Below are 133,908 nucleotides of genomic sequence, written 5' to 3' on the forward strand. Positions count from 1 at the left end.
GAACCTTATCTCATTTTTTTCTTCCATTATTGACGGCCCTGGAGTGGGCTATGCTGACATAAAAGGTAAGGGAAGTATTGGGGAAGTAGATTGGTAGAATAGTACACTGTTTACACTGATGGACCTGCAGGGATAGTGGATTCTATTATGGTGCCTACAGTGTTCCAGAAAGCGGTTAAACACAATATTATACAATGCAAGAAATTTTAAACATCAATGTGTGCCAATAGCAAATATGTGACCAGGAAATAAGAAGTACTTTATTACAATTTTTAAGAAAATTAAATAGAAAAAAAAACAAAACCTCAAAACGGGTACAGGCAGATACATATTTTTTTCTTACTTCTTTCTGAACACAATATAATAACTTAAGGACAGAAAAAAAAGGAAAGATTTAAAAGAAAGAGAGCAGAGGTGGGATGGGAAGGATTCTTGGGTTTCATTTGTTCCACAAGAGGTTTTGGCTGGAAGTTCATTTTGAATGAATATTTTTGGATCTAGATTTTCCAAATGTTGCATTTGTCCAATTTGTTGATTTTCCAAATGTTGCATTATGTGGTTATTGAGTCGGACGTGCATTTCTCCACAATTGTCTCATTTTATTTCTTGCTTCAGTCACCTCTGTATTTCCATCACAGCTTGTCACGTCTTTTCATGATAAAATGTCCACGGCCCACAATTTCCGATCTCTATTAGTCATCATTGCTTTAGTCCTTTCTTCAATCGATATCTTTGCTTGTTCCATAGCCCATCATCTACCTAAGTCCCTTGATTTTCCTTTCCCTTCTCATTATCTTTTAAGCCCTTTTTCCCAACCTTTTCTAGTTTACATTTTCTGTCTCCTCTACTCTTTATTACATCTTTCTACCCCATCTTCCTTCTAAATTACCGTATATACTCGAGTATAAGCCGACCCGAATATACGCCGAGGCCCCTAATTTTACCCCCAAAAACTGGGAAAACGTATTAACTCGAGTATAAGACTAGGGTGGGAAACGCAGCAGCAACTGGTAAATTTCTAAATAAAATTAGATCCTAAAAAAATTATATTAATTGAATATTTATTTACAGTGTGTGTATATAATGAATGCAGTGTGTGTGTGTATCAATGCAGTGTGTGTATGAGTGCGCAGTGTGTGTATGAGTGCAGTGTGTGTGTATGAGTGCAGTGTGTGTGTATGAATGTAGTGTGTGTATGAATGCAGTGTGTGTGTGTGTGTATGAGTGCAGTGTGTATATGAGTGCAGTGTGTATATGAGTGCAGTGTGTGTGTATGAGTGCAGTGTGTGTGTATAAGTGCAGTGTGTGTGTATGAATGCAGTGTGTGTGTATGAATGCAGTGTGTGTATGAGTGCAGTGTGTGTATGAGTGCACTGTGTGTGTGTGATGCAGTGTGTGTGCATGAGTGCAGTGTGTGTGTGTGATGCAGTGTGTGTTTGTGTTGCAGAGCCTTGGTGGGGGGTGGGCATTTTTCTTATTATTTTTTAAAAATATTATTTAAATTTTTTTTGTTATATTAATTTTTTTTAATTTTTTTATTATTTTATTATTATTATTATATATACATTTTTTCGTCCCCCCTCCCTGCTTCCTAGCTGGCCAGGGAGGGGGCTCTCACTCCCTGGTGGTCCAGTGGCATTGGTAGTTCAGTGGGGGGAAGAGGGGGGCTGGCAGGGAGCACTTACCTCTCTTGCAGCTCCTGTCAGCTCCCTTCTCCTCCGCGCCGGTCTGTCAGCTCGCCTGTCAGCTCACACTGTAAGTCTCGCGAGAGCCGCACTATGACCCCGCGGCTCTCGCGAGGCTTACACTGGGAGCTGACCGAGGTGCTGAACGGACTGGCGCGGAGGAGGAGGTGACAGGAGCTGCAGGAGAGGTAAGTAAATGCTCTGCAGCCCCCACAGCCCCCTGTCTGTAGTATGGCAATGTAAATTGCCATAATACAGACAGTGACTCGAGTATAAGCCGAGTTGGGGTTTTTCAGCAGAAAAAATGTGCTGAAAAATATATACGGTACATGTAATTTAGGCCAAGTGGTTGTCAATTTGCTCTGAATTTTATTTTTATGTTGAGAAAAGATTTTGTGGTACATTTTGTCATGCACAATGTAGCTGATCAAAATGTTAAGCTGAACCAGAAATATAAATCACAGAATAAATTATAAAAAAGTAATGTCTCTAGAAATTATTAAATGTAATAAAACATTGAACATCATATATAACAGCGAGCAGTAGTGGTGATGGTGCTTGGTTCTTTCAAGAACCTGATTCCAATCCATAAATTGCTTAAATAATCCCGGAGCTATTTTAAAAATGAAGCGAGTCCAAACATGAATGTATATTTGCATTCTATATGTAGCAGATATACATGTTCCTCTATGAATCTTCTTCTTTCATTTTAGTAAACCATAAGGGGGTGCTTGTAATGGAACTTCCTGTACCCCGATTGGGTACCTCCTCCACAGATGCTCCTAGTGCTCACCGAGGACTCCAAGCACTCCACCAGACATCATCCAGCACTGCAGTCCCCACGTTTAGCATTACAGCTTGGCTGGGAACTCGCCATCCCCTACCCATCCTGGACCTACAAAAAGGCTCCAGGTTCCAGTGGGTGAACCTCTCTTCCTCCAAAGAGTCAAGCAGGAACAGCTCTTAACCCCTTAAGGACTGGACTGTTTTTGCGATGTTGTACATTTGCGACCAGGCCTCTTTTTACACTTTTGTGGTGTTTGTGTTTAGCTGTAATTTTCCGCTCTCTCATTTACTGTTCCTATACAAATTATATATTGTTTTTTTCAGGACAAAAAAGGCTTTCTTTACATACCATTATTTATATAATCTCATGTAATTTAATTTTAAAAAACAAACAAATATGATGAATTTTTTTTAAAAAATACATGTTTTTTTTACTTTTACTTGAAAAATCTTTTACTCATCTACAAAAGCGAATAAAAAAAACTGCTAAATAGATTAAAAATATTATCCTGAGTTTTAAAATATCCAGTGTTTACATGCTTTTTTGCTTTTTTTTTGCAAGTTATAGGGTTATAGGTACAAGTAGGATATTGCGATTTCAAAACATATATTCTTTCAAATTTATCAATAGTGACATTGTAACACTATTATCTGCCAAAAGTCTCTGAATAACACCCCACATGTACATATTTTTTTTTAAATAGACAAACCAGGGTATTCAATATAGGGTATGTCCAGTCTTTTTTAGTAGCCACCTAGTCGCAAACACTGGCCAAATTTAGCATTCATATTTGTTTTCTGTGTGAAAAAACAAAAAACTAAATTGAACGCTAATTTTGGCCAGTGTTTGTGACTAAGTGGCTACTAAAAAAGACTGGACATACCCCATTTGCAATACCTTTTGTTGTCTTCTTTTGCAAATGGTATGCCATCATGGGGGTAATTCTCATTCCTGGGCTACCATACGCTCTCAAAGGCAACATAACCAACCTGGCCATTTTCAATGTAAAAATATTTGACCCATATATTTGACCCTGTAACTTTCAAAAACGCTATAAAATCTGTACATGGGGGGTACTGTTATACTCGGGAGACTTTCTTGAACACAAATATTAGTGTTTCAAAACAGGAAAACATATCACAACAATTATATCATCAGTAAAAGTGCTGTTTGTGTGTGAAAAATGCGAAACAAAGTCACTTTCACTGACAATATCATCGCTGTGATAGGTTTTGCTGTTTTGAATCACTAATATTTGTGTTCAGTGAAGTCTCTCGAGTAAAACGGTACCCCCCATGTACAGGTTTTAGGGTGTCATAGAAAGTTACAGGGTAAAATACAGTGCTAGCAAATTACATTCTCTGGAATTTCGGCCTGGGTTGGCAGGCAGGTCCCTCAAATTGCAATTAATAAAATTACTTAATTATGTAAAAATATTACATAAATATGCACGTAGAATTTAAATATATATGCATATTTATATATTTGAAGTCTACGTGTATATTTATATAATTATTTATGTAATTTTGTATATGGACATATGTATATTTCGTATTATATTTATTTATTTATATATACATAGATATATATACAATTTCATTCTAAGTGTATTTTGATATAAATATATATATTTTAATATCAAAATACAGTTAGAATAAAATTTCATATAGATATGTAATTTTTTTTTAAATTGTATTATTATTTTTAATTTTTTTAATTTAATTTAATTTACTTATTATTTGTATTTTATAATAATACATATATACAATATATATAGTTATTATATATATTATATATATATACGTGTGTAATTTAATTATAAGTGTATTTTTATATTAATATACAGGGAGTGCAGAATTATTAGGCAAATTAGTATTTTGACCACATCATCCTCTTTATGCATGTTGTCTTACTCCAAGCTGTATAGGCTCGAAAGCCTACTACCAATTAAGCATATTAGGTGATGTGCATCTCTGTAATGAGAAGGGGTGTGGTCTAATGACATCAACACCCTATATCAGGTGTGCATAATTATTAGGCAACTTCCTTTCCTTTTGCAAAATGGGTCAAAAGAAGGACTTGACAGGCTCAGAAAAGTCAAAAATAGTGAGATATCTTGCAGAGGGATGCAGCACTCTTAAAATTGCAAAGCTTCTGAAGCGTGATCATCGAACAATCAAGCGTTTCATTCAAAATAGTCAACAGGGTCGCAAGAAGCGTGTGGAAACACCAAGGCGCAAAATAACTGCCCATGAACTGAGAAAAGTCAAGCGTGCAGCTGCCAAGATGCCACTTGCCACCAGTTTGGCCATATTTCAGAGCTGCAACATCACTGGAGTGCCCAAAAGCACAAGGTGTGCAATACTCAGAGACATGGCCAAGGTAAGAAAGGCTGAAAGACGACCACCACTGAACAAGACACACAAGATGAAACGTCAAGACTGGGCCAAGAAATATCTCAAGATTTTTCTAAGGTTTTATGGACTGATGAAATGAGAGTAAGTCTTGATGGGCCAGATGGATGGGCCCGTGGCTGGATTGGTAAAGGGCAGAGAGCTCCATTCTGACTCAGACGCCAGCAAGGTGGAGGTGGAGTACTGGTTTGGGCTGGTATCATCAAAGATGAGCTTGTGGGGCCTTTTCGGTTTGATGATGGAGTCAAGCTCAACTCCCAGTCCTACTGCCAGTTTCTGGAAGACACCTTCTTCAAGCAGTGGTACAGGAAGAAGTCTGCATCCTTCAAGAAAAACATGATTTTCATGCAGGACAATGCTCCATCACACGCGTCCAAGTACTCCACAGCGTGGCTGGCAAGAAAGGGTATAAAAGAAGAAAATCTAATGACATGGCCTCCTTGTTCACCTGATCTGAACCCCATTGAGAACCTGTGGTCCATCATCAAATGTGAGATTTACAAGGAGGGAGAACAGTACACCTCTCTGAACAGTGTCTGGGAGGCTGTGGTTGCTTCTGCACGCAATGTTGATGGTGAACAGATCAAAACACTGACAGAATCCATGGATGGCAGGCTTTTGAGTGTCCTTGCAAAGAAAGGTGGCTATATTGGTCACTGATTTGTTTTTGTTTTGTTTTTGAATGTCAGAAATGTATATTTGTGAATGTTGAGATGTTATATTGGTTTCACTGGTAAAAATAAATAATTGAAATGGGTATATATTTGTTTTTTAAGTTGCCTAATAATCAGGGCCGGACTGGCCCACCGGGATACCAGGAAATTTCCCGGTGGGCCGTCGGCACCTGGGGCCGGGCAGACACCTGGGTCTGCTGGCGGCCGCTGGGGGACTTGTACTGGCGGCCGCTGGGGGAGCTGCGCTGTCTCTGCTCCCCAGCGTGCAGCTGAATGAGACCGGGGCCGGAATATGACGTCATATTCCGGCCCCGGTCTCATTCAGCAGCGCGCGAGGGCGGGAGAGCAGAGCCAGCGCAGCTCCCCCAGCGGCCGCCAGTACAAGTCCCCCAGCGGCCGCCAGTACAAGTCCCCCCAGCACAAGTCCCCCAGCGGCCACCAGCAGACCTCCCCCAGCGGCCGTTCACAAGAAAGGTATGTTTATAATTTGTATAATGTTAAATGTGTTCAGCAGATGTGCTCTGCCAATGAATGCTGGCCACATTTGGACAGAATTGATATTGATAATGTGGAATTGTATGCTTTACATTAGTAAAATGGCAAGTGCAAGGCCAGGGTTTGTTAATCAGTAAGTAGTTTGATACATACCCATAGGTTGGCGCCAGCAGACCTCCCCCAGCGGCCGCCAGCAGACCTCTCCCACTCCCAGCTGCCGCCAGCACAGGTGCCCCTGCCCCAGCAGCCTCCTGCACTGCACGACCCCCTGGCAGGTAGGCGTAATGTGTGTCAGTGTGAGTTTGTCTGTGTGTCATGGTGTGTCTGTCTGTCTGTCTGTGTCATGGTGTGTCTGTCTGTCTGTGTCATGGTGTTTCTGTATGGTGTGTGTGTGTGTGTCTGTCTGTCTGTGTCATGGTGTGTGTGTCTGTGTCATGGTGTGTGTCTGTATGGTGTGTGTGTGTGTGTGTGTGTCTGTCTGTCTGTGTCATGGTGTGTGTGTCTGTGTCATGGTGTGTGTGTGTGTCTGTATGGTGTGTGTGTCTGTCTGTGTCATGGTGTGTGTGTCTGTCTGTGTCATGGTGTGTATCGGTATGGTGTGTGTGTCTGTCTGTCTGTGTCATGGTGTGTGTGTCTGTCTGTGTTATGGTGTCTGTCTGTATGGTGTGTGTGTGTGTCTGTTTGTCTGTGTCATGGTGTGTGTGTCTGTCTGTGTTATGGTGTCTGTCTGTATGGTTTGTGTGTGTGTCTGTCTGTGTCATGGTGTGTGCGTATGTGTGTCTGTCTGTGTCATGGTGTGTGTGTCTGTCTTTCATGGTGTGTGTGTGTGTGTGTGTATGTCTGTCCGTCATGGGGTGTGTGTCTGTCTGTGTCATGGTGTGTGTGTCATGGTATATGTGTGTGTGTGGGTCTGTCTGCGTCATGGTCTGTCTGTGTCATGGTCTGTCATGGGGTGTGTATCTGTCATGGTATATGTGTGTTTCTGTGTCTGTCATGGTGTATATGTGTGTTTAAAAATAGTGTTTTTGCTCACCTTTTTTTTTTCCCACGCAGCGAGCTGGTCTCCCCTCTACTGGCCCTGCCTCTATGGCTGAGATCATCAAGCTTGATGATCTCAGCCAATCCAATGCTTTGCCATTGGATTGGCTGCAAAACGTTACACCAATCAGCCTCTCCTCATAGAGATGCATTGAATCAATGTATCTCTATGGGGAACGTTCAGCACCTACAGAGTGTGGAGGCCCTGAATGTAGGTGCACTGACACAGGAAGCACCTCTAGTGACCGTCTGAGTGACTGTCACTAGCGGTGTCACTTTGAAGCAATGTACTTGCCTTTTCTCTGAAAAGTAAGTGTTTACGTTGAAAAGCCTGTAGGGACATGCATATATATATATTACTCAATCATCTGTCATGGCAAGACATAGCCTTACATGTTACATGCGACAATATATGGCGCAGTGACTTATGGGGCTGGCATACATTTTTTTATCCAGGGCTGCTTTGTCTCCCCAGTCCGGCCCTGCTAATAATTATGCACAGTAATAGTCACCTGCACACACAGATATCCCCCTAAAATAGCTAAAACTAAAAACAAACTAAAAACTACTTCCAAAAATATTCAGCTTTGATATTAATGAGTTTTTTGGGTTCATTGAGAACATGGTTGTTGTTCAATAATAAAATTAATCCTCAAAAATACAACTTGCCTAATAATTCTGCACTCCCTGTATGTACATATTAATATAAAAATACACGTAGCATGACATTATATATATGATATATAGACGTATATTATATAGGTATAATATATGTCTATATATCATATATATATACACATATATAATTATTATAAATTTTTTATTAACTTTAACTTTAAATTTTTTTTGATTTTACACTAGCAGGGAGACTGCCTGTCAGCACAGACAGTCCCCCTGCAGGCAGACACATGAACACCTATTGTGACCATGTGGTCGCTCTGTTGAGCGATCACATGGCCACAGGGGTCCTAATCCGCCATGGGGAGACTGTCTGGGCTGCAGGCAGTCTCCCCACAATGGGAGCACCGCCGATCGCCGCCGGGGGAATGACGGCGATCAGGTAAGTACATCTGACCGTTAGGACGGTTCAGGACCGTCATCGGTCGGCAACGCAAAAATGCCGATGACGGTCCTGAACCGTCCTCGGTCGTTAAGGGGTTAAAAGAGCTTAGTGATTATAATCCCTGGGGAGTATAGTGATATAGCAATCCCCAGAGTAGATGCAGCCTTTTCCCCCACACCTGAGACAACACTCTATGTTGAGGGTAAAACAGGAACTCTTTAATGCAAAGCCAGCACTTACAATTTATACACACATTTAAACCCCCAACATCCTCATTTACATACAATAGGTTACATAGAGCTCTATAGTACAAGGAAGGGTGGGGTCAGACAATAGCAAGGGCTTATGGGAGATTGAGGAGGGACAAAGCAGCCAGTTTAAACTGGTCTGGCAGTGTCCCTGGGACAACGCCCTGCTGGGGAAACAATAGGACAGGAAAAAGGGGGAGGGGAAGAGACACAGTTTCCCATGGAAGTCACTTTTTAATATGTCTTTTTGCAGGGCCCATAGTCTGTGGGCAGGAGGCTGGCAAACAGGCCCCTCCAAAAACCAGCAGCGAGGTCATTTTCACCACAGTGCTTACTTGTTTTTTTTCCAAAGCAACAGTATTGTAGGGAAGGTATAGAGACCCCAACATGCAAATATAAGACAGTAACAGGAAAGCACATATTACTGGTCCTTAGAGGTAGCTGGGCTTCAGTATAGGGCAGATACAGAATGGTAAAATAACAAGCCAAAGTCAAAGGAATACAGTTTACAGCAGGCAGGGTTAAACCTAGATGGACCTGGCACCCAGACCACTTTATTAAGCTGAAGTGGTCTGGGTGCCTATAGTGGTCCTTTAAGGAACTAAGAGTGGAAATAAGTGAACATCTGTTTTTAATCTTTCAAGATTATTTTCTTTCAGGAAGTGTTCCGGAGGATTGGAGGAAGGCAGATGCAGTTCCTATATTCAAAAAGGGTTGAAAATCCTTCCCTGGAAATTATAGACCTGTAAGCTGAACCTCTGTGGCTGGGAAAGTATTTGGAAGGTTATTAAGGGATAATATTCAATAATTCCTTGAGAACAATGTGGTTATCAGCAAAAATCAGCATGGTTTTATGAAGCACAGGTCATGTCAAACTAACTTGATTGCATTCTACAAAGAAGCAAGTAGAAGTATAGATCAGGGTGTCGCAGTAGATGTGATCTATTTGGATTTTGCCAAGGCGTTTGATACAGTTCCACACAATAGATTGATATTCAAACTTGATATTCAAACTCAAAGAAATCGGTCTAAATTCTAATTCTTGTTCTTGGGTAGAACATTGGCTTAAAAATAGAGTATAAACAGTTGTCATTAATGGTACATTTTCAAGCTGGACAGAGGTGGCAAGTGGTGTCCCTCAGGGTTCTGTTCTTGGACCCCTTCTATTTAACAAGTTTATAAATGAACTTGAAAAAAGCATTGAAAGTCATGTTTCAGTATTTGCAGATGACACAAAACACTGTAAAGTACGATGTGAGAAAGATATTACTTTTCTGCAGAGTGATTTAGATAGACTGGGGGACTGGGCACTCAAATGGAAGACGAAATTTAATGTAGAAAAATGCTAAGTTATGCACTTGTCAGGGTACCTGAAGTCTCTGCCTCCGAGAGAGGTAGAGACTTAAACGTTTATCCGTCCGGACGCCAGGTTTCTCCTCTTCCTCGCGGTCGACCCGGTCACATAAACGCCGGCCGCGAGGGAGTCACTTCCTTATGTAGCATGGCGCCCGGAGACCGACGTCATGACGCCAATCCGGAACGACCTGTCACTCAATCCATTGGAGACTAATCAGGACTCGTCGGAGGCGTGTCTATCCCCTTTAGCCAGGGTATTTAAACATACTTCGCCCTGTTGCTCATTGCCCTGTCGTGGTTCTAGCCTGTCTAGTCACACAGTGCTCTGGTGTTTTTCAGTTATCCTTTTGGTTCCGACCCGGCTCGTTTGTCTTACTCTGTTTACCTCTGTTATCCTTGACCCGGCTTGTTCCTCGCTTACCTGTCCTCTCGTTCCCTCGACCTCGGCTTGTCTCTGACCATTCTCTATACTCTCCGTACGTTAGTCCGGCCATTCTAAGGTCCGGTATACGTACCCTGTACCTGTTTGTACTTTGCGTGTTGGATCCCTGTCCCGATCCTGACATTACGACAGGGCCAATGGATCCTGCAGGTACAAACAGTCAGGTTGGTTCCTCTGATTCCAGGTTTGACGCCATGGAACACAGAATGGACCAAATGGCCTTAGCACTACAGGCGTTATTATCTCGTGCTAATAACCCACCAGAGGAGACGCGTCCTACTCCAATTTCCTCTGTAAGTTCAGGCCTAGAGGTAGCCACTGTAGGTGTCTCTTCCCGTATTACCCCACCAGTACGCTATGGTGGTTCACCTGAGAAGTGTCGTGGTTTTTTAAACCAGATCAGTATTCACTTTGAATTGCAACCTCGATCCTATCCTACCGATAGGGCAAAGGTTGGATTTATTATCACCTTACTCATTGAGAAAGCTCTGAGATGGGCCAACCCATTATGGGAGAACGATAACCCGTTGGTATATAATTATAATGCCTTTGTAGCTGCCTTTAGAAGAACTTTTGACCCGCCTGGTAGAAAGGTCAATGCAGCCAGATTACTGTTGCGCCTGAGACAGGAGAACCGAACACTAGTGGATTATGCACTAGAGTTCAGGTCTCTGGCGGCAGAAGTCAAGTGGAATGAGCAGGCTTATATGGATGTATTCTTGAACGGGCTATCAGATGTTATCCTTGACGAGGTTGCTACTAGGGAGCTCCCTGAGAATTTAGAGGATTTAATTTCGTTCATTTCTCGTATTGATGAGCGTTTAAGAGAGAGACAGAACACTCGAGAGAGGAACCTGAGACCTGCCTTTAAATTAGCACCCGCATTTCTAAGCCCTGATTCCAATACCCCACTGTTTCCTGAACCTATGCAGATAGGCAATACTCGCCTCTCAGAAGAGGAGAGACAGTACAGGAGAAGGGAGGGATTATGTATGTATTGTGGAGTCAGAGGTCACTTGCGCCTGAATTGTCCCATTCGCTCGGGAAACGCCCGCACCTAAGTTTCTCTAGAGGACAGGCCTTGGGTGTTTCTATTTTGTCCTCTACGCATAATTATAAAGATCACAGGCTTCTGCTACCAGTTTCTTTAACGTGGGAGAAGGGAGTACTAAAGACTATGGCCTTGATAGATTCCGGAGCTGCTGATAATTTTATCGACCAAGCCTTTGCTACTAAAAACACTATCCCATCCCAGTTAAGAGATACACCCTTGGCCGTTGAGGCCATAGATGGTAGACCGCTACTCGAGCCTGTTATCTCTCGTGAGACTATACCCATTAACCTAACGGTTGGTATCTTACACGAGGAGAACTTATCACTTATGCTCATTTCATCTCTTTCTGTTCCCATAGTCCTGGGGTACCCATGGTTAAAGAGACATAACCCTAATATCGATTGGGAGAGAGGGGAAATACTCTCATGGGGCCAAGGTTGTCAGGAGAGGTGTTTACGCAGGGTATCTCCTTTGGCTGTAATTAACACACCAGACAGTTCTAACCAGTCTACGGGGATACAGATACCTCCTCTGTACCTGGACTTAAAAGCAGTGTTCGACAAGAAGAACGCTGATACACTACCTCCACACAGGACATTTGATTGTAAAATTAATCTATTACCTGGTACCATGCCTCCCAGGGGCAATGTATACCCTCTATCTACTAAAGAGAATTCTGTTTTAGAGGAGTATATTCAGGAGAATTTAGACAAGGGATTCATTAGGAGATCTTCCTCTCCTGCCGGGGCTGGATTTTTTTTTGTAAAAAAGAAGGATGGTTCACTCAGACCTTGTATCGATTACCGAGGTCTGAATAAAATAACCATCAGAAATGCCTATCCTATCCCCTTGATTACCGAGCTCTTTGATCGGCTAAAGGGCTCTAAAATTTTCACCAAGTTGGACCTCAGAGGGGCATACAACTTGGTGAGAATTCAGCAAGGCCACGAGTGGAAGACAGCGTTTAATACCCGCTATGGTCATTATGAGTGCACGGTCATGCCTTTTGGTCTTTGTAATGCACCTGCAGTTTTTCAAGATTTGATTAACGAAGTTCTTAGGGAGTTTCAACATGATTGTGTTATTGTCTACCTGGATGACATACTCATACACTCTAGAGAGATTGAAATCCACCATAGACAAGTCAGAAAGGTATTACACAAACTTCTGCAACACGGTTTATACTGTAAGTTGGAAAAATGCAGTTTTGACCAGACCCAGATAGACTTTCTTGGATACGTGATTTCTGGGGAAGGCTTTAAAATGGACCCTGACAAACTTCAGTCTATTTTAGATTGGCCATTGCCTAAGGGACTCAAGGCTGTTCAGAGGTTTATTGGGTTTTCCAATTATTATAGGCGCTTCATTAAAGGTTATTCTTCTATTATTGCGCCCATTACCAATATGACCAAACAGTGCGCGGATACTAAGACGTGGTCTACTGAAGCCCTCGCTGCTTTCAAGAATCTCAAAGAACTTTTTGCTTCTGCTCCGATATTAGTCCATCCTGATACGACTTTGCCGTTTCTACTCGAGGTCGATGCCTCTGAGACAGGAGTAGGTGCGGTTTTGTCACAAAGATTAGGGGTGGACAAACCATTACACCCCTGTGGTTTTTTTTCCAAGAAACTTTCTGGGCCTGAGAGCAGATATGACATCGGAGACAGGGAACTGTTAGCGGTCATTAAAGCCCTTAAGGAGTGGAGACATTTATTGGAGGGGACCTTACACCCTATTACTATTTTGACGGACCACAAGAACTTGTCCTATATTGGGGAGGCTAAGCGTTTGTCCGCTAGGCAAGCTCGTTGGTCCTTATTCCTGACTCACTTCAATTATGTGCTGACTTACAGACCTGGTTCTAAGAACTCTAAAGCCGATGCTTTATCTCGCCAATATGAACCTTCTACTGTACCTGAACCGGTTCTTTCTTCTATAGTTCCGACATGCAATATTGTTGCTAATACGAATCTCAGGATTCATTCCCCGTTACTGGCCGAGATCATTAAGCTGCAACATCTAGCACCTAAACAGACTCCTGCGGGTCGACATTTCGTTCCTCCTGCTCTTTAACTGGAACTGTTGCAGTGTTTCCATGACAGCAAAGTGGCGGGACATCCTGGTATTCGCAAGACGTATGCTTTGATCTCTAAAGACTTCTGGTGGCCTGCTTTACGTAGGGATACTAAAGATTTCATCGCTGCATGTGAGGTTTGTACTAAAACCAAACAACCCCATACGCTCCCATGTGGATTCCTGCACCCCTTAGAGGTTCCGGAGAAACCATGGTCCTGTTTGGCCATGGACTTTATTGTCGATCTACCTATCTCTAAAAAACAGACTGTTATCCTCACCGTGGTTGACAGATTCACTAAGATGGCTCACTTCATTCCTCTGCCTAAACTCCCCTCTTCTCCCGAATTGGCAGAGATATTCGCTAGGGAGATTTTTCGCCTACATGGGATACCCTCTCAAATTGTATCTGACAGAGGCTCCCAATTTATTTCCCGTTTTTGGAGGTCCTTCTGTTCGCAACTTGGTATCAAATTGAACTTTTCTTCTGCATATCATCCTCAGTCTAACGGAGCTGCTGAACGTACCAACCAGAAAATTGAACAATATTTACGATGTTTTGTTTCCGAACACCAGAATGATTGGGTCGGTTTGATTCCTTGGGCGGAGTTTGCACACAATAATCTCGTTTGCGATTCTACTCATTCAAGCCCCTTCTTCATGAATTATGGCTTTCATCCGTCTATTCTTCCGTCGGCTTCCCCTTCCCAGGGGGTGCCGTCGGTTGATGTTCATGTTGCCAATTTGAGGAAGTTGTGGGATCAGACTCGACAAATCCTTATGCACAACTCTATGCTGGTTAAGAAACACGCTGATAAACGTAGAAGGGCGGCTCCGGTCTTTGTTCCAGGTGATAGGGTATGGCTGAGCACAAGGAACATCCGGTTAAAAGTGCCTTCCATGAAGTTCGCTCCCCGTTATATTGGACCTTACAGGGTGCTGACTCGTATCAATCCAGTTGCGTATCGTCTAGCTCTGCCTACTACCTTACGCATCCCTAACTCATTTCATGTTTCATTGCTGAAACCACTTATATGCAACAGATTTTCCTCCACAACAGCCCCTCCTCGCTCTGTTCAGGTGGAGGGTCAGGAGGAGTATGAGGTTAACTCTATTATTGATTCTCGAATATCCCGGGGGAAGGTACAATACCTGGTCGATTGGAAGGGATATGGTCCTGAGGAGAGGAGTTGGGTACCTCAAGAGGATGTTCATGCTCCTCGTCTCCGCAGGGCGTATCACGCCCGCTTCCCATCTCGTCCCGGTTCCTTCCGCCCGGTGGGCGTATCTGAGAGGGGGGGTACTGTCAGGGTACCTGAAGTCTCTGCCTCCGAGAGAGGTAGAGACTTAAACGTTTATCCGTCCGGACGCCAGGTTTCTCCTCTTCCTCGCGGTCGACCCGGTCACATAAACGCCGGCCGCGAGGGAGTCACTTCCTTATGTAGCATGGCGCCCGGAGACCGACGTCATGACGCCAATCCGGAACGACCTGTCACTCAATCCATTGGAGACTAATCAGGACTCGTCGGAGGCGTGTCTATCCCCTCTAGCCAGGGTATTTAAACATACTTCGCCCTGTTGCTCATTGCCCTGTCATGGTTCTAGCCTGTCTAGTCACACAGTGCTCTGGTGTTTTTCAGTTATCCTTTTGGTTCCGACCCGGCTCGTTTGTCTTACTCTGTTTACCTCTGTTATCCTTGACCCGGCTTGTTCCTCGCTTACCTGTCCTCTCGTTCCCTCGACCTCGGCTTGTCTCTGACCATTCTCTATACTCTCCGTACGTTAGTCCGGCCATTCTAAGGTCCGGTATACGTACCCTGTACCTGTTTGTACTTTGCGTGTTGGATCCCTGTCCCGATCCTGACAGCACTTCGGCGTAAAGAATGCACAAGCAATGTATACCCTTAATGGAAGCAAATTAGAGATAACAACAAACAAGAAGGATTTGGGAATTGTTATAGACAACAAACTATGCAACAATGTGCAATGTCAATTATGAATTAAGAAGGGCATTCATTCTCAGGATGAGAACATCATTTTGCCTCTTTATAAATCACTGGTAAGACATCATCTTGAATATGCTGTGCAATTTTGGGCACTTGTTCTAAAGAAGGATATTATAGCACTAGAAAAAATGCAGAGGCAGGCTACAAAATTAATAAAAGGAATAGAATATTTTAGCTATGAAGAAAGGTTAACAAATTTAAACCTATTTAGTTTATAAAAACGTCGCCTGAGAGGGGATATGATAACATTATACAAATATATTCAGGGCCAATACAAACCATTGTATGGAAATCTATTCACAAACCACTTTACATAGGACACAAGGTCATGTGTTTAGACTGGAAGAAAGAAGATTTAGTCTTAGGCAAAGAAAAGGTTTTTTTTTACCATAAGAACAATAAGGATGTGTAATTTGCTGCCTGAATAAGTGGTTTTATCAGAGTCCATACAGATTTTTAAACAGCAACTAGATGCATACTTGCAAAAACAGAATATCCAATGATATAATTTTTCATCTGTAGGGTAATAGCTTCTTGATCCAAGGATAACTGACTGCCATTCTGGAGTCAAGAGGAAATATTTTTCCTAGTTTGGTGCAAAATTGGAAGTGCTTCAAACTGTTTTTTTTTGCCTTCTTTTGGATCAACAGCAAAAAACAAATGTGAGGAAGGCTGAACTTAATGGACACATGTCTCTTTTCGGCCTATGTAACTATGTAACACACAGGTCATACTCTCAGATTACAAGAGTCCCCGACAGGGCACTGATCTCTGTGAGGTGTGAGTATATACAGGTCACCGTTACACCAAAGTAACTCCATGCATGCATAATTTTTGCTATGTAAGCAGTTATGTTAAGGGCATTCTTCAATATGGAGGTGTTGACTAGATGGTGTTTATCTTGTTATTATTGACTCTAGGAAGGCATGGTTATTATGTGGCTGGACAGGGAGCTATGCATTGAAATTGAGTGCACAGCATTCCATACGGTTGAAGATCGACGCTGGTGTGGTCGGTACCTAGACAGGTTCTAAGTATTTGACAACACTCACTATACAGCTGACAAAATATTTTTTATCAAAGTATGATGGAGGAGTATGTGAGCTAGCACACGTGGAGATCAGTTATGTGACTATTTTCAAGGAACGTATAAAGGAAGGAATCCCACCATATGTGTAGTGTTCTAAGGCAACATTGGAAGATCAACAAAGCTCATCGACCTGTGTCACTGACATGGGTGTAGGAATCAAGGGGATGGGGTCAGATTTTACCAAGGGATTCTATTGTAGCTTTCAAAATCATATGTTTCATGGTTTAAGAATGGTAAGAAACAAGCAGGTTAAGAAGAGTTGATTATTCCATTCTGCTAATAGGCTCCCTAGTGATAATATACAATTTCCCTGTAAAAATCTGCATGGTTTAATGCTTCCTAAGTGGGGCTGGGAATATTATGAAACGCTGTCCCTCAAGATTTTGTTAGGTTATTAGGCTGACAGGGTCTATTGCTTTTCAGTATTTGTGGGGTAGATGACATCGGCATCAGTCTCTTGGACTCTGCTCGAAAAGCAGCAGTGATGTCTGGTGAAATGCATTCGGCTTCTGCAGAACTGGAATAACTGATATATAAAATGATCTTATTGAGTCTCAAGAGCTGCTTCTCCAATCAGTAGACACCAGGGACTATAATTTCACCCACCCCCACCCCAGGCCATATGGTATATGATATATGAGATACATGGCAGATTTGATATATATGTGTCTTGGTAAATGTATCTGTGACTGTGTGTGTATAATTATGCTGTGACTATGTGTGATCGTGTGTTGGTATATGTGACTGTTCATGTATCTGTGTATATGTTACTATGCATGTCGACGCATGATGGTGAGCATGCATGATGGTAAGAGGGTTAAGAAACAGACAATATGTAAGGAGGATTAAGAAATACAAAATAAGTAACATGGTTTAAGAGACACACAAGAGAGTAAGAGAGGTTAAGAGACACACAATATTGAAAGGGGGGAATAGGATAAATACACAATAAGGGTCCATGTCAAGCTGGGTAGGGGTCCCAAAATGATCATCTTGGAATGCTAGCAAGACAGAACACAATACTGGTCCTTAGAGGTGGTCAGACTTTATGGTATAAGAAAAGTGAGAATGGTTAGAGTAAAAGCTGAAATCAAGGGATACAGACAGACACCAGGATGATAAGACAAGCCAATGTTAGAAGAGCACAACAATCAAGATAATCCAGTCAAGGTCAAATTCTAAAATAAGCAATCACAGTAAGAATGCACTCTCAGACTACTGAAGACCACTACAGGACACTGATCCCCTGGTGGAGAGAATTTATATATCCCTAGCGTTTGAGAATGAGAGCGACTCCAAATCAATATTGGTTTCCGACACCTAAATTCATAATTTTTGGATACACATTTAGTGCGGATATTAATGTCTGCATCATTTTTTAAGAAGACTGTCATGAGGTTGGGATTTTGGCTTTTTGCCTTTTGTCAATATTAAAGAATCAACACAAGGCTGGAAGTCGTTATGACTCGCGTCTAGACAGTCAATTGGTAAGGCAAATAAATGTTTTTCCATAAATCGAGGGTGTATAGAGTCATTGGGTTGTGCCAAAACTGATACAATGACTTTACAGGAAACCACTATTTAGAGGGAGGATTCTTTAAATTAAGGAGGAATGGGAAAAGAAACCAGGACACCAAAAATGTAAGCTAATATTTTAATGGAAAAGCCAATGCCAGCATAATATTGAGGCATAGGGAATCCAATCTGGCATGCACTACTTAACCCTTGTTCAAAGATGCTCCTTTAGTCTTGTCACCTTTGTCTTGCCTATTCCCTCTGAATGCCATTATGCCAACAAGTGAAACGTTACAGGAACGCTCCAAGCATAATAACCACTAGAACGTGCCATGGTGCTCCCAAATGTCAGCAATATATAGTTTTGCTAACAACTTGACAATTTATCTGGGGTCTGTCGGGGGCCAGACACCTTCTCCATGAGATATGGAAGCTCTCTGGATTGAGGTAAGAGTGGCTGATGCTCTCTGCCAATAAGCTGGTCCTGCACAGCACAATCTCAATGTAAGAAGTGACCGACATCTGGACGACCCCAGGTAAGTTTTCAGACTGTTATCAAATGGTTTGTCTATTTACATTGGTGGGGCAACAGGGTACTCAAGGCACCATCAATACTAAAGCATGCTGTAATGGTTATATTGTCTCCTTTGTATCATGGTCTAATCCTTCTTAAACCTGTTTTTCCACTTCATCTACTTTGAGTGCATGCAGCACTGCTAACAGGTTACATCTATAATTGATAAGGCCTCTTATAATTCACCAGGATTCACCTTGCTGTGTCTTTCAATGAAATAGCAGGTGTTCTTAATGTCTTGTACACTCTGTTTTATGTATATGTCTATACACAGCCCTCATTGTTTTGTGCAAATATAAGCTAGCGATTTACGTAATATGAGGCCTACATGAATATATTGAGGACACAAGATGCTGTATGACAATGACCAATTATGACTGTTTGGTCGTCAAAGTTTTCTAAACACAGCAACAGTAGCAGAAATAAAATACGTAGATGCTACAAAATTGCATAATGTTGACATCCAGATTAGTGGTAGAGAAGCAATATATTTAGCATTTCCCAATTAGTAAGGGGACATTTCGAGTTGAAGAGGACCCTTTTATTTATTTTTTTAACGCAATACATAGATAATCTGGGGTGAAGTGAGTTTATTAATGCCTCAATGTAATTTTTGGTTTTGTGCCATGTGTGTGTGTGTTGCTCTAATAAATTTTATATAATTTTCTCACTAATGACCGAAATTGTATCACAGACATCTAGAGAAACATACTCACACTTAGTGATAAGTAACCAGAGAACTTTAGATATTTTGGGGCATATTCCACAATGCTGAGCCAGCATTAGGGTGGCTGAGCAAGGTGGGAATATAGTCCACAAACACTATGTAGTTCACAAAAATGTTTAACCTCTCACCACATTCTACTATAACTTTGTCCTTGTCCCTTCCTTACATGTGTAATTGTCTGTGTGACACCATATGTATATGTTATCTGTGAACATGAGCCTGTGGGTAATGACTGTATATGACCATGAGTAAATGGCTGTATGTCACTAGGTGGGTCATAGTTTATGGGGGTATGGGACTGGGTGATAGAGACTGGCAGTGGGTAGGTCATGGTATTTAAGTTGGTGAAAATTACAAGCATGGTTTCTCACTAAACCAGGGAATTGTTGGGAATTGATCAAGTCTTTTTTGAGGTTTGCGACCAAGGCCTTTATGTTTTTGTTTTGTTTTTTTTATGGGGTTTTTGCCCTGCATTCATTGTATCACAATTTCCACCTTTCATAAAAATTATATATAATTTGTTAAAGGTGAAATTGGGCTTTCTTTTGATACCCAATATGTTTACACAATTCTATTTTAAATAGGAAAAAAATGTTAAAATATTTGGAAAAAATAAAAAACACAATTTTGTTCATCATGTAATCATTTCTATACACCAAGTGTAAGTAAAAAAAAAACTAACTCAAAATAGATTAACAATTAGTCCTGATTGTTAAAAAGCTCAATATGTCTGTGTTTTTTACATTTATTTTTAGAAGTTATGAAACAAGTACTGCAAGGAGTGAATTACTTTTAAAAGCTAAAATTGCAAAGTTCACCATGCTGAGATTACAACTTTAATAGTGGTCACAGAATTGAAAAACTTCTACACAGAAGTATATATTTAAAGAAAGTACATCCGACGGGCTATGCAACTAAGAGCATTTTGACACTTTTAATTTAACCATTTAATCAAAAACCTAGTTTAAATTAGTACATTTGTTGGGGGGTGGAGGGGTTTCCACACGTTTTATTTTGTGGAAATTCACAGACCCTCGCATGTCCCACTATTGCAAACACTCCACATTTATATGTTGTTTCTTTTTTGAGTACAATGATACCCCACAATGTATACCTTTCCACTAATCCCTAACCCTTAATGCAGCCTTTATTCCAACCCATAATCTAACCCCTTTTCCTGCCCCTAATCCAACCTCTACTCCAACACATAATCAACCTCTAATCCTAACCATAATCTGACCCTACATTTAGCTATAATCCTACCTTAACCCAACCCCTACTACTACTCAAAATCCCAGTCCTAATCACACATTTTAAGGGATTTCCTCTGCTCTTATCAGGAATGACCTCATGAGAGGGATTTCCTACCTCACACAGTACAGAGGTCTCTGTGAACACTCTCGAACTGCAGCTGGTCACACAGAGATTGGTGCTAGGCAGATGGCAGAGCCAAGCACTGATTCTGCTGCAGGGGGCATGCAGGAAAACCTCCCCAGGGTCTTTTCAGAATCTAGGGATATCCCTGAAAATTGGGGACACTTTGCCAGGCTTGGACAGGGGCTAAAATAATTTTTTAATTAACTGCGGTAACACAATTGCGCTAGAGCGGCATTTAAAGGTCTATGAGCAGCGTTCTCTTTGAGTGCTGCTCATAGTCCTCCTGTCAGTCTGGGGACACTAACTGTGGTCCCAACTACTAAAAGATACCGGAGGGTCCTTGGTAACAGTAGGGATTTACCCCTTCTGATAGCTTTTCTGCATGATGGGCTACGCCGTCACTGGACGTTAAAGCCCTGCACTGAATGACGGCATAGACTGCCATGCAGTCCTTAAGCAGTTCAAAGAACATTCCTAATTTAACTATTTTGGCATACAATTTTTGAATTCCTTGGCCATTTCCCAGCCTAGTCGCTAACACTGAAGGTTGAGGCATGTGATTACATGTGTGAATGTGCAGAGCTGGGTGGGTTGGAGTATGTGACTGAGTGTTTTTTTGCTGGGGAGATGGAACTTGGTAAATGATTAGATTGTTGATTGTAACTAGTTTAGTGTATGTGATTGTATTGTGGATGTGACTGAGTTGCTGTGTATGATTATGTGACACAATGAGTGGGTGTACATCACTGGGTGGGTATGAGTATATTGCTGGTTCTGAACACCTGGTTGAGTCGCAATATGTGATTGGGTCGGAGGAGGTTAGGTGATTGTCATTGTGACAGAGTGTGTGGGCATTATCACTACAGTTTATGTGGCTATAAGAGAGAATGACTGGAGGTGAGGTTTATTTGACAGTGTGGGTGTGTTATCACAGGGTGGGGGTGTTAATACCTGCAGTGGTTATGGTACTGCGGTCTTCTATTCCTTTCCCAACAGCTGAGCATAAGTGATTATAGCTACAGCAGGGAGTAGAGGAATAGTAGAGATGAATGCAGCTTCCAAGACGATTCTCCCCAGCAAATAGAATATTCCCCAAACATGAGCCTAGACTTCATGAAGGATGTAACAGGAATCATCTTTATTGAAAACAGCAAACAAATACATTAACCAATCATTATACAGTATTTCACTAATACACGCCTTCCCTCTGCCTGGGAGATATTGAGATAAGTTAAGGAATAAATAAATTATCTCCAGGCAAAGGGCACACAATTTCCCCAAAAGTTAGAACACCCCTTTCCCCACAAGGTATCCCCACATCTGGGGGACAAACATATCCAAATTTCACCCAGATCGGTTCAGAGTTCTTAAAAAGTGTGGAAGTCATGTTTTACCGACCACACACGAGGCTCCTGCCCAAAACAGTTCCACGAATTCAGCGTGTGCGGTCGGTCAATTAGGAAAAAGGCAAAAAACTAGCAAAATACCGAATAGATCCTCCTGGCTCATTTTTGTTTGCACGAACATAACTACCAAATGCCGCTCTTCTGGCTGTTTGGTAAGAGGGAGAAGCCGGCGTTCGGTAGTTTCAGCGGTGGTTCGTGAGGTTGAGTATCCGATTTTAGTTCCAGACACTCGACGACCAAGTCCCGCTGACTCCCCTCGTGCGAACAAGATGGCCGCCGTTTTCTTTTCCATGTGGCGTTCGGCTATACGAAGTTTCAAACTACCAAACTAATATCCAATATTTATACAGTAAATGGAGGAAACACACGAATACAGAAGAAAATGTCCAAATAAAGTCAATTTTCTTCACAATACATAGTTACATAGTTAGATAGCTGAAAAAAGACTTGCGTCCATCAAGTTCAGCCTTCCTCACACCTGTTTTTTGCTGTTGATCCAAAAGGAAAAAAAAAAAAAAAACCCAGTTTGAAGCACAATTTTGCAACAAGCTAGGACAAAAAATTCCTTCTTGACCCCAGAATGGCAGTCAGATTTATCCTTGAATCAAGCAGTTATTACCCTACATTGAAAGATTATATCCTTGAATATTCTGTCTTTGCAAGTATGCATCTAGTAGCTGTTTGAACATCTGTATGGACTCTGATAAAACCACTTCTTCAGGCAGAGAATTCCACATCCTGATTGTTCTTACAGTAAAAAAACCTTTCCTTTGCCTTAGACGAAATCTTCTTTCTTCCAGTCTAAACGCATGGCCTCGTGTCCTATGTAAAGTCCGGTTTGTGAATAGATTTCCACACAATGGTTTGTATTGGCCCCGAATATATTTGTATAATGTTATCATATCCCCTCTCAGGCGACGTTTTTCTAAACTAAATAAGTTTAAATTTGTTAACCTTTCTTCATAGCTGATATGTTCCATTCCTTTTATTAATTTTGTAGCCCGCCTCTGCACTTTTTCTAGTGCCATGATATCCTTCTTTAGAACAGGTGCCCAAAATTGCACAGCATATTCAATATGTGGTCTTACCAGTGATTTATAGAGAGGCAAAATGATATTCTCGTCCCGAGAATGAATGCCCTTTTTCATGCATGACAATACCTTACTGGCCTTGGCCACTGCTGATTGACATTGCACATTGTTGCATAGTTTGTTGTCTATAACAATTCCCAAGTCCTTTTCGTGTGTTGTTATCCCTAATTCGCTTCCATTAAGGGTATACGTTGCTTGTGTATTCTTTACGCCGAAGTGCATAACTTTGCATTTTTCAACATTAAATTTCATCTGCCATTTGAGTGCCCAGTCCTCCAGTCTATCTAAATCCTTCTGCAGCAAAGTAATATCTTGCTCACATTGTATTATTTTACAAAGTTTTGTGTCATCTGCAAACACTGAAACATGACTTTCAATGCTGTCTTCAAGATCATTTATAAAAATGTTAAATAGAAGGGGTCCCAGAACAGACCCCTGAGGGACACCACTTGCCACCTCTGTCCAGCTTGAAAATTTACCATTAACGACAACTCTTTGTATTCTGTTTTTAAGCCAATGTTCTACCCAAGAACAAGCATTTTCATCGAGACCGATTTCCTTGAGTTTGAACACTAATCTTTTGTGTGGAACTGTATCAAATGCCTTGGCAAAATCCAAATAGATCACATCCACTGCAACACCCTGATCTATACTTCTACTTACTTCTTCGTAGAACGCAATCAAGTTAGTTTGACATGACCTGTGCTTCATAAAACCGTGCTGATTTTTGCTGATAACCATATTCTTCTCAAGGAATTCTTGAATATTATCCCTTAATAACCTTTCAAATATTTTACCAGCCACAGAAGTTAAGCTCACAGGTCTATAATTTCCAGGCAAGGATTTTGAACCCTTTTTGAATATAGGAACCACATCTGCCTTCCTCCAATCCTCCGGAACACTTCCTGAAAGAAAAGAATCTTGAAAGATTAAAAACAGAGGTTCACTTATTTCTACACTTAGTTCCTTAAGTACACGTGGATGGATACCGTCAGGCCCTGGAGCTTTGTTTATATTAACTTTCTTTAGTTGCTGCAGCACATTGTCTTGAGTTAACCAATTACAATTATTCTGCAAGTTTTTAGTAGCAATCATTTGCACATCTATTGCCATGGGTTCTTCTTTAATATATACGGAGGAGAAATAGTTATTTAGAATTCCTGCCTTTTCTTGGTCTTCATTAACTAACACCCCCGTTTCAGTTTTAAGTGTACCTATACTTTCATTTTTGGGTTTTTTGGAATTTATGTACTTAAAAAATGCTTTGGGGTTGGTTTTGCTCTCTTTAGCTATCATTTTTTCATTTTGAAGTTTAGCAAGTTTAATTGCCTTTTTGCACGCATTATTTGCTTTCTTATATCTTTTATAAGATGCATCTGATTTGTCTGATTTAAATGCTTTAAATGCCCTTTTCTTATTTTTAATCTCTTGTTTTACTTCTCTACTAAGCCACATTGGTTTTAATTTATTTCTTTTATACTTATTTCCCAATGGTACATACTGAGAAATGTACCTTTCTAATATTTGTTGGAAGATGATCCATTTATCCTCAGTGTTCTTTTCACTAAAGAGTTTATGCCAGTCAATATATTGTAAAGCTTCCCTTATCTTATTGAAATTGGCCTTTTTAAAATTATATGTTTTAGTATACCCCATGTGCTTTTGTTTTTTTGAGTTTATTTCAAAGGACACTATATTGTGATCACTATTTCCCAAGTGCTCACCTACTTGAATGTTGGTCAAAAGATCAACGTTGTTTGTTAAAACCAGGTCCAGACAAGCGTCCATTCTAGTTGGTGCTTGTACAAGTTGTGACATGAAGTTGTCATTTAACAAGTTTAAAAACCTAATTCCCTTTGCTGAGCTACTAGTCCCTATGTCCCAATTTATGTCTGGGTAATTAAAATCTCCAATAATTAAAGTGTTACCAAGATTTGCAGCTTTCTCAATTTGCTCAAACAGCTGTTGTTCCTCGTCAATATTAACATTAGGTGGTTTATAACATATCCCAACCAATAGTTGGTTTCCCTTTTCCCCCAAGCAGATATTTACCCATAAAGCTTCCACATTTTCCTCAATACACCCCCTAAGTTCCATGGGTTGACCCTGCCGGGTTGGCTAAGGGATGTCCGGGTAGTATAATTAAACATCCAAGTCGGTCTGGCGGAAAAACCCATCCGCATTGCCGTTCTGTTTGCCCGAGCGGTACTGCAGTATAAAATTGTAGGGCTGCAGCGCTAAACTCCAGCGCAGCAACCGGGGATTGTCTCCAGATACTCGGTTGAGCCAAATTAGGGGATTGTGGTCAGTAAGAAGGGTAAAAGCACGGCCATAAAGGTACGGATGGAGTTTCTTTAAGGCCCATACTAGCGCCAGGCATTATTTTTCCACGGTGGCATAGCTGACCTCCCGAGGTAGTAACTTACGGCTGAGGTATGCCACCGTGTGTTCCATGCCATCTTCCCCCACTTGGCTCAGCAAGGCTCCCAGCCCAAACATAGAGGCATCTAAATGAACGAGAAATGTCTTATTAGGGTCTGGGGCCGCCAATACTGGAGCTTCACTTAAAGCCATTTTAAGGCTTTGGAAGGCTGTTGCACACTCTGGGGACCACGTTACCTGCTTGGGTAGGGACTTTTTGGTTAGATTGGTGAGAGGTTTCGCTAGGGTGCTATACTCAGGGCCGAACTTTCGGTAATACCCTGCGGTGCCGAGGAAGGCCAATACTTGCGTCTTAGTGCGGGGCTGGGCCAATTGGCTATGGCCTCTACCTTGGCTGGCTCGGTTTGCTGCTTACCAGACCCTACTCTATGCCCTAAGTACTGGACCTCTGCCATACCCACATGGCATTTCTCGGGTTTCAGGGTAAGGCCGGCTTCTTATAACTTACTAAATACCGAGGCCAAGTGCAGCAGGTGAGCTTCCCATGTGCCACTGTAGATGGCAATGTCATCCAAATAGGCACATGCGAAGTCCTGCATTCCTTCCAGAAGTCGGTCCGCCATCCTTTGAAATGTAGCTGGGGCATTCTTCATCCCAAACGGCATAACCTGAAATTGGTATAGCCCGAATGGGGTGACGAATGCCGACTTAGGGATGGCGGCCAGGTCTAGCGGAAATTGCCAATATCCTTTGCACAGGTCCAGGGTAGTTAGGAAGTGCCCGCTGGCCATGCGATCGAGCAATTTGTCGATCCGTGGCATAGGGTAAGCATCCGTGATCGTCCGGTCGTTCAGTTCCCGGTAATCAATACAGAAGCGAGTCGTACCGTCTCGCTTCGGTACTAGAACCACCGGAGACGCCCAGGGACTTTGGGAAGCCTCAATAACCCCTAATTCTAGCATTTCTTGGATTTCCTTCCACATGCTTTGTACTGCTGCCGGAATACGGTATGGCTGCTGCCTCAAGGGGGTCTCCCCCTGTGTTTCTACCCGGTGCACTGCGGCGGAGGTGTACCTGGGTAGAACTGAGAACAGACCACTGTATTCCTGCAGCAGGTGTTTAACGTCTGCCTGTTGAGTGGGGTCTAGTTTCTCCCCCAACCCAACCTGTTCTAAGGTCCCTTGGTTAGCTGCCAGCAGGTCGGGTAAGGGGAGTCCCTCACTATCATCCGTGGACGGGGCACATATAGCGGCCACGTCCTCAGAGCGCTCGTGGTAGGGTTTCAACATGTTCACATGAAAAGCTTGTCTGATCCTTTCATCTGAACATTTGGCTACAATATAGGTGGTGTCGCTAATTCTTTCTACCACTTTAAATAGCCCCTGCCAAGCTGCCTGGAGCTTGTCCTTTTTGGAAGGTCTGAGGGCTAGTACTTTTTGCCCTACTTCCAGGCTCCTATCTCTTGCCCCCCGGTCATACCATTGTTTCTGGCGTTTCTGGGCCGCCTGCAGGTTCTCCTGTACTGACTCGGTTAGGGCCTGCAAGCGGTCCCGGAACTCCAGCACGTATGGCAGAACTGGGACTCCTTCCTCTCCTGTGTTGCCCTCCCAGTGCTCCCATATGAGGTCCAGGGGTCCCCGGACTTTTCTCCCGTATAGGAGTTTGAAGGGGGAGAACCCAGTGGACGCCTGAGGCACTTCCCGGTAAGCAAACAGGAGATGAGGTAGAAATTTCTCCCATTGACCGTAGGACTCTGTGAACGCTGTGAGCATTTGTTTAAGCGTGCCGTTAAACCGTTCACAGAGACCGTTAGTCTGGGGGTGGTAGGGGGAGCTAAATAATGGTTTTACCCCGAAGCTCTGCAACAACTGTTGAGTTACAGTTGCTGTAAACTGGGTTCCCTGGTCTGAAAGTATTTCCCGGGGAAACCCTACTCGGGAAAAGATCCTGACTAGAGCCTCTGCTACTGTCTCCGCCTCAATGTTGGAGAGTGCCACAGCCTCAGGGTACCTGGTGGCGTAGTCCACCACCGTGAGGATGTAGCGCTTACCGGAGGAGCTGGGTTTGCTGAGAGGCCCTACCAGGTCTACTGCCACTTTGTAGAATGGCTCTTCTATTATAGGTAGGGATCGTAGCTTGGCCTTAGGATGATCCCCCCTTTTCCCTATCCTTTGACATGTGTCACATGTCCTGCAGTAGGACTGCAAATCTTTTGATATCCCTGGCCAGAAGAACGTCTGGGTTAGGCGGTCCTTAGTCTTCTTGATACCCAGATGCCCTGCTAGTGGGATATCATGGCTGAGCCTTAGGAGCTCTGCCCTGTATTTACGAGGGACTACCAACTGTCTTTTTATAACTTGGGCTGTTCCTTTTCCCACTCCCCCTGTGACCCTATACAGCAACCCTTTGTCCCAGTGGAAGCTCTCGTGACCATTGCCTTCCTTAGGGGTACCTACTGCCTTCCTGTAACCTGCTAAGGTGGGATCTGACTGCTGTGCTTGGCCAAAGTCTTGGGGAGTGCCCCAGAAGGGGATAGGGGTAGGGCATACAACGGGAATTTCGGTTCCTACCTGTGGTTCCTCAGAGTGTGTCGGTCCAGCTCGGCGGGCTTGCGCCCTGGTAGTCACGGTGCAGGCTCCAGCGGGATCGGATTGAACCAGCTGCGAAGTCAGGCACCCCAAATCATTCCCCAACAAAACTTCCGCAGGTAGTCCAGACATAATGCCCACCTCCATTGGCTTTGCTCCACTGCCCCAATTTAACTGTACCCGGGCTGTGGGTAACTTGTGAATGGCACCTCCTGCCACTCATACTGCTACAGTCCTGTTGGTGCGGGCCTTTGCAGATACGGTGTGAGGCTGCACCAAAGTAAGGGTGGCCCCAGAGTCTCATAGCGCCTCTGCCTCTTTTCCGTCTATGGTGACCCACTGTCTGTGGTGCACCCGGTTGTCTGCCTCTGTTTGGGCTAGATCCACCTCATGTAGCACGGCCCATTGTTCTGAATCTGGAGTGTGCTCTTCCAGAGGTGCATGCTCATAGTGGTGAGCGGCAGCCCTCGGTGGTTGTGGTGGCCGCTCCCAGCTGTTTCTGCTCCGCTGAGGGCAATGTATTTTGTAGTGCCCTGGCTGATTGCATTTGTGACATACCAATGGTGGTCTCCGGGTAAAACTAGGCTGTGTCGTGGGTGGTACTGTGTTTGGTCTGGGGTTGGCCACAGGACCTGGCGTTGGAGCGCTGGACCTTACCAGAGGACGGTTTCCACTAGCCACTCCTTTTCTTCCCTCATGATGCTCATCTGCCAGCTTGGTCGCTTCCTCGACTGTGGCCGGCTTCCTGTCTCTGACCCAGTCCCTGGTGTCTGCAGGTGTGTGATCAATATATTGTTCGAGCAAGAGGAGTTGCAGCACCTCCTGCAGCGTTGTGGCCTGGCAGCCCTGTATCCAGTTTTGGGCTGCCCGATACATCCTAAAGGCCCATTCGGTGTAGGAGTCTAGGCCCCCTTTCCGTAATGCCCGAAACTTTTTCCTGTAAGTCTCTGGGGTCACGGCATACCTGGCTAGCAGAATGTCCTTTACCCTGGCGTAGTCATGTATGGCTGTATCAGGAACTGCTCGGTATGCCTCTGCTGCTCGGCCTGTGAGCTTGCAGCTTAAAATCGCTGCCCATTGCTCCGATTCCATACCCTCCAAAGCGCTTTGACGCTCAAAATCTTGCAAATATGCATCAATTTCCATCTCTCCGTCTGAAAAACTTTTAAACGCAGCATAATTCATTTTTCTCCGCTGTCCTCCATTGATAGATCCAGCTAAGGAAGCAGTGTCTCCTTGGTTTAAACTTGCCTGTTGTGCTCTGCGTTCTTCGTTCACTTGTGCCAGGACTCCGACTCTGACTCCTCCAGAGAACGCTCCCATCAGCCTAAACGCCATTGGAAGGGCGAAGCCACTGCGCCACGCAAATCTAAAGGAAAAGCCCCTGCTAAGCGCAGAAAAGCCACGGTTCATGCTACCCACGACCTCGCACAAGTTTCCTCAGGTGAGGAAGACGCAGAACCCACACATGCACTAGTTGTGCTGGATGAATGGCAGACAGCGGTCTCCGACCAGGAGGATTCCGACAGGGACTCCGCGGCCAACTCTGACCCTTACTTCATAAGCCCCAGAACTCCATGGCTACATCCATGGATAACCCACAGGAGGGCACAGAGATTTTCCTTGACAATTCGGGCCTCCAAATGTTTGACCCGAGAAACATCCCCGTTCGGAAGAATGGTCACCACCCGAGCATTTGGCAAGGTTTATGCACTTCTGGCTCAGGAAATCTCTAGACAAAGAAGTAAGGAAACGGATTAGATCCGAATGCCCTCGGCCTAGCCTACCAGACAAGGTGGCGCACACCCCCGAATTTGACCCGCTCATGACTACATTCATGTTCCGAGGGGGTCGGGACCCGCGCAAGGGAATAGAGCGCGGTTTTAAAGGAGCGCAGGACAAACTGCTAGACGCCATTGGGCCGCTAGCTGGAATTATGGATATGGCGGATGACGCCTATGAAAGGGCTGACACTTTTACCCCAGATACGGTGCGTGAGTGGGCACGAGATACCCGTGAATGGGCACAGAGGTGTTTCTGTTTCCTAGGGAACACCAACGTAGCCCTCTCGTCAGAGAGGCGCCGAGCAGCACTTTACCGTATCGACGATAAACTGGTCGAACTGGGGGATAAAGAATTAGGACCCTTGGCACAGGGTAAATTGTTTGGAGAGGCCTTCCTTAAGGATTTAAACAAAAGGGTCAATATATTTACGTCCCTTAATATGGCACAAACTTCGATGCGGAAAGTCTTCCGTGTTTCTCACACCCGAGGTGTTTTTGGAAGGGCTGGACGGCAGAGGGGCCATGCCGCCAGCCGCTTTTGCCCATCGGGCCCCCGTACAACAAGGACTCAACCTTTCTACCCAGACTCATCTACCCGACATAGATTCCACTAATTCAGGGGATCTGATCGTGGCCGAGGCAGCCGAGGACGCTCCCGGGCAAGATTCTCAAATGGTAAGTCGAAATCATACCCTGCTTCTAACCTCCTGTCTTATCGCAGGTCGTCTTTCTCTTTTTTTCCAGAGCTGGGCAGACCTATCTTCAGACGCGTGGATCCTCCAAACGGTGTGGGGCTATCGAATAGAGTTTGACTCGACCCCGCTCCAGCAGGCCCCTCCACGTCCGATGCAGACTACACGGGCAGACGCCCGCCTCATAGATGCGGAGCTACGAGAACTGCACTCCAAGGGTGCCATCCAACCAGCTCCGGACTCCACTGGTTTCTACAGCAATATCTTCCTGGTCAGGAAGAAAACCGGCAAATTTCGCCCCGTTATCAATCTCAGAGAGCTAAATTCTCACGTGGTATACCGACATTTCAAAATGGAAGGTATCCACCTTCTCCGGGACTTACTTCGACGCGACTACTGGTTCACTCGTCTGGACCTCAAAGACGTGTAACTTACCATCCCGGGAAACATTAGCAGCCATCCCTACCTCCATTTCTTCTGGCATGGGACTCCTTGGCAATTCACCTGCCTCCCGTTTGGCCTTAGTTCGGCCCCGTGGTGCTTCACCTTGATTATGAAGCCAGTAGTGGCGAAACTCAGAGCTCAAGGCATAAGATGCATCATCTACCTCGACGACATCCTGATCTTCGACGATGATGCAGGGACTCTGCGGAGACACACGAATCACACAGTACACCTTTTGGAGTCTCTAGGTTTCGTCGTCAATCTGTCAGGATCGGGACAGGGATCCAACACGCAAAGTACAAACAGGAGGTAGGTACGTATACCGGACCTTAGAATGGCCGGACTAACGTAAGGAGTAAGCAAAGAATGGTCTAGAGACAAGCCAAGGTCGAGGGAACGAGAGAGCAGATAAGCGAGAGACAAGCCGAGTCAAAGGGTAATAGAGGTAAGCAGGGTAGAACAAACAAGCCGGGTCAAAACCAAAGAGACAAATAGATAACAAGAGCACTGAGTGACTAGACAAGCTAGAACCACGACAGGGCAATGAGCAAATGCATAAAGCCCTACTTTATACCCTGGTTCTAGATAGGTAATCACGCCCCCGACGAGTCCTGATTCGTGGTCGGGACTTGATTGACAGGTCGGAACGGATTGTCGTCATGACGTCGGCTACCGAGCGCCGCGTCATAAAAGGAAGCGGGTCCCTCGCGGCCGGCGTGTAAACGGCCGAGAGAACTGCGAGGAACGAGTGAGTCAACCCCTCTGAGAGGATGAACGTCTAAGTATCTCACCTCCTCTGAGATAGAGACAACAGGTACCCTGAAACAATCGTCCCAAGTCCGCAATGATCCCGGCTCAATCAGTTCAATTCCTCGGATTCGTAATAGACTCCACATCATGCACTCTTCACCTCCTGGCCATCCGCAGGGAGATCCGGAAAGTCCTTCGTCAGACAACCCTACCCCTATGATTACTGGCACAGATCATAGGCCTTCTCTCCGCATCCATACAGGCCATTTTCCCCGGACCCCTGCACTACAGGGCCATGCAGCGCCTCAAGGCAAGATTTCTTCGCAGACAACCTACATACGACCAACCGGTTCCAATGTCGGCCGAAGTTCGGGAGGAGCTACACTGGTGGCTGAACTGCATGCAGGCTTGGAATGGCAGGGCCATATTCGGGAATCAGCCAGACTTCGTGCTGGAATCGGATGCCAGTCATTCAGGCTGGGGAGCAACGGACGGAACCACCTCCACAGGAGGAGTGTGGACTTCCGAAGAGCTCTCGATGCACATCAATTGCCTGGAACTCTTGGGCGGATCATTCGCCATTCGCAGCCTGGCAAAGGAGCAATCCAACTGCTGCATCCTACTCCGCATGGACAACGTCTCAGCGATAAGATACATCAACCGCCTTGGAGGCACTCGTTCTCAAGCACTGGTGGATCTCACGAAAGAGATCTTCGATTACTGCCTACCACGCAACATCACCTTGCTGGCAGAGCACTTACCAGGAGACTCCAACAGCGATTGCCAACTAGACCCTCATATTTTCGCAATACTGGATGTACAGAGGGGACCTCTCTCCATAGATCTATTTGCGTCCCGCAACAATCGACAGACAGAGGTTTTCTTCAGCTGGCTCCCAGACCCAAAGAGCCTTGCAACGGACGCTTTCCTACAACAATGGCCACGAGACGGTGCTTACGCATTCCCACCTTTCGCAATGATAACGAGGGTCCTTCACCGGATCCGCCTACAGAGAGTGAGAATAATTCTCATCACGCCTCTCTGGCAGAGCCAGCCATGGTTCCCGGACCTTCTGGAACTTTCAATCAGGGATCCCCTCCTCCTACCAGATGCCCCAACCATCCTCACGAACCCGTTGGGTCTACCTCACCCGCTAGTCGTGCAGGAATGCCTACCCCTTGTTGCCTGGACTCTTTCCGTGGCTCCTGGCGAACCGAGGACTTATCGCAGGAAACTAAGGACCTCCTATGGGATTCATGGGCACCTGGAACAAGGTGGTGTGTGGGACGGGACCTCAATCCCTTTACTGCACCTACTCACTCCATCATGAATTTCCTGACCTCACTTTTCACTGCCGGAAAGTCATACCGGTCCATCAATGTGGTACGGTCAGCCATCTCAGCAGCCCATACTCCGACCCAGGGGACACCTGTTGGTAAGAACCCGCTCATCTGCAGACTTCTCCACGGCATGCGCCTGTGGCGACCCCCAGAGCCCAAATACTCTAGACTTTGGGACGTTGCCAGGGTCCTACAATTCTTACGAAATTGGCCTCCTAACGAGGATTTGTCACTCCGCCAACTTACCGCAAAATTCACCTTCCTGCTCTGTCTGGTTTCTTTTCGACGGGTATCGGACGTACGTGCCTTCGACGCCGACGCATTTACCTTCTGCCCGGCGGGTGTTACCTTTCGGGTCTCACGCCGCACTAAGTCCAACTCTCACTCGGTCTTCTACCCTTTCTTCCCTTCTGACCCTCAACTCTGCATGGTCTCTACTCTCCGTCAATACGTGGAAGCCACCGCGACATTGCGGCAATCTTCCACTCATCAACTTCTCATCTCTTGCGTCCGCCCTTACGGCCCAGTTTCGGTTACTACGCTGGCCAGATGGGTTAGATGGCTAATATCCCTTGCCGGTATTAACCAAACTTTTGGAGCATATTCCGTAAGTGGGGCAGCGGCCTCTTCCGCTTATGCGGCAGGCGCTTCCCTTTCGGACATCTTACGAGCGGCGGACTGGACCAGAGAATCCACCTTTAGGACATTCTACTTTCATCCTCTTGATAATCCGGCGTTTTCTCTGCTTTCCCAGCGTTGAAATTGCAAAATACGAAGCCTCCTGTCATGTGATAAAATAGAAGATTATGCTAGCTTTAGTGTACAGATAATCTCAATTTTAATAATGACAGGAGGCGAGTATTTTCCCTCCCTGCTCTCTTTCGTTCTTCCCTCCCTATTAATTTCATTTCTATCTATCATTTTGTTTTCTCATATTATTGTATAAATACCTAACTTGGTAGCACTTGTTTTTTTTTTTTTATAAATTCTTTATTTTGAAGTGCATATAGATAAAGCATTTACATGTGAGATCATCATGCCCCAAGAGCATATGTTCCCAATTTAACAGTAAACAGCGATTTACCAAGACATGGCATGATAACGCAATGCACATTTTTAAAGTATGCGATATATGAGAATACAAAGTTGTGTATGTTAAGGTGGACATGCAAGAGACATCTCAATGGGTCAAATCAGTTACTTGTCTTTAGGTAAAATATAATAAAATAGTAAACTAACATAAGGAAATAGGAAAAATCTGCCCATTTATATCTGCCTGTAGATCAGGATGTCTGTTGTATAAGCTATGCCTGAGTGAGCAGTAGGCAATTATGTGTGTGATAAAGTACAGTGTATGTACAAATGCTTAGCTCATTTTCAGCGAGGTGTGTGAGTGAGTGTCATTAGGTGAGGCTAAGCTGAGTGACTATTTGTGTCAGTGATCCCTGTGGGGTGAATAGCAACACCTTGGCTGTAGCACAACTGGTAATTCAGCAGGTAATTCAGCATCGACCCATTGATAGGGCTTGTTAGAGTCACTATTGGGGAAAGTTCAACATAACCAAAAAGGAAAATAAAAGGTAGCAAGAATAGAAAAATCAACATGCGGTTTCGGTAGCTGGAGAACTTATATTGTCCCGGTTAGACCTCTGTGCCTTCCTGCGGCCTTGCGGGGCTCCGAAGCCTCGGTAAAGCGTGGGTCGTGTGGGCCAGAGAGTCTCTTTATGTGGGGTCCTCCCTCCCTTTCAGGTGCGTGTCTCTCACGGTTCTGCTTCCCCGGTTCTGCTTCGCGTTGGTGTTCACCGAGTTCTGGACCCCTGTGGTGGGCTGCTCCGAGGGGGTCGGTGCTTGCATAAGGAGTCCGTTTAGGAACTTTGTGTGGTCTTCAGTGGCCGACAGGGTGTGGATTGCATCCACTTGCGATACCACCAGTGTTCCCGACAGCCCCCAGCGGTATTTGATGCCCTGATCTCGGAGGGCCCGGGTAATGGGCGCGAACTTGCGCCGTTCAAGAAGAACCGCGAAAGGCAGGTCATCGTAAATCGATATCCTATTGTTGGCGATCACCAGGTTTGGGCTTTGTCTTGATCGTGCCATGACAGCTGTTTTCACAGTGATGTCTCTCGAGACCACTATAATGTCGCGGGGTGCGTCCGCGGGTGCAGTGGGGGCCTTCCTGACCCTGAAGGCCGACGTCAGTGGTGGCCGTTCGCCTTCTATCCGGACTCCCAGTGTTTGCAGGACTCCAGTGGCAAACCCCAGCAGGGCTTCTTGTCCTACTGTTTCTGGGGCCCCTCGGATTCTGAAATTTTTTCTTCGGTGGCGCGTCTCTAGGGAGGTCACCGTGCGTGAAAGGTGTTGCACTTGGTGGGAAAGAGCAGTGATCCGAGAGTCGGTGTCATCGACCTTTTTCCCCCTCTGCTCTTCTCGGGCCTCTATTGCGCTCATGCGGCGGTTAAGGCCTCCTATTTCCACTTGGACCCCTGCGAGGTCCGCCTTCCACACTGCTCTTAGATCCCGCAGGAGATTCATTATGTCTCCCTTAGTGGATGGAGATTGATCCGCTCTCTGGTGCACTCCGAGTCCGAGTCCGAGTCCGCTCTCTGGTGCACTCCGCTGTGGGTCTTGTGTGAGTGAGTTGCTTCATCCTCCCCCGAAAGCTCTGAGTCACTCGAGCCGCATGGCTCCGCAGGCGCCATGTCTGTTTGGGTTTGCCGTGGCGGCCTACAGAAGGACAGCCTGATGTCAGTGTGTTTCTGACCCTCCGCTTGGGCCGTTTTTCGGTGCTTTCTGCCCATTTCACTCTGAGGGGTGTTCCGAGTGTGTAGGAGGTAAGTATTTGAGCCCTTTTGCGGTATTAAAAGTTGCGGGAGCTCTGCAAGTATGCGACCGCTCAGTAGCTCAGCTAGCCACGCCCCCGGTAGCACTTGTTTTAATGCCTTATTTACGTTCATTTGAAGATGTATATATATATACTCCATATGGGTGGGATATTTATTTAACACCGTTAGTCGGGAGGATGTTTAGTTATTATTATTATTATACTAGATGATATTAAGTTAAATTAAGGGATAGACATTCATTGTTTTAACACAATCATTTCTGGAATCTAATACACTTTATACTCTCATTTCAGCTTAATCAGAAACCACAGGGAATCATTAAGGTCTCCATGCAAGGTGTCGTCATCATCACACCATGGAACCTTATCATCAAGTCTTGGGAGACCATCGTTTGAAAGCAGGATGCCTTCGTCTGCATTCTACCTGTTCCTGTTTCATTTATTCAGATTAGTTTTCCATTGTCTTGTTCTATAGACTTTTTTCAAGTTGTTCTGTTATTTTTCTGCATGTATGACCTTGTGATGTCGCAATTTTAAAGAGGAAATTATGTCATATGTCACACCTCTTATACCCTATACTACACTGTGATTGGTTCTAAGTTTTGTCACTCTTTTCTTTGCTGCTATGGAGTTAGTAAAGAAAGATTATGCAAAATACTTGCCTCCTGTCATTATTAAAATTAAGATTATCTGTACACTAAAGCTAGCATAATCTTCAATTACACCTTATGATTCAATAGCTTGTTAAACCACCTTTAGCATAAATAACTCAATAACAGTAATAATAGTAATAATTTTCTTTATGATTTTATCATTCTTTCACATCGTTGTGGAGGAATTTTCTCCTTTGCAATGTTGCTTCAGTTCATTGAGGTTTGCTGGCATTTGTTTTTGCACAGCTCTCTTAAGGTCCAGCCAAGCATTGCCATTGAGTTGTGGGGATATTTATGGGATAATAATAGTAAACAGTTGAGAATTGCCCACTATTTCAATTCTCAGATCCCAAAGATCGTTATCATGTAAGTGAAATGTATTCCATATAAATAAAATCACAATTTGTTATAAAAATAGATACAATTTATTGTGACAAATTAAATAATAATAATATGTAACATGCGTGATAATAATCAATGAATATTTAGTATAACATAGCATGCAATACAAATGGCAATACACATTCCAATGGTTGACATAGCAATTGTCAAGACGAGATTTATGATGGGCTTCACAGAGACAAAGAAAAACTTTCTTTCACGGAGCTTGCAGCGTAAGGCCATAAAACTTTAGCTAACAGTTAGAATAACCCTTTCAATGCTGGTTAGATCTTTCTGGACATATACGATCTATTCTCAAGTAATTTTAAATAACATAACATTTAAACCAGCTCATTAGTCAATTCCAGGAACCATCCAATAAAAATAATCTACCAGATTCTACAAGCTGAATTTTAACTTGCCTAAACAGATATTTTATCTTATTTTAGAGCAAATCAATACACCTGGATAAATATCACGATATGCTAACATGTGATATGTCACATTAATATATATAATTATTCTAATTCCATCTGCAGAATGGAATGGTTATAACTATATATTTCTTAGTTAACTAAGATTTCTAAATATCGAAATCTGATCCTGATTTATCCAGTCATATATCATGCTATTAGAAAATTTTTAATTAATTTAGATTAATTAAATGAAACCAGTATAATTACCAGTTGAGTAGACATTCTCATCAGGAACTGAATGGATGTGTGATTGGTGTGTAAGAAATTCTGAGTGCCCTGCAGTGGATATCTGTCATGGATTTCTCTGCATGGCCGAATCTGAAACCCAAACTCCAACTCACTTCAACTCCGACTCTTTGACTTTGCCTGACTCTTTGACTTAGCCTGCTTCCGACTGTCTTGCCCCCGACTGCTCACTCTCTTGCTTACCTTTTTAAAGGGAAAAATTCTCTGTTCGTCACTAGGTGATAGACCAATAAAAAACTGGAGGTGTGCTTACCTTCCAGATAGCAATTTAAGTATTTGGTCTATAGAGGGCAGTCTCGTCCCACTAAACATTCCTATCCAGGAAAGAGTTAACTTTTCCTGGTGGCTGTTCTGACGTTATTTAGCTTATCTTTATGGTTATCTATAACTTAAGTTTACTCGTCAGTTCAAAGGGTTTTCTTCAGACAGTGTGTCTCCAATTCCTGCTATAATTTCTAATATGACAGTTCGTAAACAAAGTTTCACCTTAAACTTACAATGGGAATCTTGTAAAATTTAGAAAGTAAAATTACATTATTTAATCTTCTCTGTCATGAGTGTCTGGGTTTAGAATTATTTCTATTCCATTAACATCTAGGCAGAGCATCCATCCCCCTGTCTCGTTTCTTATCACTTGGTTTGTATATACAAACATTCCTAAGCTCCCAGCTCAGTAGTTAGCATTACAGAAAGGATAGAAATCTTTGTCTTTTGTTAGCTTGAAAATAACAAAATGGAGTCTGCTCTGTTCAGAGTGATTCTGACAATATACATTTTAATTTCTATCATAGCACAAAATCTCTGCCGATATAAATATCCTGACAGAGTAAAGGTGTGGACTTTGACTGGGCCATTGGAAAACCTTGATTTGTTTTGTGTTTTTTTTAGCAATTCTGTTGTAGATTTGCTGGTGTGCTTGGGATCATTGTCCTGTTGCATGGCCCAATTTCGGCCAAGCTTTATCTGTCGGGACAGATTCCCTCACATTTGACTCTACAATACTTTGGTATATAGAGGAGATCATGGTCATTATTATTATTATTATTATTATTGCCATTTATATAGCGCCAACAGATTCCGTAGCGCTTTACAATATTTTGAGAGGGGGGGATGCAACAATAAATAAGACAATTACAAGAAAACTTACAGGAATAATAGGTTGAAGAGGACCCTGCTCAAATGAGCTTACAGTCTATAGGAGGTGGGGTATTAGAAACATTAGGATAGGAAATATCAAGTAGGAGTGAAGCAGAGCTGGAGGAGAGAGCAAAGCACTATCCCATAGGAGAGCAAGAGACAGGTATGTAAGCGAGAGATTACTCTGGGAGGCCATACGCTTTCCTGAAGAGATGGGATTTAAGGCCCTTCTTAAATGATTGAAGACTAGGGGAGAGTCTGATGGCAGTAGGCAAGTTATTCCATAGGAGAGGAGCCGCCCGTGAGAAGTCCTGCAAGCGTGAGTTGGCCGTACGGGTGCGAGCAGCGGTCAGGAGGTGGTCGCGGGCAGAGCGGAGGGTACGAGGAGGGGCATATTGGTCAACTCAATAACTGCAATGTGGCTGCAAAACAAGTCCATATCATCACCCTGCACCACAGTGCTTGACAGTAGGTATGAGGTGTTTGTGCTGATATGCTGTGTTTGGTTTTTCGCCAAATGTAGCGCTGTGTATTACAGCCAAACATATGGACGATGATGTTGTCTGTCCAAAGGATATTGTCCTTGACATCTTGTGGTTTGTTCAGATGCAACTTTGTGAATCTACGCCCTAATGCCATGTTTTTTTTAGAGAGAAGAGGATTTCTCCTGGCAACCCTTCCAAATAAACAATACTTGTTCACTCTTTTTCTAATCTGTCATGAACTTTAATATATAACATGCTGAGGTCTGTAGAGTTTGACATGTAACTCTTGAATTTTTTGCAATTTCTCGGAGAATTGCATGATCTGACCTTGGGGTAAATTTGCTGGGATGTCCACTCCTGGCAAAATGGACAACTGTCTTGAATGTTTTCCACTTTTGAATAATCCTTTTCACTGTAGAATGATGGACTTTAAATTGTTTGGAAATGGCCTTATACGCCTTCGAAGCTCTTGCTTCTCTAAGATCATTGCTTATGTATTTCCTCCTTGGTATAGTGTTAACACACCTGAATGCAATAGACCTGCAAACTGCTAAAACTTCAGCTTTTATAGAGGTGGTCACACTTGCTGATGATCAATTAATTAAGTGCATTTGACTAGCACCACCTGTCTGTTACAATCTCAATTTTGCCTTTATTTTTGTTAATGGTGTAATTTGCCACGTGGTGTCATTCATCTGAGGTTATATTGACCTAATTTTAAGACCTGCTAAGGAACAAATGATTGTTATTATGTTCTTAAATGGAGAATAAAATAATTCAAAGAGGGTGTACTTTCTTTTTGCCATGACTGTCTTTTATTTGTGACAACTGACTTATCTACAACCAGGATCTTCAAACCATTAACTTTGTTTCTCTTTTCAATCTGCAACCAAGGATCTCAGGGACATTAAGCTGTAAACATTTCTTGTAAACGTTCTTCTTGTAAGTCTCTCTCAGCTGGAATTCAACATATGTTATCATTCTTCATGGTTCTTCCATGTATATCACTGGGACATATGAACCTGCTACTGACATTGAATTCATTAGTCGATCATTTATACTGCTGCTTACTGTTTATATATCTGATTGAAATGCAGATTTCTCCTTTGGTCTGACTTACTGACTTTTTCTTGACCTTTAACAGTTCCTCCATTTAAGCAGTTAATCTGCCTGTCTCTCCCCAGATTTAATTTTGATTTGACTTGCTTGCTTTGGGTTCTAGAGCAGTTCTGTACCTTGGGTTCAGCTCAGGGTGGAAAGTAATTGTTTATCTCCAACATGTACCTCCTTAGCCATTCCTTGTGCATCCCACCAGCAATTCTGTATAACGCCAGTTCAAGATCTCTAATGACCTTTAAAGGATCACTATATAGCGTTTTCCTGACACTATGTCATCCTTGGGGAACCCTCACCCTCAGGGTCCCCCTCCGTGGCGTTAAAAAACCCCTTCAGCAGCTTACCTTAATCCTTCGGCGCTGGTGACCTCTCCTCCCCCGCCGACATCAGCTCCCGAGTGGAGCACGCAAATTCAAACAGTCCATAGGATGTTCTGCATGCTGGATGCGAATTTCGCATACAGCGTAGCAGAAGCGCCTCTAGCGGCTGTCAGGAAGACAGCCACTAGAGGTTGGATTAAGCCTGCTAACACTCCCTTCTATGAAACTTCTATGTTTACATGTGAAGGGTTAAAACCTGAGGGACCTGGCACCCAGACTGTCAGGGCTCCACGGGCGGCTGCAATCCTCTCGCAGCACTCACCCTCGGTCCGTCTCCGCCCGCGGTCCCCTCTCCCTTTACCTGTCAGCGAGCGGCGTCCTCTCTTCTTGACACGCCGCTCGCGTCCTCCTCCCCTCCTCCCAGCGGCAGCATGTATAACGCTGCACGCTGGGAGCCAGCACAAATATCTGAACGCCGGGGTCACTCACGTGACCCGGCTTTAAAGCTACAGCACAATAATCACAGTGGGAGGTATAGATATCCTCCACATGTGATTGTTAATTCTGATTGGAAGTTATCCAATCAGAATTAAGCACATGATTTAAATACTTTCCTGTCTCTCAGTGCCCTGTTGTGGTCTTTGTTACCTGTATTGCTTTTTGCTCGTGTGTCTCTCTGGTTACCGTATATTTGGCTTGTTATTCCGATTCTCCTGCTTTCTCCATTCCTTTGACCTCGGCTTGTTTCTCGTTCTTCTGTTTTCTGGCTCCCTTTACTTGGCTTGTCTCCTGACTATTCTTAGTGTGCTTAACCCGGCCATTCTAAGGACCGGTACTGCACCCTTTACTATCTGTGACCTGTTAGCGTGTTAGGTTCCCGAATCGTGACATTACAACAGGGTCTTAATGGAACCTGCTGACATTCCACAGCTATTAGTTGATCAGGAGGCTAGAATGGATGGTTTAGACCACCGTATGGATCAGTTTGCTCAAGCTTTACAAACCATACTGGCTCGTACTGCACACTTGCAACCCGCCATTCAGGAGGCTGCTGCTGCTGTACCCGAACCCATTCCCACTCCGGTACCCGTTCCTGCTCACGCAGTTCATATGACGCCGCCACAGCGCTATAGCGGTGATCCAGCATTGTGTCGTGGTTTCCTCAACCAAATTGATATCCATTTGGTAATGGATACACGTTCCTATCCCACTGACAGAACCAAAATAGCTTTTTTGATAAACCACTTATCCGGGAAAGCTTTAGCATGGGCCAACCCCATGTGGGAGAATATGTCTCCTATGTCCTTTGCAGATTTTTTTACAGCTTTCAAACGCACGTTTGATCAACCCGGTAGGGTTGCCTCTGCTGACAAAGCGCTGCTTAGGGTCCGACAGGGTAACAGATCTGTAGCGGATTATACTATCGAATTCCGCACTCTAGCAGCCAAAGTGATTTGGAATAATGACGCCCTCGTAACAGCCTTTCAGGAGGGTTTGGCCGCTTACATACCGGATGAAATAGCATCCAGGGAATTGCCTGTTCTTCTGGATGATGTTATAGACTATATAATTCTTATTGATAACCGTATTAGAGAGAGGCGTAGTCAAAGATGGATGAATACACAGGTGTTACCTGCTCTAACCAGTACTGCATTACTAGCATTACCCGCTCCTAGTCAACCAATCCCCGAACCCATGCAATTAGGTGCTACGGGGTTAACTGAGGCTGAAAGAGCGTATCGTAGAAGGGAGGGGTTATGCATTTATTGTGGAAAGAGGGGGCACCACTGTAATACCTGCCCTAAATTACAGGGAAACTTCAGCACCTAAGGCCTAGAGAGGGGTCGGCCTCAGGTGTTATGACTTTGTCCCCTCATGTGTCCATCTCCAGACCCTTTATTACGGTTTCTCTTTTGGTCAATAAAACCACTATAACAACCTAAGCCTTGATCGATTCAGGTGTGGCAGACAACCTTATGGATGAGAACTTTGCTAAAACCGCAGCCTTGACTTTGATCCAAAAGGCCACACCCTTGGCCATTGAGGCCATAGATGGTAGACCACTTGAGAAACCTCTGGTGACCCATGAAACCCAAGAAATAGTTATGTCTGTGGGTGCTTTGCACAAGGAAAGGTTAACCTTCCAAATAATTGACTCCCCTACTGCTTCCATCGTTCTGGGTTTTCCCTGGTTAGTTAAACACAACCCGGTACTTGATTGGGGTTGTTTAGATATACTCTCCTGGGGGGAATCAACGAGACTGTATGGCCCATGTACGTCCTGTTTGTTTACTCAACGTGCCCATGGCTAAACCACTTTCTGTTTCTGTCCCTTCTGTGTATGCAGACCTTGCATTGGTTTTTGAAAAAAGGGAGGCAGATAAGCCATGACTATGACTGTGCCATAAACCTGTTACCGGGTACTATGCCTCCTAGGGGTACGGTCTACCCTCTCTCTGAGAAAGAAAACCAGGTCATGGAGGAGTACATACGGGAATCCTTAAGTAAAGGTTTTATTAGAAGGTCCTCCTTTCCTGCTGGTGCTGGTTTCTTTTTTGTGGCTAAGAAGGAGGGCGATTTGAGACCATGTATAGACTACAGGGCTCTAAACAACATAACGATTAAAAATGCCTATCCGATCCCTCTCATCACTGAGTTGTTTGATCGTGTTAAAGGTTCTAGATATTTTACTAAACTAGACCTCAGGGGGGCTTATAACCTGGTTCGTATAAAGGAGAATGATGAGTGGAAAACAGCGTTGAATACACGTAGTGGGCATTACGAGTATCTAGTCATGCCTTTTGGATTGTGTAATGCTCCTGCTGTATTTCAGGATCTCATAAACGATGTCCTTAGAGATCTACTGCATGTCTGTGCCGTAGTCTACCTTGATGACATACTTGTTTATTCTCCAGATTTGAAGTCACACCATACTCATGTAAGGATGGTGCTTAAGAGGTTGTTGCAGAACGGTCTTTATTGTAAATTAGAGAAATGCTTATTCGACCAAACTTCTGTACAATTCCTAGGGTATGTCATTTCTGAACAAGGATTCAGCATGGATCCTTCTAAATTGGAAGCTATACTGTCTTGGCCCCTTCCCCAAGGACTTAAGGCAATACAGCGGTTTATAGGGTTTGCCAATTATTATAGGAAATTTGTTAAAAACTTTTCATCCATCATTTCCCCTATCACTAAACTGACTATAAAAGGTTTACACCCCAGGGTTTGGACTCCTAAAGCTATTGAGGCCTTCGAGACTCTCAAAAAGGCATTTGCCACTGCCCCTGTGTTACACCATCCTGATCCTTCCCTTCCCTTTATAATGGAAGTAGACACTTCTGAATCAGGTATAGGAGCAGAGTTGTCACAAAGACAATCATATGACGAACCCCTCCTTCCCTGTTGTTACTTTTCTAAACGTTTGTCTGAGTCTGAAAAGAATTACGATGTCGGGAACAGGGAATTATTAGCTATAGTGATGGCTTTTAAAGAATGGAGGTACTTATCAGAAGGAGCTAGACACAAAATCCTGGTTATAACTGATAATAAGATTCTATCCTATATTGCAGATGCTAAAAGGTTGTCCTCTCATCAGGCTAGATGGTCTTTATTTCTCTCACGCTTTCAGTACATCATCACTTACAGGCCTGGATATCGCAATATCAAGGCTGATGCTATCTTCCGACAGTACAAACCTTTAGATTCGATTGCCTCCACTCCTGAGCCCATTGTGCCTACATCTAATATAATAGCTGCAACCCGTTTGGTTATTTTGTCTCTTTTCCTTGATGGTATCAAGACATACCAATCCCAAGCACCCTCTGAGACTCCTGTTGGTAAGCTATACGTGAAAGTGAGAGACAGAAAAAAGTTATTAGCTTTATTTCACACCGCCAAAACTGCTGGTCATCCAGGGGTTACCAAGACATACAAGGGTCTCCTTCAACTGTTTTGGTGGCCCTCACTTAAAAAAGACGTGGCAGATTATGTGCAGGCTTGCCGTGTCTGCACACAGTGTAAGTCCCCTAATGTTAAACCCCTGGGACTCCTTATGCCCCTATCTGTACCCAAGAAACCATGGACACACTTATCCATGGACTTTATTGTGGACCTTCCTTCATCTGATGGACAGACAGTGATTTTGACTATAACTGATAGGTTCTCCAAAATGGCACACTTTATTCCACTTAAAAAGCTACCTTCTGCGGTTCAGTTGGCTCAGGTGTTTGCCAAAGAAGTGTTCCGCTTGCATGGTATACCACAAGATATCGTATCCGACAGGGGCCATCAATTTGTCTCTCGGTTTTGGAGGGGCTTTTGTGCTGAGGTGGGGGTCTCCTTGTCGTTTATTTCCTCCTATAATCCACAATCTAATGGAGCTGCCGAACGGGCAAATCAGTCTGTGGAGTTATATTTACGCGGCTTCACGAATGCACACCAGGACAACTGGTCTCATCTCCTTCCCTGGGCTGAATTTGCCAGGAACACTGTGAGTCATTCTTCTACTGGCGTAAGTCCTTTTTTGGTGGCTTATGGGTTCCAACCCTCTGTCCTTCCTGGTGTGTTCTCCGACAAGGGAATGCCCGCTTTGGACGAGCACCTCGCCTCCTTACGGAAGATGTGGGATCAGGTCCATGCTGCTCTTTCTCGTGCTGCAGTTTCTCAGAAGAGGTTCGCTGATCGCCGTAGGTGTGCGGCTCCTTCTTATACTCCGGGTGATAGGGTTTGGTTGTCCTCTAGGAATGTCCGCCTCAGGGTTCCCTCGATGAAATTCGCGCCCAGGTTCCTTGGCCCCTATAAGGTATTGCGTAGGATTAATCCCATGTCCTACTCCCTGGCCTTGCCTCCTTCCATGCGTATACCCAACTCTTTTCACACCTCCCTTTTGAAGCCCTTGCTCTGTAATCGGTTCTCTGGGTCTCTCAGGCGTTCTGATGCCCTCCGCGCGGTCTCTAGTGACGTGTACGAGGTGGCTGCTCTCCTTGATTCTCGTTTCTCTCGAGGTCGGTTGCAGTATCTGGCTGATTGGAAGGGTTACGGCCCTGAGGAGCGGTCTTGGGTTTCTGTCTCTGATTTGGACGCGCCCTCTTTCATCCGCTCCTTTCATGCATGGTTTCCTTTGAAGCCTTCGGCTTCCCGCCCTCTGGGCGGTCCTCGAGGGGGGGTTATGTCCACAGAATTAAGCACAGGATTTAAATACTTACCTTTCCTGTCTCTCAGTGCCCTGTTGTGGTCTTTGTTACCTGTATTGCTTTTTGCTCGTGTGTCTCTCTGGTTACCGTATATTTGGCTTGTTATTCCGATTCTCCTACTTTCTCCATTCCTTTGACCTCGGCTTGTTTCTCGTTCTCCTGTTTTCTGGCTCCCTTTACTTGGCTTGTCTCCTGACTATTCTTAGTGTGCTTAACCTGGCATTCTAAGGACCGGTACGGCACCCTTTACTATCTGTGACCTGTTAGCGTGTTAGGTTCCCGAATCATGACACAGACCACTTCATTGAGCTGAAGTGGTCTGGGTGACTATAGTGTCTCTTTAATATCCTAAATCATGATTGTATTTTGTCTTGTACCATTGAAAGATATGCTTATTATAATTTGAAAGGAACTTTGTTAAAGGGTAACTTCTGGTATTACACCTGGTCGTGGTGGTAGGAATCTATATGTGTAGCGTTCCTGATGAAAATGATGCACATTTAGAGATATTTCCCGTTTTTTGGGGAGTTAGTTACACTCCTGGCAAATGGGGCTAGTTACACTCCCGGAATTCTGTTCTTGGCTAGCTTTTGGTAATCTTGTGAAAAAAATACATCTGTCATCAGTGCTTGCTGACAACAGGCATAATGAGCTTCTCCCTTGCAGCAGTGTTAATTTTGTCAACTAACAATTTTAGTCAAATTTGAGTTGACTAACATTTTTGAGATTTAGTCGACTAAAACCAAAAGTAAACTAAAACAATTCTGGAGACTAAAATACAACTAAAACTAAAGTGGCAATTAGTCAAAAGACTATGACTAAAACTACATTGAAATTTGCCGCCAAAATTACCACTGCACAGAGAGGCTGTGAAAGGGGCAAAAGAGACAGACCAGGGCTTGGGAGAGACACCTAGAGGGGCTGGTAGGACACAAAGAGACGCAGAGGGGCTGGGGAAGCAGCAAAAGAGACAGATAGAGGCTTTAACCAAACCTATTTTTTTGTTGTGTTGACTAAAATCTACTGGTGATTTAGTCAACTAAAACTAGACTAAACAATCCAGATGACTAAAATACGACTAAAACTAAAATGGCTTTTTAGTCAAAGACTATGATTAAAACTAGATGGAAATTTGCCACCAAAATTAACACTACCTTGCAGGCCTACATCTCCCTCCCTTTATTTAATCCCTCCTACCTCCCTGTAACATTAACACTATTTATTTTTTTTCCCCTCCTTGCCCCGTCCTCTGTCTTCCATTTCCCTCCCTCTCCTCACTAACTCAGAGTGCGCGCATGCTCTGGAATATGGAAGAAGGTAAGAATTAATAAAACAGGTAAAGGTTAGGCAAAATGGAGTAATATCATGAGAAAGTAGTACCTTGGTAGAAAAGTTTCATGAAAGAACTTCCTGAAATCATCAAACCACACTATAAATGAACTTTGTAATAATATGTGTGGGATAAAAAAAAAATGGCAAAATGTGACGTTGAAATAGTTATTGGATGTAAAAAATGAACAGGAGGGCCAAAATGTCAAACTGAGTTGCTCTCAGCATAGTTCTACTGTGACGAACTGGACCTCGTCACGGGTTCTTGGAGGGGCATACTTGCTAGCCTCTTGTCCTGTGACTATGGCCCCTGTAATGAACTTTGGGTTAAAGACTCTGGTTATGCCTCTTGGACTTCTAACAGGAACAATTCGAACTTTCGAAGCCATTCAAAGGGGCATTCGAACACGTGGCGGTGGCCATCTTGTTCAGTCCAACGTATCCAGCGGTGTTTGGTCATTGAGTGCATGGAATTCAAATTGGACAACTCGACGGTGCGAACACCGCTAAACTTTACCTTCCATGGATGTTCGGCTATTCGAACAGGAGTCGAACGGTGTTCGGCAAGAAGAAACTTCAGACCAAGAGACATACACTGACAGTACTCACGAACAGCTAGGTTCGGTATTTTGAACTTTACTTTGAATCCCCGAAGTAGACCAACCGCACAGCCTTATTCTCTGGAACTGCTTTGGGCATGAAACCATGCGTGCAGTCGGTCAAAATGTGACTTCCAGGAAATTCCTGAAACCCTGAACTGATCTGGGTTCTTTTGGATATGTTGGTCACCCAGATCAGGGCTATCAGGGGATGTGACATTTGTGGGGATATTATGTGTTTTGGGGTATGTAATGAACCCTGAAGTGGTAGCTAGTGGTTCATCTAGTTTTACCCAAACTGCTAAGAGCATAAGTGATTATAGCTCGCAGTTCAGGTTTCCATTCGTCTCTTACTCCTGATCAGATACAGCTTTCCCAGCAGATTCTCCCAAGGTAATGAACAAGTACCCAAACATCAGCCGAAACTTGCTGAAGGGTGTAACAATACTGAAGCTTTATTGTGCCACACTGGCTTTTATACCATTCCCCATGCAAGGGGCACTCCCCCGTGGACGTTGTGGAGGACAGGGACACAACTTATTACAGCCAGTCCCAGTACAGTGACAAACAGTGACCCCAATACAAACAAGTAATTCCCTCCTCTCTACTTGGAGATAATTGGGTCAGATAAAGTAATAACTTAATTATATCCATGCAGAGGGAACATAATTTCCCCAAAACTTAGAAAGTACCCCAAAACATACAGGATAACTATAAATGTCACATCCCCTGATAGCCCTAAACTGGGTGATCAACATATCCAAAAATCACCCACATCAGTTCAGGGGTTTTCGAATTTTATGGATGTCCCATTTGACCGACCGCACACGAGGCTCCTACCCAGAAACAGATCCAGACTGTGCGATCGGTCTATTTCGACAAGTCACAAAACCGAACAAATCCACGAGCGGAACCCTCTGGCTCATAGTAGTGATTGTTCCCCTGGTTTGTGGGAACCAAACTACCGAACAGCGCTCTCCTAGCTGTTCGGGAAAAGGAAGCAGGCGTTCGTTTAGTTTGAACAGTTTTCGGGAAGTCGAGTGTCCGATTTTAGTTCCAGACACTCAACGACCAAGTCCCGCTTCCTCCTTTCGTGCAAACAAGATGGCATTTAGCTATACGACGGCGGCCACACAGGGAGAGTGCTTAATTGATGAGTTCCTTTGGTAATAATGAGCCAGAGGGGTGGTTCGGTAGTTTGGAAACTACCGAACAAATAAACAAAAACTGGGGAAATAAACAAAATATTGTCCAAACAGAGTTTAGGAAATACTGGTTTTCTTACAGGGTACTTTTGGGACTTTGTAAAAATGTGTGTTTTTTCTGCCTGGAGATAATCGGGTTAATATAGTATCTGACTCAATTATCTCCGAGGCAGAGAGGAGGGATTGTATGTTTGTTATAGGAGTGTCATGCATTTAATCACTGTTATTATTGGTCTGTGTCTTTGTGTTGTAGTCCCCAACAAGGTCCATGTGGGTGTACCCCTTGCATGGGGATTGTACTAAAAGGTCAGTGTGGCACCATTAAAATTCAGTCTTACTTCCCCCTCTACATAGAGCCTTGACTCGTGTTGGTAGGGACCTGCTATACAAGCTATAACCACTAGCTCTTGTAAGAGCTTCACAGCTATACTCTCTTGGAGGAGAGGTTCACCTACTGGAAGCTGGATCCTGGTCTTGGGTCCAAAGTGGGTGGAGGACGGCAAGACCCCAACCAAGCTGCAGTGGTTTGTGGGGTCTACAGTGCTTATGGTGTCTGGTGGAGTGATTGGAGTCCTCGGTGAGCACTAGGAGCATTGATTGACGGAGGTACCCAGTCAGGGTGGCAGGCGGTTTGTCACATTTGGTGTTAGCAGTGGGATGGTTTCCTAGTGCAAGGATCAGCATCCTGTAGACACCGGTTTTGGATTTATAAATGTAGAGATAGAGATAGAGCTAGCTACCGTGCAGTGTCCCAGTCTACAGCGGTATGGAGCCAGATAATGCCCGGACAGCATTTGCAGTTAAGTAGGAGTTTCACTGGATGTTGCAGGACCTCTTGACCCTACATGATGGGCCTATATCAGAGGAGGCCATGTTGGACTACAGAGAGGCTGCTAGAAAAGAGCTTTGGGCTGAAGCCCTGGAGGGTGTACAGCATCGGCGGGGTGACGAAGCTAGAGAGACTGCTAGGGATGCAACAGTGGATCGACAACACATACCAGGCGCTATGGTGGTACGCAACTTAGTGTGTTTCCTGGATGGCTGAGTACGACAGGCCCGAGGGCGAGGATTGCAATGGCACTGGCCTGTTGTGGAAGACCTTTGCAGAACCGGAGTTCGGTAGTGCTACAGAATCACCTTTTTGGGTCATACATAACCACAGGGAGGCGATACTGAATCTCCCAAGAGCTAGCGACCTAGGGCCAGACCTGATCCATCTGGCCACCTTGGAATGGGATCTGGAGCAGGAGTTCCAGCACCTACTCAGCTCAAGTCGGCCCCAATATACCCTACAGGCAGAGCAGGAGAGCTGGGTGGCAGATCTAGACCTATAGCCCTACAGCTGGAGAGACATCATAGACTGGTCCTGGGAAGAGCCCCAGATGGCAGATGGAGATAGGGCCAAGGTCTCACCACCGGTCCTATAGGGATTCTGGGCAGCTGGCCCAGATCCCCAGCTACAGCCAAAGTTACCGGGAGTAGGGACAGTCTGTCCTAATCCCCAGTGGCTGAGTATGTTATTGGGAGAAGAGATGGTCTCTCTCCCCAGTAGCAATGCATCCTACAGGGAGTGGAGACAATCGGTCTCACTCCCCAGCAGCAGTGTGCAGTACAGGGAGCGGAAAGTATCATCCTTCTTCCCCAGCGACAGACAGTTACAGGCAACCGATCTTCCTCCCCAGCGGCAGTCGGATATACCGGAAGAGGGGACAGCTGATCCCTCTTCCCAATTACAGGGGAACAGCACCCTTCACCCCAATGGTGCAGATGGGACCGTGGTCTCTGCACCAGACCTACAGGGATGCTGGACGGCCAGTCCATATCCCCTACCAACACCGCAGGAATGCCAGGAGGAGGAGGTAGGCAAACTTTACTTGGAGTGCTTGGAGTCATCGGTGAGAACAAGGAGCATCGATTGACGGAGGTAACCAGTCAGGGTGGCAGGCGGTCCGTCACATCTACAATCCTGTTTTTAGCACTTGCAAGATCTGTTGCCCTGATTGTCTCTTCCATAGAACAACAACTAAAGTGTTGATATGTAGTAACAGGAATGAACTGGCTATCTGTCTTGGACCAAACTCTTCTCACAGAGGTTAGTATAATAGCTAATATCAGCCACTTCTTTGACACGTGTTGGAAATCCACTTGTATGTAGGTAGTCAAACTTTTTTCCCAACTTTTTTCTTTTAAATAATTCCTAATTCTGGGACAGAATTTCCTCAACTGTGTACCTGGTTGTCGAATGGAGGATATGGATATTATCAATGCAAATACTGCTGAAATAGTTTTCAGTTGTGGTGAAAAGGCCATTTTATTAAAGTTTCAAGCCTTGTACAATGACAGTCTTTGATTTAAGGTAACGCTATACCCTGTCCCAAGTTCTTTATAGTTAAAAATTAAATATAGGATTTACTTACCTTTTTCCAGGACTGTATATCCCTCTGCGGTGCTCTCTTCTTTGCCTCCCATGACATGGCCTACTGAACGATGGTCCAATTCAATACTAATCATGGAGAAGCATTGGGGACCTGACCAAATTTCTCCATAGGAAAGCACTGTATTCAATGCAGCGGAAGCACCTCCCTCTGTACTAATTCACAGTTCCCCCCTCTATACTAAATTCCAGTCCCCCCTCTATACTAAATACCAGTCCCCCCTCTATACTAAATCCCAGCACCCCCCTCTATACTAAATCCCAGCACCCCCCCCCCCCCCGCCCCCTCTACTAAACCTCAGCCCTTGTTTAAAAAAAAAATAATAATAATAATAATATTAGTCAACAAGCAGACTCCACTCACATTGCCGCTGCCAATATGCGACTCTGGAGTCCAGCCTCTGGAATACCCCCGGCGACATCTGCATCCTGTGCCAAACGGATCCTCACGCTACTCCTTGAAAACCTGTGAAGGTGGAGCATGTTGACGTGCACCTTCAGGTCCTCCAATGTCTAGCCGCGGCCATCGCAACACTACCCAACACACTGACAGAAACACAGACACACACTCTCTGACAGACACACACACTGACTGACACACACGGACAGACACACACACACACTGACAGACACACACACACACATTTACACATTCACATCATTTTATTTATTGCTCCCTACCTTTGGGAGCTGGTGTGGGGCCTCTCCCTGATCTTCTCTCAGGAGCCCAGTCTTCCTGCTCCCTCGTGCGCAGTTTAGTGATGCCGGGTGCCAGAATGACGTCATATTACGGCACCCTGCATCACTACAGAGGGTGAGCGTGAGGAGCAGGAAGACTGAGCTCCCTCGCTGCCACCAGGCCAGGTAATTTTGGCAGAGTAGGCACCTGCAATGTGGGGCGAGCAGGTGCCTACTCTGCTTTAGTAAGCATGGCAAACTAGCGGCTCGCCGGGGCCACAAAAATATTAATTGTGGGCCGCATGCAGTCTATGGGCAGCGAGTTTGACATGCTTGTAGCAGAGGTTAACACAGTGTAGGAGTTTAAGCATGCGTGGGATAGGCATATGGCTATCCAAGATATAAGATAAGGCCAGGGACTAATGAAAGTATTTAGAAAATTGGGCAGACTAGATGGGCCGAATGGTTCTTATCTGCCGTCACATTCTATGTTTCTATTTTTTATTAGGATAAAGTGGTCAGGGTGACCATAGTGTTCTTTTAAGAGAGTACAAGGGAATCAGGGTAGCAATTTTAAGCCCTGATAATAAAAAAAAACAAAAATCCATTTACCATTCTGTTCCATTATATATGTCCACCCTTACTACTAAACACATCCCTGCCGTACATAGCGTTTACACTATGCTCATGATTTCAACTCTTCACCATTTTGTCTATACAAGAATATGATTAGGGGTTTCATATCTCTAAAACGTATTCCATTCCATTCTAGAACTCATTCCATTCCATTCATTCCATGTAATCAGCAGTTCCTTATATTCTCTAGTCTAGACTTTCAAAGAGTCTCTTCAACTATACCTCCTCAAACACTCTTACACGTGATTCAACCGACCACAATTAGTTCTCTAGCTTACTCTGTCTTCTCACCATGGATGATGTGCTTGTTTCCACTTATTGTGAGTAGAGACATTTCCAAAACCATTTATATATTAGTTCACATAATGTCTACTGCTCAATCTATCTTGCGTGGGATCCACCAATCAAGATTGCATTCAACAAAAATAAAAACAAACTGAAACAGACATGTACTATCAAATGTTATGGTTAATCAGTAGTAGTTACATTATCTTGGTTGATTCATGAGGTTGTTTTTGTTTGTTTGTTTCTCTGTTGGATATGAGGTCCTCATATTTAAACAAGAGGACATCACATACCCAAAGCTAGCTGACCTTCGGGTCATAATTACCATGATAGCATTTCAATTCCTCAGATCTTACAGAACCATCGACCATCACAAAGAACAATGTAACGTCATGCTGGCAACCCAGGTAGATATGACTTATAAATAGACATTTCAGATTTAAGTGTTGACTTTAGTATGAGTGGTTAGCAAGAACTTTTTATTGGTTTCCATAGCGATTGTCCTAAATGTATTCTCCCGGAAAAGAATATATGTCTAATTGTGTCTATTCATCCCTATACTCTTCCCCTCTGCCACTGAGACTATTGCATCCCAGTTCCAGCTGGGGCTATTGGCTATAGCTCGATTAGCCATGATATGACCTAAGGTGGCTGCATAGAGGCCAGGGTACCGTGAAGATACATGGTCAGGCTTGGCCTCATTCACCTTCCCTTTAGTGAGAGTAAACGGTAGCTCAAAAAACGTGTAGCCTCTTAGGGCTTTCTGGTAGCCCTGTGCCCATGTCTGCACTCTGTAACTGCTGCAGAACCTCTTGCTATCAAAGCTGAATCCAACCAGAATAGTTTTCAACAAGACTAACAACTCCATAGCAAGAGTTTCTGAATCAGCTGAGGTCTGACAAGCTGCTGTCTACTCTCTGAGCTCCCCTAGCCAGGGCTGCACATGGGGGCAAGGGGAGATAGCAAGGCTTGGTCTGCTCCGCTAGCCCAAGGTCAACATGCAGGGAAGGGGAGATGGCCACTTTCTGTGCTATGAGCTACAGTAGCCCAAGAAATGCATGTACATACTGTGAGATACTCAGGCTATATATACAGGGATATACTCGGGCTGTACATGCAGGGAGATGGCCAGGCTGTACATGCAGGGATATACTCAGGCTGTACATGCAGGGATATACTCAGGCTGTACATGCAGTAATATGCTCAGGCTGTACATGCAGTAATATACTCAGGCTGTACATGCAGTAATATGGCAAGGCTGTACATGCAGGGTTATACTCAGGCTGTACATTCAGTAATATGGCAAGGCTATACATGCAGGGTTATACTCAGGCTGTACATGCAGTAATATGCTCAGGCTGTACATGCAGTAATATACTCAGGCTGTACATGCAGTAATATGGCAAGGCTGTACATGCAGGGTTATACTCAGGCTGTACATTCAGTAATATGGCAAGGCTATACATGCAGGGTTATACTCAGGCTGTACATGCAGTAATATGCTCAGGCTGTACATGCAGGGTTATACTCAGGCTGTACATGCAGTAATATGGCAAGGCTGTACATGCAGGGTTATACTCAGGCTGTAAATGCAGGGATATACTCAGGATGTACATGCAGGGAGCTGGCCAGGCTGTACATGCAGTAATATGGCAAGGCTGTACATGCAGGGATATACTCAGGCTGTACATGCAGGGAGCTAGCCAGGCTCTCTATGTCCCCCTATCCCAGACTGTACATGAAGGTCTATAGCAGCAGATGAGCTCAGGCAGTGACTCCCGCACGGGCTCCCATTGGCCGTCCCATCCTTAGCCCCGGACGCAGAGCGCCCCCTGGTGGCTGTCCTCGCACAGTGAGCAGGGCAGGAGCTGGGACTCCCCGTGGCCGCTCCGCTCCGCTCTGCTCCAGAGCTGGTTCTCCAGCCGCCTGCGTACAGTGATTCTGCGCACACACTGACACCCCGAGCCCTGTCATTCTGCACACCCAGCCCGGTGCTCACAGCGCGCAGCCCGCTCCCGGCATGGCTTCTGGGGACCTGTACGAGGTACACACAGCACCCCTGGGCGCTGCTCCTCCACTGGGGGGAGCTGGGGAAGGCAGGGGGAGGGGGGCTGGAGCTCTGTGCACTTTGCATGTACAGGCCTTGGGAGAGCTCAGGACTTACTGCCCTGGGGAGGATTTGGGGGTCCAGGTAGGAAGAGAGGGGCTTTAAACATGGTGTAAAGTGAGGCTCCATGCTGCTAGGTGGGGGGAGGCGGGAGGGGGTTTATTGCCAGGTATCTGGTTGGGGACAGTCTATATCAGGGGGTGACCCAAAGGTAGAACTAGCTTTTCCAGGACTACAACTCCTATGATGCTAAGCCAGCCTTTAAGCTTGCTGAGCATAATGGAAGTTGTAGTTTTGGGAAAGCTGGAGTCCACCTCTTGACCATCCCTGGTGTAGGGCAGTGTGTTTAAATGCCCCCATGTTACCTGTATAGGGAGAGATGTGTGGATGCTCAGGTGGCAGAGTGAAGCTGTGTACCCCTTCCTCTCCCCTCTTACAGGCCACGTGGGAGCTTTAGTGCAGTCGTTTTGCTGCTGCTGCACCACCTCTTGAGAGACTGCAGTGACCTGCTCCATAAAGAGAGGTCCTGGGAAATTAAACCCCCTAATACAGGCAGGTAGGGTTTACAGTTCCACAGCTGCTGTAGAACCTATTTGACAGGGGAAGTATTTGTGTGGAAGACATGTGGGAAGGTGAACTTTTAAAGGAAGCCAGCATCATCTTTCTCCACAGTCCTGTATGTGATGCAGATTGTCTACATGTATATTTGATGTATATCAAAAGGTGCTACACCTTTTAATTATTATTAATATTGTAACCTCCTCTTGATCAGTGACCTGTCAGGATTGTCAAAGATTTTTACTTAACCTTTACAGTGAATGGCTGAATCTTTTTTTTTTTTTTTTTTATTATTTGAGCTAGACAAATATTAATGTATTGTTTAAAATGGTGAACTGTTAGTGATACTGATATAGCCCATGCCCCAAATTTTCAGGGTGGCAAGGATACAATGTGGCGCAATCACAAATATTTTGTGGGCATTTTGAGGTCCTCCAAAAGGTTGGGGGGAAAAAAGGGTTACAGGTGTTTATATCTGAGTCTATGTTTGTAGAGCTTTAGGCTTTCTTCTGGGCAGAAATACCAATTGTATGACCGTTGGACTGCTACTCCCATTAGAGGATGGCTGTGCTACATATTGGGGACTGTGGTACAAAAACATCTGGAAGTATATTTTGCCATCTGTGCCTTTGCAATACGTTTAAACCCAGAGCACAGTGCTAAGGGCATCGCTGTACAATTCAAACTGACCTGTATCCCCTGCATAATCTCATTGCCTTAAATAATAATGTATTTATTTGCAATATTAATGTCGGGTTGAATTCTGTTGTCCTATGTCGTCCAGCTCCTGTATGAGCTGTCGTTTTCTCGTAATCATAAATAATAGTCTAATATATTTCATATAGTATATAAGCACAGTTTTTTTGTGACAGGTGACAAATGATGCTGGCTTATCCAGCGCGCTGCTTCAATAAGGATGTATTTCTAACCTCGTGCTAATATTATAGAGCAGACCACTGTCAGAGAGGGAGCGACATGGTTGACAAAGTGATATGTGACCGCTTGATTTTTTTTTTTTTACAAATGATAAGGGATGTGATCGGATTGATTGGTTTCCAGAAATCCTCGGCAAAATATAATGATGCTCTAAGCAGAAATCAATTCATCCAGTCAAGTACTTTGTCTTACAAATAGTTTACGGTTCCGACTAGTTAACTTTTTGAGCTGTTTAACTGTAAACGCTGATGTTGGATTCTGCATTTTGTTTGGGGGATATATGTGCAGAAGATGTGTCTATCCTCAGAATCATTGCTTTCAATGGCTGACAGTTCCTGTATTTTTAGGGGATATACAAACTTTTTTTTAAAAAAAATTTTTATTCTTTATTTTTGTCGTGCACATAAAAGTTACAAGCAGGCGTGAGGTGCCCCGAGAGCAGTCCTCATGCGTTTTCCTCGCTAAACATGCGGGTCATTCGATTACAAGGCACATTTTTGTATTGTTGTTGTTAGCTGGTACATTCAGTTTGTGGGAGTAGTGTTAGATTGTGAGGATGGGAAGAAGTAAACATGAGAGTTAAGTATGCAAACTGCCAGGCAGGCAGGTATGCCATCGTAATGTTAATAGGTGACAGGCTATTTGGGTGCATGGCTGGTGCGTGCTGTGAGGCGCTATGCAAGTGTGGGATTAATATTATGTGAGTGCTAAACAATTAACAAGAGTAAACAGTGAATATTGCTTTAAAGTTCTATGTCGTTGGAAAGTCACTGTTCAGGATGTTTCAGCGTGGTATGAACAGCGTCTATTGTATTAGAGGCTTTGGGCTTGTACCTCTATGTGTCCCAGTTTGTGAGTTCTTTATCATCCGATACCCAGCGCATTGAAGGGTGTTGGGGGTGTTTGAAGATCCTGCTGAGGCACCGCAAGGTGCAGCGTTGTGGGATCCAGGTGCTGTCTTGTCTGCCCGTCGCTGTGGGAGCTTGATTTAAGGCTGCAGGTACGTAGGATCTCCTGTTGGCGCTCTGAGACTCTCCATGATGACGAGTAGGATTGGGGCTCTGTGGGAAGTTTGCTTGTTACTGGTTGCTGCTTGGATCTCTGCTTTATGCAGGGTCTGAGGTGAGCTTGTGTGCCGATTTGGGCTGTGATCGCTGGGTGGCTTGATCTTGCCTGTTTGCGTGTAAGCAGGTGGGATCTCCGTTTTCGGCACCATCTTTTGGGTCCCGTCGGGCGAGGCCCGTTGCGGTGGGTACGTGTGGGCTTTGCATTGGGTTTGTGCACTGGTGCTTCGGTGTGTCGCTCTTTGCTTGCCATTCGTGCCCAGAAGGCGTCTAGTATGAATTCGAGTTTAGCCAGGATGCTGTGTCTGTCAGTGTGGCAGTTTGGAAAGCACGCGGCATCCGCCATTTTATGAGCCTGTGTAGCTTGGAGTTGCCCTGTATGCTCCGCTGTCAGCTCGCTTTGTAGCCCTGCTGCCTGGAAAGGTTGGACCGGGATCACCCCCGCCGGTCCCAAGGGGGGCGAGCGGGTAGTCGGCAGCTCTGTACCTCCAGCGTAGGAGCGGGGAGAGCGGCCGTCTACCCCCTGCTCCGTCCATCGCAGCCCGCGGCTTGCCACCTTGGGTTGTCTCTTACGGGAAACACTCGATTCTGGTATCCGGTGCATCACCAGGGTAGCACGTCCCGGCATCAATTCAAGCATGAGATCAGTTAGTATTTACCTGTAAACAGCCTGCACGACGGGAGCTCCTCCACCATGCGACTGCTCTGCTTGATGGTCAGGCCCCGCCTCCGATATACAAACATTTTAACAGTAATGCCACCTTCAACCATTTTTATTCATCGTACATTATACTTTTGTTATGGTAACCAATTAAACTTTTTGTAATGTGTTATCTTGCTTGGTCTTTAACAGAACCCATTGCTAACATATTTTGAGAATTAATGATTCAGAACACAGAATCTCAAAATGGTTTCAAAATTCCTTGAGTACAGGTCTATTCCTTCGTAATAGCTATGGCTCAATCCCTGTCTTAGATAGGCCCACTGTCCTGATTAAAACACATGAGTATATGACTTGACATGTGAAATAAGCCCTTAATGGGGTGACTGAGGCCAGAGAGTAAAACATAAATACATTTTAGATATAAAAGTATTTCTATGAGAAAGGTGATACAGTTATAACAAAATTGGTGCTGTTTATATAGAAATATATTGCTTATAAAAATACATAACTGTGCACCAGCTATGGCTCAAAGAAAAGTGATAAAATTATGTATTTTATCAATGTTTATAAAATAAAAATTGTGCAAAAGCGGCACGCTTAAAACATTTTTTAAAAATGTTTTGCATTTGTTTGTATCACTTTATTGATATACAGCTGTCCTTTACTGTAAAAAATAAATATAAAAGTTTCAAATATGCCTAATTTTTTTTAACCTGTATCATGCCCATTCAGAGATCTGTATGTGTACTGTATACATGTGTACTGTGTATATCTCTTCCTTTGGACTTCCAATTGCGCCATTATTTATACACTTGTTTTTAGAGCAAAAGTTTGTGATCAAAGGAAAAAAGGGGGAAACTAGATGGTTGGATTTAGTTCACATGAGCTACCACTTTTCTTTTGTAGAAAATGTTAAGTTTGTAGAATTAACAGAGCCCTCATTTTTACTTTAGAGCAGAATGCATTTGATTATTTGCACAGATGGTTAAATGACCAGTTCTGTCTTATCAGTGGACTACAGATGGGACACTCCATTCTGCATTACATTTTAACACACAGAAATTAAAACTCAATTCGTTTAAGAGACTTTGGTTTTATGTTCGCCATTATCTTGAAGTAAATACAAATAAAATCATTGCAGTAGCTTCCCATGTTACACAAAAGGTAAGACTTGCCCAAAGGAGAGAGGTGTATGCCATTGCTTTCCTCATGAGAATACTTTAAAGACTGAGGGCTCTTTAACCTGTGAATCCAATAGAACATGAAGACCAAGCTGAAGTCTAATTGGAATTATGGATATTTTAGGAAATGTGTGCAACATATTAAGTTTGTTGGATGCTCTTGAGCCTTGTGATTGCAACAAAAATAAGATTTGTCATAACTTCATGGTTTAGCAAAAAGGAGATTTGCAAGAGAAGCCTACAACCCCTCAATTGCTCTCTCAAGAAAGAAACTCTTACTCAAAAAAATACCTCTTAAAAGCATACCTAGAGTTTGACTTATTTGACTAGGAATCCGGTTTCCACTTGGCCACGATATGGCCAATCCATAGGCATCACATTGTAGAGATGTCTACCATCATCATTGATTAGAAATGTTTTCTTTAGTATGGCAATCGTCTCAAAAACTGCATCAAAGCAATATTGGAATGGTGAAAGGCCAAAATGAGAACATTTGTATCGTAAAAGTTCTGACCTCATTTCTACTGAAAATCTTTGAAACCATCTTAAAATTGTGGGCCCACGAGCAGCGTCCAACCATCTTTAATACCTGCACTAATTGTGAAGAAGAAACTGCCAAAATTCCTTCAGAACAGTGTAAACAGGATACCTAGTCCACCCAAACAGTATAACCTCATTAGAGCAGGTATTCTACTGAATACTTAGTGATCAGCCACAACCTTAAAATCACCTGCTTAATATCATTTAAGTCCTGCTCGTGCTTCCAAATAGCTCTAATGTATTAAGGCATGGACTCCACAAGATCTCTGAACATGCCCTGTAGTATTTGGCACCAGGACGTTAGCAGCAGATCCTTTTAAGTCCTGCAAGTTGCTAGGTTGGGCCTAAATGGATCGGATTTGTGATGCTTAATCAAATTGAGATCTTGAGATTTTGGAGGCCAACGCAGCACCTTGAACTCTTTGTCATGTCACTCAAACCAATTCTTGAATATTTCTGTCATTTTCTTACATTGCTCCATGGTCCAGTGGTTTTAATGTTGTGGCTGATCAGTGTATGCAAGGTAAATATTTCGTTTTCTTATATTTCTTGAATACCTTTTTCTAAAGTGAAATTAAGTTTGATTTACAGTTACATTGTGATAAAATTGTATCATGCGGGAAGAAAGGCCAGTGTACAACTTTCAGTAAAGTGACACGAGAGATTTGGTCAGGGGTCCAAATACTTTTGCAAGGAAAATGCATACTAGTTCAGGTAGAATAGTCTACTGAGGGTAAAGCGAAATAGCAGTTACCCTGTGGTAACTGAACCGCTGATTCCATAAATCTTTGCGGTTACCAATACAGCAAGTGACAGGGAGAAGTTTATTATAATTATGTTCTGCAGTCAAGAGGATGTCTAGTAACTGATTTCTTTTGATTCACTGCATTCCCACATATTTAAATCAAATGCTAGTAGTCATCTACAATTTTTTCAATAACACGTTTTCCGTGATTCTGTTCACATGTCCTTCAAACCCAATAGGGAAGATTTATCAGAGTACATTCTGAAAAGTGATACAATGAGGAGCAATGTCTGCTGGTCTTACAGATTTCCATGGTGATTGTCCACTTTTAATATTTTGTAGGGCTGCACCTAACAATTATTTTCATGATCGACTGGCTGATTATTTTTTTCGATTAATCACATAAAATAAAAAATGTAAAAAAATGTTTCCCCCTATAATTAACATAACATCCATGACGTTTTTTTCCTATGTTTAAGTAAAGGGCACATTTTATAATTTAAGCAAACCAAAACCACAAAATGCTTATATCCGTGTTCTCCCACTGGTTCTAACATTCTGCAATTCACTCTTCCATAAACTTTAATTTAAAACTCAAAAATATCAACATGTCCAGTTGTCCACATGCTCCTGGCTGAGGTTGGTTCTCCTTTTCCAAGCTATCATGCCTACAGACTAGACGAGGTGCTCAGATGGTATTGAAGTGCCTGCAATGCATTAGTATAATTTTGTCAAGAAGATATATTTATCTTTGTTAGCTCTCCACCAAAGAAATGTGTTTTTTCTTTGGAAATAAGCCTCTCAACAAAGATTGGACCTCATTTCTAACTTGGCTGTTGATGTCCTCCTTGGGTTGTTACTCTTTATTCTCTTCCTCACTGCACTTTCATACTCAAGGAATGAGCTTATCGAAGTGGCAAAGGTTGAATGGCCAGCCACTGTAGTTACGATTGAGGTGGTCATTTGCTTCTGCTATTGTCCCATCTCACTTCTTACTGCAAATGCCTCTGTTTGCACTTTTGCTTGGATTTATAAGTTTTTCAGGTGTCAGTTTTCAGCCTTCTGACCCATTGGTCCAGGGCAAAGAAGAGAATCACTGTGTTTGGTTCTTGGTCTGAAATAATCCCCTTCCATCAGCCATGGAGCCACTGTGTTGCAGTGGCTTGAAAAGGCTTCACTGGAGATGACACTAAGGCAGCATCCTCAGTGGACCTGTTTTAAGTCAAGATAGTGTTTGTTCCTTTGCATGATGGATGGGTCCGACAGCATTGCAGTTACAGGCATCTTTACTTAATCCGTTAGATATTCCTGTAGAGCGTATTGTTTCATTGATCCATCTTTTATCTACTTCCTGAACTAGCTCTTGCTCAAATGTTCCCATTTTTCACTGTATTTTTCAGCTTGCTGCTGGTTAGCTTGCTATTTTTAAAATGTTCATCAAGACCTCTTGCAGTCCCAAATGTTCTTTCACCACTTGCATTCTTCAATGCAGCAGCGATCACCGTTCAGAAGGTGAGGCCAGTGCCGCAGATAATGGTCCAGCCATGCTTCTACTTCACAAAGTGTGCAGCAACCATAATATTTGCACCATTGTAGTGTACAATTGCAATGATTTTTCGGGGGGGGGGGGGGGGGATTTCAAACGCTGCAGCGACCTTGTCCAAACATCCAGCGATATTCGTTCCTTCATGTCTGTCTTTAAGTGGCATAGTTGTGAGGTAGACCGACATCCTCTCCCATCAATCAGCTGGCAGACAAACTGATCAATAATGAGATTCTTTGGCGATTTTCATAATCTATTGTTATTATTTTATTTTGCAGCTACAGTACCTTGCACCATATTTCAATTTCAATTTCTCCCAATGTCTTGACAATCCAGAGCAGTTAGTGATATGTAGGGAAATATGAATCATGTACCCCAGGCAGTGCTAAATCCCTCGTTCTGTCCAAACCACAATTTGATTACTTTTTTATCATTGAGTAGTTGTGTAGGCTTTTCTTGTGTCATAATATTTAAAGGTTTGCTGTCAAATATGTCATCTTTACTCTGCTGTTTTCACTTAATGTTTTACTGGAAATGTGGCGATGGAAAAGACTTGATGCTTTCTTGTTTTGAAAGGGTTTAACCTGTTTTGCAAATATATTTAGCTAAAGATAATATACACATTTTTCACTAATATATGTATCTATCGCTGGAGCAGGTAAGTTCTGCTGCTCTCCATATCACTGCTTTGCTACTTCCCGTAGTGATCACAGGTGTTGGTCAGTTGATGGTAAACTCACAAAAAAATTGTTTTGGCCAGTTTGTCCAAATCAAAATCCTTTTAAACCACACGCAAATGAATTGATTTGCCCGTGATTCACCGATGGAGTCTTATTCATTAAAGGGACACTATATGCACAGAGACCACTTCATCTCATCTCATAGTCCGGATGCAGTGTCCTTGTCCCCTTAACCCTGCAAATGTAATTATTGCAGTTTTTGAGACACTGCAATAATTAGCTTGCAGCATTAACTTGACCTCTAGTGGAGGCGTTGTAATGTTCACTAGGGAACCCTAACACGCAGATAGGAGAGAGAATTTGGGTTATGCAAAAAGGGATAGTCAATACACGAGCTGGTGTCAAGGGAAACCAAGACGGAATAATGAGAGACAAAGCCAAATATCAGTAACCAGGAAATCTAAATACCAAGTGCACGTGGGAGGAGTTTCTTCCCTCCCTTGTGGTCTCTGAGGACATCACTGTGTGCTGGGTCACATGACCGGGTGCAGCACACATATAAGGAAGCTGCTCTGGAGCGTGCCGCGTCAGACACACTGCCAGTCTGGAGACAGGGACCAGATGACACCGCTCGTTGTGATGAGGTAAGCAGACAGTAGAGGCGCTTCTGGGTCTTTAGTCGACTTTTTGTCTGCGAACTGGCACTGGTCATCCTCACCGATCATGCAAATTAGGTCCACCCCCTCACGCTGGCTAAGGAGGAGTGGATGCAGAGTCTGACTCACAATACGAGGGACATCGGTGCTGGAATGTGGTAAGTGACAAAAGGGTTTTTTAACTATTTACATGGACGGGGAAGGAGGGAGGAAAGACAGAGGGATACTATAGTGCTAGTAATACAACTTTGTATTCTTAACACTACAGCTTTCATTTAAACTAAACTCCACAGGTAATCCTTGGATTAATCAATTAGTTTGAGTTCGGGCATGAATCAAAAGGATTTTGTGTTGGATGAACCGTTCTAAACACATTTTACACAGGTCTTGTTGATGGTACTCTTAGTGCTGACATGGGTAAAATAGAATACAATATCAAATTCTAAAATTCGACAAAAAAACCAAAATGTCAGTATCGTAAATAAAATATATGGAGCCATCGTTTTAGGGCTCTTTAATTATTGCTAGTGTCTGCAAGGCTTTGTTATTCTTTGGCGCTAAGAAAAACGACTTCAAGACTTGTCAAATGATGATTTGTCTGTTCAATTACATAGGGACCTTCCAAATTCCTCTTTATTTCTCAGTTTCCCATTTAAATCATATGACTCTCAGTCTTCAAAAATTAGAAACCACACTGTACCTCTTGAATGGAATCTGTCTCTAAAATCAAAATGGGACGTGGTCATTAAGTATTATAAGTGTTCTATTTTTGTAGCCTTCTTGAAGACATTGTTAGCTATAGTACTTAAGAAATGTCCTGCAGAAACATTGACAAAGGCCAAAAAAAAAAAAAAAAGGTCAGACTACCCCCATGATAGTGGAGAGGTTAGAGTTAAAAGACAATACAGTATTTAAATGTTAAAGGAAAAATACCTTTTATTTGAACCAAATCATATCTGTTTGGCTTTAAAAGTAACCTACACTGATCAGCTACAATATTTAAACCGCTGACAGGTGAAGTGAAAAACTTTGATTATATCTTTACAATGGCACCTGTCGAGGGGTGGGATACATAAGGAAGTAAGTGAACAGTCTGTTCTTGAATTTCAGGTGTTGGACGCAGGAAAACATGGGTAAACAAGATCTGAGTAACTTTAAAAAGGGCCAAATAGTGATAGCGAGATGAGATGACTGGGTAAAAGCATCTCTAAAATGGCTGGTCTTGTGTGGTGGTCCTGGTATGCAGTGGTCAGTTCCTATCAAAAGTGATGCAAATAAGGACAATCAGTAAACTGGTATCAGGGTCATCGGCACACAGAAGAGGTACTGTAGCTTAAATTGCTGAAAAACTGAGCTGGCCATGTTAGAAATGTGTCAAAACACACTGTGCTTCGTAGTTTGCTGCATATGGGGTTGCCAAGCCTCAGTCAGTCAAAGTGCCCAAGATGACTCTTGTCCACCACAGAAAGCACTTTCAACGTGAGCATCAGAACTGGACAAATGAGCAGCGGAAGAAGGTTGCCTAGTCTGATGAATCACATTTTTTTTTAGATGATGTCTTTGGCTAGGTGCATGTGTGTTGTCTACCTGTGGAAGAGATGGCAGCAGGATGCACTATGAGTAGAGGGCAGACCGGCAGAGGCAGTGTTGTGCTCTTGGCAATGTTCTGCTGGAAACCATGGGTCCTGGCTTTTTTGTGGATGTTACCTTGACACCATCCGCTAGAGATTGCTGCAGACCACGTACACCCCTTCCTGGCAATGGTGTGCCCTTGTGGCAGTGGTCTCTTTCAATAGGATAATGCATCCTGCAACACTGCAAAAGTTGTTCAGAAATAGTTTGAAGAACATAACAAAGAGTTCAAGGTGTTTCCGTGGCCTCCAAATTCCCCAGTTCTCAATCCAATTGATAACCTGTGGGATGTGCTGGTAAAACAAATCTGCTATATGGAGGCCACACCTCACAACTTGTTGGATTAAAAGAGCTGTTTTGGAAAGTGGGTCTTACGTGATATTAGACAAGTGGTTTTAATGTGGCTATCAGTGTAAAGTCCCAAATATAACAAGAATTTATTCAGGACTATAAGTTCACTTCTGTTGTTCTCACCCTGTCTACTCCCCTTTCCAGCACCAAGACCACCTCTGCTGTGTCTGCCCACTTCCACCTCTATCTTTGTATGTGTGTCTACTGACTCTATCGTGAACTCATCAAATCAAATGCTTCTTCTAGAGAAGCAATGGGAAAGCGATATGAATGTATGGCAAAAAACGGTGCACCTCCAATCAATTGCTGTTGTGGATATGGAAGCACCTCAAGAGGCTTTCAGAAAGACAACCTGTTGAGGTGTATGTAACTAATGTAAACATTGCTGTTTCTACAAAGAGTTAAATAACAGGATCACTGAACCCAGACCGGCTCTTTGAGATGAAGTGGTTTGTGTGCCTTTAGTAAGTTGAGACATTCAAACCAAAGTGTTCTATGATCAGTCAAATGGATCATTCAATTTACTCTTCTAATTTAGCCCTAAAAGGTGCCAAGAGTGACTTAGAGAACCTTTGGAAATTATGAACATTACTTTGGAGTATAGCCAACTTAAACGCTTACCACCAAAGCATTTCCTAATACCGGTGCTAACATCTCCTCATGGTGTGCTGTTCACACCCTTCGTCTCATAATTCAATGCACGGAGTATTCACTTCATGAAGGGGTGGATGTGTTTTTGCTGTCCGACACTCAACCCAAATTCAATTAATTTGCATTGTATGCAAGGCTATACCTTAAAAGCGTTTCATATGACGTAAACTTTAAAAAACGTTAACCACTTAATGACCGCATGACGGTCCATGCTGTTGTGCAGTGTAGTGCTTTAATACCCAGGGCTGGATGGATAGGGCTAGACGGATTCTTTTGAGTGCCCAAGTTATCTAAGGCTCCAGCCGCTGCACATAGGGACCTATAGGTCAAATTCCAGAGTGTCAGAGACAGGGCCACGGTCCTGGAGGCCATTTTAGAATGCATACCATATGACTTTGAATCAATGTCACTCACCTTTTACAAAGACCGCTCGAGAAGTACATTGGCCTGGAGAAGATCGCTACTTCCATTTACAACCTTTCTCAGAAAGCATAACATCCAGTACTGCCGGTGGATGGCACGCACATGGTCCTTAAAGGCGATGATAAGCATATAATACACAACCATACTGAAGCGATGGCATTGCTGGTTACCCTGAGACTGCCACAGGACTCTCTATGTTCCATTGGGCTCTTTGCAGCAGGATGTGCACCTCCCAGATGGAATCCAGCAACAGCAATACTATTAATACCTTAACAGTCTACACCAGACGTGTATGCAGTTGTCACTATCTGGCTCGCCTTGTGGAGAGCCTTGTCCATGCTCAATGTGGCTTTACTTTGTTTAATCTTGTTTACCTTGGTTTGATCACAAGGCTAATGGTTTCTGCAGTACATTTTATTTTTGAAATTTGATTTAGTATTTTTTAATAGAGAAGTATTATCGAATGGGGAAAGAAAACAAGACTGTAATTACATTTGTGTTAAATAGTAAACCATGGTACATCAGTTAGATCATGTAACATCGGGAAACTTGCATAAGAAAGATCTGGCATGTAGGCCTTAAACATTCGCCACCTGATAGGCAACTCCTGCTCCTGCCACATATGTTGTGTGGCTGATAGACTGTAACGCTGCTTTGTGTCGCTACCCAGGTGTCAGGATTACAAGTTGATCCAGCACTCTGAACTGTGTCACAATTAGGACTAAGGATAACGTATAACCGGACCTTAGAATGGCCGGACTTAACGTATCCAAGAATAGTCAAAATACTTGCCGAGGTCAGGAACACAGAATCAGACACAATGATGAGGGAAGGCCAAAAGTCAGGGATACCAGAATTTAAAACGAAGCCAAAATCAAAAAGCAGAAAATCAAGATCAGGAACGCACTCTCGGATTACCATCAGGATGAAACCACGAAAGGGCAATGAGCATAAGGAGAATTTGGTTAATTCGTAGGGAGCCTATAGTTAAGTTTCCCGACCACAGTGCGGATGGTATTTTGCCGTCTGCCTGTTGGACTTCCATGTCTACCCATTGTTTCTTAGATGGGTGAGCGTGCCAGTCCAGAAATCTATGTAAGTGCGCGGCCTGATAGTATGTTACATAGCTGAAAAGAGACTTGTGTCCATCAAGTTCAGCCTTCCTCACATTTGTTTTTTGCTGTTGATCCACAAGAAGGCAAAAAACCCAGTTTGAAGCACTTCCAATTTTGCAACAAGCTAGGAAAAAAATTCCTTCATGACTCCAGAATGGCAGTCATTTATCCTTGGATCAAGCAGCTATTACCCTACATTGAAAAATTATATCCTTAAATATTCTGTTTTTGCAAGTATGCATCTTGTTGCTTGTTGAACATCTGTATGGACTCTGATAAAACCACTTCATCAGTCTGAGAATTCCACATCCTTATTGTTCTTACAGTAAAAAAAAAATCTTTCCTTTGCCTTAGATGAAATCTTCTTTCTTCCAGTCTAAACGCATGACCTCGTGTCCCATGTAAAGTCCTGTTTGTGAATAGATTTCCACACAATGGTTTGTATTGGCCGCGAATATATTTATATAGTGGTATTATATCCCCTCTCAAGCGACGTTTTTCTAAACTAAAGAGGTTTAAATTTGTTAACCTTTCTTCATAGCTGATATGTTCCATTCCTTTTATTAATTTTGTAGCCCGCCTCTGCACTTTTTCTAGTGCCATAATATCCTTCTATAGAACAGGTGCCCAAAATTGCACAGCATATTCAATATGTGGTCTTACCAGTGATTTATAAAGAGGCAAAATGATATTCTCATCCTGAGGATGAATGCCCTTTTTCATGCATGACAATACCTTACTGGCCTTAGCCACTGCTGATTGACATTGCACATTGTTACATAGTTTGTTGTCTTTAACAATTCCCAAGTCCTTTTTCGTGTGTTATCCCTAATTTGCTTCCATTAAGGGTATACGTTCCTTGTTCATTCTTTATGCCGAAGTGCATAACTTTGCATTTTTCAACATTAAATTTTATCTGCCTTTTGAGTGCCCAGTCCCCCAGTCTAAATCCCTATGCAGCATCTTGCTCACATTGTATTACTTTAGAGTTTTGTGTAATCTGCAAACACTGAAACATGACTTTCAATGCTGTCTTCAAGATCATTTATAAACATGTTAAATAGAAGGGGTGCCAGAACAGAACACTGAGGGACATCACTTGCCACCTCTGTCCAGCTTAAAAATTTACCATTAATGACAACTCTTTGCGGTTCCTATATACAAAAAGGGTTCAAAATCCTTGCCTGGAAATTATAGACCTGTGAGCTTAACTTCTGTGGCTGGAAAAGTATTTGGAAGGTTATTAAGGGATGATATTCAAGAATTCCTTGAGAAGAACATGGTTATCAGCAAAAATCTGCATGATTTTATGAAGCACAGGTCGTGTCAAACTAACTTGATTGCGTTCTACGAAGAAGTAAGTATAAGTATAGATCAGGGTGTTGCAGTGGATGTGATCTATTTGGATTTTGCCACGGTATTTGATATAGTTCTACACAATAGATTAGTGTTCAAACTCAAAGAAAATCGGTCTAGATGAAAATGCTTGTTCTTGGGTAGAACATTGGCCTAAAAATAGGCAATGTTCTACCCAAGAACAAGCATTTTCATCTAGACCGATTTTCTTTGAGTTTGAACACTAATCTATTGTGTAGAACTATATCAAATACCGTGGCAAAATCCAAATAGATCACATCCACTGCAACACCCTGATCTATACTTATACTTACTTCTTCGTAGAACGCAATCAAGTTAGTTTGACACGACCTGTGCTTCATAAAATCATGCAGATTTTTGCTGATAACCATGTTCTTCTCAAGGAATTCTTGAATATCATCCCTTAATAACCTTCCAAATACTTTTCCAGCCACAGAAGTTAAGCTCACAGGTCTATAATTTCCAGGCAAGGATTTTGAACCCTTTTTGTATATAGGAACCGCATCTGCCTTCCTCCAATCCTCCGGAACACTTCCTGAAAGAAAAGAATCTTGAAAGTTTAAAAACAGAGGTTCACTTATTTCTACACTTAGTTCCTTAAGTACCCGTGGATGGATACGGTCAGGCCCTAGAGCTTTGTTTATATTAACTTTCTTTAGTTTCTGCAAGTTTTATCAGCAATCATTTGCACATCTAATGCCATGGGTTCTTCTTTAATATATATGGAGAAGAAATAGTTAGTTAAAATTCCTGCCTTTTCCTGGTCTTCATTAACCCCGGTTCCAGTTTTTAGTGTACCTACACTTTAATTTTTTAGTTTTTTTTAGAATTTATGTACTTAAAGAATGCTTTGGGCTTGGTTTTGCTCTCTTTGGCTATCATTTTTTCATTTTGAAGTTTAGCGAATCTAATCGCTTTTTAGCATGCATTCTTGGATTCCTTATATCTTTTATAGGATGCATCTGATTTGTCCAATTTAAAAATGATTTAAATGCCCTTTTCTTATTTTTAATCTTTTACTTCTCTACTAAGCCACATTGGTTTCAATGTGTTTGTTTTATATTTATTACCCAATGGAACATACGGAGAAGTGTACCTTTCTAATATTTGTTGGAAGATTTTCCATTTATCCTCAGTGTTCTTTTCACTAAAGAGTTTATGCCAGTCAATATATTGTAAAGCTGCCCTTAACTTACTGAAATTGGCCTTTTTAAACTTATATATTTTACTATACCTCATGTGCTTTGTTTATTTCAAAGGACACTATATTGTGATCACTATTTCCCAAGTGCTCACTGTGGCGAAAGCCACTTTGCCACTGGTTTTTGGAGAGGACGCATGGCCAGCCTTTTACCTTGGGATTATAGTCCCTGTGACTTATTTGGTTTTAATGCACTGTTTCTGCCTCTTTAAAGGGACACTCCAGGCACCCAGACCACTTCTGCCCATTGGAGTGGTCTCCGTGCCAACTCCCACTACTCCTAACCCTGCAAGTGTAGTTATTGCAGTTTTTTATAAACTGCAATAATTACCTTGCAGGGTTAACTCCACCTCTAGTGGCTGTCTACTAGACAGCCACTAGAGGTCACTTCCTCCTTCATAGCACAGGAAACCTGTGCTAGAGCGTCGCTGGACGTCCTCACGCTGTGTGAGGACCTCCAGCGTTGCTCATTTCCCCATAGGAAAGCATTGAAATTATTTTTCAATGCTTTCCTATGGGGAGCGCTAATGCTCATGCGCGGCATTGCTGCGCATGCGGTCTCCTCGGCCAGAGGGCGGGATCAGTCTCGCCCACCGGCCGACGCAATGCAGAGGAGGAGCGGCGCGGAGGAGGAGACAGCGACGAGGGACATCGCCGCTGCCTCAGGTAAGTGACTGAAGGGGTTTTAACCCCTTTAGTAACCGGGGATTGGTGGGTGGGAGGGAGAGGGACCCTCCAGTACCAGGAAAACTGATTGTTTTCCTGGCACTGGAGACTCCCTTTAAATACTGTTGGAACAGATCTACACTTTCGAAGTGGCACTTCGGAAACCGCCGAAGTGGCCGCTATTCGACATTCGAACACGTGGCGGCGTTTTATTTAGTCAAACGAGGTCCGCGGTGTTTTGTCGTTGAGTTCATGGAACTCAAATCAGACACGCGACGGCACGAACACTGCTGAAACGTTACCTTCTCTGGACTTTGACTCTTGACTGGAGTCGAACACTGGTCGACAATTCGAACGGCACTTCAACATGGACTTGGTGCACAAACGGCACCCGTTCGTGCATTCGGAGTGAACTGTTAACATTGAAAATAGACCGGCCGCACAGCCTAATTCTCTGGAACGGTTTTGGGCATGAAAATGTGCATGCAGTCGGTCAAAAGAGACTTCCAGGAATTTCCTGAACCCCTGCTCTGATCTGGGTGATGTTTGGATATGTTGTTCACCCAGATCAGGGCTATCATGGATGTAAGATTTATGGGGATATGTTATGGGGTGTCTTCTGTATTTTGGGGAAAATGTGTGTTTTCATGCCTGTGGATAATTAGGTTATTGTATTGGCTACTTTAATTATATCACAGGCAGAGGGGAGGGATTGTGTAATATATGTGAGAGTGTCGTTCCTTGTTACATTGTTTTGATTGGCTTACATGTTTTGTGTCTCTATGCCCAACTAGGTCTACATGGGCGGCACCTTTGCTGTAAAACTTGTGTTAAAGACCAGTGTGTGTTATTAAACTTGCTGTTCTACTTTACCCTCAATCTAGAGTCTTATCTCTTATTGGGGGTAATTGCTATATCACTACAAGGGATTGCTATGATCATCATACTCCCTTGGATAATCACTCCCTTGGATAATCACTAGCTCTTGTAAGAGCTGTTCCTGCTACGCTCTCTGAAGGAAGAGAGATTCACCCACTGGAACCTGGAGCCTTGTCATAGGTCCAGGGTGGGTAGGAGACGGCGAGATCCCAACCAAGCTGCGGCGGTTCCTGGGGTCTACAGTACTTCTGGTGCTTGGAGCCCTCGGTAAGCACTAGGAGCATCAGTCGGCGGAGGTACCCAACTGGGGTACAGGAAGCTCCGTTACACTCAACTACTTGAATGTTGGTCAAAAGATCAATGTTGTTTGTTAGAACCAGGTCCAGGCAAGAGTCCTTTCTAGTTGGTGCTTGTACAAGTTGTGAAATGAAGCTGTCATTTAACAAGTTCAAAAACCTAATTCTCTTTGCTGAGTTCTAGTCCCTCTATTCCAATTTATGTCCGGGTAATTAAAATCTCCAATAATTAAAGTGTTACTCAGATTTGCAGCTTTCTCAATTTGCGCTAACAGCTGTTCTTCCTTATAAATTATTAACATTAGGTGGTTTCTAATCTATCCCAACCAATAATTGATTTCCCTTTGTTTGCCTCACGCAGATAGCTACCCATAAAGCTTCCACATTTTCCTTGTCACACTCCACATCCCTAAGATTTGACTTTAACTCATGGTTGACATACAAACATACCCCACCACCCTTCTTGTTTTCCTATTCTTCCTAAATAACATTTGCCCATTTAAGTTAACTGCCCAGCCATGTCCCTCCATGTTTCAGTTATGCTTATGTCATATTGTTTAGTGTACGCTATTGTCTCTAGTTCCCCTATTTTGTTATTTAGGCTCCTTGCATTAGTAAGCATACATTTAATATTATGAGTCACTTGTACTTTTTGTGAATTATCAACATTACATACCTTCTCTGTTCCGAGTTTGCCCCTCCCCCCATCTCCACCCCCCTTATACTGAGCTAAAGCCCATCTCCTTTTTGTCCTATCTCCATTTTGTAGATTGCTATGACACTCCCCCCCACTACTAGTTTAAAATCTCTTCCAACCTTCTAGCCATCCTATCCCCTAGCACTGCAGACCCTCTCCTTTAGGTGCAACCCATCACTGCTATAAAGGTTGTGCCCAAGCGCAAAGTCGGCCCAGTGCTCCAAAACCCTCCTATGTCATGATAGACGGGAGCCCAGTCTCCCTCCCCCTGCGTGCTTGGGTAGCTCTAGAATCTGCCTCCGGAGTCGGGTGGGGCGCTGGTTCCACACAAAGCGTCTAATCGCCATCGTGATGGAGCTAGGGACTAGAATGGGGATCGTCTGAAATAAGTACACATTACATGGTAAGATATTCATCTTAACCACATTGATGCGGCTGAACCGCGTTGCATGTCAGCTTGTAGTATAGCGAGTAACAGGAGGTAATTAACTGGTGTAACCCACGAGGTCCCTCGTTAGCTAGATGTCCAGGTATTTTAATTTGTCTGTGCACCAATTGAAGGAGAATTGTGCGTGGGTATGTGCAGTAGAGTCGGGGGTCCCTGACAGGTGGAGCACTTCTGACTTGTCCATGTTCAGTTTTCAGATATATAGTATCCCGAACCGCCTACAGGATTCCAGTAAGTTGGGCACTGTGACCGCAGGTTGCTCCAGGGAAAAAAGCATGTCGTCAGCATAGGCCGCCACATGATGCTCCCTTCGCCCCATGGCAAACCCCGTAATACCTCCAGAAATGGCTCCAATGAGAGGGCAAACAGGAGGGGGCACCCCTGATGCGTTCCGGATCGGAGAAGGGGGTGTCAGTGCTCCGTTGACTAGTATACGGGCTGTGGGGGTCGTATACAACTATTGCACCCATGCTCGCATATTTGGGCCAAAGCACCATCTGCTGGAGCGTGGAGGTGAGATACTGCCAGTCCACCCGGTCAAAAGCTTTCTCCGCATTAGTGGACAGCAGTACCACCTTCCTCTTAGACGATTGGGCCGCGTGGATAATGTCAAGTGCTCTAATGGCGTCATCGCGGCCCTCCCTGCCCAGATTAAGTCCACCTAGTCGATCAGAACGGGGAAGAACCTCGAGAGCCACAGGCCATAGCTTTCGCAAATATTTTGAGGTCCGTGTTCAAGAGCGAAATAGGACGATAACTTGCGCAGTTGGATGGATCCTTGCCGTCCTCTGGGATAACTGTCACTATAGCGGCCAATGAGTCTGTCAGGAATTGCCTGCTGGTGTGGATGGAGTTTATTCTCTTCAAGAGTTTAGGGAGGAGGATATCACGGAACATGTGTAAGTAGGCCAAGAGGAGGCTGTCAGGTTCCGGGGCCCGGTGGGTCTTAGTGTGCTTTAGTGCCTCATGCAGTTCTTCTATGGTCAAGGGCTGGTCGAGTTCGTCTGCTGCCTCAATCGGCAGTCTCTTTGAGATGTGCTGGTCAAGAAAGTCCGATATCATGCGGCATCTCCGTTGTAGAGCTTCTCCCTGATGGAATTGGGCTAGGTTGTATAATTCATGTAAAATGCTTTGAATGCTTACAAGATACCCTCTGGTAGTCTAGTCTCCCCTTTCCCCTTGGGTCTGACTTCATGGATATGGCACTGACGTTGTCTCTCTTAACTGTCGGCCCAGCAGTCTCCCAGTCTTATTTAAGTGTTCAAAAAATAACCTAGCTGACTTCTTAAGGGTAAGCAGGAGACCTTGCGATAGGATATCTTTCAGTTGCCACCGTGTCTCTGTCAGTAGAAGGTATATGTCGTCCGCTAGAGTCTGTTTATGGGCGTCTTTGAGTCCATCGATTTCACGCATCAGTGCAGACATGCATCAGGCCTGGTCGCTCTTGCATGTGTGCATACCTTGATGTAATGCCCCCTGATTACACATTTGTGTGCCTCCCATACTGTCAGTGGGGGTATATCAGGGGATTCATTGGTCTCAAAGTAGTGTCAGCTGATATAGCCTGCCCTTCGGTGGGTCCCCGCTCAGATCTCAAGCAGTTTTTTTCTAATCTTGTGCCATTACAGAGAGAACATATCTGAAGCATATCAGACTGGTCCCACCCATACGGGCAGTCCAGATCCGAAATGCCAGCAAGCTCCTTCTGCACGAGAGACACAGCAACCCCAGACGATTGTTTCAGCCTTGTTAGGCATCATTAGTGAGGAATAGATGATATCTCCCTAGGCACCTTGAGCAAGAGGTCCACGTCTGGATTATCCCTTTAAGCTTGTGGAGAGAAAAAAAAAAAGAGTCTCTCAAGAGTATACTGAGAATATGCCACTGAGGCCCTGGTCACCCATAGGGCACAGGGAAGTCTGGTGCGCTTCTCCGGGATATTTAATCCCCAGACATTTTTGGTCCAAACTTTCAGGTGAGCCGACTTGAACCCCGAGCCCAAGGGTGTGAGGAGGAGAGGAGAAGAAGCGAGAGTAAGAGAAAAAAAAAATAGGGTAAAGATGGGTATAGAGAAGAAAGAGTTCAGGGACTTAAATGGCAACTACGACTCTCTATCGGGTGGCGGGGCTTTTATAGACCCCGGACACCTCAATGTGTCCCGATAGTATTTACAGCGAGAGTCAGTCACGTGGGGGTCAGTGACAGACCAAAATGTGGTGTGTGTATTAGCAGGCATTTGTCGGGGAGATACGGTGGCAGTCATCCTATGCACGCCAATTCTCTGTCGTGTGGTCAGGACTCCCAGGGCCTGCACCCAGGTAGGGGTCGATATTGATCTGCAACAGGTCCTTATGTGTATGGTTGTCTCTCGGTAGCTCTCCAGGCTCGTGCACAGTTGGTGGCTTAGCAATATAATCAGTACCAGGCAACAGCTATTTACAGTACAGGTGTTGCTCATGACATATTAACTATCTAATTCTGGGCCCAACTGAGGTCCATTCTACATTAACAGTGAACTTATACGGTTAAGTCATATCTGAGCATATAGTAACCTCTGGCCCTCCCTGTGTCCCTCCTCCTCCCTCCACCCCAGGCCCTGCCAGCAAAAACCCCAACCAGCAAAAAAGTCCAACTCTCCCCTTACCCCTGAAGTGCCAGCTTTGTGATAGTCGCAGTGTCTTTGATGTCACCAAAGCCAGGTAGATCCTAAGAAATTAAATCCTGCTGAGTGAGAGTCCCTCCCTCTCGACCTCCCATGAAGACCACCCATGGATTCCAGTCTCTCCCCACCCTGGCAAGATCCCCCCTGTTTAATCATGATTAGAGTTGTCGGGTGTCCCGGTATCACTGGCATTCCCCCTCCACCCCTACCTCCCAGGGGGGTCCCGGGGATAAGCCCATGTGGCCCCGCTTGGAGTGGCAGGCCAGATTTCCAATCAGTTATGCATGAGAAAAAATTAAATTACAAAGCCCCCTCCAGGTACAACATTGACCCTAAACCTGTCTTCGTTCTTACATAGTTCCTGGCATGTGTCAGTCCTTCTCTGTGGTCACTCCACAGGGTAATGTAGGCAAGCATCCAAGGCGTCCATTGGGAGCTATCAGAAGAGGAGCCCAGCAGCCCCGTGTGGGGAGCAGTTGACGTAGTGGTATTATCTACCTTGGGATAGTTTGTGCGGGAAAGGGGTCATGGCTGGGCAACCACGAGGCACTGTGGCCCAACCGTACAGAGGATCCCCCCCAGAACCATTGATATAGACCCACCCAAAGTGAGAGGCCCGAGCCCGACCATGGAAGATGCAGCAGGTCTAGCTCCACTGTCCTTTTGTGAGGACTACTGGGCCTTACTTGTGGCACCTGTGAGGTTCACATCACTTCCCAGTGTCGAGACTTCAGGGGCCTAGGCAGCCACCTCCTGCAGGCCTAAATGAACATCTGGTAGTGTGGGTTAGCGGTGGGTGACGGGACCGGGTTAAGGCCAGGGAGTGGGGAAAGCCAACAGGGCTAGGTGTTACGTGCACAGTACTTATAACCCCCACAGGGCACGGTCCTGTTCCCAGGGTCAAAGTCTCTGGGTCTGAGTAGCCACTGCCCCTAATCTAACTGCGGGAGGGTGGGGGCAGGTAGCGGGTATCCATCTCTGTCATAGGTCAGGAGGTACGGGAGGCAGACTGTCCTTTTCTATTCACATTCAGTCACTCTTCTGGGCCGTTCGTTCCACACCTTCTGCGTCCAAAGTCCACCTGGTTTGCACTTGTTCGGTTTCAAATTCCCACCGGGTTTGGTGGGTGGCCCTCATGGATCCAGTTCGACACAGATACTGCTGGAAGGCCCGTGGCCTGTAAAAACCTGGGGACATTGTTGGGCCATCTGATGATGTGCCATGCGTTGTCTACTTTTGCCTACAAGCTGAAGGGGAATCCCGATTTGTATTGGATGTGTTTTATCTTGTAACATGCGGGTCAGCGGTCGCAGTGCGCGTCTAGCTGATATAGACACTTGAGTTTCCAAGTAGGGGATGGTTTGGTGCTGTCTGGTCGCTTTCACAAAGGAGTTCTTCCGGGAGAACGAGAGCAGGCAGCATAGTGTGTCTTTTGACTGCCCATTGGACCGGGCAGCCAAAAGACACACTGTGGGGTCGCTCTATTCCAAAATCTCTGTGGGGTCGCTCCATTCCAAAATCGTCTGGAGCTGTTTCACCCAGTAATTGTGAAAACAAGCCTGTCAATAGTTCTGGGAGCGATTCATCAGGTGTTTCAGGGAGTCCCCTTATGCATATGTTATTGCGCCGTCCCCCATTGTCCAAGTCCTCTATCTGTCGGCGAAGCTCTAATACTACTGGTCCGTGTCTTGCAGTTGCGGCATCGGTCGCCTGTTGGTGTTGATGTGTGAGCAACCTGTCTGCCTCTAACTCCTCCACCATAAACATATTAGCGGAGATTGATGCCGGCTCTGCAGATATTTGCGTGAGTGTTTCACCGCCCACTAGGTCTAGTGCGGAGCTCGCCATGCTGTCTGAGCCTGGCGAGGCCAACACCATCTTGTCCATGTTGCGGGTGCCTCGTAGATCGTGCGGCGTGGAGAGGAATCCATCCATGGGACCGGCTGTCTGACTCGGAGAAGTAACGTGGGAAGGTCCCGGGGTATGTACCCATCATGATTTCCCCATGTTGGCTCTGTTTAGGCTATGTTTAGAGGCTGTGTTGAGCTGGGGCAACGGAGTTACAGGGAAATGCGTCCTATTCCATGCTCAGTCCAGCTACGCCACCTGCAGTACATATTTAAGATGTAATTGCAACCCTCAGCACAATTGGCTTATTAATCAAATCCACCTCTCTACCCCACCTCTAGATGATACCTAGAGCATGTCAAACTAGGCAGGTATTTCCCAGGTATAAAATCTACGACATACCCATCCACCACAACTATTGAAGTGATCATCGTCAATCTTCTCTAGCACCGCAAAGCCCATGGGGAGGTCAAATATTAGGAGTTGTTTGGATGTTCTTCGTAATCATTGGTGAGCTTACTTACTGTAATCAAACAAACTTTCAGTTAGTGACATGGTCTGCTGTTTTATGCTTTGACGTAACAATCTGCATAATATTTTTCTACTAGCTTACCATTTGTGTATGTATTGTTTTGCTGTAACCATGAATTGAAACCAAAAATAAAGAATTAAAAATAATAATAAAATGCTCCTTGTTACAAATATATACTTTGTGTAGCAGCTTTGAATTCTGTGACAACAATTAAAGTACAAAGTAATCTCAGCATAACACACTTTGCAGTGTTTTAGCTTTAATTCACTCCTTGCAGTGTTTGTTTTATAACTTCAAAAAATTAGTTGGAAAAACTAGACCTATTGGACATTTTAACAATCAGGGCTAATTAGTGAATCTATTTTGAGGTGGTTTTCTTTATTTGCACTTGGTGAGAAGAAATTATTAAATATAAAACTGTGAAAGAAATGTTTTGTTTTTTTTAATTTTACCCATATTTTATTATTTTTTTCCTATTTAACATAGCATTATGTATATGGATGCACTTAAACAGAAAGGAGGAAACTGTGCAAGAATGAACGCATGGCCTTGGTTACAAACACGTTGCATCACAAGATGGATTACGGGGGGGGGGGAAGCACAACCAATACCTAACCTTTAGATTGTTCTTGTTTAGAACATAAACCTAATATGTTGGTGCCGCTTTAAAGAGAAATGTAACCCCCCTTTTGCCTAAAATTATTGTTTCATAAAGAAAGAATCCAACCCAATCAAGAGAGATACTGAGAAAAAATATGGACTAGTTTGTCTTAGTATATTTCCTATGAATGACTAGAAGTGTCAACGCCTCCAACCATCACCAGTGTTGCCTACAGGGTATTGGCTTTATTTATGGAAGATCCTGCAGTCTCTTGGGATCCTCCGTAGGCCTCAATATTATACTCTCATGCATGCACGAAAGTATAGCAGTGACGCCAGCTCCTGTGTGGAAGCAAATATGTTGGAAGTAGATGGCAGTGCCCATGAGTTATGTTTAGGTATTTAGAACTTTAACTCTTACTTTTGCAAATTCACCGATTAATTTAAATATATATATCATTGAGGTTGGTGATTTTCTTGCATTTAATATGAAGTGGCAATGGTTGAAAAAAACTTAGTATTTAATCTATGATATGCCCTCTAATCCTTGAGGTAATATCACAGATTTAAAAAAATAACACTAAAAACTTACCTCCATTTTAATGCAAGAAAATCATTGACTCCAATGATATACAGTTGGTTCCCGAAATATTTGGACACTGACACAGTTTTCATCATTTTGGCTCTGTACGCCACCACAATGGACTTGAAATGAAACAACCGAGATGCAATTGAAGTGCAGACTTTAAGCTTTAACTCAAGTGGTTGAACAAAAATATTGTATGGAGCATTTAGGAACTGCAATTATTTTCATACACAATCCCCTTGTTTCAGGGGCTCAAATGTAATTGGACAAATTAACACAATCATAAATAAAATGAACATTTGTAATACTTTGTCAAGAAGCCTTTGCATGCAATAACTGCTTGATGTCTGTAACGCATGGGAATCACCAAACGCTGGGTTTCCTTCTTTGTAATGCTTTGCCAGGTCTTTACTGCAGCTGCCTTCAGTTGTTGTTTGTTCATGGGTCTTTCTGCCTCAAGTTTTGTCTTCAGCAAGTAAAATACTTGCTTATTCAGGTTGAGATCTGGTGATTGGTTCAGCCATTGCAGAATATTCCACTTCTTTGCCTTTAAAACTCCTGGGTTGCTTTTGCAGTATTTTTGTAGCGCCGTCCTTCTAACTATCGTCCTATATCCCTACTTCCTATTTCCTCAAAGCTTCTACAAAGACTTGTCTTTACTCGTATGACTCATTTATTTAATTCCAACTACCTCCTCGATCCTCTTAAATCTGGCTTCCGCCCCCTCCATTCTACTGAGACTGCTCTTTTTAAAGTTACAAATGACCTAATCACAGCTAAATCAGTGTGGGGATATTTATGGGATAATAATAGTAAACAGTTGAGAATTGCCCACTATTTCAATTCTCAGATCCCAAAGATCGTTATCGTGTAAGTGAAATGTATTCCATATAAATAAAATCACAATTTGTTATAAAAATAGATACAATTTATTGTGACAAATTAAATAATATTTAACATGCGTGATAATAATCAATGAATATTCAGTATAACATGGTATGCAATACAATGGCAATACACAATCCAATGTTTAACATAGCAATTGTCAAGACAATGATTTATGATGGGCTTCACAGAGACACTTTCTTTCACACAGTTTGCAGCATAAGGCCATAAAAACTTTAGCTAACAGAATAACCCTTTCAATGCTGGCTAGACCTCCTAGGTGATTAAGATCTATTCTCATGTAATTTTAAATAAAATAACATTTAAACTAGCTCATTAGTTATTTCCTGGAACCATCCAATAAGAGTAATCTACCATGTTCTATAAGCAGAATTTTAACTTGCCTAAACAGATATTTTATCTTATTTTAGAGCAAATCAATACACCTGGATAAATATCACGATATGCTAACATGTGATATGTCACATTAATATATATAATTATTATTTTCCCATCTGCAGATTGGGATATTATAACTATATATTCTTTAGTTAACTAAGATTTCTAAATATCGAAATCTGATCGTGATTTATCCAGTCATATATCATGCTATTAGAAAATGTTAATTAATTTAGATTAATTAAATTAAACCAGTATAATTACCAGTTGAGTAGACATTCTCATCTGATGAGTAGGTAGTCTCAGGAACTGAATGGATGTGTGATTGGTGTGTAAGAAATTCTGAGTGCCCTGGAGTGGATATCTGTCATGGATTTCTCTGCATTGCCGAATCTGAAACCCCTTCTCCTTCCTCCTTTGCTTCCTTTGCATCCCTCTCTCTTCCCTTTGTCTTAACTTTTAAAGGGGAAAAATTCACTAGGTGATAGACCAATAGAAAACTGGAGGTGTACTTACCTTCCAGATAGCAATTTAAGTATTTGGTCTATAGAGGGCAGTCTCGTCCCACTAAACATTCCTATCCAGGAAAGAGTTAACTTTTCCTGGTGGCTGTTCTGACGTTATTTAGCTTATCTTTATGGTTGTCCATAACTTAAGTTTACTGTCAGTTCAAAGAGTTTCTTTGGGCTTTCTTCAGACTATGTGTCTGGCAAATTCTGCTATAATTTCTAATATGACAGTTATAACTAAATATGACCCCTAAACTTACAATGGGACGTTATACAATATCGAAAGTAAAATTAAATTATTTAATCTTCTCTGTCACAAATGTCTGGGTTTAGAATTGATTATATTCCATTAGCATTTAGACAATCTGTCCATCCCCCATTCTCATTTCTTATCAATTTGGTTTGTATATACTAAGCATTTCTTTAGCTCTGGCAAAGTGGTTCGTTTTACAGAAGGGATAGAAATCTTGTCTCTTTTGTTAGCTGAACATAACAAAATGGAGTCTGCTCTGTTCAGAATGATTTAAGCAATATACACTTTAATTTCTATCATAGCACAAAATGTCTGCCGATATAAATACCCTGACATCAGCTACTACTAACTCGCTCTTGCAGGACGTCTCGCGGGCGGCTTCTTTGCTCCTCTTATTTTCCACCTTGTTTGTTTTTGTACCCCACCTCCTCAAGACTGTGAGCTTGTTTAAGCAGGGTCCTCATCTATCTATTGTTCCCTTGTCCTATTTATTGTTAATCCCCCCCCCCCCCTTTCATAATATTGTACAGCAATGTGGAATTAGTTTGCACTATATAAATGCCAATAATAATAATAACACTGCCTTTTCTGTGAAAATACCTCACTTGGGAAGGTGCTTGAGGTACTACCTATTGTAGGCCTGCAGCCTTTGCAGGACTGCTGTTTTGCATGAACACATTGAATGTTCTTCATGGAGATGCTTTGAGATAATTTATCTCTATGAGTAACGAATGATTGGAGCAGTGGGGCAGGCCCCCAATGGGAAGCATCATCTTTGATTATCTCAGCCAGTGGAGGTGTGGTGGCCACTGCGAGACTGGCACAGTGTGAGACGATAAGTATGTACAATGTCTTTTAAGTCTCATTTATATAAACTTAAATTTCATCAGAGTACTTCTTTACGTGCCACCTAACATTATGACTGTTTATAAGCTACATCTTTTTTCAAATTTGCTCTACTGAAACTATAACACAATCACAAAACCGCTATACATACATTTATATTTATATCTCCTGTGGTATTGAAGTACATTTAGACATTTTTATGTAACCATTCATCCAGCCAAACCTGATGGTTATATTTATTTCATTGTGTTTTTCACACACTTCATTTTCATGGGACATTTCATAGACTGTGTGTGCACTTCTACTCTGAAGAAAGCTAGATTTATATTATTCTACTGCCCCAAGTGTAACAATACTCCCCATGTAGATCTTTGCCAGGTTTCTAAAAAGTAACCGGATAAGATTAAAGACCTGCTAATTTGACATTTTTATTTTTCTAGTTTTTATCGATTCATTTTCAGGGTCCATGTTTTGGGACATATTGGCCCCTTAATGCATTTTACCGAATCATGGCATATGAATTATAAAACAAGACAACTTAGGCTATTTAATATTTTTAAATAGGCCATTTTTATTTTCAAATGAATTTAGCAGTACATTTTTTATTTCTTTTTTCCTGACTTATGGTGGCAGTACAATAGGGATGTACTATTTCCCGGGACAAGCATCTGAAATAAATCATTAACATAAAAAGTACCTCCCCTTAGCAGGTATAAGAGACCCAACCAGCCCAGGGACCTCAGTTCTATTTCTTGTTCCAACAGGAAAGGACGGCATCTGGAATGTGGATGGTGAGGCACATGGGTTGCTGCCAGGGGGGATCCGGTCTGATAGCCTCCCGGGTGGAGAGCTGAATGGCCAGAAAACATCCTGCAGACTTACGGTGCAGGTATGTAAGCAAGCTTTTATGCCACGTACACTCACCGGCAAAGCAGGGAGGCGTTCTCTAGTGGCAGCAAATCACTGTCCGTTGGAGACGCATGCGCACAGCAGTGGAATGCACGCCCGGGTGGTTATGCGTTCCACCGGAGTTCCGACTGCGCTATTGCGCATGCATGGTCTGAACTCCCCGAAATGGCGCCAAATTTAAAGCGGATCTGCCTATTTATGCTGTGCAGATCTTCCTGTCTGCATGGATGCTCGGCAGTGAAGGTCTCCCGTGTCACCAGCCCCCCCACACGGTTCAGAGGTTTTAGAGGTATGATTCTTTAGACTCTCATCTTTAAAACTCTCTATTTTTTATGGTTTCTACAAAATGGTTTATTTTCTTATGTATTACAGATATGTCTAGTCCTGTTTAAAAAAAAAAAAAAAAAAAAAAAAAACAAGGAGGAAGATAAACATCTCTGTTGTAGTGAATGCTCTACTCCTTTACCAGATGGTTTTAAAAGGAAAGTCTGTAATGTTTGCTCCTCCTTGACGCTAGAAAAATCCAAGCAACAAGAAATGAAATCCTTTTTGTCTTGGATTCAGAATAATCTGGCCCAGACTTTTGAGTCTTTTAAAGAGCCTGCTCATACTTCTCCTGTAAAAGCTACTAAACAGAAGTCTAAAAGGAAGAGAACTCCGTCTAGTTCAGAACTATCCTCGGGTGAATGTTCTTTCTTATTCAGAATCCTCTAGCGATTCTTCTGTTACTGAGGTTGGATCTCCTCATGATGAGTTGAGAAAATTTATTAAAGAGGTTAATGTTATCCTTTCTTATGAAACGATAGATAAATCCAAGGGTAAAGCATTTCCAACAAAAAATGCTGGTTTTAATATTCAGAGAATGGAAGTAGGGATCGACCGATATTGATTTTTTAGAGCCGATACCGATACAGATAATCTGTGAACTTTCAGGCCGATAGCCGATAACTTGCCGATATTCTGTAAATTTACCATTTTGAAAAATAAACTAATCCTAAAGGTAAATGCACAAAATATACATGCCACATGTAGTGGATGAAGTGTGTTTAGACAGGGGAGCTTTGTGTGTTTGTGTAGTGTGTATAGTGAATGCAGAGTGTGTTTGTTTAGTGTGTATAATGAATGCAGAGTGTGTTTGTGTAGTGTGTATGATGAATGCAGTGAGTATTTGTGTAGTGTGTATACTGAATGCGTTTATGTAGTGTGTATACTGAATGCAGAATGTGTTTGTGTAGTGTGTATAGTGAATGCAGAATGTGTGTTTGTGTAGTGTGTATAGTGAATGCAGAGTGTGTATATAACGCAGTGTGTGTGTTTGTGTAATGTGTATATAATGCAGTTTGTGTAGTGTGTTTGTGTAGTGTGTGTTTGTGTAGTGTGTGTGTGTGTGTGTATGTCATGCAGTGTGTGTTTTGTGTAGTGTGTGTATATGTAATGCAGAGTGTGTAGTGTGTTTATATGTAATGCAGAGTGTGTGTGTGTATATGTAATGCAGAGTGTGTGTTTGTGTAAAATGGGGGGGCATTATTTTTTTATTTTAATTTTTAAAAATATTTAAATGGTGTTTTTTTTTTTTTTTTTTTTTTTTTTGTCCCCCCCTCCCTTCTTACCAGGGAGGGGGGATATAGTATTCCCTGGTGTTCCAGTGGCTTGTTAAGTCTTGGGGGGCCGGCAGGAAGCAGTTTCTTACCTTGCCAGCAGCTCCCCAGTGTAAATCTCGCGGCCCTTAGTGCCGTGCGAAGCGTTGCCATGGTAACATAGACATGGAGCGGCTGGCAAGGTAAGAAACTGCTTCCTGCCTCCCCCAGGACCGCCGGGCTTGTAATGAGCCCGGCGGTCCTAGAAGGTATTATCGGCAATATCGGTATCTGAATTGGCCGATACCGATATTTCTGAAAATACCGAATATCGGCCGATTATATCGGTAAAACAAATAATCGGGTGATCCCTAATTGGAAGAACCCTGAGAAAAGGGCTTTTGTCGCCAGACATTTAAAAAGTATTGTTAAAATAGAGGAGGAAGATAAATGGGAAGAATTGCCGGTAGTTGATGTTCAAGTGGCTCAATTGTTTTAAAAAACTACCATACCTATTGGTGAAGTTTCTGGTCTGAAAGACCCTATGGATAAGAGGTCTGAAACTTCCAGCAGAAGGGATTATCAGGCTGCATGTTTTCAGTCTAAAGCAGCACTTTGGAAGATGGTCTGGGTGATAACCAAGACAAAGGTCTTTCCCTCATGTTCCAGAATTTAAGGTTTTCCTTATGGATATTGTCACGGAGGTGATAAAGCTTTCGGCTCGTGTCATGGGTTTGACATCTGTGGCCTGAAGAGCACTGTGGCTTAAGGCCTCTACAGCAGACACTGCATCAAACTCTGCATTATGTGAACTGCCTTTGGAGAAGAAAAAGTTGTTTGGTTCTCCTTTAGAAGAGTTAATACGACAGATGTCGGAAACCAAGAAGGCCCTGCCTCAAGAAGGAAATATGCCTGGAAACCCAGGTATAGAAATTTCCAGTTCAAAAACCATAGGGGTTTTCAAGAAAAACCCAGGTTTTTTCGTCTACAAAGAAAAAATCCAAGATTTGACACACAAAAAGACCCTAAGTCTGACAGAAACAAACGTTTCTGACATCATCAGAATGGTCGGAAGGTTGCAAGGTTTGTTCACAGATGGAGGGAGAATCCATGGATTCTGAATTTGGTGCAAAGGATCCCGAATAAAATTTTTAGATGTTCCAAGACCAAGTTTCCTTGTCTCCTCCTACCGGTCGAAGTTAATAAAAAAAAACCACGGTCTCCCTATTTAGAAAGGTGTGGTAGAAAGGTTTCCAACTTCCCAAGTATATCAAGGGGTATACTCCCGGTTGTTCCTAGTCCCAAACCGGGCATGTCTTTTCGTCCAATCCTGGATCTAAAAAACCTGAACAAACTCATTCCTTACCAACATTTCAGAATGGAGACTATAGCATCTGTCTCTCATGTCCTTCGAAATGGAGATTTCATGGCAACTTTAAATCTAAAGGATGCCTACCTGCATATTCCTATGGATATGAAATCAAGAAAATACTGAGGTTTGCTATAAGGAAAGAGAAAAAGGTCCATCATTTCCAATTCAGAGACCTTCCATTTGGGCTAGCTTCAGCACCCAGGATTTTTACAAAGGTCCTCACACCTGTCACAGCTTTTTAAAGGATGCATCTCCGGAAGATATATGAGGAATCACAGTAGTACCTTACTTGGACGACTGATTAATAAAGGCAGATTCAAGAAGTGCTCTAGAGTCGGATGTGGCCTATACGCTAGAAATCCTGGAAGAACATGGTTGGATTATCAACCTAGAAAAATCACACCTTACCCCTACGAGGTCTGTACTGTTTCTAGGGTTTTTGATCAAGTCAGAGACTGTCGGTTCTTCTGACAAGAGGAAAGAGAATAAAGATTTTAATAAAATACCTTCTTCGTGTGTCAGAATGTTCGGTGAGGAAAGCCATGCAGGTTTTAGGTAATCTGACCTCTACAATCCCGGCAGTAAAATGGGCCAGAGCAGAATCAAGGCCCTTACAGTGGGAAATTCTTGTCCAATGGTCAAAGAAGGAAGACGACTTGGATGCATTAATGAGTATATCAGATACCGTATATACTCGAATATAAGCCGAAGCCCCTAATTTTACCCCAAAAAACTGGGAAAACTTATTGACTCGAGTATAAGACTAGGGTGGGAAATGCAGCAGCTACTGGTAAATTTCTAAATAAAATTAGATCCTAAAAAAATTCTATTAATTGAATATTTATTTACAGTGTGTGTGTATATAATGAGTGCAGTGTGTGTGTGTGTATGAGTGCAGTGTGTGTGTGTGTATGAGTGCAGTGTGTGTGTGTGTATGAGTGCAGTGTGTGTGTGTGTGATGTAGAGCCTTGGTGGGGGGGTGGGCATGTTTAATATTTTTTTATTATTATTATTTTAATTTGTTTTTGTTATATTATTATTTATTTATTGTTGTTATTATTTTATTATTATTATTAATTTGTTTTTCCATCCCCCCTCCCTGCTTGATACATGGCAGGGAGGGGGGCTCTCACTCCCTGGTGGTCCAGTGGCATTGGCAGTTCAGTGGGGGGAGGGGGACTGGCAGAGAGCACTTACCTCTCCTGCAGCTCCTGTCCGCTCCCTTCTCCTCCGCGCCGGTCCGTGCAGCTCCCCTGTCAGCTCACACTGTAAGTCTCGCGAGAGCCGCACTATGACCCCGCGGCTCTCACGAGACTTACACTTGGAGCTGACAGAGGTGCTGAAAGGACCGGCGCGGAGGAGGAGAGAGCTGACAGGAGCTGCAGGAGAGGTAAGTAACCGCACACAGCCCCCAGTCTGTATTATGGCAATGTAAATTGCCATAATACAGACAGTGACTCGAGTATAAGCTGAAAAAAAAATGTGCTGAAAAACTCGGCTTATACTCGAGTATATACGGTAATACAAAAGAAAATATCTCTTGGTGGCTAGAGGAAAAATTAATTACAGAAGGCCTGTCTTTTCATCAAAATCTTGGATCAGCCGCTTCAAATACAGGTTGGGGTGCTCAACTCCTGTATCACTTAAGACAATGTGTTTGGTCGAAAAAGGAAACAAAGGATCCTCAAATTTCAAAGAGTTGTTGGCAGTTATCTATGCTCTTCAGCAGTTCAAGGATTTCATTGTAGGAAAGGCTGTAAAGATCCAGTCGGACAATCAGACTATAGTCTCCTACCTAAACAAACAAGGCGGTACAAAAGTAAAAAGATTATATTTCCTTTGCTCAAGGATTATGTCCTGGGCTCTAAGTCTTCTAGACGACGTTTCCGCCATTCACATTCGAGGAGTAGACTACGTGGTAGCGGACGATTTAAGCAGATCAAAATGGTCCCAGAACGAGTGGTCTCTCAATCCAGAAATTTCCGCTTGTCTGGTGAAGATTCGGTCTGCCAGTCATAGACCTTAGGGCAAGAAGATCAAATGCAAAAGTAAGATTGTTTGCCTCCCTCTTCAAGGTAGACAAGATGCTGGTAATGGATGGTCTTTCGATCTGGTGGGAATTTCACCTTGCTTAAATTTTTCCCCCAGTGAGCCTTGTCTCAAGGATTCTGCAAAAGGTAACATCAGGTCAAGCTCGTATGCTGGCCATAATACCGTACTGGCCAAACCGCAGCTGGCTGTCGGTTTTAAAGAAGATGGCTTTAAAGTACTGGATTCTCCCGGTAACACCGGATTCTGGAAAACAAGGGACTTCCAGTAGAAGTATTAAACATGTTCAGGTTGACTGCTTGGCTGCTGCAAGGCTAATTCTGCATAATAGGGCATTAAAGAAGAGAGGTTTCAGTTACTGTTAAATTCTACCAGAAGCTCTATCTCTTCTATCTATTTAAAAATGTTGACGAGATTTCTTCACTGGTGCATATCTCATCATTGCATAGGATCCTCTCCTTCTACTGTTACTATCCAAGTCCAAGTTTCTGCTCTTGGTCATTTTTTGGTAAAAAATTGGGCTTCTGATCCTCTCATTAGGAGATTTTTTGAAGCTGTTAGACTCGTAAAGCCTCCTAAGAAAATCTGTTTACCCTCTTGGGATTTGTCTTACGTTTTGAAATCTGTGTTCTGAGCCTTTCAAACCTTTGGAAGAAGCTTCATTGAATAATCTATCCCTGAAAACCGTCTTTTTGGTCACCATTTCTTCGGCTGAGAGGATAGGGGAACTCCAGGCCCTTTCTTCCTCTCCTGACTTTACAACATTTCTTCCGGATAAAGTGATTATGTACCCTAAGCCTTCCTAAGTCATCTCCAAGGTTATCAACCAACCTATTTTCCTTCCTTTAATGGTCCATCTATGCCAGATTGGAAATTTGATTGGAGCCAACTAGATGTGGGTAGGTCTCGAAAAATTTACTTGGACCGCTCGTCTTCGTATAGGATGACTGATCATTTATCTGTGAATTTCTTTGGTAAATTTAAAGGCCAAGTTGCCTCCAAGGCCACTTTAGCTAGATGGCTGGTGGATACTATTAAATTGGCTTATTCTTTCTCGAATCTACCTCGGCCTGCCTCCTTGAAAAAGCTCATTCTACTAGAGCTATGGCTGCCTCTTGGGACGAAAAAGCGTGTGCCTTTCCGGAAGATATATGCAAGGCGGCTACCTGGACATCTTTCAACACTTTTGTCAAGCATTACAGGCTAGACGTATTCCCTGACGCTGATTTTGGGCGCAAGGTGTTACAAGCTGTTATTGCCTAAATTCCCGCCCTTAGTCTGGGATCTCGATATATCCCTATTGTACTGCCACCATATGTCAGGAAAAACTGTAATTTTACTCACCGTAAATTTCTTTTTCCTTAATATGGTGGCAGTACATCACTCCCTCCCTTTATGTAAATATATAATTTTTTGGGGATGTTCTGTGGATTCACTGAGGTGTTCTTGGTACGTACTGAGGTCCCTGGGCTGGTTGGGTCTCTTATACCTGGTAAGGGGAGGTACTTTTTATGTTAATTATTTATTTCAGATGCTTGTCCCGGGGGAAGAGTACATCCCTATTGTACTGCCACCATATGTCAGGAAAAAGGAATTTACGGGGAGTAAAATTACAGTTTTCCAATTCATATTAAAAATTTATTGGTGAATGTCACAGGCTTTGTTCGTCCTAATACTTAAAAGACCCCAGATTTGAAATCTGCATTTCCCAAGTATACCAGTACTCCACATACATACCTTTACCAGGATTTTGGGCAACGAACAGGACAATTTGAAGACATGGCCTCGTATCCACATGCCTCTATGCTTGTATCACAGAGAAGCTATTTCGTAATTCTATAAGAGCCAAGTTATTGTTAACTCTTAATTAAAAGAAGTAAAAAGAAAATTAACAAAACTAAAAATATCTTTCGAAGTGTTATTTTTAGAAGTGATTATGTGCTATCCTTTGATGTTCCTCTAAATCATTACCATTAATCTTCCTGGAATGTGATAATTGTGAACGTAGCTGATCTCTATGAGTCATTGGTTTACAGATATACCTTTTACTATTCACCATAAAGTAAATTACACCTACACAGATCCCTTTCGTAACCTTCTTCCAAATGTATTTTCTTATGTTCCATTTGTCTTATTTTTTTTAGCATGCACTAAATTACTGTAACTTGGTGATAATAAATAATATAATTTAGGTGCATTTTGTCTGTATCATGAGAAATATGAGGTGCCCTGCATATATTTGGAAAAGTAAGGAAATATCAAGTCCTGAATAAATATATATTGAACCACCATTATATACCAAGATCTATAGGCTAAAATGTCACCTAAATCAGTTTGACTTGGCAGATGAAGAAGATGAGTCTGACCAGTTTGTGCTGGAAACTAAAAGAGAGAATCATTCCTTTGTAGTCAGGGAGGCGCATAAAACAGTGTTGCTACTAAAGGAGCACTAAACTGTTATGAATACAAACATGTTTCCTCGCCCCGTACAGTTGTTTAAAAGGTAAGTTTTACTTACCTTAAATCTCATGGTATGCTGTTTTTCTTGCTGATGCTCTGCTTGTTTGGTTGAGATCATCAAAGTTGATGATCTAAATCTAATTCTTCCCCATATGGAATCATTAGGTAGTTAGTGGGCATGCATGGCAAAATGCTGCACTGTGCAATCAAGCGCACTTTACGAGAGTCATTTGAGCTATAACTGCTGCAGTTATTGCTGCGGCAACACTTCTTCTTAATCCTTAAAAATGGCACTGTCACTGTCTGGGGACTTTGCCCAATTTGCAAAGACCCCGACAGTGACCGCAACTGAAGGTCCGTTGACTGGGGGGGCAGGAAAAGGTGAGTTTGATTTACCGGAACCTGTTCCTCGCAGGCACTGCCATCTTCTGGCATGTCCTCTTCTAACTAGAAGCAGACATCACTGTAGCATCGAGGTAAATGGAGGATCCCACAATACCCTTCATAGGCAGAGCCAGTTCCCTGTTGCCGTCATGGTTATGGCTGGGGGATTGACACTTCTAGACAGCAGTAGCTCTGCCCAAGTGTCTAGAAGTGCCATGCATTGGAACTATACTGAAACAAAGTAGACCTTTACTGGGTTGGAATTTCAGTGAAGTTTCAACACTGTCAACATGAGTATTTCCCAAAGTTGTTCTCTCATTTTACAGGATGGGTGTCAGTGCCTCTTTAAATCAAAAAGGAAATCAGAACATCTATCTTGAGATGTAATGTTTGCTACATGTAATGATGTAGTTTGTGGACTACAATTCCTATGACAAAGTTAGCTGAGCAAAATTGACTTCATAAACCTTTCTAATGCCAAGACTAATCATATAACTCCATACCTCATAAGTTCCCCTTTTTAGGACCAAATCCCTCGTCTCAATAGTTATTTTTACTGTTGGGTTTTTCTGGTAACTTTAGGTCACCCACTTTAAAGTTGATATTCTTCAGAATCAGTTGAAGTTACAGCTTCTTCAGTACCCAAAAGAGAAAACATTTTCCCACTAAGGGTGACCCACTTTTGAAATTCATATTTGGTTTGTGACTAGCGTTGCGGTCCATTGTAATTTTATATCTACTCCAGAAATAAAAATGTTTGATATCTTTTTTTAATTTTATTATTTTGTTCGAAGAGGAAACTGTATTTGTATCCTGAACCAGAAATCATTCAGTTGCTCTTCATGTCTACGCTATATTCTCAACGTTTATGTAATCTTGAAACTCGTAAATAGCTATAGCTTTGGATTTTCTGTTTCAGAATGTTAAACCACATGCAGTCCTTGAACAAAAAAAAAAACACCTAGAGACAGCACAGAATCAGTTTGTTCTATGCAGCAAAATTCCTGGGCTTCTGCCACACTTCCTTTATTTAATTCTGTTTTTATTCCATTCCATTTTTTCCACCTGATTCCTATACTGTTCCTCAATGACTGCATGGTATGCAGTACGATGGCTTACAATAAAAGATGAAAAATCAAAAACTTCAACTGAAACCACACATATTTACTGCTTATTATTTCTGTTCTGAATAACAGAATTCTTTATTCACTATTACGTGTAAAAAATAAATACATATATATATTTTGTTACCCAAGTGACTGGTGGTGTAAATGTGTAAATTAAATAAAACGTTAAAACCTTTGACAAAATGAATGATGGGGAAATGATGAGGTTGCTGTAAGACTTTGTATATAACTATGTAACGTCTGTTTTGGAAAAGTGATGTAATTGTTACAGTGTAGGTTAAGAATGCTTTGCATTGAGTTGTTCTCACCAGATAACATAAGATATATCTTGCATGTGACTAACCTTGGGATCTTGCTAGATATGTCTAGGAAACTCCAGATTGTAAAGATCTTTATGGTTTTCCAAATATGTTTTTGGGATGTTGTTTAAAAGACATTTGCCAAGTCAGTTTCAGAAATTTCCACCGTAGGGAGTGATATATAGCATAAGCGCTGCAGAGATGGGGATCTGTAAACCTTGATGAAGGGCTCTTTTGCCCCACATGTCGAGCATTGGGAGGCGGCCGGGGAAGTATTTTTATTCATCTTTAATTTTACATCAGGCAGCTGCTTCTCAAAACAACCGTCTGTTCTAAAACAAAGACTTGTGTCCACCAGGTGACTGATGGGAGGGGTGCTGGGGAACAGAACTTTGCTGCACACTATTAGCTAGAATGGAGGGATCTTATTGAATACCAGACTAGGCAACATGTGCTTCTTGAGGTTTTCCTTTTTTGAGATCTTGGAGAGCAGCAGCAGCAGCACGCTGTTTGTGGGTAGAGAGGAATGGACAGAACATAGGAAAGCAGGTCATGACATCCTCGCCTCTGTAAGTGTAGGAGCCATTGGGTTTCTTTTGGGCTCAAGCCCCAGGTATTTCCAGAACCTTGTATAACCTGAAAATATTAAAGTAAAGGTGTTTTGGAGACATATATTTTTTATAAATGTCTCCAGATTTTTGAGATTGAATGGTTTTCACCTAATAAAGTCTTCAAAATTACATATCCTTTATATTACATGATGGTTTTAGTCTTGGGTTAGTGTCCTAGGGTCCACTAATCTCAGGCATACAGGAGCATGTATTGGTTATGGAGCAGGCCAATCGCTAATGCTGGACGCATTTTTACATATTATTAAAATATGAAAAATTTGATACAATTTTGCATGGCAGTGTAAAAGTCATGCAAGTGTAGGGCATTAAGAGCATGTTGTTTTCTACACCAAAAAGAGGACAAAAGGGAGGACATGGGCTATGCTATATAAATATCTCCATGATGCAGTAGAAAATCCATATTTTTACCATTACATTTTACATGACTTCTACTTTTTCCTATAAGCAATATATCTAGACACACACATTTTAGCTCTCATATTTATATGTGTGTACTAGTTTAAATTATGTTCCACGTGCAATGGAATGTCTAATGTTAGCAGTGACTTGCTGTACTTTGCCAGTGGGTATGTCACGTGACTGCAGTGCCCTTTGAATTAATTTATAGAACATGTTGTGTTGATCTGTGTCAGGCCTGTATGGAAGCTCAGAATGCTCACTCCTTCATGTACACGTTTAGTGTCTCCCTGGTCCTACCACTGGTTGTGTACCTGGCTGGTATTCCACAGCCTCTGGGTGTGTGTACGCTTTTCCTCTCTTGTTTTCGTGAGTTTGCTGCATTGTTTGTAAACGCATTTTGCATTCTTCACCTTTCAACCTCTTTAACCCCTTAAGGACCAAACTTCTGGAATAAAAGGGAATCATGACGTGTCACACACGTCATGTGTCCTTAAGAGGTTAAAGAGCGTGGATTTCTACATTTAATTTTCTTTTTCACTTCTTACAAATACATATTTGTTAAATGTAATGTTAAATAATATTAAATGTCCTTGTTATATCGGACATACAACTCGATAATTGTTATTGGTCATCTTGACTAGTTCCTTCACGAGGAATGACTCCTTTTATTTGTTGATGCTAATTTCTTTAATGGTTTAGGATTCACAGTAAATCATAAAATTATTAGTTACAAGGCATTCTTATGGAGTACGGAGCATAGGCCAGTTTTGTGGTACATAATTAATATTATAATTATATAATCTATGATTAATTGCTACTTTATATGTGTTTTACTAGTTGGTTATTGATTGTTAAAGACATGTCTTTCACACTAACAGCATTTATATTTATCTCTCTACACAAAGACACTCCTGTTTATACATTTCTATGAATATTTATTCCCATAAAGAACACAAACAGGGTTATTTACAAAAGTGACATTTTTAAAGTGAATTTAAAATTTAAGGCTAGGGCAACCCAACCAAAAGCATACACTACTTTTTCCAACATGGTAATTTTGACCTTAAATTTTAGATGTTATTTGATTCTGTGCCCAGTACTTTACTTGCTGGATTATCTTAGTACAATGTCAGACTTTTCTCTTATAAACTGTTGAACAACGCACCTTCCTGGGGCCATTTCAAACAGCTAATACAAGATGTTGTATACGCACTAATATATGTAATAAATACTCTTCAGAAAATATGTAGACATGAAGAATAGGGATGTGCATGGGCAAAAAATTAAGTTCGGTTTGGAAATTTGGGTAAGTAAAAAGAAAAATGTGTCTGCTTCGGCAATTTGGACCAATGGCTTTCGGTTCAGCATTTCAGAACTTCTGCGCTTCGGACATTCGTAAGCATCCTAATGTCCAAATGGCATGAAATTCGTACGAATGTACATTCGTAACTAAACAAATTGTACATGTCTACTTTATATAGCCTATATAATAATTGGCTAAGGATGTTTGTCCGATGCAGTCATGCGCAGTAGAGACTGCATGGGCCAAACATCCCATGCCAGGTGGTGAGGGAGCAAAGTACTTGCTGTGCTTTTGCAGCACAGCTCCCTCGCACGTCCTTCAGAGTCTGCTGGCAGCTGCGATGTGACACATACAGGATATGACGTCATTGCACAAAAGTAATTAGCTTATTGGTCACGATTCCTGTCATCATTCACGTAATTTTCCCTCCCTCTCTCTTGTTTTGCCACTTTTCAGAAAAAACTTCAGAGCTTCGGCACTACCGGACTTAGGTGCTTTGGGAGGTTCGACACTTCGGACATTCGTAAGCATTAGAATGTCTGAATGGCATGAAATTCGTACGAATGTACATTCGGAACAAAACAAATCACACATGTCTACTGAAGAATTTCTATTCTTTTAGTTACTATTTAATAAGCGCAAAACTCTGTTATTTTAAGAAGAGAATGGCCAATTCTGAAAGTTTCTACTTTACGCTTTTGTACAGTGCCTGGAATTTGAAATTAGTGACTTATATTTTACCCCTGGCAAACATCCAGAATTTCAGTTTATTGTGTCTGAGTGTCATCTATACTATTTTTTATATATATAAGCACATGCATAAGTTGTGTCCCTGCATGTCTGGCTGCCGTATTAGGATTTTTATGTAATAAAGAAATTCAGCGAGTACCCCTCCTGACTAGAGTGCACCTTCACAGTGTAACTCTTTATTTTCTTATCCTCTAGCCGTAGACTTTTTCCATTATTTCTGTGGTTTTCGTGTCCTTTTATCTTATGTCTGATGTGGAGTCTCTAATGACAGCTAAAAAATCTTGTGATTTCACTGTGGTTTTTAATTTTCTTTGGTACTTCAGAGCTGGTGAGTGCCAGTGCTGCCAACAACACCCACCCCAATCCCAGGTGGCACTTGTTTTATTCCAATGGCAATGACTTCTCTGGAGTTAGGATCAGTGTCTTAAATAGGGCTCAGTTTTGTTCAGTGTCCTGCTACAAAATATCTTAAAATATGAATCATTCACCCAACCATGAACTGGATTGACCCCTGTTTATACATCATGATTCCACCATAGCATCGTGTGTTTGGTATTTTGGTTACATTGTAGCAGAATGGACTAGAAGCACTCCTTTCCGGTCAACGAGAACATGAATTGCTGCCATGTTTCATAGCCCCAGAACCACCTTTATTTAATATTGCATGCTCACAGACAGCTGATGGCTTCATGTATGGCTGTTAGAAAGTCGTTCGGTGCCTTGGCAGATGTGTTTATGGCACAGTTGTATAAAAACCACTTCAAACAATAGACCTGCAATGATTTCCTGATATTGTTGGAAGGAGGGTTCCTCCATGCAGATGTACCTTTAGAAAGCATGTCATACCATCAGTAGTTTGGTCATTTCTTGTAGTGTGGAAACCGTTTCATGTTTCTGGATGAGATATTTACACTGAAGCTTGCGGGACCTTTGCTCAGTGCTTTCCAAATTTGTATCAAACAGGCTGATGTGGTTGTAATTTTTTGTTTTTGAGCTACCGGCTTACAACTGCCTCTCTGTAATATTTTAAAATAGAAATGTACACATTTTGTTGACTTTTTTTTTTAAAGCAATTTAGATAATACAATCAGTTTTTCAGCTAGAGAAAATATAGCAAACCTATAGTAAAAGTTAACTATATTGGCTTTTATGAAATAGGAGAAAGAGAAGAAACAAGGAAAATAAGGTGGTTAGAAAATAATTAGTTATAGCTGCACAGTCACAAAACTGAGGCTAAAATACTGATTTAGAAGAATTCTACAATTCCATTTTGCCCATCAAAAAAAGGATTTTATACTTCCAACAATAAACAATTATAGTTAACAATGCCATGGTACATAGGATGATGTTTGCAAGTTGACTGTGTTAATAATGCTTTTGCAGTAAATTGGTGAGTAAGAAGATGGATATGGAAAGGATAGTTAAACATTGTGAGTTTCATTACATAAAAAATTAATTGACAAATCTTTTCTTGTATTCTTCCAATCTATACTGGAAAAAATTGTCATGTGAAACAATTTACTTGAATTTGTCACTGTATATATAGTAAGTAGGAAAGCTTACATGGCATTAAGGTTCAGTAGGTAAGAAAAACAAAAAAAATAATAAACTAAAATCCAAAAACCCCAAAATAATTAAACTAAAAACCAAAAATACTTACGGGCTGGCAAGTAGATCATGTTTTACAGTTTCTATCCATATTTGGATAGACTCTCGGTGGGCTTAGAGAGAAGGGCAGGCAAAGGGTTAATGGTTACCTGCCTCAGTAAAATCTTGGAGCCCAGGTCAACTAGTTTGTGCCAAAATTCAGGAACTTTAGAGCATGACCACCTGCCAGCAGGTATCAGTAGGGCTCTGTCTCATATGATATTGTTAGGGATGCACCAAAATGTTCGAACGAAAATGGGACTATCCCGTTTCGTCCAAAAAGGATCAAATTTGCCGAAATAAAGATACATTTTTTTAAACATTTTGTATTATTTTTTTTTATATTTTTTTTAATTTTGTAGTGCATAGTTTAACAGACATGCTTGCATTAACAATTCAGATGATTATATATCACAATGAGAGATAGTAGTGATAACATGAAAAGTCAAGAATACTGCACTTGGGACAGGGGAGGGGAAAGAACACTATGGGATGGGGGAGAACACTATGGGACAGGGGATGGGGGGAGAACACTATGGGACAGGGGAGGAGGGGGAAGAACGCTATGGGACAGGGGAGGAGGGGGAAGAACGCTATGGGACAGGGGAGGAGGGGGAAGAACGCTATGGGACAGGGGAGGAGGGGGAAGGACGCTATGGGACAGGGTAGGAGGGGGAAGGACGCTATGGGACAGGGGAGGAGGGGGAAGAACGCTATGGGGCAGGGGAGGAGGGGGAAGAACGCTATGGGACAGGGGAGGAGGGGGAAGAACGCTATGGGGCAGGGGAGGAGGGGGAAGAAGGCTATGGGGCAGGGGAGGAGGGGGAAGAACGCTATGGGGCAGGGGAGGAGGGGGAAGAACGCTATGGGGCAGGGGAGGAGGGGGAAGAACGCTATGGGACAGGGGAGGAGGGGGAAGAACGCTATGGGACAGGGGAGGAGGGGGAAGAACGCTATGGGACAGGGGAGGAGGGGGAAGAACGCTATGGGACAGGGGATGAGGGGGAAGAAGGCTATGGGGCAGGGGAGGAGGGGGAAGAACGCTATGAGACAGGGGAGGGGGGGGGAGAATACTAAATGGAGGGGACAGTGTCAGAGGAATCCAGTCACTATAACCAATTCAAAGAGATCAAATTGTTAGTCTACAGTGTCCATTTTATCAACACCAATCCACATGATCATTATTTGTCGTCTTGCTATGTAAAGCTTGGCACATGTGCTGTTCTTGGTTCCTATTGCTCATAACTTAATGAATTATTATATATATATATATATATATATATATATATATATATATATATATATAGTGTTTGAATTATAAGTCTTCTTTTGATTTCAGTAGATTGAAAATACAGAAAAATGAAATAATTTAAGCTGTCTTTTTTGTTCCAGTTGAGGAATGTAATTTGATGTATTTTCTGATCTTGCCTGGTCATTCTTTTTAACAGCCAGATGGTAGAAGAATTTATACAGATACAGGAATTTTACCTTTGTTCTTTTATATGTCACCCATGACAAGAGTCATTAGGTAGACCATAAGTTATTTAATGTTCGTGTTATTTCTGGAAGGTAACGGAGTCTGGAAAAACTATTGTGTTAAATTGATATGTCTATATCTCTTCCTTGCAAATGCAAACTTGCATTAAGAATTATACCTTTGTTAGTGGCATTTTTTTTAGCCACTGTGTGCAAGCCTCAACAATCATTGGCAAGCAACCCGAGATCCTTTGGTGTGGTGTAATGTATTGGAGACTTAATATGGTGCAGAAATTAAGTATCTTTTACTGAGCAAAAATGTGATAAAAAATGTCTGTTTTATTCATTGCATTGTCTGTAACTCAACTTATATCATAAATAGATAATATATATAAAAAAAATGTGCATTACACAAGGTGCAAGTATTTAAAATGCTAGGAAGAAAGTTTCTTGATAATCGTGTTTAGAGTATTATGTTGTATAAATTGTGTTCAAGAGATTCAATTATGGCAAAATATACTGGCAAAATATACCACACTGATCACACTGCTAAGCCCAGTAGGGTCCCACAGTATGCTGTTGCATTGATAGGTAAGGATTTAGTTGAACTGCACAATAAAATATGATAGTTCTTCCCTCTCCTGTCCCTCACTGGCCATCTCCACATATAACACTACCCTCACCTCTGTCTTGAACACTGCAGCCCTGCTCCAAACATGCACCTCGAGGAGGACACGCCCCCAACCGTGGCATACTAAATCAACACGCTACCTGCAAACATGCTCCTGTTGTGCTGAACGCTCCTAGAGGAAGTCGCACCCAGTCAGTCTTTCTTCATTATAGATTCATATTGTGAGAGCCCTTTCCCGCACCAAACAGTCATACTTTTCCTCTCCCATTAGTTAATGCTCCTGCAATTCCAAGCGCCTCGTTGACACATTTAACGCTCTTCTTCGCCCTACTGTGGCCACCCCCCAAACTAACCTTATAGCCGATAGCTTTGCATGCTACTTTACCAACAAAATTGAACAGCTAAGGAAAAAATTCTCCCCACCTTGCCGTTCTTTCTCAACTACACGTAGATCATGCCTTTCCTACCTTTTAGACTTTCTCCCCGGCTACTGAACAAGAGGTGGCTGTGCTTCTTATTTCCTCTCGCCCCACCACTTGCCCGCTTGATCCTGTCCCATCTCACCTTATCAGATCTCTCTCCCCCTGTCTTGTGCCTTTTTTAACACACATCTTCAACTGCTCTCTCTCTTCTAGTGTTGTCCCTGCCTGCTGACCTTAAACATGCCACTGTAGTACCTATCCTAAAAAAGAAACATCTCTTGACCCGTTCTCCACCCTCTAACTATCTTCCTATATCCCTGCTCCCTCCCTTTTTCCTGAAAATTTCTGGAAAGACTTGTCTTTACTTGTATGTATCACTTCCTCAATTCCAACTCTCTCTCCTTGACCCTCTTCAATCTGGCTTCCGCCCTCTCCACTCTACTGAGACTGCTCTTATCATAGTTACTAATGACCTAATCTCACCTAAATCCAAAGGCCACTACTCCATACTAATTCTTGACACCGTTGATCATGCTCTCCTTCTTCAAACTCTTCAATCACTCGGTCTCTGTGAGTCTGTCCTCTCGTGGTCTGGCAGATATCATCGGCTGATATTCTGTATTTTCCGCAATATCGGCATCGGCCAATAAAGATACCGATATTGCCGATAATGCAGACCTGGGGGGCCCAGCACACTCTGACTTACCTTCCTATCAGCTCTGCACAGTCCATGCCACTGGACCACCAGGGAATGCCATATGCCCCCCTCCCTGGCCAGGTAAGAAGCGGGGGGGGGGGGGACTAAAACATAATTTAATAAAATATTAATTATTTTTTTTTAAATGCCCCCCCTCCCCCCTTATACACACTTAGCATACCTACACAAACACTCACTGCACACACACGCGCACACACACTACACAAACATACATACAGTACATAAACACTCACGGCACAAACACATACACTCTGCATTTACTATACACACTCTGCATTCATTATATACACACTAAACAAACACACACTGCATTCACTATATTTACATTACACAAACACACACAATGCAGCCACTATACACATTACACAAACACACTGCATTCACTATACACACACTGCTTTCGTTATATACACACTACACAAACACATACTGCATTCACTGATCAAATATGCTCACTGCATCCACTACACACACACACACACATTCTTGAAAACATCAAAAATTCTGACTAGCATGTATATTTGTGCATTTACTTTAAAGGGACGCAATAGTCACCTGAACAACATTAGCTTAATGAAGCAGTTTTGGTGTATAGAACATGCCCCTGCAGCCTCACTGCTCAATCCTCTGCCATTTAGAAGTTAAATCCCCTTGTTTATGAACCCTAGTCACACCTCCCTGCATGTGACTTGCACAGCCTTCCATAAACACTTCCTGTAATAGGAGAGCCCTATTTAGGCTTTCTTTATTGCAAGTTCTGTTTAATTAAGATTTTCTTATCCCCTGCTATGTTAATAGCTTGCTAGACCCTGCAAGAGCCTCCTTTATGTGATTAAAGTTCAATTTAGAGATTGAGATACAATTATTTAAGGTAAATTACATCTGTTTGAAAGTGAAACCAGTTTTTTTTTTCATGCAGGCTCTGTCAACCATAGCCAGGGGAGGTGTGGCTAGGGCTGCATAAACAGAAACAAAGTGATTTAACTCCTAAATGATAGTGAATTGAGCAGTGAAATTGCAGGGGAATGATCTATACACTAAAACTGCTTTATTTAGCTAAAGTAATTTAGGTGACTATAGTGTTCCTTTAATAAAAAAAAGATGCAAAAAAAAAGAAATAAATAATAAACGTGTTCAGGTAACAGTAAATTTGTGTAGAAATAGTTTATTTTTTTAAAATGGTAAATGTACTGAATTTCGGCATCGGTAAGTGACCAGTTATCAGCCTAAAAGTTCACAGATTATCGGTATCCGCTCTAAAAGAAAAATCAATATCAGTCGATCCCTACACCTTGCAATAGATATCCGCCTTCATAGATTGTAAGCTTGTGTAGGTAGGGCCTTCCTCACCCATTTCTCTAATTGTAAAGTGCTGTGTAATATGTTGGCGCTACATAAATGCTAATAAATAAATGGTTGTTACCATCCGCAGTGTCTCTTGTGTCTTCCATTGCTATACCTAATGTTCTAAAGAGGCAGAGTAACAACATTGATTTATTGCTGTACCACCCACAATAACCCACACAGAAACCCAAGTATTCCAATCTCATGGATTTCAATAGTGACTTATTTTGTTTTTTTTCCCTTGTTAGGTGGAAAGGATTGTTGACAAAAGGAAGAACAGAAAAGGAAAATGGGAGTATTTAATTCGGTGGAAGGGTTATGGGAGCAATGAAGACACCTGGGAACCTGAGAATCACCTACTGCACTGTGAGGAATTCATTGATGAATTCAATGGACTCAATATTTCCAGAGACAAACGAGCCAAAGTGGGCAAACAGGCAGTTGCTGCTAAACTGTTACGTGGGTCTTCCATGGATAAAATTTCCCATAGATCTGCAGAACCTGGGAGAGGAAGAGGAACATCTCACAAACGCCGGAGGATACACCATATTTCAAAGCAGAAGAAGACATGCACAACAAAATATTCTTCTGGAGACCGGGCTGCAAAGACTGTTTCTTACAGAACTACACCAAGTGGGTTACAGATAATGCCCCTGAAGAAACCCATGGAGAATGGTGATCTTGATTGTCATAATGAGCCAAAACATTTTGAGAATGGTTCAGAGCAAGATAAAAATGACTTAGACGATGACAAAGGAAAGCAAGGTCTACCAAGTGGGTTGGAAGTCTCAGGCTCTACGATCGTGAATGGACTAGGTATGTAGACAAAATTGGGTTTTGTTGGAGAGTGGGTGCCCAAATCCCTAGTGTGAATTGGTATGTTGCAAAGGTATCTCTCAAATTTTCGTTGAGGGTTGGGCTGCAGGGGACCAAGAATCTCTACTGAGCTGTAAGTAAACCATTTAGCCGTGAAGTGGGGCTATATACACACTATAACCACTTGAATCAGATAAAGCTATGGTGATAATTTAAATATATCTTTATCTAATTGTCATTAATTGTCATAAGTTAGCTTCTTATGTAGCCTCAAAATAAATTTTTTAAGAAGCTTTGAAAAATGTAATCATGGATCCTGTAATTCTAAATGTTAACACTATTTCAAATTACTGCACTTTGTCAGTTGAAATAACAACTCTGAAAGTTAGTAACTTTAGAGGTTAATAAAAGCATGCTGTATTTAACCCCTAAAGGAGGGGGACTATGTATATATAAATAAAAATAATACGAAATATACATATATCCATGTACAAAATTACATAAATAATTATATAAATATACACATATACTTCAAATATATAAATATGCATATATATTTAAATTCTACATGTGTATTTATGTAATACTTTTACATAATTAAGTAATTTTATTGATTGCAATTTGAGGGACCTATGTCTTTGGGGACCCGGCAATCGCGGTGGGGGGGGACTCACCTGGCATCCCAGGGAGTCCCCCTGCTGCCGTTCCGGCCCTCCTGGGCAATGTGATCGCGAGGTCCTTGCGAGGACCTCACGATCACATGGGCGACATAGCCGTCCACAGCAGTGCCAGGGGGAGTGCCTGTAATTACAGGTAGTCCCCCTGCTGCCTGAAAAAAAGTTAGAATAAAGTTTAAAATAGTTTAAAATAAAATTATATCTAAATATATATATATATATATATATATCTCAAAATACACATAGAATATTGATTATATATAACTATAATTATATGTAATATAAAATACGTAAAAAAATTAAAATAAATAATTAAAAAATATATATGGGTGTAATTTCGTTGTAACTGTATTTTGATATGTATATATATATATATATATATATATTCAAAATACACTTAGAACTAAACAATATATATACATAAGTAGATACGTATATATATATATATATATATATATATAATTCTATGTATATATTTATGTTATATTTTTACATGGTTACGTCATTTTATTAATTACAATTTGCGGGAGCTGCCTGATAACCCAGGTAAAAAGTCCAGAGAATTTAATTTGCTAGCACTATATTTAACCCTGTAACCTGCCAAGACATCGTAAAACCTGTACATGGGGGGGAACTGTTTTACTCCGAAGACTTTGCTGAACACAAATATTAGTGTTTCAAAACAGTCAAATGTATTACAACGATGATATCATCAGTGAAAGTGAAATTCTGTGCATTTTTCACACACAAATGGCACTTACAGTGACGATATAATTGTTGTGATACATTTTACTGTTTTGAAACACTGATATTTGTGTTCAGTGAAGGTCTCCCGAGTATAACAGTACCCCTCATGTACAGGTTTTATGGTATTTTCAAAAGTTACAGAGTCAAATATAAGGCTTGTGTTTCAGTTTTTTCACATTGAAATTCGCCAGATTGGTTACGTTGCCTTTGAGACCGTATGGTAGCCCAGGAATGAGAATTACCTCCATGATTGCATACCATTTGCAATAGTAGACAACCCAAGGTATTGCAAGTGGGGTATGTCCAGTCTTTTTTAGAAGCCACTTAGTCACAAACACTGTCCAAAATTGGCGTTAAAATTCGTTTTTTGCATTTTTCACACACAAACAAATATTAACACTAACTTTGGCCAGTGTTTGTGACCAAGTGTCTACTAGAAAGACTGGACATACCCCATTTGCAATAATTTGGGTTGTCTATTATTGCAAATGGTATGCTATCATGGGGGTAATTCTCATTCCTGGGCTACCATACGGTCTCAAAGGCAACGTAACCAATCTGGCAAATTTCAATGTGAAAAAACTAAAAAATGTAACATTCTATGTTTGACCCTGTAACTTCCCAAAACACCATAAAACCTGTACATAGGGGGTACTGTTTTACACGTGAGACATCGCTAAATACAAATATGTGTATTTTATTGCAGTAAAAGCAAGCAGTATTCTGGCATTCACAGTTAAAATGTAATGTAAAACTAAAAAAATAACATTTAGTATTTTCTCCCATTTTTTTTATAATTTATTCATATTAAACTATGTTTCATAGTTAAATATTTAATGTTAAATGAAAGCCCTGTTTCCCCTGAATAAAATGATATATAATAAGTGTGGGTGCACTTAACCCCTTAACTACCGAGGACGGTTCAGGAACGTTATCGGCATTTTAGCATTGCCAACCGCTGACGGTCCTGAACCGTCACAACGGTCTTGTGTACTTACCCGATCGCCGTTGTTCCCCATAGCGGATTAGGACCCCTGTGGCCATGTGATCGCTTAACAGTGAGCGATCTTATGGTCACAATAGGTGTCCATGTGTCTGCCTGCAGGGGGACTGCCTGTGCTGACAGGCAGTCTACCTGCTAGTGTAAAATAAAAATGTTAATATAAAAAAAAAATAATTGTGTGTAATTAATATATATATATATATATATATATATATATATATATATATATATATATATATATATATATATATAATATAATGTCATACTAAGTGTATTTTTATATTAATATGTACATATATTAATATAAATATACACTTATAATTAAATTACACACGTGTATATATATATATATATAATAACTATATATATTATATTATTGTAAAATACAAATAAGTAAATTAAAAAATTATATCTATGAAATTTTATTCTAGCTGTATTTTGATATTAATATATATATTTATATCAAAATACACTTAAAACAAAATTGTATATCTATGTATATATAAATAAATAAAAATAATACGAAATATACATATGTCCATATACAAAATTATATAAATATACACGTAGACTTCAAATATATAAATATACATATATATTGAAATTCTACATGCGTATTTATGTAATACTTTTACATAATTAAGTAATTTTATTGATTGCAATTTGAGGGACCTGCCTGCCAACCCAGGCCAAAATTCCAGAGAATTTAATTTGCTAGCACTGTATTTTACCCTGTAACTTTCTATGACACCCTAAAACCTGTACATGGAGGGTACTATTTTACTTGGGAGACTTCACTGAACACAAATATTAGTGATTCAAAACAGTAAAACATATGACAGAGATGATATTGTCAGTGAAAGTTACTTTTTTTGCATTTTTCACACACAAACAGCACTTTTACTGATGATATAATTGTTGTGATACATTTTCCTGTTTTGAAACACTAATATTTGTGTTCAGCAAAGTTTCCCGAGTATAACAGTACCCCCCATGTACAGGTTTTATAGCGTTTTTAAAAGCTTCAGGGTGAAATATATGGGTTAAATATTTTTACATTGAAAATGGCCAGGTTGGTTACGTTGCCTTTGAGAGCGTATGGTAGCCCAGGAATGAGAATTACCCCCATTATGGCATACCATCTGCAAAAGAAGACAACCCAAAGTATTGCAAATGGGGTATGTCCAGTCTTTTTTAGTAGCCACTTAGTCACAAACACTGGCCAAAATTAGTGTTCACTTTAGTTTTTTACTTTTTTCACACACAAACAAATATGAACGCTAACTTTGGCCAGTGTTTGTGACTAAGTGGCTACTAAAAAATACTGGATATACCCCATATTGAATACCCTGGGTGGTCTACTTTAAAAAAAATATATGTACACGTGGGGTGTTATTCAGAGATTTATGACAGATAATAGTGTTACAATGTCACTATTGATACATTTTAAAAATGTATGTTTTAAAAACTGCAATATCCTACTTGTACTTATAGCCCTATAACTTGCAAAAAAAAAGCATGTAAATGCTGGGTATTTTTAAACTCAGGACACCATTTTGAATCTATTTAGCAGTTTTTTGTCATTCGCTTTTGTAGATGAGTACAAGATTTTTCAAGTAAAAGTAAAAAAACATGTACTTTTTTCAATTTTTTTAATCATATTTTTTTTAAATTAAATTACATGAGATGATATAAATTATAGTATGTAAAGAAAGCCCTTTGTGTCCTGAAAAAAAACAATATATAATTTGTATGGGAACAGTAAATGAGAGAGCGGAGAATTACAGCTAAACACAAACACCACAAAAGTGTAAAAAGAGCCCTGGTCGCAAATGTACAACATTGCAAAAACAGTCCGTTCCTTAAGGGGTTAATATGAAAGAGGTGAATTACGGTTGAACAGACATATAGTCAAATTCCAGGTTTTGTTTACGTTTTGTTTTGATCACAACGTGTACATTTGGCTCAGTCCTTAAGGGGTTAAAAGTAAATATTGAACTCCATATAAACTCCATATGAGATATTACAGAAATAATGAGGCATAAATGTGATTCTTTATTGAACTAACTTGCATAAGCCCACCCAGAATCCTTTGCAGTGGTATCATGCTGGAAAAGCAAGTCTTATGGCTTGGCTGGTGTGCAGATCTGTGTTTAACAATGTATGAAAATATATATATATATATTAATATAAAAATGATTGGAAATTACCACACTCCAAGGACTTGATGATAGTAAAAATAAAATATAACTTTTATTCGATATCATTTAAAAATATCGACATTTCAGCCCCAATACATGGGCTTTTATCAGGATGGCAAGCACCGGGCAATTACTTTCTAATCCAGGAGTGCAAGCATCTTGGTTTTCATATATATATATAGCCTTTATTTTAGAAATGTATGATTTAATTGTATTTACTGCATGTGGACATAATGTTCAAATGCAGTATTCTTTTTATGTTCTGTTAATTTCTTTGAAAGCTGCACTGCTTCTTTTTCAGGAAAGTAAAAACAATGTGACAGCACAATTAGTTTTTTTTGTAGCCATTTTATTTATTTAGGTACAAATCAGAAAAAATGTGTTTTTATTTTTTACATCTACAGGTGAATCTTTGCCAAATGGAGAACTGGATGCTAATGGTTTGGTTAAGCGAAAATTAGATGTGGACAAAGACTACGCTTTTGATAAAAGATTAAGATACAGTGTTCGACAGAATGAAAGTAACTGTCGGTTCCGTGACATTGTGGTGCGAAAAGAAGATGGATTTACGCACATCCTTCTGTCCAGTCAAACATCAGACAACAATGCCTTGACACCAGATGTAAGAGATTCCCTGTCGTTCGGAAATTTAGCTAGTGTTGGGGTCATGGGAAGGAAATATGTTACAGGAATGGTTTTAAGTAATTTTAAATTCTAGTGATAAGGGATAGTCACCAGGTTCTGCATAGGGACTCCAGCATGCCTCAACATTTACTTGACCGCAATAATTAAGATTCTTGAGCAGTGCATTATCAAACTAATGTTTGTAGTAGAGGAAGCAGTGTTCGAGAAGGTATTGGAAGTTAAAAGTTATTAAAAGAGGTTAGTGGTGTACTGGCAAAACCATTAACAGATTTATTTAACCAATCATTGTTAACAGGAGTAGTCCCAGAAGATTGGAAGTTAGCGAATGTTGTGCCCATTCACAAGAAAGGTAGTAGGGAAGAGTCTGCCAACTATAAGCCAGTAAGCCCTACTTCAGTAGTGGGGAAAGTAATGGAAACCATGTTAAAGGATAGGATTGTCAAACATCTAAAATCACGTAGATTTCAAGATCTGAGACAACATGGGTTTACTTCAGGGAGATCATGCCAAACTAATGTTATGGATATTTTTGATTGGGTAATTAAAATAATAGATCAGGGTGATGCAGTAGACATTGAGTTGTGTCAGCTTACATTTAATGTGGATAAGTGCAAGAATATTTGACAGAGTCCTAACCTCAACATCTGAGGAAAGGGATTTAGGGGTAATTATTTCTGATGACTTAAAGGTAGGCAGACAATGTAATAGAGCAGCAGGAAATGCTGGCAGAATGCTTGGTTGTATAGGGAGAGGTATTAGTAGTAGAAAGAGGGAAGTGCTTATGCCATTGTACAGATCACTGGTGAGACCTCACTTGGAGTATTGTGCGCAGTACTGGAGACCATATCTTCAGAAGGATATTGATACCTTAGAGAGAGTTCAGAGAAGGGCTACTAAACTGGTTCATGGATTGCAGGATAAAACTTACAAGGAAAGGTTAAAGGAACATAACATGTATAGCTTGGAGGAAAGACGAGACAGGGGGGATATGATAGAAATGTTTAAATTCATAAAGGGAATCAACACAGTAAAGGAGGAGACTATATTTAAAAGAAGAAAAACTACCACAACGAGAGGACATAGTCTTAAATTAGAGGGACAAAGGTTTAAAATAATATCAGGAAGTATTACTTTACCTGGAAGGCTATTCCATGCATCCACTACCCTCTCAGTAAAGTGGTAGATGTTAACACAGTAAAGGAGTTTAAGCATCCGTGGGATAGGCATAAGGCTATCCTAACTATAAGATAATGCCAGGGACTAATGAAAGTATTTAGATAATTGGGCAGACTAGATGGGCCAAATGGTTCTTGAGCCCTGCCTGGGGGGGCAGGCAAATGTGCAGCATCCCCATTACTGACACCAATACGCACACACAGATACATACAGACACAGATGCACACACACACAGATACACATACAAACTGACACAAAAAAAAGAGTATCACAAGAAAAGTGTTTTTTTCCAATGAGGTAATTTCCTGAGAAGTAGTGTTTTCCCTTTAAAGATTAGCAATGTTTATAAACGGGTACCTGTTTATAAGCAGATGCAAACCTATTTTGAGGTTAAGAGAATATTATCAGAGTATTGCATTCCACCTGAGTTAAAACAATCTACCGTATATACTCGAGTATAAGCCGACCCGAATATAAGCCGAGGCCCCTAATTTTACCCCAAAAAACTGGGAAAACTTATTGACTCGAGTATAAGACTAGGGTGAGAAATGCAGCAGCTACTGGTAAATTTCTAAATAAAATTAGATCCTAAAAAAAATATATTAATTGAATATTTATTTACAGTGTGTGTATAATGAATGCAGTGTGTGTGTATGAGTGCAGCGTGTGTGTATGAGTGCAGCGTGTGTGTATGAGTGCAGTGTGTGTATATGAATGCTGTGTGTGTGTGTGTGTGTGTGTGTGTTGCAGAGCCTTGGTGGGGGGTGGGCAATTTATTATTTTTATTTATTGAATTTAATTATTATTATTTTTGTATTATTATTTATTATTTTTTATTATTACTAATTTTTTTTTTTCGTCCCCCCTCCCTGCTTGATACATGGCAGGGAGGGGGGCTCTCCTTCCCTGGTGGTCCAGTGGCATTGGCAGTTCAGTGGGGGGGGGGGGGCGGGGCTGTGGGGGCTGGCAGAGCTGTAACTTACCTGTCCTGCAGCTCCTGTCAGCTCTCTCCTCCTCCGCGCCGTCCGTGCAGCTCCCTCTGCAGGACAGGTAAGTTACAGCTCTGCCAGCCCCCCTCTCCCCCAGTCTGTATTATGGCAATGTAAATTGCCATAATACAGACTCTGACTCGAGTATAAGCCGAGTTGGGGTTTTTTAGCACAAAAAATGTGCTAAAAAACTCTGCTTATACTCGAGTATATACGGTATATATATTTTCTTTTTTTTCAATATATAATTTTATTGATTTACAAAAAACTAAGAAATTGGTAAAAGGTAACAAACATTGAGGAAATATCCTCATTTGAAAAACTGTTGTATAAACATATGTATGTTATAGAATCTACATCAAAATTTGTAACATATAAGTATTATTAAGTAACAAACTACATAAACATATGTATATCTTCCGGACCAGCTTTGGTCACCTTTAACCTTCTTAAGGACAAGTGACATGTGTGACATGTCATGATTCCCTTTTATTCCATAGTTTGGTCCTTAAGGGGTTAAAACAAAGTATCATAGGATCAACTATAGTTACATTCATATTTTAAGCTTCACAGTCATTAGAAAACCTTCTGTTACAAGATGCATGGGTGTGTGCTGCTAAGCATGGTTTATGATAATAAAACATTCTGATAACAATTAGGTATTTGAGTAAACGGTGTTACCGAAGAGACTTTCAGTTACTGAAACAATGCTTGCAAAGGATATGCCATGGGGTGGGCTCCTGTTTTGTTAGATATATAACATATCAGGTTTCGATATCTTGCTCAGGTATGATCCTAATAAAATTACACTTACAGTTTAAAATCACCTTAGGGGTCGGGGGGAGGGAGTATAACTGCGAGGTGATAAATAAGGTTGATAAAGCAGGAATTGAGTATAGTAGGGGGAGGTGGGGAGAGGGTAGATAAAGTTAAAACAAGTAAAAAGTTATAATAAAGTAGTTATAGTACACTTAACTAAATATGTTATAGTCATAAGCTGATAACTGACTTCCTGTGCACAACATTAATTCGTAAGTTACGAATATATATATTTTCTGTATATATTTTATAACTACGAGATGGACAATTATATAGCAGAGACCACCATATCCCGAATCCACATTTTCCATACTCTGGTTACCACTGGGAGCCAAATCCCCCTTTGTTTTCTAAGAGCTATATTAGATATAATATAATAAATATATTTAATGCCCAAAGACATCACAGTGCTCCTCCAATAAAACTAACGTAAATACGGTGTGTATACTTTAGGAGATGTGTCTAGAATTCGTGCACATGTGCCAAATGGGTGTGATTTCATTGGAGCGTATGGGATCTCTGCACATAGGCAGCTGGGTCATGTTCCACTTGGCCTTTAAAGCCACTAGTTGTCAAAACACAACTCCCATTATCCTCGGCTATGTGAATTACTAGTTAAGGATCGTGGGAGGTTTTCTGTTTTTTTTTTCTTCTTTTTAAAGTTTTTGTGCCACATTTTTTAGCTTTGTATTTAAGAGTGATTTTCAGGTACAGACTACACAATTAGTCAAGGCAAAAATTGTGCTATTTTGGGTGCAAATTGCTACATTTTTATTTCTATTTATTTAGAAATATGCCCAAGAATAGAACCTATTTTTTTTTCTTTTTATTATTATTCTTTTTTTTTTTTTTGCTTTGATACATATCTCCCTTTATTTTAATCAGTATGCTACGTCCATGACTATTTAGTACTGCCACAGCACATTAGAAAATAAGAAATGTATCTGGAAAGAAACAGATCCTGGTTTCAGACCTAGTTATTTGTAATGAGACCAAGAACACATTACCTTTCTCCTTACTCTAGATCCGCATACAGCCCAGTGTTTTCATGTTTGGGGGGGGGATGGGAAGGATAGTAAATTGTAAAGGGATATTCAAACTGAACATAGTAACAAGCCAAGCCTCACAAACACAGTATTAAATCCCTTGAGCTCTATGATAATAGTATATAACACCTCTGGGTTTAAACGCACAGACCCACCTGAGACCGAAACACATTTGAGCTTAGAAGAAAACTGTTTAAATACAAGTAACCCCTTTTAAAAGTAACGTAATGTTACCCGGGCAACGTAATACCCCGGGGGTTCAAGCTCTGTCGTTACTGCTTAGAGATACACGAATTTACAGACACTCGGTTCTTTGTTCGTTTTATGATATAAATATATAGTTTGTGCTTAAGAACACATTTGTAATAGTGCCATTGCCAGCTTCCCAGCTTTACTCGATTCTAACATTCCTCTGTGGTGTGATCACTATGCCACCTTCGGTGGTATTGCTTGTGACAACGTGAAATTGTGTACTACTAAATAAAATGAAAAATCTAAAAAAAAAAATACCAATTTTTTTTTTAGCAATTCTAGTAATTCTTCAATGAAAATGTACATTTTCAATAAATTTCATAGAAGCGCAAACATCTTCACAACTAGCTGATCTGATTCTAAAAATGCATAGTAATACATTCTCTTAACGTTTAAATTGGTGCAGTGATATTTTTAGTTTTTGGTGCCTTGTTATTCAGTCTCTATTACGGTAGCACGCTTAATCCTAGCTCAGATTTGTGGTGGTTAAAGCAAAAATTGGAAAAATTCTTATTTAGACTGTGTTCTGCTTCCGGATGCTGCAGGTTTCCCATTGACGGTTGTGTCTGTGTGTTACTGGCTTCTATCCTGGAATCATCGATTTACACAGCGTTATTCTCTAAATACAGCATGTTAAAATCCAGTATTAGAAAAAGAGACTTTTTCCAAATCCGCCAGTTTTGTCAAAACTTTAAACCCAATGTTTTCGCTGGTACCAGTAGGAGCTTTTGAACCCCCTACCTCAGCACCAACATATTTAACATTTATTTTTAACATTGGTGTTTCTGAAGTTTAATTGGTACGCTACCATGGTAGGAAAAATAAATTTTACTCCCCTTTATCCAGAACGATGCAGTTGCTCCTCCTCTGTGTAGATGATATGTGGTTCTTTATGGAGGGGACCAACCTACAATGTGCCGCATTTGCCGTGCTTAGCCAATCAAATGTTTCTCATGGAAAAGCAATGTTACTCTGTAAGAAGAATTCCCAGTGTCTGGCGTCAGCATGCTGTGCGTGACGACTCTGAACATGATCGCCTTGAAATTATTTAAAGGACCACTCTAGTGCCAGGAAAACATAGTGCCAGGAAGAGTGCCCTGAAGGTGCCCCCACCCTCAGGGACCCCCTCCCGCCCGGCTCTGGAAAGGGGAAAGTGTTTAAAACTTACCTTTTTCCAGTGGTGGGCGGGGAGCTCTCCTCCTCCGATCCTCCTCTTCTCCTCCCCGTCGGCTGAATGCGCACTCGCGGCAAGAGCTGCGCGCGCATTCAGCCGGTCACATAGGAAAGCATTCATAATGCTTTCCTATGGACGCTTGCGTGCTCTCAAGGTTAACCCTAGAAGGACCTGGCACCCAGACCACTTCATTAAGCTGAAGTGGTCTGGGTGCCTAGAGTGGTCCTTTAATGTCTTTAGAAGGAAGTTCCTCTAGTGGCTGGTTGACAGACTCTAAATGCACTCTGACTGAGAAATGTAAACGTTGCTGTTTTTTCACAAAAAGGTGATGTTTACATTTGTCAGACCCAGGCAGTGTTTTGCACTAAAGTAAGAATTCAAAGTGAATTTAAAATGAACAAAAGCAAATGTGATTCTTGTGCAAGTGGCATAAAAAATGGCCAACGGCAACTTCAAAACTAACGTGGGCTTTCCCCTTGTGCACCACCTCCGATAAATATAAATTGATTTCAGTGTACTAGTGGGGCGCTTCTATTTACTTACCCTTTATGTTTAGGGTTTTAATTGCCTTGTGCCAAATGAAAAACAAAAAAATAAAAACTACAATAGTGTAATACAATTTAAACACACCCTTGCAATAGTGTATATATATCATGAGTTGGAACTACTCACAGACGTTGGAGCCTGATATGATGGCTCAGATTAAGGTTGCACACCATCTAAACAGCATCTTTTGTTTGGTAGGCCCAGGAAAATAGATAAAAAAATGAACTGGATGTAGTGTATCATCATTAGCCGAGCATAATCACACTTGAAGCATATTTATTGTGCTTGCTTGGTTCATAGATAACTGGTATAGATAGTGGCTCTAGGTATATTGAACTTGTTTTGGTAATGATGATATCCCTGCTCTCCCGATATCAGCAACTCAGAGGCAACCAGAAAAATAGATATCCATAAAGGATTAGCATACAGCTTATAATTTATTAAATAAAAACAATTTAAAAACAAATGAATTAGTAGTATCCATAACACATTTTGCCCAGGGGTTTTATTAATTTGGATCACAGCTGATAAAGCCCTTTAATGAATTTAAAATTAATTTTAAGTTCAAGGTCAATAGAGTCAAACTGGAAATATTCCCTAAATCAACTATGCTTCCCATATGACTACTTTGCCTTAAATTTGGAATTTGAAATTCACTTTCGATTCTCACTGTTGTAAATAGCCCTGAGGGTCTATGGATCAAAACCATTACATATATTTACCTTGCTACAAATTAGGGCAATAATGACCTAATATAAATATATATATATATATATATATATATATATATATATATATATATATATATATGAAAATTTTTGCTTTATGCTATATTAGGGTATTGTTTTTTTGTTTGTTAGTTGTTTTTTTGGGTTTTTTTTACGTAAGGGCACTAATCTTTAATACATAAATTAAATTTGCACTATTTTAAAATGAACATTTTCTTAGGTTAATATGGGAAGCCAGATAACCTAATGGCAGTATGTAGATGTATGGAAGTGAAGCCCATGATTTCAACTAGTGTCATGACCAACTTAAAAAAAAAAAAAAAAAAAATTGTGACTCTTGCTAAACCACGACCATCATGCTTTAGATTCACATACGCCATAAAATCATGCTTTTCTCTGTGTGTGTGTTTTTCCTTTTCAGATAATGAAGGAAGTACAGCGAGCACTTTGTAACGCTTCAACTGATGACAGCAAACTCTTGCTCCTCAGTGCTGTCGGGAGTGTCTTTTGCAGTGGCCTAGATTATTCATACCTCATCGGGAAGTTATCAACAGACCGCAGGAAGGAAAGTTCAAGAATCGCAGAAGCAATAAGGTATCTAGCGTTCGTCTATGTTTGGCTGTTAGCTATTTATGTTCCGTTTAAGCAAGAGCATACCGAAATTATGGGTGAGTGAAAATGGTGACTAGTGTTCATAAAAATTGAATTAATTGCTATGTTTTGTAAAAAGGTTCAGAAGTTTTTTAGAAGTTAAAGGAAGACTCCAAGCACCATAACCACTTCATACTGCTGTAGTGTTTATGGTTCCAGTAGTGCCCTGGCATTCTTCTAGTGGAGCCTGTCAAAATATTTGAGAACTGTTAGACAACTTACCATGGGTTCTAGCACCGCATCTGGTCTTCTCCTGCAGGAGAGGCTGGATGTCTTACCTAAGATTAGCTGGTTCATTGCAGGCTTAGAGTTCCCTGCTTATGCTGTCAGTAAATAAGCACAGCCCTGATTCGCTCACTGGAGAATGCAGAAGCAAGGCGGCAGCCATGGGTGCCTGGCAGGCCCAGGCAAATTGTCAACACATTCAAAAACAGTTTGACAAATTGCTCTGGGAGCATCCCAGGTAACTCATGGCATCATAACGACTACAGTGGAATGTAGTGGTTATGGAGCATGAGGGTATTCATTTAAAATACAAAATGCTAATGGAATATTCTATATGATGATTGCCCTACTACCAGAGAGTAAGGGAATTTTGTAGTGGAGTAGAATTTCTGGGAATCAATCTGGACACTAGTTTCATAGGACTCCTTTTGTCAAGCCATTAAACGTTTTTTTTGTTTTTTTTTATATACATTCAGAGACTTTGTGACTGCCTTCATCCAATTTAAGAAACCTATAGTGGTTGCCATCAATGGTCCAGCTCTTGGCCTTGGAGCATCTATCTTACCCTTGTGTGATATAGTATGGGCAAGTGAAAAGGCCTGGTTTCAGACTCCATATGCCACCATCCGTCTAACACCCGCCGGATGTTCGTCATACACGTTCCCTCAGATCCTCGGCGTTGCCCTGGTAAGTTTTCCTTCAGAGTTCATCTTCGTATGAGTGCTTTTCCACCCAAGCCCTGCCTTTCCACCTTTCTGTCAAGGTTTTTTTTTACAATTTCTTCTTACAAGTGGGAAATTTCAGTGGTCAGATTTCATCCAAGACTCTATCCTTCAGGCAAACGAGATGCTGTTTTGTGGAAGAAAGTTAACCGCACAGGAAGCGTGCAGCAGGGGACTCGTCTCCCAGGTATTTTGGCCTACAACTTTCAGCCAGGAGGTGATGCTACGAGTAAAAGAAATGGCTGCCTGCAGTGCTGTGGTAAGCTATTTATACCTTTCTAGGACTTTGTGTGTATTTTTTCGTATGGTAAACAGCTGTATCTATAATTGTATCCATGTCATATATTGTAGAATTATTCACTCTTTCTATATGTTACATGTTTTGTTTTCTTCTCTACTCCCTTGTTTTCAAGCTAATGCTAATTTGTGAATGGAAAACATTATTTACTCTTTGACCCTTCTTCCTGAAAGGTAATAAATATCCGTTAGCGTCAAATGCTAAAGCCCTCCTCGTTTTTTGTCCTCACAACTCCTGATTGGTCACTTGACTGTTGGCTGACGTTGGCTCAGCTGTGGATCAGCGTATTTGTATATCTGGGACAGACATCATTGGCAAAGGCCAAACATTTAAATAGTCCCTAGGTTTACTCAACAGTACTTACAAAAAAAAAAAAAAAAATTGTAATCAATTTTTGCTATATCTGTAAGTAGCATTTCTGTGTAGGACTCTGTAAGTGCACCCTAATGTTTTAAATAAGAACATGGCGGCATTACACATATATACAGGACTGAAAAGATCTGCTGCTAACGTCTCGGTGCCAAATACCACAGGACATGTTCATATATATCACAAAAAGATTGTAACTAAATGTATGACATCAAATTTATTTTTTTAATAAAATCAGCAAAATCTGGTAAACGGTACTAAATCAGTAGAAAGCAATCCCTCAAACAGTGAAAGGTCTGAAAACTGAATACGAGGCTAAACTGAAAATTGGATATTGAAATATGCAAATGGGATGTGTGACCAAAAATTGAAAATTGTTGACCTAGTGTCTGTGCTAGATCAGGCTAGCACTACATGTGCCCAAGTGCTGCTCCTCTATGGGCCGAATTTCCTCCATCAGTGGTTGTATACGATTGCTTGTATATTTGCTGATGTATTCTGGTGTCTTTCTTTGGCAATCGACCAGACATGAGTCCTACATTTTGACTCTACCACCAGTTTCCAGCCAGTTGAAAGGTATGATAAATTTCTCTTTGATGGCTATGGTGAATATTGCAAATATGACTATTTGCTCCAGCTTTGTCTTGATAACTGTGACCATATAACCTGTGTCGCATTCACCATCTGAGATTAATGGAACTTTCTGGTCTAATATTTCACATATAGAACTTTGTCCAGATTTGCTCTATGTACATATGTTGCTTTGTTAAGCTTTCCATTTTGTATCCATGCAGGTTCTGGAGGAATCCAAATTTTTGGTGAGAAGCTTTCTCAAGTCTGTTCTGGAAGATGTCAACGATCGGGAGTGTCAGATGTTGAAGCAGTTGTGGAGCTCATCTAAAGGCTTGGACTCCTTATTCAGCTACTTACAGGACAAAATTTATGAAGTCTAACCTCATTAGTTGAGCAAATCCAAGGTGATTTCTCTCCGACTTTTAAACCTGCGGTGACCTTGAATGACGTTTGTGACATTGTCTCTTTGAGTTTAATAATTATGCAATGAGGTATTCCACAGAGTCTTACTGCTTCCACTTGTAGTTTATTCTTCATTCTTTAATGGAAACAAATACTGATGTAGTCTTTCTCAACCAAGATTTCCTGAATATTGTAACAATGTCCTCTTGGGCAGTCTTATCCCATTCCATACTCCAGAAGCACCTTTTGCAGTCTAGACATTTTTCATCTGTACTAGATGATTTTGTTCGATGTGTGTGAACAATATGTGGACACGTATGCTGTTTGGCCTGCGAATCCATTTGAAGTAATAATGTGAGAATTGCACTTTTTTATGTATTTTTTTTAATTATTTTCTTGTACTAAAGTATTGAGTATTTTGTGTAAATAATATATTATTTTCCACGTGGGGAAAAAAAATACAAAAACTTTTTTTTTTTCTGTTTTCGTCTATAAATTGTAACTAATTTATTTACGTTTTGCAATCATCAGCTATTTAAAGTCGCATTTGTAGGTTTTTATTTAGATTTTTTTATTTATTAGTATTTTTATTTAATTATAATTATTTTTCCATTACTCCAATGTGTTCGCACATCCTATAAACGCTTTTTCTTTATTTTATTTTATTTTTAACATAGCAATATTGCTACAAAAAAAAAAAACATTTTCTTTCATTCTATTTTAGAAATGTGAAAAAGTACTATCAGATTGTTAAAAAACCTATGTGGATCATAAATGTATCATCTCCAACCTTTCTATAAGAAAAAAATGCTATAAAAACTTTTTTTTGTTCCAGCTTTAATCAAACATTTTGTTTTTCTAATAATTTTACATTTAATTTGTTAGTTTGCCCTAGGGTCCGTCTCCTGCAATGCAGACATATATAATTTTTTATTTTATTTATTTTTTTGCTAGCCAATATATAACAGAGGGGACACCTGTATCTCTTTGCGAAAGGGGTCTTCACCGACTGAAATCTCTGGTGTTTACACGCCATTAAATCCATTGAATGAAAATCTACAATGTACAGTAGTGTACATTTTAATGTTTTCTATCTGCAGTGAGAGCTTCCATAGGTTCTACTGGCATGGATATAGAATGGAGACAATGTCAGAATACCTATGTCATCACAAGTGCACGCCAAGACAAGCTTGGAAAATATATGCAAAATGACAATACTATATTTTTTACAGAATACTTTTGAGACTTGGTATCAATCAGCATTTAAATGGGTTGAAATGCACTTAGTTTTAACATATCCCTGTTTTTGTTTTTTTCCATCAGTGCCATGTTCAAAACTGGGACTTAATAAAAAGAAAAATATGCTAGCGTTGTCTCTTTAAATGCATTGGGTGATTTTTTGGTTTTGTGAACGAAAATATTTTGATGACAGTTGTGTGCAGCCTTTGTTGTTGTTTAAATGGAAGATGCAATGATGGAATATGGCCACCTCATAGGATTTCTCTTCTACAGACCCTCTGCTTGCCAATGGGATTTGTTAAAAAAAAACATATCTTTGTCCATCTAAATATTTTTTTCTCTTTTCTATGGGACTGTGGAGAAGACTATTCTGTAGATCTCCTAAACTAAACTTTGGTCCGAAAGTTCCAACATCCTTGTATACTATGGACTGCCGTCCAGGGTCCTGCAGATTGAACTGTTAAAACTAAATATTTTCATTGACCCAACACTATTTTATAGACAAATAACACATTATTAGTTGAGCTATATATCACCCTTTCGAGCTAGACAACCATTAATGTCAGAGTTCTGCCTAGTAAAATCCTGGCCGTTGTGGTTTAACATGCTGCAAACAAAATAAATTTCTAGGTTGTGGAGAGAGAACTTTGAGCTAGGACTTTACTTTATACTTTTTATAGTGTAACATAAAAATAGAGATTATTTCTATTTGTCGAGTGTGCTAAGATTTAGTAATTTTACAAGGCTGGTAGGTAAGCATCCTGCATCCATGACTTGCTTCATTGGATAATTAAGTTCTAGTTTGGAGCTTGAACTGTTTTCTCTTCCCTGTCAGTAAGCAGAAGACTACCATGCACCATTTTATTCTGGCAAGATCTTTTCTGATGACACATTTTGGGAATCCATGTTTCATGTATCATTTCAATTAATTGTTTTAAGTCTTGTCTTGTAGTATCATACCATTAAATAGTGTTATCACGCAATATCTAAATGAAACTGAGTGCACTCTAAAATATGTAGATTAAATGGATTTATTGTCCGTCATTACAATCACTAAATAAAGTAACATAGAATACTATTAATAGTCCATTTAAGTATACAATCAAAATGCTGGATGTCCAACCATTACAAAGATCAAGTAGGGGCCACAGCAAAATGCCAATTGACAAGGGTAAATACCCAACAGTCCAATTCTGAGCCAAACTACTTCTAAGGGAAGCTGAATATGGTAAACATGAGTCCACAAAAGGAGACTTTGCTGTGAGGATGTCAACCATTGTTGGAAACTGTTATCATCTCCCAGAATGCAGTCTTGGTTTATACCAAAGTTCTAGTTACCTATAAAGTCCATAGGAATCTGTGGACTTTGAAGAAGATCCATATCCTCTCATTTAGACATCCTTTGGCACCACATTTAGATCTTGTGGATTTTACAGGTAACTAGAAATTTGGCTGCATTTTGGGAGAAAATTCCAGTCTCGTATGCGGTTTGTCATCCTCATTTTGTGAAATCAGGGTTCTCTGGACTCACTTTTAAGTGGTTTGGCTTACGGCAGAACTATTGTGTATTTATCACCAAAATGTGGAGTGTTGGTGGTGACTCTGCATGTTCTTCTTAGCGGTAAGGCATCCAGTATTTTGGTTTTTATATTATTTGCATTTTACATCATTTTTAATATATATATATTTTAAACACATTCAGTTTTATTTCTTTTTGAATATTTACAGTCCTTTTATGCCTCATATGCCTCAATTCTAGATACCTGCCAACCTGACCCGATATTAAAAATATATCTAGCAAAAATACCCTTATTTGTACATGTATGTTTCTATACTATAAACACCCATTCTGAACTTATGGGCACATATGAACATATATCACATTTGTTCAGTCATATGGCAGTGCATATTTACTATCCACCATGTATAGACGCATTGCAGTCACCATTCGTAAGATTTGTTTAGATTTGTGTCTTATTTAATTATTTGGTTATGCGATACATTCCATGACCCAATTCAATTTTGTGTAAAATTATTCTCATGGAAAATAGTGTTTATGTTCTATTAGGAAATAGAGCATACCAAATTGAGAATCACAAGCAATCCAGTAAATGTTACTAGTCTCATTTTGGCTAGACATACAAGAGCCGTAGTTACAAATGTCGGTATTTACATCAAGCCCAGAATTCAGAGCACCAGTTGTCCAAAGACTAGGTGGATATCTTTCTGGTTAATAGGATGTCCATTGTAGTGCAGCCTGAGTTTATGATGTCCAACACCTTTTTGAGGACCTAAAGGAAGCATAGATTAAACGGGTCAGTGATGCCCTTTTTATCTACTATCGTTTTTGTGATCTACAATATTAAATAATAGAATGGAAAATAAATATTTTGTTTAAAAAGATGTGTTGGGAATGAGCAAACTGGTAAATCCATATTAACAACGTTTCTAAAATTAATACAAGTATGGGAATACTAGAGATGTATATTTTTTTTGACGCATGCCAATCAATTGTTAAAGCAAAACCAACATGAAAATGAAAGCGGCCTCTAAGCTGATTATATGTTTATCTTTTTGGGGGAAATATTATCTAATAGTAAAATTAGCAAGTCATAATTTGGGGTTTTGTTTATTAAAATTGTTTTTTATTTGGGTTCACTTACATGGAAGTATGCTGTAAACACTCAGCTTACTTGTTAATCTGTGGACAAGGCAAATTATTCCTTGGCATTGATGTAAATGAGAACCCTACTCAAGTTCTAGGTCACGGGAAAATCATCCCTAGAGTCTGGAGTACTGAGGAACCTAATTTAATTTAGGCCAGAGTAGATGTCCAAGATGATTATGCAGATTCTGTCCATCTTGCACGTTTGTCAGTATGTACATTTGCAGAAGTTGAGTTGATCAGATTGTCGCCTGTTCCATATATGAACGGAATAAGCTACCAAGAAGGGAAACTTTTTGCATAGTAATTACGTTGAGCTTTAGAAAGCCAAAAGCAGCATTTTATCTAAACTCTTGCCCGTCTGTGTTTGGGGTCGATTGGTTGACTGGTGGTCGTAGTATACCAGTTGTTTTCAGTTTTATAACCATGATCAACATATTAATGTCTTTCTTGTGGCTTGAAGTAAAGCCAGCAAGGCACATTGTTAATTTGTTTTCTACATTTACTGATTTAAGCCATGAATCCTAAAGCAGATGTCTTCCCTATCACAGGATTAAAAAAAATAATGCCATGAGATTGTAAAAAATATATTTTATATCTTCTATGTTTAAGATATTAATAATATCATTTGAGTTCCTGAAGAAAGCCTTTGGAGATATGAGATATCATTTGTAGATGACAGCACAGCGGGTTCAGGCAATTTGCCCAGAAATCGTCCATCTCTATTGAACAGAGGGGTCAGTTAGTGCATTAACTTGTCATTGAAACTTCTTTCTTAATTGCCAAAGAAACAGTTTATGAACAAAGATAAGATGATGTCATGTTTATAGTTTTCTCACGTTCTATTCATGCTCTGCAACGGTATCTGGACATCTTTGACAGGCGCAACCATGCTTTTTATTCTGTTGCTGTTATGTTCATTCTTTTTGTTCAATCACTGTTGAAGAGTGTAAACATTTTCATTGATATTGCCGTCCAGATAATGTCATTTTGTAAAGCAGTGCGTGTTACGGGGTACTGTGCCAGCTTTTTTCTTTTATACTTTTGTGATTTTTTTCCATTTGCACCCTTAACTTTACTATTTTAACAGTTTGTTTTTCTGCTTATTATTTTAGAAATACTTTATTCACTGCTTGGCTTTTTTTTTCTTATTTTTTTTTATTATGTAACTATAGAGCCTGTGCTGTCTCTCGACTTGTCTAACAATTAGACATTTACAATGGTAATTTTACAATCTTAAAGATCAAGATTTACCATTTAAAAAAAAAAATATATATATATATATATATATATATATATATATATATAGAGAGAGAGAGAGAGAGAGAGAGAGGGGTAGGTAAGCGGATAGAGGAGGTAGGAAGGCATGTATACATTTTAGTTCCATATTCAAATATTTTCATTTTCCAGTTCAGATCGGCCTTGCTTTATTTTCTAAGCAGGAGAACACCGAATGTAAAATTAATTTTGGCATAAGCTACTGGACACTCACTTAGTTCCCTTAGTTACAATATCTGGGTATGTAATCGCTTATAATTAAATTACATCTCCATGTGGATTGGTGGTTGCTCAGCCATTTTTATCTCATTAAGACCATGTAGTCCAACCTTCTCGATGGTGTTGGTAAACATTTTCCATAAGTCTCTGCCAGATCACTCTTGCACGAACCATAGGCTTTCTTAAAGTGCACTGTCATGCCGAACTTATCTTCCGCTCTCAGAATCTGTTCTTTTCTTTATTTCTAACCTAGTTTTCTCTAAAACATAAGACAACGTAGGGACTACCTTGCCATATGTTTTGTTTTTTTTGTTTTCCTCCTCTGGTCACTTTCTTTGACCAAAGGAAAAACTTAAGTCGGTTCCATTTCCTGTGTCAAGAAAAAGGGTGAGTACTTTCTCTAACACCGGAAATGGAGCTGACTTAAGCTCCTCCTTAGGTCAAAGAAAGTCCAGCGTAGGAAAAGTACATAAGACAAAGTAGACCCTACTTTGTCTTATGTTTTAAAGAAAACTAGATTAGAAATAAAGAAAAAAATAGATTCTGGAATAGTAAGAGAAGAGAAAGCTATACGAAAAAGATAGGTTCGACATTACAGTGCCAGTTTAAGGTTCTATAATACTCTGTACAGTAAATAAGAGATTGCCAGATGTCTTGGAATCCATCCCATACTTAATATAAACTGCATAGCTTTACTGTTTGCATCCTTGAGATTCTAGATAAAAGCTGGGTTGAGCATTGCATGATAATCACATTATTTGGAAAAGGATGGGTTGAACACCAGATATTTTGGGATCCTAATCTTGATACAGCGCTTTGTTTTATGGTGATCGTTATTTGAAGGCTAAGTTCATCTCCAGCTATTTTGGGACTGTATGGCCATCCTGCCATTGAATGTGCTATTGTACTTGACAAACACTGGTAAGATCACCAAATAGTTTGACATTTCACAATTGATAAACTGCATTTTTTTATAGTAATATTTCTTATTAAAGACTGGATTTGTGTTTTTGAATACTTGTTAACATGCATCAAGAATGCGCTCTCATGATTTTTACATATCTCGAGTTTTGTATATAACGGAATCCTGTGGATCCCATGAATGATTTAGATTTTCACAGATTTTTATCGTTCACAAGTTTGTATGTTACCAGCTGTCGAATGAGTCCTGCTTGTGAAATGGCTTGGCATTTGGAATGCTCGGTACAGTCCACTCATTTGTAGAAGATACGTTATTTTCTTATTCTCTAATGATTTTACAAGCTCTCTTTAATATTGATTTTAAAGTGTCTGCTGCTGTTAGTTTAGAGTTTTTAAACATGTATTTATAGCCGTTTGTTTTTGTGAGGGTTGTTTGTTTGTTTTGTTTTATTGCTCCTTTTCTAAAGGACAATATTATATGCATGTTTACATTTCATCATTATGGTATCTTTTTACAGACTAGTAATTGTTTGATAGAAGGAGTGATCTTTCATGCCATTGTTTATTGGTATGGTTGTTATACTCAAAAATGACAATTGTATAGAACTGTAAATTTTGGGCCATAATAGGTGAAATGGGAATCACTTCCATTTCAACCTTGTAGCCTACTAATTGCAATTAACTTCTCAATTCCCAATTTACTGAATTAAATTCTTTAATTTTTTTATTTTTGTTTATGGAAACTGCCAATATTAGCAAGATTTTACACTTTAAGCACCATAACCACTGCAGCATGGTCCATGGAATTTAGCCAGCTTATTCAATAAGTGTGGACTGTTAAGAACTTAAAGTGAATATCATATTTGTGGCTAATAGAGCCGAACGGTAAAAAAAAATCTTCATGTCAGTTGTGATTTTTATTTGGCTATATTTTTCAAAAATGCAGAATTGACATTGAATTCCTGACAATTCACACTTAAGTGAGTAAGCCCGAGTGTGTGCAGTCCCTCTGGATCATTAAAGGGATATCTACCTATGATCCTAAATTGTCCATGGAAACACCTTCCGTCTGGGGCCAACCTATCCTGCCTTTGGCTAGCGGGTGATTCATGTCTGATCAGAAGTTGTTTACCTATTGTTTGTTCAGAAGGGTTGTGAAGGTTATATTGACACAAAACAATGTCTAAAGTTCAAAACAAAATATTCTGTTTCACTGAATTAAAGAGTTTAAAGTGAACCTGTTGTTTGATCAAAATACATCTAGTAAGTTTGTAATTTGCCATTCTTCAGGGTTATTTGTATAATTTCCTATTTATTCAGCTGCACATTTTTGACAGGTTCTCCTTAATATAAAATATCATACATAGGTGGATCATAATCTCAGTATATATTTTTCTCGGATATATTATATGACGACGTTTCATATAAATATATCACGAACTAGGGATGAGTTAATTGAACATATTATGGGTGTTTTTCATGTAGTAAATGTTTGGTGTATCTTGACTGTAAGCAATGTTGCTGCTTTCCTAAAATTATGCAATCTCCTTATAGATTTTATTTTTCAATATATTTTTCTATTTAGACCTTGAATATGTTTTGTTTCCAAAGTATGCAAAATCGGGAGAATAAATTCCTGTATTACAAACTAGACGTTAAGTCAAATGCAGTGTAGGGTTTAAGTCATGAGGACTTGACAAACATCTAGCATCAGCTATTGTACAACTACTGTGGTTAGAAGAGAATTATGGGTGTTGAAGCTCAGCATCATCTTGGTGGGTTTGCGGTTTTCTACCCTTGGTCTTAAGTGAGAACAAATAATCAGATAGCGGGTAAGGGGTTAAAAACGAATGCCAACATTTTTTTGGGTTTTTTTTGCCAGGGATGTCCACAAGTTATTAATCCATAACCCTCTCTGCTAGGGATCAAATCAGGACATGCATTGTGTTGTTCTTTTCTGGTAAACCATGTGGCAAGCAGAGGGTTGAAAAGGAACACATGCTTTGTAATTATATTTGTTTGCTTGAATTTTTATTTTATTTTGGGGGGGGGGGGGGTTTCTGTTACATGGCAATATACAGGCATATTAGAGAATATCTAATATTTGTATAATATATTTACTTATATCATTAAGGGATACCGGTCTCCCTTCTGACAGTGATGTGTTTAGATGAGAAATAATTTGTTAACGGGTGAATGAACAGATTTCTGGGTGCCTTAGAAGCTGTATTTTTTGGTGTGTGTTAAAATCCAGTATCTATTGTGAAAAAATAAAAGCTGCTTTGAATAAAAACATTAAAAAATTAATAAATTGGGGTCTGATCTGAATATTTGTGTTTTATTAAATGGCTTGAAATGAGTGGGCATAAAGAAAAATACATACACCATCATTCAAATTCTGTACAACAGTGTTGTGGGTCATTAACACAGATCTCAAGTGTCCCTTTGTACCTCTGATTGTTCTCTCTGACATAATAGTTGCAACCCCTTCTTTAGTCATGTTCAAAAAATATATATATATTTAATTAGTTAACTTAGCATTATAAGTGTAGCCAGGCCCATTCCGCTACACTAATGTAGCGGAGAGCTAGTTCTAGCAGGGACTCTCCTCCGCTGGTACTCAAAGATATACTCAGGAACAAGTAGAATATTCCAAGGAAGCGGCAAAATACAGGAAAATATTCCAAGTATCTCCCAACACCTCCCGAGCAACTGGACGAAACTCAGCTCTGGGGGTATAACTGATTTTAATGGTGCCACACTTGGCCTTATATGACAATCCCCATGCAAGGGGTACGCCCACATTGATCTTGTGGTGAACTGAGTGACAATATTCACAGACCAATGAGTCAGTATTCCAATGCATCACACATAGCATACAATCCCTCCTCTCTGCCTGGGAGATAATTAAGTCAGATACTGTTTTAACCCAATTATCTCCAGGCAGGAAAAAAACGCATTTTACAAAACCCCCAAAAGTACCCCAAAAACACAAAGTATCCCCACAAATGTCACATCCCCTTTTAGCCCTCATGTGAGTGACCAACATATCCAAAGATCACCCAGATCAGTTCAGGGGTTCAGAAATTTCATGGAAGTCACATTTTGACCGACCGTACACATGGTCTCATGCCCAAAACCGTTCCAGAGAATCGGGCTGTGCGGCCGGTCTACTTCGGGGATTCAAAGTAACGTCCAAAATACCGAACGTAGAGAGTTCGTATGGCACTTAGTCTCTGTTTCTGGGTTCGAGAGCTTATTCCCACCGAACGCCGTTAGACTCCCGTTCGAATGGCTTCGGGAGTTTGAAGTTTCGCTCCAAACCACTTCGGGAGTTTGAAGAGTTACTGTCTGATATGTCTCACACAGGGAAGCAAGCCCCAACCATAGTTGAAAAGGAGACACGGACAGCCTGTAGCGGCATAAGGCTATTGTAGCAAGGTCCATTCTGCTACAATTCGCATTACAGAGTATTCCAAAATCACATGTTTGAAGGAAGCTGTACACATCACCTTTAGTTTTATGGTTGCAAACTATATAACACAGGTTACATAACTTTAGACACTGTACCTACCTGGATTAGTGTAAATTAGCTAAGCTAAACCAGTTGCTGTGGTTGGACCTACACCTGAAGGCACCTCCCTAAGCCCATTGGTGCTGAGTATATGTATAAACCGTATAAACTCTAGTATAAGCAGAGTTTCAGCTTACATTGCCATAATACAGACCAGGACCGCCGGGCCGCAGCAAGCTGTTACTTACCTTTCCTGCAGCTCCTCCAGCTCCCAGTGTAAATTTTGCGAGACCCACGGCCGTCAGAGCATTGCCACGGGTTACCACGGCAACGCTCCGCGCGGCACGCAGAAGGGGAGATTTACACAGGGAGCTGAACGGGAATGACCAGAGCTGCTGTAAAGGTAAGTAACATCTCACTCCCGCCCCCCGCCCCCCCCCTGCATAGTACACACCACTGGACCACCAGGGAATGAGAGAGCCCCCCTCCCTGGCCAGGCAATAAGCAGGGAGGGGGGGACATAAAATTAAATGTAAACATAAATATTAAAATAATAAAAATATTAAAATAATAAATAATGCCCTCCCCCCCACCCAGTTTATGTAGAAACATAGAATGTGATGGCAGATAAGAACCATTCGGCCCATCCAGTCTGCCCAATTTTCTAAATACTTTCATTAGTCCCTGGCCTTATCTTATAGTTAGGATAGCCTTATGCCTATCCCACGCATGCTTAAACTCCTTCACTGTGTTAACCTCTACCACTTCAGCTGGGAGGCTATTTCATGCATCCACTACACTCTCGGTAAAGTAATACTTCCTGATATTATTTTTAAACTTTTGTCCCTCTAATTTAAGACTATGTCCTCTTGTTGTGGTAGTTTTTCTTCTTTTAAATATAGTCTCCTCTTTTATTTTACTGTGTTGATTCCCTTTATGTATTTAAATGTTTCTATCATATCCCCCCTGTCTCGTCTTTCCTCCAAGCTATACATGTTAAGATCCTTTAACCTTTCCTGGTAAGTTTTATATGTATATCACACACTACACAAACAAACACACTCTGCATTATATACACACACACTGCATTCATACAAACACACCCTGCATGAGGGGGCGGGGCCGGGCCGCCGAGCGGTCGCATGGAAGCACAGCTCCCGCTCAACAAACCTATTCTCCACGATAAACCGTGAATTTAGCTGGACCCAGCGACCCTCTACCACGACCTGCAACCTACACGGGCTACCAGGGCCGGGGAGAGGCTCGCTCCCGTAGTTCCAGTCCCCCGGAGGACGGGTCCCTGGCAGCAATTAGCAGGTACCTGCCTGGCGGTGAGTGGAGCGGACGGCCGCCGCTCCACTATCCTGCCCAACGGAGCCCGGAACCCACAGGGCACATCGGCGGGCCCGGCCCTGTTCCCCCCCCTCTGGACCGGGGGGGAGATCCCGGTCCGTGCTTCAAACCACACGAAGAGGCGATCTCAGCTCACCTTGCAGGCCCAAGACCCGCGGCCAAGATGGCGGAGGCCACGTGTGTGGGGAATGAGATGCGGAACCTGAAACAGACTGCTGATTCCACCTAGCAAGGTACACAAGGCTGCAAACATGCAGCGGCTCCAAAGTTTGGTGACGTAAAGAATGCTGAGTGTTGAAGCCCCCCTATGTGACACGCTACTCATGTGGCTGGAGCTGCCTGTGAAACCGCCCGCACTTCTTCTGGGCTGGGCGCCCACCATGAGGAACCCCTCTGTAGCCTGCCATACCTCCTGGGAGAACACCGAGACCCGGCAGAACCCAGGACCCACGATCCTGTTGATAGGATCAATGGCTAAAGGGCACGGGCGCCTGCTAAGGCCCCGGGCTGAAGGCCGGTGGCCCACGGACACAGAACCACCACAACCACAACACCGGGACATCTTACACCACTATATACCCGATGGAGTACGAAGGCAACTATGGACACACTAGCTACTACCATACGGACTTAACTACATCATTACTGGACTTGGGCCGACTACCCTGAATCTATCAGCCGACACGTGTCAGTAAGAAGCCTCAGCATACCCGGTCCACGGGCCGCACACACTCCAGGGATTAGCGGACAGGACCGGCTCACACCGGAGCGCAGCGGGCCTGTTTTTCTGGACAGCGGGTAGTAGCAAGCGGGATATGATGGTCATACCAACGAGGATATAACAGCGGGGACCCGCTGGTCAGAACAACATGGCATATCATACTGCCTCACACACTGCGTGCCACGACTACTCTGACCAGCTGTAACCGCATAAAATGAATGCCCCCCACATAAGCGTAGTTAAACTAAACCTTATCAAGGTATAGATATCGAAGCGATGATACCCGACACTGATGTTAACTCTAAGCTAATGTATTTCAATGCCTAGTTATTAAAGCGACGAAACTCGACATTTATGCTAACTTTAAGCTAATGTTTATCGATGCATAGATACTGCAGCGACGTAACATGACATCACAGTTAACTCTCAGCTAATGTTTGTTAATGCATGGATATTGAAATGACGATACTCAAAATCAATGTTAACTTTAAGCTAATGTTTATTAATGCATAGATAATGAAGCGACGATACATGGCATCACAGTTAACTCTAAGCTAATGTTTATTCAATGCATGGATATTGAAACGACGATACTCAACATCAATGTTAATTTTAAGCTAATGTTTATTACTGCATAGATATTGCAACGACGATATATGACATCACAGTTAATTCTAAGCTAATGTTTATTCAATACATTGATATGGAAGCGACGGAACTCGACATTAATATTAACCTTAAGCTGTGGTTACTACCCGACAATTTGACTACACAAGTTATTTTATGTTACTACTCGACACTGTGACTGAACAAGATGTTTTCGTTGACCGACATAAAAATAAAAATTAGGCATTGTTATCCAGGAAATGTAATTAACGATGTATAACCCCTAACTTGTATGTCACTTTTGCATTTCCCTCTCTTTGTTATGTACCCCATTGCACATGCCTAAATAAAACACAGATTGACAAAAATAAAAAAAAAAAAACAAAAAAAAACACACCCTGCATTATACACACACACACACACACACTGCATTCATACAAACACACTCTGCATTATACACAAACACAAACACTGCATTCATTATATACACACACACTGCATTCATACAAACACACTCTGCATTATATACACACAAACACTGCATTCATACAAACACTGCATTATACACACACACAAATACTGCATTCATTATATACACACTGCATTCATACAAACACTCTGCATATTATATACACACACTGCATTCATTATATACACACACTGTAAATAAATATTCAATTAATATAAATACAATGTTCTGGTATTCACAAAAGTGAGTACAGCAGAGGGTGTAGAGGGAATAAGAATAGAGAGTGTTTGAGCTCAGAAACTGGAAAATAAGGATTTCACCTGATCCTATAGGTATAGAGAAAAAAATAAACTAGTAGAGTGTGAGTTTCCAGGAGCTAGAACAGAGAGAGTAGGTATTGGAATAAAACTGGAAATGGATATAACCTTAAATAATACAATATTGAAATTTTAAAAATATAACGTTGCACTGTCTGCTATGATAAGCATAAAGCAGAAATGAATATGACCATAAATGGTAAAATAGATAGATACACACAAATGGATGCTGTCTGATGTTATGGGTGCTCAGACATATTAAAGTCCAATAAATAGATCCAAAATAGTGGAGATACTGCAACATATATTAGACAAGTCCAGAAAATCTGTCCAAAAATTAGACTTTAAATCAGAATAGTCTCAAGTCCTCAAACATAGAAACAGAACTTAAAGCATAAGTAATCTAGACCCTGCTTATAAAGACAACGTACGGTTAATAGTACTTGTGGCTTAATCTACTTTTGTGAACAAAAGAGATAGAGTAGCAGTCCAGAGAAATAAACAAGAGCAAGCTAGTATAAGGAACTAATTGCTCAATATATGACTAGTGATTATATCACATACCTTTAAAAAATAAGTCACTTGAAGAAAGAGTTACTTAGTAAAACAATGAATTTATTGAAATCTTCAAATTTAATAAACATATGAAATATATACAAATATTGGTGAAAATCTGAGGTAGGTAAACAGTCTGTTAAGTATCAAGTGGAATAAGCAATAAAACCTGCTGTCCAGACCAATATGGATTGTTGTCTCTGTATCCAGATAGCCGGTGAGGACAGCTTGTGAGTTCTTGTATGCTCCGCCTCAGACTTCACATCAGGGGTGAGCTGTAGTCTCATGGAAAGGTACAGATGCTGGGTCCGAGATCTTTCAGTCTGCAGGGATGATCGCAAGAATGTATCCACTTGTGTGAAGAAATCACTCTCTATGTATAATATTTCTTCCCTATTCGTTCGGTAGATCTAACTACCGAACAAAGACCACCCCCTTGGCTCATTAAACTTAAAAGAATGCTTCAATTGAACCCTCTATCTGTGCGGCCAGCGTTCGTACTACCGAACGCCACATGAGAAAACGGTGGACAGCTTTTTTCAGGCGAACAAAGGCAGCGGGACTTGGTCGTCGAGTGTCTGGAACTAAAAATCGAACACTCACCTTCCCGAACACCGGTCTAGAGATCCAGCGTTCGCTTGTTTGAGACCGGTGTTCTGGAAGTAGTGTGTCCGATTTTAGTTCAATACAATCGACGACCAAGTCCCGCTGTCTTTGTTTGCCTGAAAAGAGATGGCTGCCGTTTTCTCAGCCACGTGGCGTTCGGTAATACAAACGCTGGCCGCACAGATAGAGGGTTCAATTGAAGCATTCTTTGAAGTTTAATGAGCCAGGGGGGTGGTCTTTGTTTGGTTGTTAGATCTACCGAATGAATAGTGAAGAAATATTATACTTAGAGAGTGATTTCTTCACAACTTGTTACTCCTCCTCTCCGTTTCAGCTGCCTTACGCGTTTCGTAGGAGAACCCTACTTCATCAGAGGCTTGTGCTTTCCATTGTATCCATCAGTTTATATACACTAATGCTGGGAATGTTAATTATGAGCTTAATTAGCTATCTTTACAATGTGTATTTGAACAGGCTTGTTGTTAACTCTTTCATTACAAGTGACATAGAAATGATAATCATCAAAACAATATAAGAAATTGTAATGTACATTCTGAATAATAGGTGAATATACTGAATAAGTGAATGTATAAGTGACGACACACGGAATTCAAAGTTGAGTTGTGATACAGGGGTTAAAGCGACAGGAGTGCAAATAAGACAGGTTTGATAGAATATATACCATTCTTGCAGAGAGGGTCGTAAATATCACTGTGAACTTCGCTTAAGATATTTACGAACCTCTCTGCAAGAATGGTGTCTATGTTCTATCAAACATGTCTTATCTTCACTCATGTCGCTTTAACCCCCTCAACTTTGAATTGTGTGTGTCGTCTTGCTCAGAAATGCTTCACACTTGAGAAAGGGAGGTTCTTTTGAAAGTTTGTCATTAAAAAATTCTGTTAGTCCAATAAAAAAAGGTATTACAAGATACACATTTTATCTGTTTTTTGTACACATACATAGATGTATGCATATATCTTTAATCAACATTTTTCAACACCTCTTGAAAATCACAAGATGAGCTAAAACCAGCTTGAGTTCTGAGCGGGGACCTACCGAAGGGCAGGCTATTTCAGTTGCTGTCCGTTCTCAGAATACTCTTGCGACCCGTTTTTTCTCTCCATAAGTTTAAAGGGTAATCCAGACGTGGACCCCTTGCTCACGGTGCCTAGAGAGATATTAGCTATGCCTCACTGATGATGCCTAACAAGGCTGAAACGATCGTCTGGGGTTGCTGTATCT

General features: G+C 41.5%; 1 protein-coding gene across 1 annotated transcript; it reads left to right on the forward strand.

Annotated features, from left to right (window-relative positions):
• The first annotated feature begins 55,047 nt into the window (after window positions 1–55,047).
• On the forward strand, window positions 55,048–118,644 carry CDYL2 (chromodomain Y like 2). Its single transcript, XM_063437257.1, has 7 exons — window positions 55,048–55,156; window positions 102,390–102,957; window positions 107,990–108,207; window positions 115,382–115,554; window positions 116,313–116,523; window positions 116,674–116,817; window positions 118,020–118,644. The coding sequence occupies exons 1-7, from the start codon at window positions 55,133–55,135 to the stop codon at window positions 118,176–118,178; spliced, it is 1,497 nt and encodes a 498-aa protein (XP_063293327.1). The 5' UTR covers window positions 55,048–55,132; the 3' UTR covers window positions 118,179–118,644.
• The last annotated feature ends 15,264 nt before the right edge of the window (window positions 118,645–133,908 follow it).

The sequence above is a fragment of the Pelobates fuscus genome, chromosome 12, assembly GCF_036172605.1.
Source record: "Pelobates fuscus isolate aPelFus1 chromosome 12, aPelFus1.pri, whole genome shotgun sequence".
In the NCBI taxonomy this organism is placed as follows: domain Eukaryota; kingdom Metazoa; phylum Chordata; class Amphibia; order Anura; family Pelobatidae; genus Pelobates; species Pelobates fuscus.

Coding starts and splice junctions, on each gene's coding strand:
- CDYL2 (XM_063437257.1), top strand. CDS start 55,133: ATGGCTTCTGGGGACCTGTACGAG. Junction 108,208..115,381: donor ACAATGCCTTGACACCAGAT/GTAAGAGATTCC, acceptor TTTCCTTTTCAG/ATAATGAAGGAAGTACAGCG. Junction 116,818..118,019: donor TGGCTGCCTGCAGTGCTGTG/GTAAGCTATTTA, acceptor GTATCCATGCAG/GTTCTGGAGGAATCCAAATT.